Here is a 109921-nt window from a genome sequence, read left to right on the forward strand (position 1 = left end):
ATTTCCTTTCATTTTACAAAACCTGTTTCATCTCACCTGCTTAGGAATCATCTTGGCAACATGCCTACTTCTCTCCCTATCCTGGGCAACTTAATCGTTTCTTCTTCTGTATGTGTATTTTTCACAGATAACCTATTGGTACATATTTCAGTAACAGTCTGATTGCATTCAAATGTGTATCTCCTAAGAGCTAACCTGGTCCTTCATAATAAAGTTATGTCTTTCATGTATGTCTCAAACCTCAAATCAGGCTTGGAACCTGATAAGCAACTCAAGAATTATTCAGGTAGGGCACCAGTAGCTCATGCCTGTAATCCTATATACTCAGGAGGCTGAGATCTGAGGATCAGAGTTCAAAGCCAGTTGAAGCAGGAAAGTCTGTGTGGCTCTTATTTCCAGTTAACCACTGGAAAACCGAAAGTGGCACTGTGGCTCCAAGTGGTAGAATGCTAGAACTTGAGCGGAAAAACAAAAACAAAAAAACCCTTGACTGAGCACCCTGACCCAGAGTTCAAGCCCCATAACTGACAAAAAAAAAGGAAAGAGAGAAAGAAAGACAGAAAGAAAGAAAGAAAGAAACAACATAATTAACTGTTACAGTAAGATACAAAACCCATCGTTATTCATAAAACAGACAGATATCATTAAATATCATTGGAACTTATGTGTTGAATGATATTTTCAATATATCTGGATTATGCCATCTTAATTAGGAAATGTAATATATAATATTCTGATAATACTACAATACCTGAATAGTTTTGCATATACCTAGCAAATAAAGTATTTCTATCCAATTATGTGACTTCATTATAAACGATAAAATGCTTTACATACCTTTTCTAAATGTAACTATTACATTTACGGTTGAAATTTATCTTTAAATTAAAAGGTTGTACTCTAGTGTAATGCGACTCTTCAATCTTAAAGTATGTTGATTTCTTTGTAGAAGTGCACTGATTCAGATAAATACAAAAAGATCATTTAACCATTGTGTTAGAACTTTAAAAACTCATGTACTTTTATATCACTGTTTTAACTCTCTGGCAGTATTTTCTTGGTGAGCCAGTATGCCAAATTAAAGGCTGTACAGCCTGACAGAAGCTTAGGCACACTGTGGGCATTAATACATTTCTTTTTGTTATTGTTTTGTGGAATATGCCAATATAAGGCTATTAAAGTGTCAATATCCTAAAATCCAAAAAATAGAAAATGCCTGGCTAGCAAATAGTTTTGATATTCAAATACGTAAGTGTACTTAGTGACTCTTCTGTTAATAAACGAGGAAAATAAGATTAACCTTCATGCAATTTTAATGAATTATAAATGCCCTACAAAGCCACATTTGTATTGTATTTGTATTCTCTGTCGTATTATTAATACAACAGACTACCACACACACATACATATACACGCAGACATATAGGTGAACACCTCTATATTTCTTGTTGTGGATTGTAAGTGCAATTGTGAAAACAATACTGCAAATTGTCCATATATTCCTATGAGTACTTTCTTTTTTTTTCGGAGGGGGTGGTCCAGTCGTGGGGCTTGAACTCTGGGCCTGGGTACTGTCCCTCAGCTCTTCAGCTCAAAGCTAGCACTCTACAACTTGAGCCACAACACTACTTCCGGCTTTTTTTCTGCTTATGTGGTGCTGAGGAGTCAAACCCAGGGCCTCATGCATGCAAGGCAAGCGCTCTACCACTGAGCCACCTTCCCAGCCCCCTATGAATACTTTCTTTACTTACATGTACTTTCTAATTCTATAAGACTGTGGAACACAATCTTAAACTAAAAGTGTAATTACAAGGACTTTTGAACATCCTAAACTTTTTTTATTTTGACATGGGGCTTGATCTCAGGGCTTAGATACTGTCCCTAAGATTTTTTGCTCAAGGTTAGTGCTCTACCACTCTGAGCTACAGCACCACTTCAGTTTTCTGGTGGTTAATTGGGCTTTCTGATCTTGAAATTTTAGGGATTAAAATGTAAAACTACAAAACTTATTCATTGAAATTGAAAGTCACCTAGAAAAACAAGAAAACTATTATGGCATTGTGAATAAAAATTGTGTCACACATATATTGAATTTCCTTGTGAAGTAAAGTAAACCACTATGTTGATCAAAATAAAAGTTATTGCTTCTGATTACAGAAGAAAGAACTAGAGAACGATAGGATATTTCTACAAAAATCACTTACTCATTTCAATTTCCCCTGTTTTAAATAATACCAATACACAGGATAAATACATAAAATTGTTTTTATTTCACTAAAAAATTTGACCCAGTATTTTACAGTCTTTTTATACCAAAGATGTTATTAGAAATTTCAGTTGATTTATGCTTTTGGAAGAGGAAGCTTCAGGAAAGACATAAAACATAGTGAAAGTAATAACAAGGTTTATTGAAAAAAGTAAGGACACATTTTTGAGAGCTTTACTGAGATATAAGGGGAAATCTTTTGAGAAACTTTTATAAAACTATCAAGACAAAGCTGGGTTTCCTCATCACTTACATCTCAACACAAACTCTTTATTCTTGTGATGTGCTTTTACCCTCCTGATTTAGTCTATTCTATTTCCATTTGAAACAATTCTTGTTTTATACTAAGGAAAATGCATGCAAAAGGCAGCATCATCTCTGGCTAGTCCTACCACCATTATTCTGTGACAATGTCTACTTCACATTGAAGTTGGGGTTATATAATGGTGATGATAAAAGCATGGAGGTTAAACAATTGAGAATTTTTTATTTTGGGGAAGAGAAAACTAGAGGGATATAATCATAATCGAGTATATGCAGTTTATCACAAGAGAGGTATGCAATTGAGTTTATTTGTCTGGAGAAAGCTAAGGCTCCCATCACTTGAAGTGAGCATAAACTCAGAATGGCAGTGCTTTGTTGATATCTTGTTTACTTCCAAAAATGATCATTCTACAAATCAGTTTCCCTATCTTGACAAAGAGCTCTAATATCCTATTCACCTAACTGGTCTAAGTTTTTAAATTTAGAAGCCATTCTTTATAAAATCAAATGCAATATAATCACTAGAAAGTTAATTAAAGGACAGCATACCATAAATCTGATAGCTTCATGCCTCTGGAATGAAAGTATATATAGCCGTGGTTTAATAGTTTCTTTGGTGATTAGTAATTTGTTGGCTGGTGTTTAAAGACTTTTTTGTTATTCTTGTTGATAAGTTCCATTCCTCTAACTAGAGGGTAGAAATGAACTGTTTTTAGAAGGTGAAATTTCTAGCAATATTACAGCAGAATAGAATTTTCTGTTATTTTTACCATACCCAGTTTATTTTCTGCACTTGGGTCTACTTTCATACTTGAAAGTACTAGATATTTTTATACTAAGAAGTCCTTGAATTTCGAAGTGTAACATTCAAAATGTTTCTGCCAAAAGATTACATAATAATATCTAAAACTGTGACTTTCTGTGAAAAATAAATTTGATTCAATTTAAAATTCTGAGCACAACTTACTGTCAACTATGCAAAACCCTGTTTAACTAGACAGATGTTCTTTGGAAGCTAAAATTATTATTTAAAATAGCATTTCATGTACTCTCTTTAAGTAATTCCATTTTTTAGGTACACTATGCTGACATATATAATCACATCTATTCTCCTCAAAATCTGTCACTCTTCAAGAGTCATTTCACATTTTTAAAAGTCTAAGGTACTCATTGCCCTACTCATATAATTGTAACCCCTCTGCACAGCATCTTTACAATAAAATAAAATTTAAAAAATAAACCTACTGCTATTGTCAAAAAAGGATAATAATGACTTCTTTTTATTTGTGGTCATTTTAAATATCAGTTGTACTATCTTGATACTCTACTATTTCATGTACATACTGGTCCAACTGTTTAATTTTTTTTATTTTTACTTCTTGATACTTGTCCTTGGGCTTGAACTCAGGGCCTAGGCACTGTCCCTTAGCTTTTTGGCTCAAGGCTAGTGCTCTACCACTGAGTCACAATCTCACTTACACCTTTTTGGTGCAGATAAGAGTCACACAGATTTTCCTGCCCCCTCTGCTTTAGAACCCTGATCCTCAGATCTCAACCTCGTGAGTAGCTACAATTACATTATAGGTGTGAGCCACTGGCTCCTGGCTCAAGTGTTTAAATTTAAAAATCATTTTTAAAAAAGACAGTTTTGACCCATGCATTTTGAAACCATCCTTTATGAAAAAATGCCAAATGACAGAATTTTTCAATGATGTATGTCACAATCATAAATATTTCAACTGAAATGTTTGCCTCACTGAATTTCGAGATCTAGAATAAGAGTTGAACTATAAAACATTAGACCCACCGTCAAATCTTAAACGACTTCACTAGGACTAATCACCCTGTAATATTTAACACGGCTGAACTACAATTATATTCCTCATAATATAGGCAGCCAAAATAAAGTTTTAACAATCTCTTATGTACAAAATATATTTATATACAATGCCTGTCAAAGAACACTTGTTTTTAAGGAATAAAAGTACTTCAAACTATTATAAGTAAAATAGGTTATTAGTTGTAGCAGCGCAGTTGGAGAGCCCATTAGCCAAACCAGAGTTAAAGCATAAAGAGCTGAACTGGAACTGAGAAGTCAGCACCCAAATCAAAATAACCCACTCTTTTCAATGCAGTGTTTGCACGATTGCTCTTTATTTCAGTTTCCCCTCTTGCTGTTTTCCTGGTGTTCTCTGCTAGCTCACTGCCAAACTTGGCTTCCCCAGTCTCAACTCTAGATCACTCAGAATTCATGGGCCCACAATATTCTGACTCATCCACTCTTAATCCCATTTACAGAGTGTCCAGAGAGAATCCTTCTGTCTCATTTAAGTTTGTCAGTGATCAGTACTCAATCTACCAAGCCACAGCCAAGGGAAAGAGCTAGGAGAGTCAAATGGCATTAACTATGGCTGCTGTATTTATCTTTCTGCACCAGTTATCTGAAAGGATTGGCTAAGCAACTAAAGTGCATTAAGTTATGAGTAATGGAATTAGTCAAGAAGGTTAATCAAAGACCACAGCCATGTTTCTTTGGGCCTGGCTTACTTCATTTAATATAATTTTTCCAAGTCTTTCCATTTCCTAACAAATGGGGCAATGTCATTCTTTCTGATGGAGGCATAGAATTCCATTTTATATATATATATAAATATATATATAATTTTTTTGATCCACTAATTTACTGAGGGGCATCTGGGTTGTTTCCATATTTTAGCTATGGTTGTAATAAACATAATTGTGTTGGTAGCCTTGGTATAGCCTTGTTTCCCTTATTTGCAATAACTAGTACATGTGTAGGACAAGCAGAAAAGGTCAAAAGCTATGTACATATGACCATATAAGAAGATGTTAAGCGAAATGAACCCCAAGATAGGAACACAAATGTTATTTTTTTTTCTTTCTTGGTATTGTTTCTAATGTATCATTAGATACATTAGAAAAAAATCATGTGATTTTTTTTGTTTCTTTGTATGTTTCTCCCCTACAGTATAACGCCTATTTTCACTGAATTTGATGTGCCCTGCATCTTGTATATACACTTCTCTAATTTGGGGAGGGGAAGGGGAAAAGCAAAGTGTTTAAATAGGGATACAGGTTGACCCATTGTAACAATGAGATGTACAAGACACTACATTGAAAACGAACTTTACAACTTAGATGGGGAGAGAGGAGTAGTTGTAGACATGGGAGGGAAGGGATGGAAGGGGGAAAACAGAGGAGGAGGCAACAATGCTCTATAGGAAATGTACTCATTACCTTGCTCAGGTAACTGCAACCCTTCTGTACAGTATTTTCACAATAAAAAATGTACCAAAAAATAAAAGACCACAGCTAATTTTTTAATCTAGATACTCTAAATTCAGTTGTCTACCTATAAAACTTTCATGATTGAGAAAATGAATCTCCAAGTCAGAAATATTCCTAACTTTTAAATTAATTAAATCTTGACTACATCTCGGATCAGCAAACTAATACTTTTGTTTAAATTGATTCAGACCCCTTGCACCAAAACTTGCTCTTGATGTTTGTGAAGAATACTTTTTCTTGCATTTTATCCCACATAAAGTTGTAAAAACATAGCCATTATGAAGTAGAAATCTTCCAGCCTAATTGTAAAGATAAGTAGGTTAAGGATAGATTATGGGCCATATTCAGCTTTCCGGCTCACCAGCTGCAAGCTGGACCTTCAACTAATTGTTGTCACAAAGTACAGCTGATGGTGTTCATGAATACAGTGGTTTATATCCTCAAAGTTCAGTGTTAAATGAACAAGAAAACAACATGACATGTTTTTTACTTTCCACAAAAATATCTTCACTGGATGAAAATTTAATGTTACTTTTGCAGATTCCATGCAAAGGGGGAAATTGTTATCCAAATAAAACTACGAAATTTTATTGTCTTCCTCTGTGTTTGAGTTCCTTTGATTTAGCACTAGCATGCACATGAGAATAAGATAACTCAGAAGCATAATGCTGGGGTCCTTCTTGTTCTGTGCACTAAGCCGATACTAAGGGTTAAGTAATCGATTATGGACCATGAAGTTATTAATCCAAAACCCTTTACTGAGTAGGGACGGCAATGTTCACATGTCTCATGGAATGGTGTTGCTTGTAATTAATGACAGAAAGAGGTTTTGTTGATTGGCACTAATTGCTGTTTTTGTCAGTGCCAAGGTTAGCTTCTTTACCTTTGATTTTGGCAGAAAACAAAATAAAACAAAAACAAAAAACAAAAAAAACTAGGCAGCCCTTGAAAGGGTCTTGACTTGCCCTGCAGCTATCAAGATAGAGCAGATTGCAAAAGGAGCTGAGTAATGCCTGCAAAGTTAGGAGGCAGCCTTACAGCTGCAGCTACATAATCACTGAGCATGCTCGGTAGGTCGATGCCATGTCACCCTTAATGTGCCCACAGTCCTGAGTCTAAACTCAAAACCAACCTAAAAACAGAACAATGCAAACACCAACTATATCCAAAGTTTCTTTATTCAATTTAGTAGCATCCAAGTCCCTTCTGTAGGGACCCTTTGCTTTGCCTGGTAGAGAGATTAGAAATATATTTGAAATTCCTACACATATCTCTAATTTCCTTAAAAATTGCTAAATGCCTTTCCTTAGACCCAGTGCTTAACAGAATTAATGTCGGGAAAGCTATGTGAACTTTCAAAAAGGAAATCTTGTTTTTTATGTCAGCTGAAAGGACGAACGCTGCTCCTGAGAAAAATGAGTTTTATTTTCAGCCTCTCTGCATCTCCACATGGCATTTGTGCTACTGCACAACTGAGCTGCATAAGTAAGTGAGCTGTATAGCTCACTTATATTAGTAACTGCTTCATGAAGACTTGGCTAAATGACATGATAGGAACTGAAGTTGAAAGTCATTGTGATTTGAAATCTTGTAGTAAGTTGTGGGATTTTAAAAATATAAACTTTAGAAAAATGAAAAAAATAAGTGAGTGAGTCAGGCTCAAAGAGGCACAGAATGACTGTTTTCTCTCATATGTGGAAATTAGATTAAATTATAAATATATATGCAAACATATACAAAGTCATATATGTATATACACAGATGTATTAACAAAAGTATAGTATATGCAGGGGAGAATTCCAGTGGTATAACACCTCTAAACAATTAACAGCAGGAAAGTGGAACTTGTGCCGTTACCCAGGAGAGAGGCTATGTCAAGAAGGAGGGTGTAGACAAAGGGAGAAAGAAAAGGTGGACGAATGCAGTCATAATATCCAGTACAAATATGTGAAAAATGGAACTAGGAAAATTGAGGGAGTTGCGAGAGATGGAGGAGAATGATGGAAGGGATGCCGTTCAAGAATGAATGGAACTCGTAAACTGACATGTTAAAATGAAACCCCTTTGTACAACTACTTAAAGATAACAAAAAAGAAATTTTAACATTTGGATTAGTAATGTGAATACATTGATGGATAACATAAAATATTAGATTTGCAGATCTAGGTGATATTTCAGGGTTTTCTTTGAATAGATTTTAATGAACAATTATTCATCCACTAAATAGTTTTGGAGGAACAGAGGAAACTATTGATTACCTATCCTTCTTCTGGATGTTTTTCTTGGTTAGCTAAAAGGGAGTCTGAAAAGATGGGGAAATGTAACATGCTAGTTATATTTTATGGGGAAATAATTGAGCTGTGCCCAGTAACTGTGGGAGAAGAGAGGTGTATCTGTAGTGGATGAGGAAGTGTCTTATGTCCTGACTTCTGATGAGAAAGAGTTACATGTTTCCAAATTTCTGTTTATCCATTCTCCTTTTCTAGGAATATTTTGCATCATTTCTGAGATTAAAAGGGAAACTATAATTACTTTATTTCTTCAAACTTCGTAGGTTTTTGACTCACATCTACATATGTTAAAACATTTTCTTTGGACGTGCTGACAATCAGTGCAGCCTTGTAGCATTAGTGGTCTCAATGATCTTCCATACACATGGCACACAGAATCAATACGGAGTCATGAAATCAACAAAGGAGAAAAGCCACTGATGTGGAAAGATGCGCCAGCTAAATCTTTGTTTAGAATCACATTTCATTAACAACAACAACAACAAACCTGACTAGGGCAGAGGTAGATATTAATTGTGTCAAGAATTTGCTTTTCAGAACCACTTATTGGGCATTTCTGACAAAAATTAATATAAGCATTTATGTGTACATATTGAGACATTGTTTTATACACATTCTCCCTTCTTTCAAATAGACCCTGAAAATTTTAACAATGACTTTAATAACTTTAGCAAAATGTTTTAATGAGTCATTTGAGCTCCAGATTCAGGTAACTTCAACATATGTTCCTAAATCCATCCATCCATCAAACAGTCATTCATCCTTTCAATAAACAGTTGTTATGTCTGTTGAGCCAAGAAATTTGGTGATTGTTTCTAAATATAACCAGGAAATCTCACTTCCCAACTGATTTTCTGTGTGGATTGAATGGATTTTATCAGATTCAATCTTACCTCTGGGACGCTGGAAGATAAAATTTTAAATGTTTTATAAAACAAACACGGGGAAGGAAATTCCTCCATATTTTACCTAATAATGCTGCTATGAGGGACATAATTATCAGCCAGATTGTTGTAACTATATATAAATGTTTCAGGTCTATCATCCTAGTTCCTCCAGAGACTGAGAAATAGAGGACAGGTATTGGACACTAGCCTAAGCAGACACACTTCACTAGAATTCATCTCCAAATGTCAAAAGGCATGGTTGTTCAAGATATATTGTATACATAAATTGCTTTAAGTGGAAACTCCTTTGTACAACTTCTTAAAATGATAAAAAAAATAAAGAACAAAAATCTAAAAAAAAAATGAAATAACCAGTAAAAAACCAGATTGGAGGTGTGGCTCAAGTGGTGGAGCACCAACCTAGAGAGTTCAAGATCCTAAATTCACGTTCAAACATTAGTACTACCATTGCCAGAAAAAGAAGGAAGGAAGGAAGAAAGGAAGGAAGGAAGGAAGGAAGGAAGGAAGGAAGGAAGGAAGGAAGGAAGGAAAGTAGGAAGGAAGGAAGGAAGGAAGGAAAGTAGGAAGGAAGGAAGGAAGAAGGAAAGAAGGAAGGAAGAAAGAATTGTCATTATGACACATAGATGTTCTCTTCCTATATGTTTCCCTTACTCCATGAGACATGATATAGAGAAAATTAACTGTTGAAGTTTTGTTTGTCCCTCACCACATCATGGGCACTCCATACCATAATGCATAATCAGTAGAAATCTGTCTCTACCAGCTAGAAAGACAACTCAGACCTTTAGAGACAGCCATAATACACTCATGGGCACCCCAGCTCAACATACACATTTTACCACTTATAAATATCATTACTCTATCATAAGGGTAAAATAATTGTATTAATGCTTTGAACTCAATAACTACAACTACTCATTCTCTGGAGAAAAATTATCCCTTGTAAAATTAAACTATGAAATGAATTAGATTTTTTTATTAGTTTATTGAACTCTCTCCACCATTTGTGAAATTTTGATCGTCAATGATTCCAATATTGAGCATAAACTACACTTGAAAATAGAGCATACCAGTACTTCCCAAATGAGAGTTTTATTTTCAAGATAAATACTAGAATAAATACTGGCTAACTTGTAATGTCTTCCTGTTTGGGGAATTGAACTTGGGGTCTCATAGTGGGTAGGAAGGTGCCCTACACTTGGGTCAAGTCTCCAGCTACTTTTTGCCTTGGTTATTTTCCAGGTAGGAGCTCATATTGTGCCCAGGCCAACCTTGTCTTTGATCCTCCTACTGGTGCATTCCTGATTGCTGTATCACCCAGACCTTGTGCTTCCCACATTGCTGGAAAAACAGGTGTGTACTATTGTACTGAACCACTGATTGGGATGAAGTCTTATGAAGTTGGGTGTACATGCTGGCCTTCCATCTCCAGCTCTCAAGTAACTAGATTATAGGCTTAAGCCACCATGCCTGGCTCTCTTGTTCTTTTGTTTTTTAAATAACTTTTATTATGTACATTAAAGGTTTAAAATATGGTATTATGAGATAGTAACATGGTAACCACCGTGAAACAGATGAACACATCTGTTGAGCATTAAGCAGACAATCTCTTCAGATGTTTTACACTAATGTATGAACAGCTCGTATTTGTCTTTTTTTATTTTTGTGTAATCATACACCTGTAATATGAGAGTGTTTCATTAATATCTCCATACATATGCACAGTAAACCACCTTCATAAAAAGAATAAAAGCTAATTAACTGAATTAGAAGCAATTTGAAGAATTATTTAGAAGAGAAATTCTTTTTCAAGGCTGCCAGCTTTGGCATATAATAATTCAAGATGTGAAGCTAAATTTGTATTTCAAATAAAACAACGAATAATGTTTACTTAAATGTTCTCCAAACACCATGTTGGGTGTGATCATCATTTTTTAAAAAAATCTGTTGTTTATTTGAAGTTAAAATTTGGTTGAATTTTTTTTCTGGCAATCCTATTCATATTTCATAAGTCATCATAGTGATATTAGTAATGTACTCCATGGCATGTAGCTGGACTTGGTCTCTCTGACTCCAATCTACCAGCCTAGCCAGAGCTGAATCATTAGACACCATTAAGACTTTTTTGGAAATTATCAACTACCTAATACTACAAGAAAATTAAGCAATTTTCACAACCAATCAAGACCTCTTCTAATCTAACTTGGTAACACTTCAAATCCTAAAACAACAATGTTCTGCTGAGCTTAGTGTTTTGGGGAAGGTACTGGTGGGTTTGCTAGAGAAATATATTTGGAAATTTAAGCACAGGTAAAATAATTTAGCTGAAAGCTTTAATTGAACATGGTAATAGTATTTAAAATATTTGCCAGGTTTTAACAAAGCATACAGCTCCACAATTTCGGCTATAACTTGTTATGGAAAATTTTCTGAGCAATAAGGAAATGTTAGAAAACATAATGAGCGCCTCCTGGTGGCTCAAGCCTGTAATCCTAGCTACTCAGGAGGCTGATATCTGAGGATCAAGGTTCAAAGCCAACCCAGGCAGGAAAGTCTGTGAGACTTTTATCTCCAATAAACCACTAGAAAATTGGAAGTGGTGCTGTGGCTCAAGTGGCAGAGTGCTCGCCTTCAGCTGAAGAATGCAGGGACAGCGCCCAAGCCCAGAGTTCAAGCCCCAAGACTGACAAAAAAAATGAAAGAAAGAAAAGAAAAGAAAACATATTGAGCAGATGAATAAATCCAAAAAATATGTTCTTGAGAAATTTTTGTTATAACTAGATCTTTTCCAATTCTTAATCAAATACCCATTAAAAGAAAAGGTGTTGAGGGCTGGGAAGGTGTCTCAGTGGTAGAGTACTTGCCTTGGACGCATGAGGCCCTGGGTTCGATTCCTCAGCGCCACATAAGCAGAAAAAGCAGGAAGTGGTGTTGTGGCTCAAGTGGTAGAGCGCTAGCCTTGATCTGAAGAGCTGAGGGACAGCACCCAGGCCCAGAGTTCAAGTCCCACGACCAACAAAAAAAAAATAAAAAAGGTGTTGACCCCACAAGTGGTTCAGTCAAAAGAATGCATGACATGCATTGAACTTTATGTTCTGTTGCATGTTCATTGCTGTTCAATTTAATGTATCTGAAAGCATCTAATGAGATGAGCATCAAAATGTGCATCCAGTCTAGGAAAAATCATCTTACATGAAACTATGGATGCAAGTGATATGGTGGTTTTGATCTTATTTTTCAATAATTGCATACTAATAACTCCAGATAATAAATATTGCAATATATTGTCCATACACACATACACACACACACACACACACACACACACACACACACACAAGGATACACACACACACACTCACTTGTGGAATTAGAAGAATTTTCATTTTCCTTTATCCTGCTTGCAGTATTTAATCTCTTTTTCTCTACTTTGGGACTAAAAAAAAGTCCATGAAAATCAGATACTCCTAAACCACCAAGTCCAAGTCCCCTTAGACTACAACCTGATGTCTGTTTCAGTCTTGTTTCCAAAGAGGAATTCAAAGACTTTCCAGGACTCTTCAGAGTACTCTTTTACATTTACCAACTCCATGCCCCATATATGTGCATGTTCAACTCATACTTTCAGAATGGACAAAATCAGTTGCCTATGCCAGATGGTGCATATCCAGACAGAATGTGACCTGGCTCCATGTCACCTCTGCTCTGACAGACGAGCTGGTCACCAGGTGATGTCCACCTTATTAAAATCTGTGGCAGTCACGTGGTGGATACTCAAACATGTTAGAAATATAACCATCCCTGGAGAGTCTCTTTAACCCAGGGATACAGAATGACTGGCTGCAAAATTTATACTGAAGGATAATTTAAGTCAAATTTTATATAATAAATTGAGTGTAATTTTAAGTCATAAATGATAAATAGCATGTAGAGAAAATCAATACAGTGAATTTTTGATTGAGGAAATGTCCTCAGCCTTCATGACCTATTTTTTCCCAAGTTCTTTCAGATTCCCCCATACCAAAATGACTCTTCTTAGAACAAGTATCTATAGCAATAATTATATACAATTATTTCTTTGACTAAAATGGTTCAATAATCAGAATATATAGGGTCTTTATCTCTGTAGTTCTGACCCTGTCTCAAGTTCTCATAACTGAAAGAGTTTTCTTTTCTTTTTCTTTAAATCATTGTGATAAGTAAAGGGATCATAGCAGATATTTATTGCCCATAGCAGTAATCTGTGAGTCACCCTCTCTTTTCTCCCTTCTCTTAGGAGCCTCTCTTGTCCTTTTAGTTCTATTCTATTTCCCCTAGTTGGTTCTATGGTGATTCTTCAGACATCACCTATGCCTTTGGCAGTTTGTGATAACATGGTTTTCAAAAAATTTCTTAGAATAAGAAGTAATGTCAAACTAAGTTTATGCTAAAAATATATCCCTCTTCCCAGCAGAAATCTGTTACTCTGGGACATCTCACGTGTTATGCCATTTAAACATTCTTCTGGATGTAGCTGCTCCAGAGCATCGGTTGAACCATTTCACACTCTGGGCAATATTTGCAAGAGTGAAACATGAAGAAAAAACAAGAAAATTAAATAACTGATTGGTAAGCACACGGATACCCAGTCATCTGGGTATCCTCACATAAGGATATGTGAGGTGTAATCTTGCCATCAGCCTCCAAAGTTTCCATATTGATTAAAAATATTGCCTTCTTTAAGAGAAAGGGTTGCCAAGATAGTTATTTGCAAATAAGAGTAGATTTGTTTTTCTTCAGCATTTTGTGTTCATTGCTAATGCTGGCCTCCATTTCCTCCCAATGAGTTTAAACCAAATAAGTTTGTTTTGTTTTTTTTCTTTTGTTTGTTTCCTTTTTTGTCCTTTTCCCGCTTGCATTATTGTATCATAGCAATAAAAAGACAACTGCTGACTTCAGCAGAATTTTTTGCTGGCTGCTACTTAGAACTATACAATCCCTACCTCTGCCAGTACCATGGACAAAAATGACATGTATTGCCTCAGAGAAAAGCAAGAAAAATAGCATTCATTCAGCCTCTATCTTAATTGTTGGTTTTTTCATTAAGATACTTCTAGATACTGGTTTTCAAATAAAACTGACTGAACTCACTATCTTTTTTATAGTGAGAAGTAAGGGAAAGATGGGAAGAGGGGGCAAGTCTGTCTTTCTCTTTTCCAAGTACTTGTTTTGTTCAAAACTTAGCATATATGCAAATTGCATATGGTACGGAGAAGTCAGGAAGGCAAGGTCTTCCTTGTTTTCAGCTTAGCAGGCCTGGGAAGCTCATATGAGACTTCTATTGCTCACCATCCTATCTTAAACTCTGCAAGCACCAGTATAATCATGAAGTAAACACTTCTATTCTCCCAAATCCCTGTAAGCAGATTGTTTACCCAACAGAATAAAATGATGCATTCTTTAACATGGAAGACTTACTAAAAGAGCGTAGCAAATAATTTGTTTTTAATTGAGGGCATTGTCACAGACTTGATATAAACTAGTCACAACTGCTAAAGGAACTCCTTTGCATGTTTTGAGGTTTTTGTTTGTTAGTTGGATTGTTTGCTGTTTGTGTTTGCTTTTACTTTTGATAGATTTTTCAGTCTGTAGTGCTGGCTGGCTTTGGGTTTGTGATCCCCCTGCCTCTGCCTCCCTGTGACTGGGATTATAGACAGTGCATCACTACACTCGTCCTTACCCTTGATATTATCTCCATTATAATCATCTGAACTGATCCTTAATTTCACATTATGCAAAATCCTCGGTCCTAGTATGTGTGTGTGTGTGTGTGTATGTGTGTGTGTGTCCCATATGGGACTTCAACGCAGGAACTCAAGTAATCACTTGGCTTTTTCATGAGGGCTGGCGCTCTACCATTTGAACCACACTTCTATATCTAATTTTTTTCTAGGTTTTGGATATACAAATCTCATGAATTTGTTTGTCCAGTCTGGGTTTGAACCATGATTCTAGAGCTTGAGTGATTGGAACCTAGTCCTTGGTCATACATTTAATGGCTGCCTTCTCTGTAAGGAAACAAAAAAGGTAGCCTGATAATAATAATAATATTCTCCACAAAGAACTACAGGCAGAGCTTCTCAAACAACAGCATATCTGAATCGCAGTCAAAATTGATGTTTAATAGAGAAGAGATAAAAAATATTCTTTATTCAATCAGTTTGGCAGTCTGATCATCATGACCTGCAATTACAAATAAGTAAGACCATTGGGTCAAACTTCCCTACTACATCAATCATTTACATATTCATGAGCAGCTAGTTATTAGATGAGTCTACTGGCTTTTTGCAACAGTTATCTTATCCCAGGATCCAGGCTGAGGAAACAGCTCCTGTTTTACACATCCTCCCTTCCCCCATTCTCAGAACACAAACACAAGACAGGAGGCTATGTGGAGCCACAATGTTGCAGTGATTGCTTCTCTTTGATTCGGTACTATATGTTGCCTCACATTCCATTGGCCAAAGTAAGTCACTAGGTCAAAGTGACAGGGTTCAAAAAAGTCCTTTGTAGAAATCTGACCTTTTAAGAAGTCCTACATGGTCACATATACTTAGTTATGGTTGATGGCTAACTATTTGCTCTCCTTGTATGAAGCAAATGACTGGCCACATTGACAACTGAATACAAGTGAGTTGCCCATTTTGCCCCTTAAAATCCACAAGATCTATCACTTGTCTTCTTAGTATATTGGAGAGTTCTACAAGCCTGAGGCCTTCCCAGTTTAGGATCTAGCCTCACAACTATCCCCTTTGAAACCGTACCACCTGACTCAGACACTCCATTCTCTTTACCTAGAGATGCTCATTGCTTATGCAGGTAACTCTCTTCCCTACTCATGGACTTCTAACATCCAATCTGTGATGCATTAAGATTAAGAGAGAGAAGGTGTGGACTTTAAACAGTTTTGATTACTATTCTACTAAAATGTCTGAAGTAATAAAGACTTCATAATATGCGTGAAACCATAAAGAAATATATAGAGTGCATATAAATCTATATTGCTCTTTATCATACTATTACAGGATAATTTTTCTTTTTTATGTTCTCTTTTATTGTAAAAATAGTGTACAGAAGGGTTACAGTTACATGAGTAAGGCAATGAGTACATTTCCTATCCAGAATTGTTACCTCTTCCTTTGTTTTTTCCCCTACCATCGCTTCCCTCCCCACCCACTCAATTCCTCCCTCCCCGCCCCCACCAGGGAGTTCATTTTCAACATACTGTCTTGGACATCCAATTGTTACAATGGGTAAACCTGTGTCCTTAATTCAATATTTTGTTATTTCCCTTCCCCTCCCCAAATTAGAAAAATGTAAGTATAAGATGCAGGGCAATGACATCAAATACAGTGAAAACAGGGGTTACACCACAGAGAATGAACATACAAAAGAAACAAAAAAAATCACACAGTACATTTTAAATATATTAAAAACAGTAGCAAGAAAGAAAAAAACAAGTTGTGTCCCTATCTTGGGGTTCATTTCACTTAACAGAATCTTATTTGGTCATATGTACATAGCTTTTGACATTTTCTGCTTGTCCTAGACTTATACTAGTTATTGCAAATAGGTGAAAATCCTGGGACTTATGTTTCTTTGGGCCTGGCTTACTTCACTTAATATAATTTTTTTCCAAGTCTTTCCATTTCCTAACAAATGAGCAATGTCATTCTTTCTGATGGAGGCATAGAATTCATATATATATATATATATATATATATATATATATATATATATATCACATTTTCTTGATCCATTCATCTACTGATGGGACATCTGGGTTGGTTCCATATCTTAGCTATGGTAAATAATTCTGCAATAAACATAGTTGTGCTGGTAGCTTTAGTATAGCCTTGTTTGTGATTGTTTGGATAAATGCCCAAAAGTGGGATTACTGGGTCATAGGGGAGTTCTATGTGGAGTCTTTTGAGGAACCTCCATACTAGTTTCCAAAGTGGTTGAACAAGTTTACACTCCCAGCAACAATGCAGTAAGATTCCCTTTTGGCCACATCCCCTCCAGCATCTGTTGTTATTTCCAAATAGGGAAAGCTGAAGTAAAACTCTCCCTCTTTGCAGATGACATGATCTTGTATTTAAAGAATCCCATGGACTCCACTCCCAAATTACTCGAGCTGAATTTGAAACTTTGGCAAAGTAGCAAGGTATAAAATTAACCCTCAAAACCCAATGGCTTTTCTGTATACCAACAATGAGAAAAGTACAGCTGAAATCAAGAAAGCAACTCCATTCTTAATAGCCCCACAAAAAAAAAAAAAATACCTAGGAATTACCTTAACCAATAAGTGAAGGTCCTCTGTGAAGAAAACTTTACAAACTTGAAAAAGGACATCAGAGCAGAATTTAGGAACTAGAAAAACCTCCCATGTTCCTGGATTGGAAGTCTCAACATCATGAAAATGGCAATACTTCCCAAGGCTATCTACAAATTCAATGATATACCTATCAATATTCCAACCTCATTCTTCAAGGAAATAGAAGAGGCAATCCAAAAATTCATATGGAACAATAAAAGACAACGAATAGCAAAAACTATCTTTAACAGAAAGAACGGTGCTAGAGGGATATCAGTACCAAATTTCAAACTCTACTACAAAGCCATAGTAATCAAAACAGCTTGGTAATGGCACAAGAAGAGACCTCAGGACCAATTGAATAGAATTGAAAACCCAGAAATGAACCCACAGACCTATAGCCACCTAATCTTCCATAAGGGAGCTAAAAAAAATAGAATGAAAGAAAGACACCTTCTTTAGTAAATGGTGCTGGCAAAATTGGTTAATCACTTGTAGAAAACTAAAGCTAGATCCTTATATATCACCCTGTACCAGTATCAACTTCAAATGGATCAAAGACCTTGCAGTCAAAGTAGACACCCTGAAAACATTACAGGACAGAATAGGAGAAACCTTAGGTCTCCTTCGCACAGGCCAAAATTTTCTTAAGAGAGACCCAGAAGCACAACAAATCAAAGAAAGGTTGGACAAATGGGATTGCATGAAGTTGCAGAGCTTCTGCATGCCAAAGGACATAGCTAACAAGATCAATAGAAAGCCCAAGGTTTGGGAGAAGATTTTCACTAGTCATACAACGGACAAGGGTCTCATATCTAAAATACCTGGAACTCAAAAAATTAAATTCCCCAACAACAAATCTCAAAGAAATAACTGCCTAATAAATAAGTGGGCTAAAGACTTAAAGAGAAACTTCTCTGAAGAGGAAAGGAGGATGGCCAATAGACACATGAAGAAATGCTCAACCTCCCTAGACATAAAAGAAATGCAAATCAAAACAACATTGAGATATCACCTCACCCCAGTTAGAATGGCTAGAATCAAGAACTCTAATAAACAATAGATGCTGGAGGGGCTGTGGCCAGAAGGGAACCCTACTGCATTTTTGGTGGGAGTGTAAACTTGTTCAACCACTTTGGAAAGTAGTATGGAGGTTCCTTAGAAGACTCCACATAGAGCTCTCCTATGACCCATATTTGGGCATTTACCCGAATGATCACAAACAAGACCATACTAAGGCTACCAGCACAACTATATTTATTGCAACATTATTCACCATAGCTAAGATAGGGAACCATCCCAGATGCCCCTCAGTAGATGAATGGATCAAGAAAATGTGGTATATATACTCAATGGAATTCTATGCCTCCATAAGAATGGCATTGCCCCATTTGTTAGGAAATGGAAAGACTTGGAAAAATTATATTAAGTGAAGTAAGCCAGGCCCAAAGAAACATAGGTCCCATGGTTTTCCTTATTTGCAATAACTATTATATGTCTGAGACAAGCAGAAAAGGTCAGATAAGATGATGTTAAGCGAAACGAACAACAAGATAAGGACACAAGTGGTTTTTTTCTTTCTTACTATTGTTTCTAATGTATTTATAAGGTACCATGTGATTTTTTGTTGCTTTGTATGCCCCTCCCCCACGGTATAACCCCTGTTTTTACTGTATTTGATGTTGGTATAATTTGGGGAGGGGAAGGGAAAAAAATTGTTTAAATAGGGATACAGGTTGACCCATTGCAACAATGAGATGTACAAGATGCTATGATGAAAAACGAACTTTACAATTTAGGCTGGGGTGGTGGGGAGGGCGTAAATACATTCTTGGGTAATAAAAATAGTTTATATGCCAAGACAATGGTAAGAATAACTTTTACATTTTTTTGGCAGTAACAGCTTTCAATACAATGGGTGACAAAAACACTACAAAGTAGCTTCTCTGAATTCCCAAGACATATTTATGCTGGCTCAAATGTAAAGAAAAAGCCATAAGCTGAAAGAAAGGTTTTATGAGGTTGTTTTCACATCTCTAATTTCATAAAATACTGCTTCAAATTTTTATGTTAAAAAGCAGTTATGTTTCTAGTATAAATGACTATTTCAGTATGTTTTAGGGAAGTTGAAATTCCTGCTATAATTTAGAACTTTTATCACTACTTTGCTGGAAATATTAATACTTAATGATATTTAACAATTTGTAGTAAACGTCATTAGAGAATAGGTTATTAGTTTTTGTTTTGTTTTGTCGGTTGTTAGGCTTGACTCAAGTCCTGGACATCATCCCTAAGCTTTTTAGCTCAAGATTTGCACTCTACCACTTTGAGCCACAGCTCCACTTCTGACTTTTGAGTAGTTAGTTGGATATAAGAGTTCTATGGGGATTTTTCTGCCCAGGTTAGCTTTGAATTGGAATCCTCAGGTCTCAGCCTCCTGAGTAGCTAGGATTACAGGTGATAGTTTTTAAGTGAGCTGCTCCTTGTCATTGTTGTTATTCTTCCTCCCTCATCCCTTCTTCCCCTCGTCCACCTCCTCCTCCTTCTGTACTCATTGCCTTACTTACGTAACTAACTCCTCTGTACATCACAATAAATTTATTTACAATAAAATAAAATTAAAAATTATGTAGCAAGGACATTAATAGTCTGGAAAGAATGGAAGCTATAAAAATAAGCAGAAACCCATTAAAATAGACTCCAATGGTCATCTCTTCACTCATAAGAATCCAATACAACAAAAATATATAGAGAGAAATATAGTCCAAGATATAAGGTGAATTTCATGTGACATTCTAACCTCCACTGATTTTTTTAAACCAAAGATTAAGCTTCCTCCCAGTGTTTTTAGAAAGTCATTAAGAAAAATCTATATTAGAAGAAAAATGAAAACAAAATATACCAAGAAATAGATAGTACAAGCTACATTATCACCTTATAACAAATCTAACATACGTATAAGAATTTGTAAAAATTGAATATTTAAAATATATTCAATGAAAAACTCTTGCATTAGGAAAAAATTTGAATCAAAATGTAAGGATTTTTGTGATTTTATTTGAATATTCTTCAATACAAGTGTAAAATAAATCTATCTAATTCTAAAGGTTCATGACCATTTAGGAGACTACCTTTACTAATTTAAGGAAATCTGGTATATTTAAGCATTTGCAATCCTAATTAAGAATATACCTTTTCATTTACTTTTATTTACTTACTTTTGGTTTGTTTATTTGAAAAATTTTAACATTTACATTAAGAATGTTCTCCCATTGCATTTCCTCTTTTACATGGAGTTTATTTTTAGATACATAGCAAACTTGAGCCAAAGAGCACAGAGTTCCTATAATATAACCCACTGCCCCTACAAGTAAATAGACTCCTCTAACATCAACATCTGACACCAGAATGGTATGTTTATTTCAAGGATAAAATTACACAGCATAATGACCAAAAGTCTAGTTATGTTCAGATTCACTCTTAGAACAGTATATGCTGTGGGGTTGGATAGTTATATATGACGTGTGCCTTCCATTGTAGTATTCCACATAGTATTTTCATTGTCCTCAAAATCCCTATGCTTTGTCCATATAGCCCTCCAGTCTTGTAATTCCTCAAAACCAGCATCCTATCTATCTTCTATCTCTATCATTATCTTTTCCAAAATACCATAAGCTTGCAATTATACACTATGTCCTCTCCGGGTGGCTTTTTGCACTGAGTAATAGCCATTTAAAGCTTTTCTGTCTTTACATGGTTTTGTAACTTACATATAGTGCTAAAAAAAAATCTCATTGCCTGGATGTATCCCAGTTTATTTACCTTCAGGAAGGATGCCTTTGTGGTATCCAAGTTTTAGAAACTATGATGTAAACGTACACACATGTATAAGATTCTACACATCTTAATGTAGGATTTTTATGGACATACGTTTTTAACTTCTTTGGGTTAAATATAAAATTGTGTAACTGCTGGATCATATGCTAAGAATCTGTTTAGGTTTGTAAGAAATTGCCAAATTATCTTCCACTTCGCCAATAAGTAATGAATGAAAACTCCTGTTACTCTATATCCTTGCCAGCATTTAATGTTGTCAGTGTTGTGAACTTTGGTCATTCCTCTTTTTTTGTGCCAGTATGGGGCTGAAACTTTGGGTCTGGGTGCTTTTCCTGTGTTTTTGTTGTTTGTTTGCTCAAGGCTACTGCTCTTCTTGAGCAACAGCTCCATTTTCAGTTTTTTGTTTTTGTTTTTGTTTGGTAATTAAGTAGAAATAAGTCTCACAGACATTCCCTTTAGTCTGGTTTTGAAATCCAATCCTCAAATCTTGGTCTCAAGAGTAGGTAGGCTCACAGGTTGAGCTACCAGCACTGGGCACTGAACTTTGTTAATTCTACTAGGCATGCAGGACTCTCGTTTAATTTTTATTTCACTAGTAGAATCTAATGTAGGTAGTATTTACATATGTTTGCATGCATTTGGAGTATACTTGTTTTTAATATACATCTATCTTTGGTCACTTTTTATTCATTTACTTATTGTTGGCTTTAAAGAACATTCATTTGAAGAAGTCCTTTATTAAATCTATCTTTTGTAGAGATGCTGCCCAGTATATCTCCTCACCCCATCCTCTGGACATTGTCTTTAACAGAGAAGAAATTTAAAAGTCAGCTTATCAAGTCTCTTTTTATGGATCCAGTCTTTGATGCCACAAATAAAAAGTCCCAGAAATTCAAAAAGACAACTAGGGTTTTTCTTGTGCCCCCTTTTGGAAATTTTTATAGTTTTGCATTTTACATATAGATCTATGGTCCATTTTGAGTCCATTTTTGTGCATGGTATATCTGTGAATAAATTGGTGTTTACCTTTTGTATATGGATGTTGTACTGGCAATACTTATTGAAAAGTCTTCTCTTTTTTATTGTTCTGTACTGTGTCACTTCTTTGTAATAGATCAGTTGGGTATAGTTTTGTGGATCTGTTTTTAGACTCTCTTTTGTGTTCTGTTAATATGTGTCCATGTGCATATATGTGTGTTTTTCCTTATTTTCTACATTGAGATTGTATTTATTTGAGGTCATACATAAAATGAAAAATGAAAAACTATATAGTCCATAAAAACTGAAATGGAATAAATTCTCAAATATTTAAATGTCAAATACAGGATCTATAACAGTTTGTATGTATATGTTATTATTTGTATATGTGTTTAACATGGAATACATATGAAAATACATACTCTTGTGCTAGTATAGACGGGTTACCTAGCTAGCAAAATATCTAGGAAACAAAGAATTTTTTCTCTTAGAATAAATAATGAAGTGGGATAGAGGCTTAACATTATATTTTTGTTACTACATATGTGTGTCTACTTGTTAACTTTAACTTTTAGTAAATAAATGACAATCTTTTCTTGATGCCTAATTGGGAAACTTGAGATTTTATATAAAATATTTTTTTCTGTAGCTTTCCAGGCATCCTGTTCTTCCACTCATAAGCTAACAGAAGGAAGGTACAAATTTAGACTTAGATTCTCCCCCTTTTCCTGGTCATCTACTGAAAAATATAAGCATAAACCTCACTGCAATGGGAGCCTCCTTCAGTTAAATCTGAGGTCCCTGTAGGACACTTCACAAATAAGTATGTTTGCAATTTTATTGTAAGCCAAAGCTATGATAATCTTAATGAGTTAATGTGATATCCAAATAAAACTTGTGCTCAAGCAGAGCTCAGGCTCTGGAAAGTTTTGGCATAGGAATAGCTGTGAAATTTGAGCCCATATTAAATATACCTTAAAACGCTGTGTCTGGGATTAGCCTCTGGCAGCGAATCAGTTATGACTCTGCTATTTGGAGCTAAGAGTTTTGCCTCAGATCCTCTAATATGTGTAGCACTGTTAGTCTATAGAATCAGCAAGAACATCATTATTTCTTTAGTGAAGAAAACACATCAGTTCCTACTGAGTATGTGGCAGTATCTTCTTTTGAGTTATTTTTCCTTCGGAACCACAGAATCCTGCTCTCTCCTGAATCAACAACTATCTTCTGTTATTCCTTCCCCCATTTAGTAATTTACTTTTAGACAACTTTTATTTTCAGATTACTCTCATTCATAATTGCATAAATGTCATTTATCCAAACTTGGACTGTTACTTTCTCTATGTGTTATGATAGGCCAACCCCACCATGGATAATAAGGTAAACGTCATATAATTCTATTCATCTCAAATCATACACAGACCAGCTGAAGGTCCAATTAAGACAGGTGTGGCTTTTTGGTCCTTAAGGTTAGCTGCAGCAAACTCTTTTGACCAGTGCGGGCAGAACTCAATTGTGAGATTGTCAAGGTTGGATTTCATGTCCTCTCAGAGACATTCATTTCCATTCAATTCTTGTTGACTTAATTGAGCTATCCTGCATCTTAATGAGCACATGTCACATCATCTGAGTGGGTCTCAGAGAGAATAGCCCATAAGAGACTGGGTAGCAATTAGCCTAATGTACCTTGACTAGGTGCTTCTTAAACACATAGCACTGCTCCTCCATCAGTAAAGACCAAGAGTCAACACACACAGAAAGTCTAACAAAATTCAATGTAGAAAACACATTAGTCAGGAACGTGCATTTAGAATGTCCATTTCAATTGGAAAAGATAATAAAAAGTTAAATCCTCCAGTTCATTTTTGCTGACAAGTATTTATAGACCCTACCATCTCTTAATTTTCTCTTTCACACACGCATCTGTATTCTTTTTCAGGAACATCATATGAAGAGTAGACGGTAATTAAAATGTGCAGGATGACAAGATGGAGCAAACAGTGCTTGTACCACCAGGACCTGACAGCTTCAACTTCTTCACCAGAGAATCTCTTGCGGCTATTGAAAGACGCATTGCAGAAGAAAAGGCTAAGAATCCCAAACCAGATAAAAAAGATGATGACGAAAATGGCCCAAAGCCAAATAGTGACTTGGAAGCTGGAAAGAACCTTCCATTTATTTATGGCGACATTCCTCCAGAGATGGTGTCAGAGCCCCTGGAGGACCTGGACCCATTCTATATCAATAAGAAAGTGAGTGGTTGTTTTTTGTTTTGTTTTGTTTTGTTTTAATCAGGCTTATAGTGCTGCTACTTGCCGACTGCATACATTGAACTGTTAGAACCAAATCATGGGCTGAATTAGCACAAAGTCTTAAGTATCCTTCTGTTTAAGAAATGTGATACATTTGTGGGTGTTCTATGAATATACATGAGAAGTGAGTTGGTTTTATTATAACAGATGGAGCTGCCCCAAATGTATCATGATAGAGACCTAAAAATATATGCAAGTTGTAGGCAGCTAACTTAACAAATTAAAAGCTTGGCCCTACAGATTACATTTACTATGCAGTTTGATGTAAATGTTTGCACCTCGATGTTGTGAAGCGATCATGTATTATTCAGACTTGAACATTATTAGTACTAATTTTTATGGGACAAAACTTCGATACTATAACTTTCTAATTTCTTTATAGTGCTATAAATAATATATCATTTCACTTCCTGAAGAAACTTTTTTCCATATGAATCTAATGATATAAACTACCATCTGTAAATTATTCAAACCTCTGATAGAAATACATTGACACTGGTAGAATCAACAAAAAGTACTATTCTGCAAGACCTATAAATGATACTTGAATGCATGCATTTTCTGTGTCATGCTTAAGATGACTATTTCTTCTGTTAAGCACTTGAGCTTTTATTATCAATATAATTTCCAAAGTGGGAGCACGGAGAAATATAAAAATCAAACACTATTATTGCATCAATGTTGGTTTAAATGTATTACTTCAGTTAATTCACAATAACTTATTATCTTTCTCACCAGATCCAATAAAATGTGAGCTCTTGCTGGAATATTAGTAAACAAATGTTTTTAATAGACATGGCTCTTAACATTTCCCCTAAAATGTTAAGGATTCTTATTGCTAATCTAATGTATGTCCTTGCATTCATGCAGGGACTAAAAGTACAATCCTATCCTGCACAAACCTAGTTCATGCAAAATCCTAACAATTTTACTATGTGAAATTAAGTAAAAAAAAAATTTTGAATCACTTCACATTGATTTATATAATTTCAGATGTGAAAACCTCACACAGATCACTTCTTTGATTTTACTTTCCAAGATATATAGTTTAAGTGCAACACACTTTGCTTTTTAAAAAACTCATTTGGCCAATTCATAGTAGAGGAATAAAGAATCATTTCTATTCTCCTTATTTTTTTTAATTAAGTTTACTTTGATTTTTAATATTTCATTATCAGATCTTACTTGTTAAGAGATCATCTGTCACATAACTGTCATAAATTTCTCATATATTATGAAGAAAAAAATGCCCTTTATCATTGAATCAGTTCTCTGGACATTGCTTTAATATGATATCTGAAAAGTAAAAGCTCAAGCTAAGTAACCTATGTAGGTTTTGTTTTTATAAGGAATGTGAAAATGCTTATATATCAATTATTAAAAGATTTCAGTTCGCTTAAATTATTTTGTTATATAGGTATTATACATAAAAATGTATTCATACCAGAGACTATATTTACTTTATTTCTAGACATTTCCAGTGTATTCAGTGTCTGCTCTCCAGCAGGCCTTTCTCTGCCCTTAGCCCCTTTGCCTCCATTTGATGGAAAAATCACCTGCTAAAAATCATTGGAGTCATTAAGAGTCTAGCCCTCCAACAGATAGGGATAAAATCTAGCATCCAAGCTTCTGTGCTGAGTCCTTATTTATAAGACTATAAATAAACGTGTCAAGAGAGACCAAACTAATGCATGTCAAGGACAGTCATTCTTCTGAGGAACCAGACCATCCTATCCATCTTTTAATTTTAAATAGCTTTCAGGCTGACAAAAAGTATTCTCTTAAGAGGAAGTTCCTTCCTTATATAGTCCATGATTTGGATTATAATTCGTTGTATATAACAAATGACAGAAAGTCACATGGAAAACAAAATTTCCCCACTTTTTAAAAGTACTTGAAGTTCTTGAGTATTTTTTACAAGACCAACTCTGATGGAATCACTTGGCAGCCAGATGAACTTTGTTGGGCTCTCATCTAAACTTGCTTCTAATATCCTCCATCCTTATCTTCAAATGCACATTGTGTGAGGAAGGAAAACCATTCTGACATTTTGGGACAAAATACAATGTGCAAGTAGAGCATCCTGATAAGAGAAATACTGTTATCAGGAAGCTTTCCCCAAGGTAAGTCACATCCTTTGCTTTCACATTGAGCTGACAGCAAGCAAATCTGCACATGTGAAATCATTTAACAGCAGTGCAAATGAAACTTTCTATAGGACTAAAATTCTTAAAAACTATGAAGGCATGAAATAAGATTAGGCTAGATGTTTGGTATCTCCCTATTTAATAATTTTATGTCTTGAACGTATATATTAGTTGTTATATACTGTTCTTCTAATCTTAAATATTCTTTCATAATTAGATTGTTTCAGCATTGAAGAATTCATGAATTCCTAACAAATTTTCCCTGGATAAAGTTAAAGTAATAATATTTCTTTTGATATTTCTAGATACTTGAGTATCTGGTTTAAACAATGAAATGAACATCACAAACACACACACATACACACACACACACACACACACACACACACACTACCTACCCTTGCCGCAGTTATAGGGTCTATAAAATGCTTCTTGGGTTGTAATTTCTCATATGTAATATTAGCGGGTTTGTTTTTTAAATGAGTTGGACAGGAGGACATCATTTAGACAAATGACTTCCCAAAAGTTAAACTATAATGCCATAACTGATTTGTCATTTGTTTCTTTAAAAATATTTTTAGAATATGCATTTATTGTGTTTAAGTAGTTGTGCAAATGGATTTCAGTTTAACAAGTCAGTTTGTGAGAAATGTAATACACTTGGAACAATCTCACTGTGAAGTGTCATTCTTATCATTATTCAAGCATCTAATTTCTTAACTGTAGATAGATAAATAAAGCAAGCTGGCTGTGTTAGTTCCTTTGTGTGGTTCTAACAAAATATTTGAAACTGGGAAATTTATAATGAACAGAAATTCATTGGCCTGCAGTTCTAGAGGATGGAGAGTCCAAAAGGGAGGAGTTATATCCTAGACAAGACCCTCTTTTTGCATCATTGCAAAGCAGTAAGACAATAAGAAGCTGCTGGACTGGATTGTAATAATGGTTTGGGACCCACCAATGAAGGTAGAGCCTTGATAGGTTAATTACCACATGAAAATCTCACATCTGACTGTAATAATGGCAATTAAATTTCAGTATGAGTTTGGAAGAGAGATAATCATTCAACCAATAGGACTGAATGATGAAAAATGGCTGTAGAATATATTCTTCTCAGGACATTTTATGCTAAATTACAATTGTACACCTGCAAGGAAAAAATTTATTTGAATGCAAATGATACCATACAGTGAAAACCCATTTGATCTTTGATAATGTCAGTGAACTTACAGGAATGTCACTGATAATGGTTTATTTTCTAATGACAAATGTCTACATGTTTTTATCCTCTATCTGAGTTTCAGATGTGTAAATTATGTAATATTCAAATATTCTGCCAAACCTGTTAGCTTAAACCATCATCAGTAATATCAATGATTGTAAGAATCGTAGCAACCTTCTAGTGAATGTTTTTGGCACATGAAAGCTTTAGGGATTCCACACATGCTTTAGAGGTTCAGGAGTTCATGGTAAGAACTAATGGAAAAATAAAGGATCTATCAGGAACAGTCACAGGATGATCCATAACATCTTTATTCTGATAAGCTTGTAGTTCTTCAGAACATGATTCCAATTTGAATTTTCTTTTTCTTGTTATTTACTTCATCACTTTAACAAAAGACTCCTTTTTGTTAGTGAATACATCTTTCTCTTGTTTGGCTTTCTTCTTTTTTTTTCTTTTTTTCCCCACAGTTTCTTTTCATGTTATGTTATACCATTTGGCTATACATTCAAATTTTTCACCTACTCTTGTTACAGAAAATCTCTCCCTTTGCATGTTCTTAAAATTACAGATGACTCATTAGTACCATGGGAAGAAATGTCCTCTTGACAATGTGGCAGATTACTGGAAATAGAATGAGGTATTTTAAAGCTAGAATGAAAATAGATGTTTGTTAATTATGGAATATGGAAATGAATTCATTTAAAATTGTACTTTGCCCTGGGTTGTCTCTGTGACAATTTTTAAAAATTTATTCTATCAGTTGTCCTACAAAGATGTGCAATCCCTATTTTGGAGCTGCATAAAAAATCTTGTGTGAAGAGCTTCAAACCTGGTCTTCTATTGCTACAGGAATTTTTTTAGTTCTTAAATTTGGGTTTCTTTTTTTATTTTATTTTTATAATTGAGATGGAGGAGGTTCTCCTTATAAAATACATTTAATGGATAGTCTGAAAACAGATAATGCTTATGATTCTCTGAGTTGGCACAAAGACCTTCTCTGATTTAGAGTTCTTTGCATATCAGCACGCCTCTAGAAAACCAGTCACCAAGCTGCCACTTGCATCAAGGTTATTGAAAGTACCTTCCAAGACTTTTTCCTCCCCATTCATCATTTCTTCTTTACCCTACAGTCTCAACACATCTCAATCTCTGTCTCAGAAACACTGCCATGGGAATGTGTTGGGAGATGAAATGACAGCTTAGGTTTATGGATACCAATCAAGTCAATAAAAATCTCTTTAAATAAAAGTGATCAAAACAGAAACAATTTTGGGGGGAAAAGAAAAGGAAAACATTGCATGCACTTACTTTGGTGTTAATATTAAAAATTTCACTACTTAAAATGACATCGCCTGGACAGTCTTTTTCTAGTTTTGCCTTTGCCTTCACCTAGGCTGGATTCCTTTGTAGATTGGCTCACTCACAAAATGGCAGAAATAACCACCAGTAGCACGAAGCTAACCTCCTAAAGCCTAGTCACCCCAAGAAAAGAGCTCATATTTGTTTTTAATTCAAGCAAAAGACCTAGAATTGATCATCATTAGGTCTCTTCAGAATCAATGACTATGATTCAGGATATATATCTTTTAGTCCAGATCAAAATTATGAGCTGACCTATGCTAAAAAAAAAAAAAAAAAGAAAGAAAGAAAAGAAAAGAAAAAGAAAAAAGAAAAAAGTCACGTCCATCTAAAGCACATCAACAGAAAAGAGGGCAAAATTTTCTCTAAAATGAAGAGAATAGGGTCTGTTGGAGCAGAAAAGTTATGCTAGGCAGTCAAAAACAGTCACTGATTGCCCAATATACTATGTATCCAAATATTTTCATTTCTCATTTAATCCACATGTGTTTCCAAGATAGCTGTTAACTTTATTCAAGACAAGCTATTGCCTGCAATCCTGAAGCTATTTATAAGAGTCTGGGTTTAAAGGCAGATCTGTAAAGTTCCACAACCTATTGATGTGTTCCTTTCAGGTTGTAGTGTTAGATTGAGAGTTACTCAGTACAAGTCAATGATAGAATGAAACTAAACCGGAAGCTGCTCCTGTGCCTGTCTATTCCTACTACTTTGCAAGCCCAGATTCTTACCTCATGGGCTGGTAGTATCCTGGTCTGTCCACTTCACCAATCAAGCATTCCCTATCTTTGTAAAATTAACATCTGAGAGACTTGGTGGTTAGGATCAACTTCTAAAATAATTTAAATTTTTTCTTTCCCCATCAGAGACTGACAAGGCACTAAGCTACTTTTTCCCAAAGAGAATCAGCTCAGAAAATTTGAATGTTGTGCTCCAGTTATGAATTGACATTTAAATTTGTATATGAGGATTCAAAAGGGAGCAACAAAGAAATCTATTGGGAAAAGAAACACCATATAAGATGACATGTAAGTGGAGAGTAATGGATAGAGAACCTAATAATGATCAATTTTCAGATAGGAAAAAATAATAGTCATTTTTGAGATACAAAGTATGAGGAGAAGGTCTTGAACCTGCAAATTCCAAAGTGAAAACTCGCACTGCTTTGAGACACAGAAATGTTCTTCTCTATGTCTATCAAATATACAGAGCCACATTTTGAAGATTTTAAATCTTATATTCTTTTGATAGTTTAAAAATCACTCAGAATACAGACATATACTTTTTCATCTTATGTTTGAGACAATCTTAATGTTGGTATTCCAATAGCCCTCCCCACTGCAATGATGAAATTAATGGAGAATGTTTGTCCACAGTTCCTACACAGAACATATGTAATAAAATTTGAACTCCAGTTTGTCCTCTTGAGTCAAAGAAAAATTAACTAAGAATATAATAGTGCATCATATTTATGAAATGTACCTGTGGCACAGGGTTGAAAATATTTTAACTCTTAGTGTTATAACTTTGCTTGTGGATGCTGTTTCTGATTTGGTTGGGCTCAAGTTATCCAAATCCCTGGGTGATGAAAATCTAGAAAATTCCTTCCATGGGAAGTTCCTGCTCAGTTCCCTACTTATTCCACTTAGCTCAAGACAGAGATGGCAATTTTACAAATCCTGGAATCTATAAAACATGCGAAGAGTTAAGCCCAAACACTTGTTTGTCTAAAATAATACAATAGTCTTTAAATTTTGAATTTTTCACAATATTTATAAATAATTAGATAACACACACAGAAACGTACAATCATTCATATTTAGGGTTTTTCTTAGATTGTCAGGTCTTTTATCAGTGACTTGCACAGCAAAAGATGGGCAGGTATCTACTGTCCCTCCCATCAGTCTCTTTGCCCATTTTAATTTGTGGTTCATGGTTTAAAAACAATACTGTAAACTTCATGGAGGATGCATGTTGAAGTGTCATGGATCACAGAAAAGCAAGTCAGGTGAAATGTTCTCTGGACTTGCTATCTCTAGTCTAAATTGAAAAACTGAGTGAGACCGGAAGAGAACAGTGTTAAATATCACATGACCTCTTTAGAGTCAAGTAGAGAATCTGAATGAAAACTTTCCATTCTCTCTGTGAGTCAAAACAGGATGGAAAACCTTACCTAAAGATCCAGGATATAACAAATGAGCAAGAAAGTAAATGAGAAAAAAGAATTAGAATTAAATTCCCTACTATAGTCCAGAATATATCCAGTGGTATGCATTAATAGGCATCTTTTGACCTTCTCAGCTGTACTTCATACTGAAAACTCTGAAATGTCTCTTCTTGTGTGTGACTCTCTCCTCCCTGCTATGATCTTTCCCCAAATCAGTTGCTTAGACATGAGAAATCTAGAGGCTACCTCTAATGCAGAAACTAGAGCCAAATTTCTTCCCTTAACACCTGAAGTTGTACTAAGAGTGTGTGCTTAAACACTAACCTCATATAGAACTGATGCCATCTTAACAGTGGCAGTATCTTATGTATACTAATAAAGTTTTAAGTGTCATTAATTCAGAATTATACCTCATTAAACGTTACATAGTATTTAAGATGTAGCTCAGGAGCACAACACTTGCTTAGCATTTATAAAGCTTCAAGTTCAAGCCTTAATACTCAGGAATAACACAGATATTGGGATCTGTGGAAAATACATATTTACTTTCCCACCTTGTAGGAAAGTACATTTAAATTTCAAAGTGATTAACTTTCAAAGACTTTTTTTAAAAAAACAACTAATCCACTGGGTGAAATTATTATTTTAAGCTTTGAAGGACAAGAATAAACACAAACAATAGTAAACGTAATTTTTTTAATTCAACAGCATACCTCACTCTCCTAGGGTACTTCCTGTCTTTAAGATATAAACTTAGTTCTAGAACAGGTTTACAAAGTAAGTATGAAGTCATCTTCTGACAAAGCATAAAGTTAGAGCTTGTTTTTTCAGCTCTGTATCTTCAGTGACATGGGATCTAGATTAATAAATACTATATATAAACATATATGTATGTATGTGTGTATGAAAAATATAAGTTATTCGATGCTCATCCTTGATAATGCTTATAAACAAATCATATTTTTTCAATAAGCCCAGATAGGAAAAGATGGCTAGGTTGTCACATAATAATTTCTGCTAGAATGCTACAATCATTTTCTTATTTACTATGCAATTTGGTACAGAGAAAGAATTTCATTAATGTATACAATATAATCATTGATAATTTGGGAAATTATTCATAAGTTCTTTAGAAAAATGATTTCTACCTGACAAAAACAGACTCACAGTCCTGCTGTTATAGAATCATAAATTATTTTCATTTTCAACAGCACAAAATATAAGGTATCAAAATCTGACTCATTGAGTTAGAGTTACAACCTTTTTGTCAGCTAAGTCCATTTGTTCCCTTTCTCGAGCGAGGTAACTGAATCACATAATTGTAAAGTGCAAAGTCTCACTGGTCGCAGGCAATGCAGCCAGCTTTTGCTGATCATCTTATCTGAACAAGACATTCTATTCAAGATTCTGCTCTCTTAACACAAGATAAATCTACTTATCTTTTCCAAATGTTGGTTTTTAAATCATTAAACAATTAATTACCAAGGGTGCTTACTCTTGCCCTCCAATCTATAATGCAGGTATTCTGTAGAGGCTGCAATTCTTTCCTTATTATCTCTGTGCATCACTAGATCCACTTCAAAATTCGCTTACAATATTATTTGAAATGAAGAGAGTCTTAGTTGAAGAGTTTTCTTTCTGTATTCTAGTTTCGAATATTTTCATGTTTACCCACATGTATTATGGGGGCAATGAGATATAAGTAGTATAGGGTGGAAAAGTGGGCTATAATCAATTCTGAGTTAGCTCATTTTTTTGCTCTTTCTGCTTGAATTCCCTGCAGAAAAGGTATTTAAATTGCACAAATGAGTCTCTCCACTTTTTCTTATGGTCTCATGATGTCATTTAGGGACAGAGACACTAAATGAATCCGGAGGAAGGGGGCAAATGGCTACATCAATAGGCAGATGTGCCCCTTGTAAGCACAGGTGAATCTCTACCCCGCCACACACCCTGAAAACAAACTTTTGGCACATATTCACACTCAGAGATGATAAAAAGGCTCGGAGGTCAGAATGTGAGCAGTGCTTCTCTAACTGTTATAAAGGTATGTTTTTATAAAATACAGAGAAATCAATTCCCCAGATCTCTAGTGAAGCTGACACACAAAAACTAAAGAAAAAAACAAAAACAACACCTTATGTCTTTTTATTATTGTTAGATTCAACAGACAAACCATTTGTTGAATTGCATTACAAGTTTCCAAACAAAAACTGTCTCAATACTTTTATATATCTTGTGGCAGAAGTGGCTTATATACAGTACTGGTTAGAAGATTATATTTTCCCTACACACTTAGGGGTCATCTGTCTATACCTCTAACAGACTAGAAGGTTCCATTTTCAAGCTACTAGTCAGTAAATGTCTTGAGATTACTCTACTTAACAGTTTTGAAAGCAGATGGGAAAAATAAATGACAAATGTATTAACAACCTTAAGACAAAATGTAAGGAATAAATTGGCAAAGATGCTTAAAAGAAACTATTTATTAAATGTCAGACACGGTGGCAGAGCTATAATTCCAGACATTAGGGAAAGGTGGGAATGGATGACTGAGAGTTACATGCCTGCCATTCACCTAGCAGCCCTACCTCAAACACAAAACATGCACAAAGGTCTAAATAAAAATGGATAGCTTGCTAGTCATAATGAGCTCTATGCAGGTATATAACTTAAGGTTAAATCACATGGCTTTTGCAAAATGGATGAATTCATATTTTAAAAGCTGGACTGGGGATTATAGTTCCTAGTTGGGCATTTACATGAGGCCTGGATTTTAGATTCTCAGCCCCACCAAAAACAACAAGAAGGAGAAAACCTTAAACTTTACCTTACTATGTTTCACAGAGACAAAGGTTTTCTGGAACATCTGGTTATGAGTATGAGTAAATGTCCAAATCCTTGATGCAATATTATAGGATTTCTTAATTTTTTATCTGCCCATTGCTGATTGCTATCAACCAAGTGTGCTTTTGGAGTAGAATTCCATTCACATCCATGGATCCCTGAGCTTCTCCTCTATGTCAAGATAGTACATGAGTGAAGACTGCCATTTGGGATTAGAAGTCAATGTGTCAGCTAACTCAGAAATCCCATACAGAATTTAGCACTCCTGGTCAAAAGATACTCTCCAGGGAACTCAGCCTCCTCAATTATTGGATTATTTCCATCTAATGCAAGAGTGAGTTTGATGGTGATCGTTTTTTATTTTCTGTTATCAATAAAATGATAATGTTTATTTTATAAGCACAGATGGTAAAAGAATAATTTCACAAATAACCTCAGTGATGTTGAATGAGTTCATGATCTACAGGAATAACGTTCAAGTGATTCAACTTAGGAAAGATGAAATCATTATAAATGGAATGTAGTATCTTAAGATGTTTTTAAACAGAAATGAAATAGGCACTCATTTAAGATGCTCATTTCACTTGACATTTAAAATATTAAGAAAATTGACTGTCCTGGCTAACTGCCTAAAGTACAGTAAAATTGCAGGTAAGTATCAGCTAAGAAGAAAGTAGTGTCACTGGATTTTCCCCATGGTTTACCTGCCCTGGTTTCTTGTGTAACATCAGAATTATTCATTATAACACTAACAAAGTAAATAGTAGAGTTTAAATGCTTTATGCTTTTATGCTTCTGTGTTGTGTTCCTATCTTGCAGACTTTTATAGTATTGAATAAAGGGAAGGCCATCTTCCGCTTCAGTGCCACCTCTGCCCTGTACATTTTAACTCCCTTCAACCCTCTTAGGAAAATAGCTATTAAGATTTTGGTACATTCATATCCTTTTTAAGTGATTAGTATTAACTATATCCATATAATCGTATGTATTTGGTAGTTAAGTATCAACTGAGAAAAGTCTGTAGTTTTCATCACTCATTGCCCACCTTTTTGGTTATATACACCTTATTCTTAAAGTTGGTTGATCGCACAGATATCATTAAGACTTAAAAAAATCTGTATCATATATTATGTGTGTTTTTATACATGTATATATTTCTGAAAAAATGCTTGGGCTCTTACAAATTTATTACTATACTTACCCTTAGTATCTTTGTACAAAAATGTGTAGAATTTTCAGTGAATAATGATAAAATATCAAAGAGACACACTTTCAAAATCAAGATTAACCATAACTATGATGTAAAGCATTTTAATGTTATTTTAAAATAATCTTGGAAGCTTTTTTTTCCCCCTAGAAGAATGTTAGGAGACTTCAGCCAGCATTGAACTATTTTTTTTTAACTTTTCTGGTGATTTTTGTAGAATAAGTATGAGAATATTGGCTGAATTTAAAAGGTATGTCACTGAATTTTGACTTTACCATGCAAATGTGATTGCTTAGAAAAGACTCTGGAACTTAAAGAAATTGAAATTATATTTCCAAAGGGAATAAGGTAATCCAGAATGCAGTCCTGTTGTTTAAAAAGCCTGTCCAATTATACTCATAAATTCATGTTTTTCACTAGAACTGTGATTTATGGTTTGGCTAATAATAGCTATAGAAAAGTTATTACAAATTTTATAAACTCATACTACTTGTTTTTATATTCTAAAATGCAAAAACACTGAACTTGCTAAAAAAAAAAAAAAAAAAAAGCCCAATAGTAGAATACTTACCTAACAAGCATAGAGTCTAGAATTATATTTCTAGCACTAAATAAAAAGTAAGTAAATAAATGAACAAGAATAAAAGAAATTAAACATTAAAATGTAAAATGCTGGGTTAATATTCAATACAAAAAAAAATCCTAAAACCTATCCTAAGCCAATTACAAGAGTTCCCTTAGGCTGGGTATAGGTGGCTCATGCCTGTAATCCTAGCTACTCAGGAGGCTGAGATCTGAGGATCACGGTTTAAAGCCAGCCCAGGCAGAAAAGTCGGTGAGACTCTTATCTCCAATTAACCACCAGAAAACCGGAAGTGGTGCTGTGGCTCAAGCAGTAGAGCTCTTGTCTTGAGCTGAAGAGCTGAGGGATAGCGTCCAGGTCCAGAGATCAAGCCCCACGACCGATCCCCCTCCCCGAAAAAAAAAGAGTTCCCTTAGTTTTAGAGGTTTGTTTTGTTTTGCTTTGTTTTTTAATTAAAAGATTTGAAACATATAAATCATATGATCAGGATTTTTGCTTAAATTTTCCCAATCTTAGTTTGTATTTCTAGTGCCACCATGTGGTCATTTGGTAGAAAATTTATTTGTTCACTGAATGGAAAATTTTTGTTTGGGACATAAACTCTAGTAGAAGGAATATTACAAGACCTGCAGGCAGAAACTTGTTTTCCAGAAATCTGAGCCAAGTTGTCTTATTTACCAAGAGCTTACCTCTTATTTGTCCGATTTCTAAAATGTAATGGTCAGGCTAGTTAGTTTTTAAAAGTCACTTTCAGCAGTATGATTCTGTCTTCATTTCTTCAAGCTAACACATAGAAGTATATTTTCTCATAATCAAATCATTGTTCCAAATGATTTTATACTCACTTAATCTACACACCAACATGATGAAGTATATTTACTTGTTAGCTTCATTACAAATGTATGTGCAGACACAGAGAGATAAGAATGACAGAGAAGATAATGAGTTGAATTTTAATTATAGCCGCATCATGTTCAGTCTTGGCCTTCAAAATTATTCATAACGCTGCTGTGTTGTTTATATTCAGTTATATTGAGTTTATATTCAGTTATATTCAGTTATAACATTGAAACCTCATACAGCAGCCTGTTGTATGGGTCTATAAATTATTTTCATGAATTCAATTATATTAGATAATGTGTTAAAGATATTTCATTACTACAGATATATGCTCTTCCTCAACCACTTACTAGTCACCTGAATTTGTTCAAGCAAACACTTTTTGCTCAAAAACTTCATAGCTCCAGGTGACACACATATAGTCTTCCCGCCGTAGTTCTCTGGGAGGTAACTATATTGGTTTAGTAACAGTTGAAAAAGCAATACCTTGTATTGATACAATATCTTTGCATGTGCTATCTCATTTAATCAAAACAACCACTCTATGAAAGTGGCACTATTACTCAGAGTTTTTACAGATGAAATAAATGAAAACTAAAACAATTAGACTACTTTTCCTGGCTAAGCAGCTGTGCAGGTGTTTCCATGTGAGTTTTATATACCATCTTATTTGCATTTTCTTTTGTGTGTTCCTTAACTATACCCTACATTATTCAGCATGTTAATTATGTGCACTATTTTGACAAACTGTGTATTTATGACAATGAGTAACCCTCCAGATTGGACAAAGAATGTAGAGTAAGTACAATTTTGTATTTTAAACATTTAAGTATATATGGATGATATGATATGCACATATGCGTATTATTTTGAAACTGTGTCTTAATACATCATTAAAATAGCTTGAAGGATATGTTTCATAGAGTCATTTGGGATACAATAATGGAGCAACAAGACAATACTGGTCCTCGTGTTTCCTGGTATTAGCTCTAATATCACCTTTCAATTGTCCCTACTTGGGACAGAAATCCATCATTCCTGGTCATTCACCACTTTTCCTTTAGCATCTAAAGTGCCAAAGAAAATAAGATTTAAGCAGTGCAGATCAGAGCCAATATATAATGGAATTTGGTTCCAGTTACATTCCAGATTTCTTCAGTGAGTTAAGAATCAAAAAGAGCAAGTTATAAATGCTATGAAAAATCAAGGTGGCATCTCACAAGTTGTCATTCCTATCAGGTACTTACACTTTGTGTCAGGCTCATATCAGTTTCAAAAGTGATCATCCAAAAAGTTGGTTGAGCAAGGTACCAGGTAGCTCATAACTGTAATTCTATCTACTGGGAAGGTTGAGATCTGAGGAGCATGCTTCAAAGCAACCCAGGTAGAAAAGTTTGTGAGACGCTTCTCTCCAATTAACCACCAAAAAAAAGTGAGAAATGGTGTTATGGATCATGTGATTGAGCTCCAGCCTTGAGCAAAAATGTTAAAGGACAATGCCCAGGCCTTGAGTTAAAGCTCTAGTAGTCACACACACACACACACACACACACACACACACACACACACACATAGGCTACAAAAAATAATCACGTGCTGGGAAGGTGGCTCAGCGGTAGAGCGCTTGCCTTGCATGCATGAGGCCCTGAGTTCGATTCCTCAGCACCACATAAGCAGAAGAAAAAAAAAGCCAGAAGTGGCGCTGTGGCTCAAGTGGTGGAGTGCTAGCCTTAAGCTGAAGAGCTGAGGGACAGTGCCTAGGCCCAGAGTTCAGACCCCACGACCAGACCAAAAAAATAAATAAATAAATAAGTTTTTTTAATGATGGAAAGGGTGGAGTTTAGAGAGAATGATGAAAGGGATGATGTTGATCAAGATATATTGTATTCAAAAACTACTTTATTGAATAGCAACTCTTTGGTACAACTAAAGATAATAAGAATATATTTTAAAAGTCTGAAGGCTACATTAACTGAAAAGAAGAGTTGGATGGCATTTTCAGAAACTGAAAGTATTACTGATGATATTAATGGACTGTCTTAATAATTTTTATTGAGATTAAGTGATTACATAAATTTCACAAATTTCACAGTATTGTAGGATAGTGATATTTAGTTAGAGTCACAAACACATTTTAACCTTCACAAGGCAAATTGTCATTATCTTGGGCTAAAGTTTGACAAAACAATTATTTCTTCCCTGTTGGATGAGTTGTACATTTCTTTCCTTTTGAGAGAAGTTTTAGTACTGAGGTCAATTTGTGAGTATTTATCGTGGCCTTCGAGGTACCGGCTAAGGCACAATCCCAGTGATTTCATGGGTACTGTGCAGTGTTTCCAGAGGCCTCTACTCTGATGCATCCAAATTGGAGACAATAAAAAATGGATACACTCTGGAAATAATAAACATTAGACACAAAATGATTCTGAACATATTAAAATTAATATGTTAGATCCCACAGGTCTTCAAGTACTATAGATTTTGTGATTTTGTGCATCTTTCAAACTCTAATTTCAGAATAAGAAAGTCAGATTTTGGAAACATGCGAAGTTTCTGAATGTCCATACAATTTTATATAAATTAAAGCTCCATCTTTTACAGCTCTATGATTATGTACTTTGATTTTAATGAAGTACTTTTTCAATAACTTAGCTTATCTTAAAGAGAGGGAAAAACATAACACAGTGATTTATCAATGTCTCCTTATACTTAAAATACACTTAAAATGGAAAAACTTTTTGCCTCCTAAAGGAAAATCATAGAATGTTTATGTAAGATTACAGAATTGGTTGGCTAAATTTCTGTTCTTTCCAAGCCATTTCACACAGGAGTTATACTGAGTCTTGTGGGTTGCATGCTTCTCACACCACACAACATTGTAAAAAACAATTCTTCATGTATGAGAGAGCCAAATTTTAATTTTGAGCTGTTTTGTTTCTGTGAAAATAAAACTGTATCTGCTTAGCTTATTATATTTGCATATTCATCTAGTCACTGGTAGAGGGGATAAGAATTGATATACTCTGAAAGAAACCTGATTCTTTATCCATTCTTTTTGGGGGTACTTGTTTCTAGGTACACCTTCACGGGTATATATACTTTTGAATCCCTTATAAAAATTATTGCAAGGGGCTTCTGTTTAGAAGATTTTACTTTCCTTCGAGATCCCTGGAATTGGCTTGACTTCACTGTCATTACATTTGCGTAAGTGTCTTCTTTTTGAAATTTCAAAAGACAACATTCTTTGGTTTTCTATTATTGCCGATGTGTTTAAAGAATAGGCTTGCTTTAACATTACAATACATTGGTATGGTTTATAGATGTAAGCTCTAGATTTTAACTTACCACTGTTGGTGTCTCAGGGGCATTTCACTGAGGCAAGGCTTTTCAGGAGATGAGACTACAATTTTCACCTACAATACACATCTGTCAGCAAATTTCACATAGGTCATTCTTTCACCACATACACACATACCTGTGCACTCACTAATTTGAAAATATAATCATATTCACTATGTATCTGTGAAGAGTGACTTTAAAAATGGAAACCACAAAAATTCTCCCAGTTTGATGAATTTGCACAGACCTTACTAAATTGTGTAATCTCCAAAGTTCCATTAGTTTGGTTGAGTAATAGAAAATACATATCTACCAGCATGACAAAAACTTTCAAAATCAAGCTGTCAAGGAAAAAAGATGTTTAATACATTATGAATGTAATAAATTATTATTTCATCAGCAAACCAAACAGATATTCTCTGCTTCTATTTCCCCTCTGGTCCCTTTACTTTTTCTCTGCTCTTTTACTTCATTTTCTTCATCTCTTGCTTTATCCTCAACACAGACAAAATGGTCTTCTCCCTTCTCCATGCACACTCAGTAATGTGCAAATTGCTGCAATCCCATCCTTCTTTAGCCCACCCAAGCGCCTAGTGGTCAAATTCCGTAATAAGAGTCTGAACAATAATGGGAAGCCATTCAGGAATAGATAAAAAGCAGAATAGAAAGGCAGTGGTCCAGCACACTTGCCTCCATTCTTCCTTCCAGAGCATCCTTTGCTTCATGCAAGTGAGAGGTGGTGGGGAAGAGGAGAGGCAGCTCTTGCAGACATAGAGCTGCAAGAACTGTCAGTCTGGTCTAATTTGCATATTCTATTAGGAAAAGCCAATCCCTCACCATAATCTCTAGCCATCTCTCATTAAGGAGAGTGAGGGAAGGGGTGAGTGGAGGAGAGATGGGTGAGAATGTTGAAAAACATGACATTGATCAAGATATACTGTAGTCATAAACTGTCTTGTTAAATGGCAGCTACTTAAAGATAGACAGAGAGAGAGAGAGAGAGAGAGAGAGAGAGAGATTTTTTGTTGGTCATAAGGCTTGAAATCGAAGCCTGAGTGCTATCCCTGAGCTCAAAGCTACCACTCTACCACTTTAAGCCACAGGTCTACTTCCAGTTTTCTGGTGGTTAATTGGAGATAAGAGCCACACAGACTTTCCTACCCAGGATAGCTTTGAACTACAACCCTCAGATCTCAGCCTCCTGAGTAGCTAAGGCTATATTGAGATTTTTGTTTCTTGAGAATAAAGAACAATAATAATAGAAGTAGTATTGGGCCATATAAAATGTTGCTTTTAATTTGCTTCATTAAAAGGAAATTTTAACTCATATATAAGAGACATTAGGCAATATACCTTTCTGTGTCTAAATTTGTTGGGCAATTTCATCTGAAACCATCTCCAACTGAAACCAAAACCATAGACACAGTTAACTTTCTCTTCACTTGTTTCTAAATTACACATGATGCTGACTACATTGCCATCACAGATGGCAATAAAAATACACACTTTTAAATGTTTGCATTTAGTTAATGACATTAAACCATAACAATAAAGCCACAGTGGAGGTTCTAATTTCTAATTTGCCAATTACAATATGTATCATTTAAAGCTGCCAAGTAGATCTTTTGAAAAGAGCCAAAAATGTAATATGAATCCAGCTCACATCTGAAGAACTGAGATTTGCTTACAGACTATATAAGCACATGGCTAGGCATTTGATGCCTAGGCATCATTTTAACATGCAGTCTTGAGACTTTGAAAAGTACTTCTGTAACTGCAGGTAAGAAGTGAATTATGAAAGGCATAGGCTTCTTGTACCTACAACTGTTTCCTTGTATATTGTCATTGTGTTTGTGTGTGAATCCCCCATTGCAGATATGTGACAGAGTTTGTGGACCTGGGTAATGTCTCAGCATTGAGAACATTCAGAGTTCTTCGAGCACTGAAAACGATTTCAGTCATTCCAGGTGAGACCTTGGTTAAACGCAAGGCTGACCCATGATGCTTTTTGAGCCTCAATATTTTTGCTGAAAGTCACAAAATCAAAAGAATATAGAAAATCAGGAATTGTAGTGTTTTCAAAGAAAATGATTCTTGCTGTCTAAATACAAGTTTTGTCAGCTTTGGAGTTTAACAATTTCTTGCATGGGACACTGTCATATCCAGAGTTGTTACTTTTTTCATGTCAGTGTTGTGCTTCTTTTTTATTTGCTTTGTGTATATTCGGGAACTGAACTTGAACTCAGGGCCCCATGCTTTTCCCTGGCTTTCTTGCTGACACTTTACTACTTAAGCCATATTATCACCCTTCTCATGTCAGTTTTATTAAGGATCTACTTACTCCCTGTTGAATTGTATCAGTCTTTAAGTTTTTATTCTTTGCTCTCATGGATCCCTAATCATAAATATTATAAACCCTTGAGGTCTTTGGCTAATAGAAATCAAGGTATAACATAATAAACAATGTAAGTCTTCATGGTGGATTTGTTTCATAGTGAAATTATGCTTCAGGCCACCCTCCAGTTCTATAGCAAAAACTTTTTGATTATAAATATATCTCAAGCCATTTCAAAACATTTATTAAGGTAATAGATTACATGAAAAAAACTAGTGACTGACCCTAAGGAGAGTTTGAGAAAACTGTAAAAGCAGAAAGGAGAAATGCAAGTCCATGTAATCTTCATGAAGATCATGAGCCCCTCACCATAATCTCTCATGATAAAAGAATGTGCATTTCATCTACCTTGCCATGTCTGGAGTTCAGCCCCATAAGCAATTCAGCTTTCCAGAGAGTACTGCCTTCAACTGACTCTGCCAGCACTGTTCATACTCATGCACAAATGCCATGCTTTCCAGAGAACTATGTCAAGCTTTACTGTTCTGGATGTATACATCTTCATAGTCACAAGCTTCTTTCTTTCAGGCCTGAAGACCATTGTGGGGGCCCTCATCCAGTCGGTGAAGAAGCTCTCCGACGTCATGATCCTCACTGTGTTCTGTCTGAGCGTGTTTGCTCTCATTGGGCTGCAGCTCTTCATGGGCAACCTGAGAAATAAATGTGTACAATGGCCTCCCACCAATGCTTCTCTGGAGGAGCATAGTATAGAGAGGAATGTTACTGTCAATTACAATGGCACACTTATCAATGAAACTTACTTTGAGTTTGACTGGAAGTCATATATTCAAGATACAAGTGAGAATTTCTGTTATGTCTATTCTTTGCACTGCAGCATCTTTCCATAGCAATATTTCAAAAAGAGGGTATGCTAAAACATGACTCATTGGTAAAAGAAGTGTCCTTAAAGCAAACCATGTTAAATACATAAAACAGACTCTTGATGTTTGCATGTAGCTATATCATGACTATTCTAAAGTGATGAGTACTATTTTGGATAAAGTAAAAGAAAAGTCTTCAGTGTCAGGTTATGTGAAACAAACAAGTTGAGTGACAGAAAATTACCTATGATTTGATATTTCTTGAAGTACTGATAGCATATTTCTGGGGTTTGTTGTGGGGCTTGAACTCAGTGTCTGGGCACTTTCCCTGAGCCTCTTTGTGCTCAGGGCTAGTGCTCTACCACTTGAGCCACAGCGGCACTCTCGATTTTCTGGAAGTTAATTATAGATAAGTGTCTCTTGGACTTTCCTGCCCAGGCTGGTTTCAAACCACAATCCTCAGATCTCAGACTCGTGAGTAGCTATGATTAAAGGTGTGAGCCACTGATACCCAGTTGATAGAATAATTTTTAAAAGAACATCATCACTGTCTCATAATGGTAGATCTGAAAAGTATCTTAGTGTGATATAAAGTAATTCTTCCACGATATGTAATCATATGCTAGTAAATAATCTGGATTATTGTAAATCTCTAGATTAAAAAAAATGCCTTAAAAACCCTGAAAGAGCAATACACAAATGTGCATTAGCCACTTCATGCTATCAACTCTTGAAATTTACTTTTTACCAATATTTGTGTGATATCGGGTACTCTAAAAAATATAATTAAGGTTTATACTCCTTAGTAAAAATGTATTAGTCCCTGTTTTTCTCTCATACTCAAAGAAACCAAGAATATATGAGGTCATAGTCAACTTGAAAAAAAGCTATAATGTATTTTTAGCCAATCTCAGGATATCAAATCCATAATTGTAGCTTCTTAGGAGATGGAGATTAGGGATCATGATCTTAAGTAACCCTTGTGGAAAGGGGGATTTTTTTTTGTAAGTCCTGGGCCTGAACTCTGGGCCTGGGCCCTGTCCCTCAGCTCTTCAGCTCAAGGCTAGTGCTCTACCATTTGAGTCACAGTGCCACTTCCGGCTTTTTCTGCTTATGTGGTGCTGAGAAATCAAAGCTAGGGCCTCATGTATGCAAGGCAAGCACTCTACCACTAAGCCACCTTCCCAGCCCCGAAAAGGGGATATTTTTTAAGACTCCATCTTGACCAGTGGCTAGGCAAAGTGGTGCACACCTGTCATCGCAGGTATGGAAGCACCAGAGCTGGGTGCACACACCTGTCATCTCAGTGACACAAGGAAGATTTGAAGTTCACAATCCAGGCTGGCCCAGATAAAATGCAAGACTGTATCTCAAAAAATTATATATGTATATGTATATACATATATGTAGGTATATATGAATGTATATACATGTATATACAAAGATGTATACATATATGCATGCATTATAAAAAGGGCCAGCCTAGTAGATCAAGTGGTAGAGTGACTGCCTAGCAAGTATGAATCCTTCATTTCCAAACTTAGTACTGCCAATATATGCATTCTTGCCATTTGATTGTAACAATATTATACTTGTTTAAAAGGATTATTTCAGGTCAAATACAAATATAAACAAGATAGAAAATTAAAATAATAAAATTAAAGGTATTCATAAAAATTAAGATATGACTGAAAAGTTATATTTCTTTGGAGTTAAAAGTTTTAAATCAGCTTCAGTTTCAAAAGAAAATATCCTATTACTTTTTAACATTTTACTTAACAGTTAAATTCTGTGTCAAACAGGCACCAGTGACTCACATCTGTAATCCTAGCTACTCAGGAGGCTGAGTTCTGAGAATTGAGGAAGCCAGCAGGCAGGAAAGTCCATGACACCCTTATTACCAATAATACAAAAGCGAAAGCTGGAAGTGGGGCTATAGCTCAAGAGGTAGAATGCTAGCCTTGAGCAAAATAAAAGCACAGGGACAGCATCCAGGCCCTAAGTTCAAGCCCCAGGACCAGCAAAACAAACAAAATAAAACAACAAAAACCTTTCTGTGTCAATCATCCTACATTTATAAGAGGTCAGAATATTTAGAAATAAAAATGGTATTTCCCAGCCGGACTCTGGTGGCTCACGCCTGTAATCCTAACTACTCAGGTGGATGAGATCTGAGGATCACGGTTCAAAGGCAGCCCGGGCAGGAAAGTCCATGAGACTCTTATGTCCAATAAACCATTCACAAAACAAAGTGGTGGTGTGGCTCAAGTGGTAGAGCACTAGCCTTGAGCTGAAAAGCTGAGGGACAGCACCCAGGCCCAGAGTTCAAGCCCCATGACCACCAACAACAACAACAAAATAGTACTTCCCTTTATGTAGTTCTATATGTAACTTCTAGATAGTGTTTCTTCTTGCAAAATCAGTTACTAATTCCATGTGTTTCTTTTTCTGCCCTGTTTACTTATTCAATGCAATAAACTTTATTGAAAGACTATTAGTTTCCAAACAATAATAATATAGAAATAATTAGGATTATGACCTTTTTCTAAGAATAATAACACTTTTATAAATAAATGATAGGATTAAGACTATAATCCTGTATATATTTTATAAATATACATACAGGTAACATAGTGAGGAAGTTCTTAATTTGACCAATCTAATGCAAAGCAGGTAAAAGTTCAAGGAACATTTCACAGAACAGACACATCTGGATGTTAAAAGTGACAAGAAAATCACTAGAAACAGGAAACTTTGAGAGAACTAATGCTTACATATAATAATTATTTTCATATTTTAATTTTTAATTTATTTTAGTAGTTGATACAATTTATACATGTTATTACTGTACAATGCCTATGTTGTATCCTAGACATTGGTGAAATGAAAATCAGCTACAATTTACATTTTAATCTATTTTTTATTGTAAATTAAATTTATATTAAATTATAAAAATTCTTAGTAAGTTATGAATTAAATTATATAAAATATGAATATATTATTACATTACAAATTATTAAAAATCAATAAATGACATTAAAATATAAGAGAGAATGCAAGTGAAAATATGCTCCTTTAATTTTGAGATAGAGTCATTTTAAGAAAGAAAAAAATCATTCTACTTTCCCCAATAAAACTTTTGTTTTGTGAGACTATTTCTTCCTTTTGTTAGTAATTAAGAACCTCTCCATGATTCAGTGTACCTAATGCTCTTCATTCTCTAAAAAGATTTTAATTTTGAATTCTGCTCCATGCAAAAAATTCATTTTTATACTACAGTTACATTTAGCACAAACAGTAAAAATGTTAATGCTGAGGATTTCAGCAGTTCTCTACTAAGCTACTTAGAAAAATTACTTAAAAAGCATCAAGAAGTCACTTATTCACATAAGGTTAATGCTTAAAGGAAAACATACTTTACTAAAAACTTTAATAAGCATTTCAGCCATAATCTTTACTATACAATTAAGTGTTCAAAGATGCGATTCTACAGCAATTCAAATTTTCAGAGTAAACATTCAGACAAATATTTTGTTTACTTAGCTAGAACAAATCTCATTTTAAAAAAAACACAAATGATTGAATTTTAAAGTTTCAAAAAAAATCTCATGAAATGATGAATCCAAAGCTTAAGAATAATGTCCTTAATGTAATATCTAATATATGGAAAGAGAGCAGAAAAATGTTTTTGTCTCCAAATGACTTAATGTTCTGAGAATTTCTCAGTGAACTTAAAACTAGGACTTGTTCTTGCTTTCTCATTTTAGTGTGTTTTTTTTAACAATGCAAATGTTTGTTTTGTGACTTTCGTTTTTCACACAGGGTATCATTATTTCCTAGAGGGTTTTATAGATGCACTACTCTGTGGAAACAGTTCTGATGCAGGGTAAGCCAGCAATTGTTTGCGGGGGGGGGGGGGGGGGGGGGCAGCAGGGGGGGCGTGACTGACAAACATGTATGTATACATGCATTTCTCCTCCTCTCTTTCTGTAGAAACTAAATCTTAATAACCAACTAATTTTATTTGAACTAATTTCCCATAACTAAGTTTAGTGATAAAGAGTAAAATTGTTTATAGATTGGATGAGACATCTTCGCGAATGTAGCTTATGCTTGCAATGTTCAATCCTTTAGGTAAGTATAAAATCAAGCTAGTAGTCAACTATGGGTATTTCACAGGTAGGGAAAATGAACCTGAGATGCTAATTACCATGCTAATTACACCTAGTGGCTAGTGTATTTTATTAAGTCAAAAGCTGGAAAATGTATTCATTATCATGCTACTATCTTTTTAAATAGTAAATAATCCAGGCTAGAGCATAACCATAGGATCTGATCAGAATAAAAAGACAACAGGATATCTTGTCATACTTTCTTGTTCCCTGTTTCCAGCCAATGTCCAGAAGGATACATGTGTGTAAAAGCTGGTAGAAACCCTAATTATGGTTACACAAGCTTTGATACCTTCAGTTGGGCATTTTTATCCCTATTTCGACTGATGACTCAGGACTTCTGGGAAAATCTTTACCAACTGGTGAGAATCTGAAGAGATATATAACGCTTTTAAGTAAAAATATACAGGAACATGAAGTGAGTCATGAGATCCAACCCTAGCAAAATATAGGAGAGAGTGAAAACCTTGAAATAGAGATTTGAGTTCTGTCCTATTGATCATAGCATATTACTCTGCTTAGTAAAGCCAAGGAGCACATTTTCCCGTTTCTCTTTGATTCAAATCCTATTTCTTATGCTTTTAAGACACAACTTCTCCTAATCAGAAGGCAAGACCTCCCCTCAGCCTTATTTTCTCCCTCAAGTACTCTCTCTGAGGTAGGAGGTGATGTAAACCAACCAGATGTAGAATAAGTTAGATCTCTTCTTTAACTTCTCTCTTCTTTAACCTCTCTCTTCTTAGAGATCAGGGAAATGTCTAAGTCAAAGGAGAGGCAAGAGTTGGGTTTAAAGAAATCAGTGGTGAAAGAAGTAGGAAGGCTTCTGGGTAATGATCATTGTACAAGACACATAAGCAAGTTGAAAGATGGGGTGAAGCCATCCATTAAATAAATAATATTGACAAGATTCTGACCTTCTTCTTTTCAGACATTACGCGCTGCTGGGAAAACATACATGATATTTTTCGTGCTAGTCATTTTCTTGGGCTCATTCTACCTTATAAATTTGATTCTGGCTGTGGTAGCTATGGCCTATGAGGAGCAGAACCAAGCCACCTTGGAAGAGGCAGAACAAAAAGAGGCAGAATTTCAGCAGATGCTTGAACAGCTTAAAAAGCAGCAAGAAGCGGCACAGGTAAACAGTCAAAGCAGATATTATTTTATTCACAGCACTAACCTTTTGTTCTGTTTTTGTTTTTGGTAAATGTGTGCTTGTCCTAGGACTTGAACTCAGGGCCTAGGCACTGTCCTTGAGATATTTTTGCTTCAGGCTAGCACTTCACCGCTTGAGCCACAGCTCCCCTTCTGATTTTTCTGGTGATTCATTGGAGATAAAAGTCTCATGGACTTTCTTGTCTAGGCAGGCTCTGAACCACAGTCCTCAGATCTCAGCCTCATGAGTAGCTGGTATTACAGGTATGAGCTACCAGTGTCTGGCAGTTGTTTCAAATTAAAAAAAATATTAGAGAGACATGATTGATTAAAAATATATGTGAGGAAGTTTGAAGTAGGAAGGATGCAATAGGAATTTCTATATTTTGATCCTGTATTTAATTTCAGTTAGTTTAATTATGCCATTTAATTACTTGAAGACATTTTCAATATTAACCATAATACAACCTCCCCATCACCTTATTATTTTCAGAATGAAAGAGAAAGTGACTTTTGAGGTTTGCTGATTTAGAAAAGTTTACTGAATGAGTACATTGGCATAACAAGAAAACTGAAGAAAACAGTCTTTTATTAGAAAAAAATAGTTATTACATAAAAATCTGTTCATCTGTTTGTTGAAAGTCTTCTCTTTACTTTCACCAAAATATATTATCTTTGAATATACTTCCTTAATTGCCTTTATAAGAAAGTAATCAAGTAATATAATAGTCTATGAGTCAGAAGTATCCAATAGGCATATGAACATCATTAACCTTTTGTACATCAGGTAATACAACAGGAATTACTTGTCTTTATAGTGAATGTCAGTGCTCATACATAATTATAGTCTGTCTGACTTATCACTCTCATCTTTCCTCAGTCTTCTGTGTGACATACAAACTCACTGACTTTACTAATAAAGTATCTTCCAATATATGAATTTACATGCAAGAGTCTGGTTTGAAGGTACTGTGCAAACAATGGCATGTTATCATATGCCAAATTGCCAGGCACCAAGGGCTCACTCCAATAATCCTGTCTATTCAAGAGGCTGAGATCTGAGGAGCATAATTCAAAGCCAGCCAGAGCAAAAGTGTCCATGAAAATCTTATCTCCAATTATGCAGCTTAAAGCTAGGCAGTAGATAATGATTCAAGTAGTAGCACACTAGCCATGAACAAGTAAACCATGCAAGAGTATGAGACCCTGAATTCAAGCCCTGGTACCAACACACACACACACACACATACACACACACACACACACACACACACACACACACACACACCTGTGTTATCTTCGTACCAATAAAATAATATGTGATCAGCCAGCCACACGGCCAGCAAAAACCAGTGCTGCATTGAAAATGATGGGGGCGGTTTTTGGAGAAATGAGTATCTTGTCTTGTTTAGCAGAAATCTAATAACTTTAGCATTTCCTTTCGTATAGAGTATCATGGGACTGCGGGAAGAGATTGTTATAGGCATCCATAAAATTGGGTGATAATATTTGAAGGATAGTGAACAAACTAGTTGCAATAACTGAAAAAAAGGACTTCAATTCCTCCTCTTTTTCAATAGGACTTCAAATGACTCATAAGTTTTTTACTTATGCCCTAATTTATATTTCAAAGAAAGGAAAAAAATGATAATTAACTGCCAATTTTCAGAATAAGTCCTACAGAATAACATGACATATTCTTTTTATTGATATCCAGCGGCTCCTTCTAGATAGTTGGCCCATCAAGTATAACACAGATGTCATAGTTCCCAGGGAGAAATTGGATTGCTCTGAAAACCTTCATTAGTAAAAAGAAAAGGTTCCCATACATTTGCAGAGCATCTTCTATGTGAGATCAGTTTAAGTCAGTTAAAAATACATCTCGGAGGGGCTGGGAAGGTGGCTCAGTGGTAGAGCACTTGCCTTGCATGCCTGAGGCCCTGGGTTCGGTTCCTCAGCACCACATAAGCAAAAAGAAAAAAGCCAGAAGTGGCGCTGTGGCTCAAGTGGTAGAGCGCTAGCCTTGAGCTGAAGAGCTGAGGGACAGCACCCAGGCCCAGAGTTCAGACCCCACTACTGGACCCCCCAAAAAAATACATCTTGGAATTTCCATGAATATACTTGAACAAATTAAAGAAATATAACAACTTCTCTGTGCCATGCTAAAACTATTCTCCCCTCATGTAGCAGGCAGCAGCTGCAACTGCCTCCGAACATTCCAGAGAGCCCAGTGCAGCAGGAAGGCTCTCAGATAGCTCCTCAGAAGCCTCCAAGTTGAGTTCTAAGAGTGCTAAGGAAAGGAGAAATCGGAGGAAGAAAAGAAAACAGAAAGAGCAGTCTGGCGGGGAAGAGAAGGATGAGGATGAATTCCATAAATCGGAATCTGAGGACAGCATCAGGAGGAAAGGGTTTCGCTTCTCCATTGAAGGAAACCGACTGACGTATGAAAAGAGATACTCTTCCCCACACCAGGTAAGCATGGATGAGTCTGATAATGCATGGAAAAAATGAGAATACTAGACATGGGAAAAGTTAAAATGGACTTAGAGATATTCATCAATTGAATTGCTTGCTATTTTTTTTTTTTTTAATTTTATTTGAGAACATACTGTACAGAGGGGTTACAATTACATGGGCAGGATAATGCATACATTTCTTACCAAGCATTGCAGCCTCCTCCTTTGTTTACCCTTCACCTCCCTTCCCAGCCTCCCCCCTCCCTCCCACCCAATCATACCCCCCCACCCTCCCCCCACCGACATTGTAAAGCTGGTTTTGACATGACATTTTGTACTTCTCATTGTTGCAACAGGTCCACCTGAATCCTTAAACGACTTGTTTGTCCCCATCTCCTCCACATGTTATACTGACATCAAATATAGTGAAAGCGGGGGTTACACTGTGGAGGAGGGACATACAAAGCAACAAAGAGATAATCTTATAAATGCGTTAGAAACACTTGCATGAAAGAAACAAAAACATTAAAATACATATTTGAGGTTTCGTTTTCCTAACATCACATTATCTGACTTTTTCCGCTTGACTCATACCTATACTAGATATTGCAAATAAGGGAAACCATGGGACCTATGTTTCTTTGGGCCTGGCTTACTTCACTTAATATAATTTTTTCCAAGCCTTTCCATTTCCTAACAAATGGGGAAATGTCATTCTTTCTGATGGAGGCATAGAATTCCATTGTGTATATATACCACATCTTCTTGATCCATTCATCTACTGAGGGGCATCTGGGTTGGTTCCATGTCTTAGCTATGGTAAATAATGCTGCAATAAACATAGTTGTGCTGGTATTGCTTGCTATTTTTATGATAATCAAACCAGTAGGGTTGACTTCAAGCCTGTAGCAAAATGTGTAATAAAATATATAAAAACTTTTATTCCAAATATGTAAGTTTGCTACTTGATGAATCTAAATATCAATGAGTTAAAAGTCAGGAGACCTGAAATTGCATTCTGATACTGCTGTCTGGTCATTGTCTGTATCTAATGATTTATAACCTTTCTGATCCTCAGCTCTTTTAGCAAAAACAATTTAAAAATATAGACCTGGGACTAACTAATCAATAATGTCCTTTTGGTTAGCTGAATGTTATTTTCTCTAACTTTATAAAACAACATACATGCACACAAAAGTATTAGTCATGATGCATTTGGGGGGGGGGGCAGGGGTGCCAGTCATGGTGCCTGAACTCTGGGCTTGGGTGCTGTCCCTCAGCTCTTCAGCTCAAGGCTAGCGCTCTACCACTGAGCCACCTTCCCAACCCCAATCATGATGCATTTCATTAAATAGCATATCATTTTGCATTTCAGATATTTGAACTTCCAGTTTCGAAAGTACTAATGTGTGGGAGGTAGGAGGGGGAAGGGTTAGTGGGACAATAACAAGGAAGGGAAGGGTAGCAATGATCAAGAAAAAACACGTTGCCTCACTCATGTAACTGTAACCCTGTACAGCATCCTTACAATAAAAAATTTTAAAAACCTGAAAAAGTACTAATAATCTTTTTAAATAATTGCTTTTAAAAAGTGGATTAAAATTGCTGGTGAAAAGTGTTGGAATTCCATGACAAGAAAAAGTAATGAAAATAAATATGGATGTGTTGCCATAAAAGTTCACTGACCATTGACATGTCTGTAGCAAGATACGTAATAAGGATGTTTCTATTTCAATTTGATCCATGGCGGTTCAGATTTTTTTTTTAATATTTTAAGTTGCACTCTACCTCCCCATTCTTTAATACCAGAAGGTAGAAATCTCACTTTGCAAAATGAATGCTCCTAAGTTTAGAATACTAATCAAAAGAAATGTGTCATATTTTGCTAAAGAACGTTGAAATATCCTTGAACGTGTGAAATGCAGGCACATCTCCAAGGGTTATGTCAATCCAATTTAGTCTTTCGTTTATTTATTTCACACTTTCAGTCTCTGCTGAGTATCCGTGGCTCCCTATTTTCTCCAAGGCGAAACAGCAGGACGAGCCTTTTCAGCTTTAGAGGGAGAGCAAAGGACGTGGGATCTGAGAATGATTTTGCTGATGATGAGCACAGTACTTTTGAAGATAATGAGAGCCGGAGAGATTCCTTGTTTGTGCCCCGACGACACGGAGAGCGACGCAACAGTAACCTAAGTCAGACCAGCAGATCTTCCCGGATGCTGGCCGCGTTCCCTGCAAACGGGAAGATGCACAGCACGGTGGATTGCAATGGCGTGGTTTCCTTGGTTGGTGGACCTTCAGTTCCTACATCGCCTGTTGGACAGCTTCTGCCAGAGGTGATAATAGATAAGCCAGCTACTGATGACAATGTAAGGAAGTTTTCAATAGTTCAGGCATGGCTGGCCCATGATTGCTGCAACCAGCCAGTATTTCTACAGAATGGAGCTCTTGAGAATGATTTCTGGTTGGTCAGGCTGTGAATGCACCTGCATCTTGTGATACCCTTAAGAAACTAACAAACTAAATCGAAAAGCCTTCCGCACTCTCCTGCACAAACCTGAATGCACTTACTTCTTGAACATGCTAAGGATTAATTAGATCTGATGAATACTACCTCCAGCTGGAGGATTTGTTATATTACCCACACTGCATTTAGATATCAGGACACTTTCTAAGGGCCTGATGTGGAAGCAAAGAAGTGATCTTCCTTAAGTGTACAGGGTATATAATAAATCTCTCCATCAGATTCTCCAATACACCTGTGCTTCAGTTCAGATTTTTTTAAACACCGCATAAACAGATAGCTTTGTTATTACCTTACAACTTCTAGCACTCCTATTTGTCTTACTAAAAAATGCTGATATAGGTCTTTCCAAAACTAAAGAGACACAAAATAACAATATAAACAGATCAAATATTTGTCTATGTACAAAGGTGTGTCATGTGAAAATTCCCCCCCAGAGGGGGAATTTCTAAACAAATACTGCCTCTTCTACACTGATCACTCCCATGGAAATATATCAGCATCATGAGGCATGATGGAAGTCAGAATTAGATGACTTATTGCTTTGTTGCCCTGGATGAACCTGTGGTCCATGCAGCATGTGTGTGCTTCTTTAATATACAGTCTTACTTATCAATGACCATCCATGTCCTTCCTATATCCACAAAAGGAGATGACAGGTAAATGTGTTGTCATCATTGGTATTTCCTTAAAAATATGTTCACTGCTATAAAAAAATAATACCTTCACTACTTATATGGCCTTTTTAGCCTGTTGGATTTTACTCTTCACTAGAAATAAAGATAATTCAAAGAGCTAATGTCATAATTCTATCACATTTCATAATATTATGAAATCAGAAGTTTAAAATATGCCTTTTTGCTGTCTGACTGAATGGTTTCCTGTTTGGGCATTCCAGGTTAATGATACAATAAGTCAGCAACATCTGCCATCACCAATTAAATACAGAGGTGCACGATGCATGTGTTTCATGAAATTCATTAATTCAGTTGGCTGCTGAGCATATTAATCAAGTTCATCATTTACTGAGTTATTGTTTTCTGTACAGGGAACAACTACTGAAACTGAAATGAGAAAGCGAAGGTCAAGTTCTTTCCATGTGTCCATGGACTTTCTAGAAGATCCTTCCCAGAGGCAAAGAGCAATGAGTATAGCCAGCATCCTCACAAACACAGTCGAAGGTTTGTAACAAATCCCATTTCCATTCCAGTCATCTGGCGAAAGTTGAATTATCTTATTTGAAACTAATATTTCCATTTACTGTATTCTCAGTAAGAAAAATAACAAATTATATTATTATATGTGTTCATACATTCTAAAAGCTTTAAAAGTTTAAGCTTAATAATACTTAACTCTACAATTGCCTGAATTGTAGAGGGCAATCCTGAAAATGACGAATAAGGTATTCCTATTAGTTCAATTGAATTCTATCTCTTATCCTCATTCTAAATGCCCCCAAGAACTAAAACATTTTCAGGAAATTAAAAAAAATATTAAATGACTCTTGGATCTCATCGACTCCCATGAAAACTTTAAAGCCTGAAGTTGAAAGTGTAGCCTATCACTGAGGTATTATAACAGAGTGCCTAAAAACACATTCCTATGCAGACTTCATTTTAATGACTAGACGTTTACTCAGAGGCCAAGTGTTAAGTCACATGTCAACATATGAAAATAAAACAGTTTCTGTGCTATCTGTACTCTGTGGTTATCTGATAAAATATCTTCAGGAATCTAGAGTAAATTCTATATCTGTTTTGGATTTTTTTTTTTCTGGTCCTGGAGGTTGAACTCAGAGCCAGGTTGCTGCCCTTGAGATTCTTTTGTTCAAGGCTAGAACTCTGCCACTGAGCCACAGCCCCACTTCTGGCTTTTTTTGAGTATTTTGTTGGAGATAGGAGTCTCACAGACTTTCTTGCCAGGGATGGCTTTGAACTGCAATTCTTATATCTCAGCCTCTTGAGTAGCTAGGATTATAGGCTTCTTGTTTGTTTTATTGTTATTATCTTTGTAGTTGTACAAGTAGTTGTCATTTAACAATTTCTGAACACAATAAGTATTGATCAATGTCTCCTTTTTCAACATTCTCACCCATCCTTCCCCTACCCACCTCTTGCCTTCACTTTTCTTACTTATAGACTATGTATTCAATTCTTCACTGCATTCTCCTTTTCTTTTCTTCTTCAACTACCCCATATGAACAAGGTTGACTTTGTAGCAAACAGAAATGTGCCAACTACTGAAAATAATTGATCTAATGGGTCTGAAGCAAATATATGAGTATAAATTGATCTTTTAATACCAATTAAAATATTGTTCTACTTTTTCCAACTAGAACTTGAAGAATCTAGGCAGAAATGTCCACCCTGTTGGTATAAATTTTCCAATATATTCTTAATCTGGGACTGTTCTCCATATTGGTTAAAAGTGAAGCATATCGTCAACCTGGTTGTGATGGATCCATTTGTAGACCTGGCCATCACCATCTGCATTGTTTTAAATACACTCTTCATGGCCATGGAGCACTACCCAATGACGGAACATTTCAATAATGTGCTTGCAGTAGGAAACTTGGTAAGCATATTGGAAGGTAAATGTGTTAGTCTTCAAATTTTCTGCTTGAGAAACTGCTCAACAGTCTATAGTTCTTTTCAACCACCCTTCCTACCTCCTGATCCCCTCTGTCTATACTTTATGTTTAATCAAAATAGTGGCTGCTAATGCTCATTCAAAATCATAAAGAATATTGCAATAGCGAGCCAGTAGACAACGATGCTACTATTTAAAATGGACAGAAGTAAAATTTATAACTTTACCAAGAACCATATCTTAAGCCATATGTTTGTAAATAATAGTATCACAAAGTCCCCAGTCATAGAAAGCCAAAATAGAATTGTAATTCTTTTCATCTTTCTTAGTTAATGTCACTGCAAAAAATAATTCCTCCACTTAAAAATGTATTTGGCCTTTCACTTCCAGGACCTGTGCAATCTGCCCCTGTCTAAAACTCCATACTCTCTACCCCAAAACTGTATATTCTCTATCCGACTCATGAAATATTGGGGATTTGCAGTACATTTCATACATGAGTCTCAAGTTTATTTTTGATGAAGGCTACTTATTTTCTTTATGTGTTTCAAAACATAAATTATTGAAGTGTTTGAAAGTTAACTTAGAAGTATTAACTTTTATTTGCTGAGTTATATGGAGTATGGGATTCACTTTCTATAGTATTAGATTTAAGATACAACATTTTTGCTGATAAAAATTTAAATCATTCAATACATTATTTACAATTTCAAAATTCTGTTAGTAATACTATGAGAGTGGATACATTTTTCCATGTATATAACTAATAATGATAGTAATGCATATATAGTAACAGATAAGGATACATAACTGTTTATAGGTAATATTCTGTAAGAATGTTATATGAAAACTGGCAAGAAAGGCAATTTGATGCAATGAAAAGAGCACTATCAAATATAAAATATTTGCACTCAAATTCTGGTTTTGTCATTTCCTACTAGTTTGATATTGGGTGAACCGTTTCACTCATGACGTTGCCTTCCTCATCTGTAAAGAAAAATTGTAATATTTACAACCCTGAGTTAATAGGATTCTGTGCAGATAATGAATTGATGCAAATTAATATACAATATCAGCACATATAGCTCTGCAAATGTAAGTTAATAATAGCTATTATTGTAAAGACAACATAAGGATTTTAATATAAGAACACATTTTATATTATGTCCTTTGTCGTTATGTCCTTTGTCATCTGATGGAATGAGTCATCTTTTTGGGTCATAGGTCTTTACCGGGATCTTCACAGCAGAAATGTTCCTGAAAATTATTGCCATGGATCCTTACTATTATTTCCAAGAAGGCTGGAACATCTTTGATGGTTTCATTGTGACGCTTAGCCTGGTAGAACTTGGCCTTGCCAATGTGGAAGGATTATCAGTTCTCCGTTCTTTCCGATTGGTAAAAATGAAACAAAAAAACAACAGTTGAAAAAATTTCTAATGCAAAGAATTTTACCACATAAACTCTTAAATTTTTAAGTTTTTTGTAACTTTGCATTGTCAAAAGTGTTCCTGTGGAGTTAGGAGATACATTCCCACTTAGTGATTAAAACCTTTATTCCTAAGAGCATAATAACATAAACTGTCATATATACTCAATTACTATTTGACAACTGTTTTTTAAATATTATTTTAAAAATATCTTTTAATAGTTGTACAAAGGGGTTTCAATGCTACACATCTTGAAAAATTATTGTTTCTAGTGAATACTGCAGTTAATATTTCCAGATTTAAGAAATAAATGTGTGTATATAAAATCAGTATCAAGGCTTGTGTTTGTTCAGCAAGTTTACTTAGTTGGCTCACTACCACTTGAGCCATGCCACTAGCCTAGCTTTTCCCAGCTATTTTTGAGTTGAAGTCTTTCCTGGAGACTTTCTTGCTCAGGCTGGGTTGATGAAATGTTTTGAATGAAAATGCTCTACATTCAAATAACAATTAGAAATAAAATGGCCCTTTGTAATCATGGATAGTAATCATACAAGATATGTATTTAAAAACTCCCTAATTCCGCCTCTGGAAAACATGTATCTTTCAAAACATAAATAAAAAAACAGCAACAACAGAAAAGTTTGTAGGATTATTAAAATGCCTATTAATTCATATGTGTGCCCTTGCAAATCAAGAAAGAATTATGCAGTCAAGGAAAAAAGCAAGTTTCCAATACAGGTGTATCTAGCTGTATTAGTGCCCACATAGGAACATTAATGAATAAAACCTATTTTTCTCTATTTAATCAGGACCCACTGTGATGTTACTTTGCATGTTGTGGACAAGTTAATCTTTCAGGAGAGGGTATTTAGATTCAGATGTTAATATTATAGTGTCACAACTGGTAGATCTCAGAACCACTTTTATAAAACAAATTTTAAAAAGTCGTATTCCAAGTAATTAAAAAATTAATTTTCAGCTGGGTACTAGTGGCTCATGCCATTTTTTTGTAATCTTAGCTACTCAGGAAGATGAGATCTGAGGACCACCGTTTGAAGTCAGCCCAGGCAGGAAAGTCCATGAGACTCTAATCTCCAGTTAACCACCAAAAACCAGAAGTGAAGCTATGGCTCAAATTGGTAGAGTACTAACTTTGAGTGAAAGAAGCTCAGGGACAATGCCCAGGTCTTGAGTTCAAGCACCAGGATCAGCAAAATAAAATTAAAAAATAAAAATAAAGTCACTTTCAGAGCAAATTATTTAAAGGCCTAAAATATGGGAAAACTAGATTACTCCTACTGAGTCCAAATGTTTACCATGGTTCAGATAGGCCAGAATAGATGTCGTAAGTGATTTTCTTTGGGCAATGTGTGTGGAGTGGGTAGGAAGATGTCTGAGAATTGAACTGTGAACTCAGTGCTCCATAAAAGATTCAATTTTGTGTGGTGCTGTGGGAGTGGGGTGGGGAGAGCTCCTGGGGCTTGAACTCAGGGCCTAGGCACTGTTCCTGAATTTTTGTGTGCAAGGCTAGTATTCTATCACTTTGAACTTTGAGCCACAGGTCTATTTCTGCCTCCTTTTTTGTAGTTAATTGGAGTTAAGAGTCCTCAGGACTTTCCTGCCTGGGCTGACTTCAAACGGTGGTCCTCAGATCTCACCTTCCTGAGTAGCTAGCATTACAGGCATGAGCCATCAGCACGTAACAAAGATTCAGTTTTAATAATCATTTCTTGGTAACTCTCAATTATTTGGTGTTTGTAAAAATCCTAATCATGTACTCTTTTTCATTTTCTAGCTCCGAGTTTTCAAGTTGGCAAAATCTTGGCCAACATTAAACATGCTAATAAAGATCATCGGCAACTCCGTGGGGGCGCTGGGAAACCTCACCTTGGTGTTGGCCATCATCGTCTTCATCTTTGCTGTGGTCGGCATGCAGCTCTTTGGTAAGAGCTACAAAGATTGTGTCTGCAAGATTTCCAATGATTGTAAACTCCCTCGCTGGCACATGAACGACTTCTTCCACTCCTTCCTCATCGTGTTCCGCGTGCTGTGTGGAGAGTGGATAGAAACCATGTGGGACTGCATGGAGGTGGCTGGCCAAGCCATGTGCCTTACCGTCTTCATGATGGTCATGGTGATTGGAAACCTCGTGGTAGGTACCCACTTACGCACTCCAGAAATATATTGAACATAATAGAATGGTTACCTTTTTGCCCAAAGAACTTTCATGATTATTAATTTCTGTCTCTTACCTTAGTTATGTTTATATCATCACAAAGGCATATAGTATGGGATATCATAAAAACATTCCAAAAGATATAATGTATGTTATTATAGTTTACAATTTTATATTAAATTCCATTATGTCAGTCATTTCATTATATGTTTTGTGTGAATTGCAAGATGGTCTCATATTGGAAACAGACCTAAAAGAATGAGCTGGGAAGATTTTTACAGATTCAGAATTTTTACATATTTGGATCCAAGGAAGGAAGAAGTCTACTACATAACTACATCTAGTCTACATATATTATATACGCATATTACAAACTAATTATTATACATATATATACACCAGTAGATGGCAATAAGATGCAGAATACACTTGCAAAAACTTTCCCCAGGTCCTCCTGTGGAGAATATATACCTTACAAAAATCAAAAAAGAAATAGTTTGTAGGAAAAATAAACCCAGGATTCATATATATCCTCTTGAAAATCAAGAAAGAAACATTCATGGGAAATATGTTATTTCAGAAAGAAATGTATGCCCCTATATGTGCATATATACCTATGTGTGGAATGAGAAATTCTAATCATTTCCTGCCACACGCTTTCTGTGTCCTTTCTAGTTTTCCCAGTGATTCTACGATTTCTTTCCCATTCTTGGCATTATATAGCGTTCAATCACCCTCTGGCATATGACAGATAAATGAACCAACCTGAGTTGTCAATAGACTAGTTACTCTAAGTCAAATAGAGGATAGCTAATGACACCACCTTTTATTTTGATATTACCTAATTACGCCTCACATTAAGAATACTACAGTTTATAATTTGGAATATGTAAATACATGCCAAAAGATATATATGTTAGTATACCAGTCTTATTGGGAATTACTTCTGAGTAGTTCTAGTTAGTCAATAGTTGTATGGGAATTATGATAGGTTAAAGAAATGTGTCAATTTCAATCCCTTAAGTTCCTAATCAGTTTTGAGTCAAAATAAAGCCTTTCAACTAACATTCATATTAGTATCTGTTTATCAAAGAGAAACTAAAAATGTGTTTAAATGTATAATCTAGAATGATTGATGATTTTTGGCTTGGAATTTTATGCAGTATATGTGTTCATCTGTTTTACCTACATAGCTTTAATTTATCTTGGTTTAGCTCATTCAATTTCCCAACTTTTCACAAAAGCAATAGAAAGTATATCTTTGTCTAAGAAGTTGCAGTTTCATAGCTATTGGGCCAGATCATACTTCAGAAAAAACATTTTTCTTCCATGTTGGACGGTGAGCATGCCAGTTATTTGTGGGAAGTTTGTAGTCCACCACTGCACTATGCACCCAATTCCACCCTCAAATTCTAATCTATGAATTGATATTGTTTTCTGATCTAGATATTTCTTCCACACTTATAGGAATTAGTGATCATAGCAATGCTCTCCCTACAGAGGGGTGAAATTCTAACCATGTCTTTGTGATTTTCAAGGTTCTGAACCTGTTTCTGGCCTTGCTTTTGAGTTCATTTAGTGCAGACAACCTTGCAGCAACTGATGATGACAACGAGATGAATAATCTTCAAATTGCTGTGGACAGGATGCACAAGGGAATAGCTTATGTAAAAAGGAAAATATATGAGTTTATTCAACAGTCTTTTGTCAGGAAACAAAAAATTTTAGATGAAATTAAACCACTTGATGATCTAAACAACAAAAAAGACAATTGCATGTCCAATCATACAACAGAAATTGGAAAAGATCTTGACTACCTGAAGGATGTGAATGGAACCACAAGTGGCATAGGAACTGGCAGCAGTGTTGAAAAATACATTATTGATGAAAGTGATTACATGTCCTTCATAAATAATCCCAGCCTCACTGTGACCGTACCAATTGCTGTAGGAGAGTCCGATTTTGAAAATTTAAACACAGAAGACTTTAGTAGTGAATCAGATCTAGAAGAAAGCAAAGAGGTAAGACTATATATGTGAATAGGTATAAATTTATATGTGTGTGCTTATCCATAAACATTATATTGCTGGTATTTATGATGATATGTTTTTCCTCTAGAATATTTTTGCCAGCACTTAAAATTTTATTTCACTGAAGAATCCAAGATGTAAACCCAGGTAGATAAATTGATGAATAACATGTTAATGTATGTGTTTCTCAACTTTAATAAAGGATATCCAATAGTGAATGAATGGATGATATAATGAGTGGACTTGGAGCCTTTGTCTAGAACTTTCTATATCTTCCGTTGCATCACCTCAGCTCATATGGAAGGAAGATCCTTTTATAACATTGTTTTATGTATGTCTGTTCAGGCTAGCGTAATGCTGTGCCACAAACTCGATACTCTAAACAACTTAAATTTACTTCTCTCAAATGTTTGAAGAGTGAAATACATGTCAAGGCAGGGTCGGTTCCTGACAGCAGCTATATTCTTGGATTGCTGATGTCTGTCTGTTGTCTGTCTTTACAGCCCATCCTCAGTTCACTGGATCTTTATCACCCCTTCATGGGCTCTATCTTCTTGTCAGTCACATTGAGGGTTAGAGCTTCAGCATTTGAATTTGGAGCAGAGGGTAGAGGTGGAAGTATGTAATTCAGTCTGTAATGACCTACTTGAAAAGATTAAGCTAAAACATTAATGGATCTGTACTCTGCCCCTGATATACCATGGCTTGTCTTAAAGCTTTTTCAGTTCTGTATTTACTTGAAAGTGGTATGCATTCAGTAGAAATCATACTTGGAGTTTTGAACTTTGGTTATTTTTCTGAGCTAGTGTGCAATTTTCACTCTCTTATACTGGGTAGCCATGATGAGCCACTGCTTCCCATCAGTCATGCTATCATGAGAGTAAAAACTGATATTTCGTATCGTTCTATGTTGCCAGCTGTGATATTCAGTAGGTTAAGCATATTAAATGCATTTTTGTGTGGGTGCTGGTCCTGGGTGCTTGATCTCAGGGCCCATGGGCTATGTCTGTACTTTTGTGCTTAAGGCTAGCACTTTATGTACAACTTGATCCACAATCCACTCTGGCTTTGTGGGATTCTGGGTGTGGTTAATTGGAGATAAACTTCCTATCTAGGCTGGCTTTGAACCACTATCTTCAGATCTCTAACTGCTGAATAGCTAGGCATAAGCCATTGGCACCCAGCTTAAAAGCCTTATTGATGCATGATAATTTTCCATTTATGATGAGCTTATTGGGACTTAACTCTATTGTAAGTTGATAGGCATCAGTATAAGAAATTTCAAAAAGTGTCTGAAACCAAAGTATTTTCACTTTGTAGGTTTGGGGAGTTTTAAAAATAATAAAATACTAGCTTTTAGATTATAAAGCCTCAATATTTTAGAAGATCAGATACAACAATAACATTTTATTCTTAATAAAATTCTACTAGAATTTCACATTTCTCAAGGAAAACTAAAATCTAGAGAATTTTGATTGTTGGCTAAGGTAGATATGAAAGTGACATGACATTTTCAGTTATGTTTTATGTGTCTTTGAAGATTATTCAATTTTTTAATCAGTATTTAATCTGAAAAAATGAGGTTACTCTCCACTTTTAGGAGCAGGAGGTTGGTATTAGAAGCCATCCTAAGGGTTCTGAGGTAACCCTGTTTCATGTATGAAAGAATGTGGAAGGAGATAAGTCAACAAATCAATAATCAGGAAAACATAATTTTTAAACATGTTAAGCATCAGAGAAACGTAAATCAAAACCTCAAAGAAGCATCACCTTAGTGAGATTATATTCATTCTGCAAAATAGAAGAATTTTGAAGGATTCTTATCACACACTTGCTCTGATCAGAGCTTACCTGGCCTTGAGTTTTATTTCCCATGTTTCTAGATTTCATGTTTGTCTTGATTTTATATTATATTAAATTGGGTTTTGCTTTTACTTTCGCTGGGATACATTGTCAATTCATATTTGGTTTCTAAGGAACTATCGTTCTTCCTCAAGTCACATGAACTCCATTTGCAATGTGGTTTTACCGCATCTTGCTGAGAACTTTAGATTCAATGCTGAAGCAGCCTCCACTCCCAGTGCATGTCATCTGGCTTTCTACATATTATAGTTTGTACTACCAAACCGGTTCAAGTTTCCAAATGCTTGTTTCACCATTTCTTCCTTATTGCTCAGGAAAATACACAATAAATTTTTCTCGTTGATTCCTTAGTCTTACAAAGCATGACAAAACTTAGAAACTATTCTACTTTCAGAGGAATTTTACTGCTACCAGATGTTTTCCCAAAGTGAACTTATTTATTTCACATTAGGAGTTTAGCCTATAACTTATTAAGTTATTCTGAACATTTTTAGTTCTTCCCATTTAACTTTTATTTATTTAATGATTGATTTGCTTCTCTTCATTATTCAGCGCTACCATGTGCTGGTGAGTATACTCAATAATGTGGTGTACTTATAAGTCATAATTCTATTATGGATGTTTGTATTTTTATTCTCTGAAAACCTGATATAATGTTGAGAATGTAAATGTTATATATTCTTTTTATTTTAGTTAATTTACATGACATGAAATAAGTTAAACTTAATTTTACTTTTGAAAAAAAATCATTAATTCTGAATAACTCATTTTCCTATTTTATTATATGAGGACATCTTTTCTATGAGGCTTATGAAGAATATTTTGGAAGCTTAGGGTACTCAAAATGATAAGGTGATATCAACAAAATTATTACACACCTTTATTTATAAAAACTGAAAGAATTGGGGGAGGGGGGAGGCTGGGAAGGGAGGTGAAGGGTAAACAAAGGAGGAGGCTGCAATGCTTGGTAAGAAATGTATGCATTATCCTGCCCATGTAATTGTAACCCCTCTGTACAGTATGTTCTCAAATAAATTAAAATAAAATTAAAAAAAACTGAAAGAATTTATTACAATTACAGCTATTAGGAATAAAAATGAGACCGTGCTAAATTAAGTAAGTTATACTTATTTCCACAACGAGACAGTTCTAGAATCATAACCAAAATGTGCCTTTAATTTGGGCCTTGATACTAGTAAATATTATCTGTTGATTTGCTCTGAGTTTACCATATACAAAACATTGTATGGCGTTACATTAATGATATCTTTCAACTTTTGTACTATTGAATAAATATTATTATTCCTATTTTACAAATGAGGACATTTTAATAAATAAAAATTTGCTGAAGTCTCACAATAGTAAGTGGTTCATCGTGGACTAGAATCTAGGCAGTCTTTTACAGACTCTATACACTTAATTACACATAAAATTTTCTAAGAATATTTAAAATATACTTTCTCTAACATTTCACTGAAATGAAGAATATTATTTATTAAAGACAGGCACAGGCATCAACTGTAGAGCTGATGCTCCCTAGCAAATACTCCGCATTGGCTATGGGCATAGCTACCATGTCTCAGCGCTGTCAACCCACCCAAGGAGGGCTCTGGGAACTGCATGTACTTTAGGCTGATATGCTTCAACATCCCACATTGACTCATTGGCTTAATTCTAACTACAGAGCACATATTTTAATCTATTCCTGAAATATGTGTTTGAGGAGTCTAAGCTTAGTGCTGTTTGGAAGAGTCTAATAAATCATTAGAAAGTACTTCGATCATCACTTAATTAGTTTATGAGGCCTTTGAGAACAAAGAAAAAAGCTATCATAGCTTACTTTAGTGCACAGTACATATTAAATGGTGAAAGAATGAGAGTAACACTTTATATTCCAATTATGTAACCTGTATTAACAAAACTTTACCTTCTGCCTTGCTTATTTGCTTTTCTTTTCTTTTTTTAAGATAGTTTATTATATTTAAGTACTTGTACAAAGGGGTTGCCATTCAATAAAGCAGTTTGTGAGTACAATGCATCTTCATCAGTGTTTCAACATTCTTTGAACATTCTCGCCAATCCCTCTCACTACATCCTTTTCTCCACTTTTCTTAATTTTCTAGAATGTGCATTGAAGTTTTGACTGCCTTCTCCCCATTTCTCTTCAGTCATCTACCCCTTTCCCCACAAACTCACTTACCCCTTTCAAGTCTTGTTTCTTGGGGACTATGATTTTTTTGGAGTATGATTTATCCTTCCTAAGGAGTTACATTGTTTGCATTCTCCCCTGATTCTACCGTATTTCCAACACTTGTATACTTTCTGAAGTATTTATTTAGATATTTATAAACTAAGTCTACATTGAGAGAAATCATGCAACCTTTGCCTCTCTAAGCCTGACTCACTTCACTTACGATTTTTTCCGTCTTTTTTTTTTTTTTTCACAAACGACACAATATCAGTCTTTCTACTGGATGGGTAAAATTTTAGTGTGTATATATACATTTTCTTGATCCTTGATCCATTTGTCCATTTGTCCATCTGGGATCATTCCACAACGTGGATATGGTGCATAGTGCTGCAATGTACATGGTTGTACCGATGTCTTTACTAGATCCCGGTTTGGAATCTTTGGGATAAATACCCAGGAGTGGAATTGTTGGATCATAGAATAGTTCTATGCTTTGAGAAGGCTTAGAGCCTCCTTACTGTTTTCCAGGAGTTGAACAAGTTCATATTTCACCAACAATGTATTAGGGTTCCCTTTTGCCCACATTCACACACCAGCATCAATTATTATTTGTTTTCTTGATAATGGCCATTCTTACAGGGAATGTGGAATCTAAATGTTGTTTTAATCTGTATTTCCTTTATGACCAGAGCTATCAAGCATTTCTGCATGTTAGTGGCCATTTTTATTTCTTCTTTTTTATTTTATTTTATTGTAAAGGTGACGCGCAGATGGGTTACAGTTACATAAGTAAGGTTATGAGTGTATTTCTTGTCCAACAGTGTTATTCCCTCCCTCATTTTCTCCCACTTTCCTTCCCCACCCCAAACTTCTTATGAGAAGTCTCTATTTATCTCATTAGCCCATTTTTAAAAGGGTTTTAATTTAGTTTTTTAAAGCTTTCTGTTATTCTGGATTTAGGTCAGTTTTTGATGTACATCTGGCAAAACCTTCTCTTTTTCCACAGGTTGTCTTTTTAGCTTATTAACATGTCATTTTCCATGAAAAAAACTTCTTAGTTTGATGTAATCTTTAATATCATTGTCCTTCCTATGTATGAAATGAGGAATATAGGACAATTTTCAACTCAGGCTGATGGTAGCTATGGGATGGCCACTTTCCATAATGAATAGTATCATCAAGCCAGTGAAATACGAAGCTTTCTTTTCATTAGATCTATATCATTGCCAGCTACCTGTCCATGTCCACTTTTGTATATCCCCACTGTCTCCACCCAGTATCAAATCCCATCTTATAAGTTTTACTGCTACTTATTTCAAATGGGACGCCTGTTTTGAAGGCTTTCCCATTTATTAGGCCAGTCTCCACATATAGACATGGTCCCTCTAAAAGATGAATTTGATCATAGCTCTCTTCTCTCTAACCTTTCAGTTGTCCATTGCTTACAAGATGGTTGAAACACTTAAATTGGCCTGTAAGTCCCTCCCCAAGTCACCATCTCTCAGTTCTTCATGGTATAGTACTCTTCTTTTTCCCTGTCTAGATGTGCTGATCTTTAGTTTGAGCCTGCTTTGTCAGACTCTCACCATCATATATTACCCTCTTCTACCCTTCTCTTCATAGAGAAAGCTAGGCAATGCAGTCAAAATACTCTACATCCTGATCTGATGAAAACATAACTTTGGGCTGGGAGGGTGGCTCAGTGGTAGAGCACTTGCCTTGCATGCATGAGGCCCTGGGTTCAATTCCTCAGCACCATATAAACACAAAGAAAAAAGCTGGAAGTGGCACTGTGGCTCAAGTGGTAGAGCACTAGCCTTGAGCTGAAGAGCTGAGGGACAGTGCCCAGGCCCAAAGTTCAGACCCCACAACCAGAACCAAAAAAAAAGAAAAAAGAAAACATTCAACTTTGACATCTATTCAATAGAATTCATTGCATATTAAGCCTATGTTTCTCTATCTTCATCTCTATTTTTGGTATTTGAAAATTATAAAATTTTGCAATGAATAGGAAAAATTTTAATAGTTGGCAAATGCAAATAATTTACTGAAAATTTTTTCAATGTATAGTTTATGAAAATCAGATGATTTGTAAGAATAATGAGGTAAAATGAGTTAATATCTGGATTTTCTGGCTGTTGCATCTCAATACGGTGTTTCTTTAATATTATGTTGTGACTTTGTGTCAAATGTGTGTCATATGTGTGTATATATGTGTATATATACAAATGGCGTATGTGTGATTATGTGTATAGCTACATGCCAGTGAAATGGCCAGTTTGAAGCTAAATCATGGCATCAGCTTTAAAAGTTAATTGTACAGATTATAGTCTTGGTTGCATGTGTATATTTTTGCATATGTATCTTCTGTATCCTTGTAATCCCTAAATACCAGACTGATTAAATGATTGATTTTTTTGGATTATAAATCAAACCCTTACTAAGCTCTATAAATAAACTCCCTGTAACAAAACAAGTCTAAAAATAAAAGCACACTCATTATAAGATCAATCAGACAAGAACAAAGCATTTAACTTGTTACTCTAAAGAAATAATGTGGAGTATATCATTTACTTTGCTTTCTTTGGCTTTATCCTCTCAGTCAAAATGATTTTCTACACTAGAGAACACTGTTTTGAAACAAAGAATGTTGCACCAAACCACTGAGAAAGATAAAGGCTCTTGCCACTAGGATTGTCATTATTAAGTGGTTATTGAATGTCCCAATGGATAAAAGACTGTAGACAGTGCAGACACCATGTGATCTGTTTTATTCAGCTCACACATTAAGTAAACCTGTAAAAAATATATGTGTTATACAGATCAGTGAATAAGTGTTGGATTTAGATACTGAAGGTCTTGAATGGAAAATAAGGATCTTTTCAAATTACCTAGTTCATTTGGATATTAATACATTAAAAATTAATTAATGACCTATTGTGTTAAATGGATTTTTAAAAGACTATTACTCTCCAAAGCAGTGAGGACCAATGTTCTATCGTGCAAGGCAAGCGCTCTACCACTGAGCCACCTTCCCAGCTCCCAATGTTCTATCATGTAAACAGAGAATTTCAAAACAAATGTAAGTTTTAACATAAGAAATAAAAAGGAGAAAATAGTAAGCTTTATTGGTTTTTAAATCACTAAAAAGAAAAACTTGTTTCAGAGTGTTTCAGTTTTGTTGTTTCTTTAGCATTTTACCTGAAGGCATGTTTCATGTACAGATATGGAGATAGACTCTCTCCACATATCCAAAGAGCTTTCCTTCCATTTATAAAGAACATTATTATTATCAAAATCATTAAAAGTCACAGCAGATCTTTATTTTAATAATGAAAAAATAAAAAGATATTGGAAAAATATATTAACCATTAGGGTCTTTTATTCAATAGTTTGGTCCTGTAGTTAAAAAGAAAAAATATATATGTTATTTTGTATGTATTTATATACATAAACATGTAAGTTATATATACACATATATACAGACATTGAAAATTGGAAAAGTAATAAAAAGCATTAGGGCTAGTATATTACAATATAACATATTTACAAAATATTGCTAGTTCCAATTTTATTTTGTTATTTAACTTGTACTAAATTACATTAAATTTTACATTAAACAATTATATTTAGCCAAATCTAAGTAAATTCAAAAATTGCAGTTAAACATGCAGTTAATAATAAATTGTGTAACTTTTTCATTTTTAAAAATTGTAAATGTTTTCATTAAAACAACATCACTTTGGACTCTTTCTCTTAACATTTGGAGTTCATCTTTAGCCTGAATCACTTCTGTAACTGGTCTTCTGACATAACCCAAGGAGGAAAATCTCACACAACAACTGAATTAAACATGTTTATAGATATTTACATCCTTGTCCCTTTTTAAAGCAATTGCTCAACTGAGCATTGTGGCCTAATCCCAGCACTCAGGAGGCTGAAACACCAGGGCTGTGTGTTTGAGGCACCCCTAGGCTATATAGTAAGATTTTATCTCATTATATAAACAGCAGTATAATTATTTAAAATAACCTTTAAGACATTTTATGAGAAAGTATAATGGATTTGCTTTTGTTAATTTCATTAAATTGTTTTATGTATTTAAAACATTTCTTCTCCAACTCAGTTTTCAAACTATACAAGATTAAATGACATAAGTACTCTAAAATGTATTAAATTAGTTAGTAAACAACAGGTTCCTGATAAGCATAAGCTCACCTGGAGGGATCAGAAACACACAGATGTACTGAACAGGTAATCAATTTGACACATCAAGACCATTTATCATTGTGTTTATAGATAAAATGCAACCATCACTAATATGGCAAATCAATGAAAATGGAGTATGGTTATAATGAAAATATATCTGTGCCCAATATATGGTATAGGTATTGTGAAGTTCTGTTTAAATGAAAGGCAAGTATTATCCTTCTAGAGTGATTGGAAAAGTAGCTATAGTCAGAAAATAAAAAGAAATTTACTTTAAAGTACATTCTTTGAAAGATCAATGGGAGAGATTTGATTAGCTTGCTAAGGTGGAGTCAAAAATTGCATCTGAAACAAGCCAGGGACTGGACTAAGAAAAACTGGATGTGTCCAAATTTAAAAAAAAAAAAATGTAAGTCTTGCTGGGCACTGGTGGCTCACACTTGAAATCCTAGCTACTCAGGAGGCTGAGATCTGAGGATTGTGGTTCAAAGCTAGGCCAGGCAGGAAAGTCTGTGAGACTCGTATCTCCAATTAACCACCAGAAAACTGGAAGTGGTGCTGTGGCTTAAGTGGTAGAGCACTAGCCTTGAGCTGAAGAGCTCAGGGACAGCACTGAAGCTCAGAGTTCAAGCCCCACAACTGACCAAAAAAAAAAAAAAATGTAAGTATTTTTTTTTAGGGAAAATAGCTCTTTTTTTATTGCTGCTATAAAGGTGATACACAGAGGGGCTACAGTTACTTAAGTCAGGTAAATAGGACATTTCTTTTTAGGCAATGTCACCACTTCCCTCACTCTTTTCCAGTTTTTACCTCCTTTTCCTACCCACAAGTTGTATAGTTCATTTTCAGCATAGTATCTAGTGAGTACCACTGCTGTATTTGTTCACCCTTTGTCTCTCTCTTTCTGTACCCTTCTTTATCCTCTGCAAATAGTTCAAGTAACATCATACCAATGAGTCTTATTATTGCTTTCCCTAAGTTACTATTGCTTTATAACAAGTATGTAATTATGTGTACAGAATTACTATAAACACATACTAAATGTAACTCATGCTAATAGCTACTAAAAGTTACCCTGTTTCAGCTAATGAAATAATCTCCATGAGTATAATGAATATTTATATGACATAGTTTTATTATTAGCTTGTGCTGTGAATAGGGTTTTATGATTTTTTTTTTACCGCATGAAGATTTAATTAGAGATTCTCTTTGTTAGGCTTAATTTAGTATTTTTTTCTCTCTGATATTTTCACCTTTACTTGATGGAAGAATTGTAATTTTGTGACCCCACCCACAATTAGTTAGGCACGGGCCTAGCTTGCATGTACAATTGCTGTTGTTTCAGAAAGTAAATGTGATTACATGGAAAACATTAATAGGGCTGGGGGCTCAAAAATTGTTATCTTTAATCTTAACTTTCTCATTTATTATTTACATAACGTTAAACAAGTTATTTAACTGGTGGGAGTCTTAGTTTTATTAAGATGAGAACAAAAGTAAATATAATAATGTGTAATGTAACACCAAGCAAGACAGTAAGTGGTCAGACTCCACACTTATCACAAGTAGATTGAATCATCTTTTTGCAATTTTTACTCTCTTTGGTTTTGCCATTAATGTTTTCTATTTTGGAGAAGTAATGCTAACCCAAACTTCTCTTACCCATCTCTCCATTTACCTATAAAATACTCTTCAAGACACAGCAAAGCTATTCACCAATAGTGTAGTTTAAATATAAGCCAACAATATTCATAGAATCTTATTGGTGGTCACAGAATTCACCGTATTCTCAATTTCTGATATCCTGTAGAATGATACAAGTAAGTTTATTTCAGCCAAATTTACTAAATAGATTCCACATATGTTCAATTGCTTGCTAATATTCCATTTTTACTCCTATATTACATTAATGTTTCATTACATAGAATTGTTTCAATAGATCAAGGGAATGAAACAGGAGTAGAAATAATATATACTGTAAAATTTACATTATCTTTGAAGATTAAGACCCGAAAGTGTTAAATAAAGAAAAAAAACCTGAATCCACATGCATTGAAATAAATAAATTTAAGTGTGACAAATTTATATAAGTACCTTAAAATTAAATGTCAAAATAAGAAATGTGATGATCAAACACTGAAATGTGAATCTATTAAACTATTTGTTTATTTCTCAGAATGCTATCTTGAAAGTTTACCAGAAATTAGCAAGAAGGCTTTCAGTTTTTATTGTTATCAAATAATATGGACACTTTCATGTATCTTTTACTTAGAACAAATTTTAAAAGTTGTTCTGTGCTTCATCAAATGAATATTTTTTCACTTAAAGGTAGATATAAATAAATATTTCAATGGTATCATTAAAATCGTTGCTTCCCCTTAGTAAACAAATAATGACTGTGAAGAAAGCAAACTATTAATAATATTTTTATAAATATCATTATTATGGCAGGATATTACTGTCACAAATAAGGAAGAACAAGTTTTAAGTACATAGGCATGCAAAGCTAATTTACCTTAGAGTTTGATAAAACAGAGAATTCATTATGTATGCCACTTAAGAATAAATTGTGGGGTTGGGAAGGTAACTCAGTGGCAGAGTACTTACCTTGCATTCATGAAGCCTTGGGTTCGATTCCTCACCACATATGCCAAAAAAGCTGGAAGTGGCGCTGTGGCTCAAGTGGTAGAGTGCTAGCCTTGAGCTGAAGAGCTGAGGAACAGTGCCCAGGCCCAGAGTTCAGGCCCCACAACCGACAAAAGAAAAAAAAAGAATAAATTGTGTAGCTTATTATGTTCATTAATTACTGAAAACCCATTCAGTTGAAGAAGAAATTTTTATACTAATAAAGTTTGTTTTTGAGTCTTGGTATAGACTAGAAGGTCTATGCAGGCACCCAATGTAATATAGCTACATTGTGTATAGCAAATCAGATTAACCCGGTACCTAAATAACTTTCCACACATACATTTATTCCCAGGAAATTATATGCTTTCTAACCATTGAGTATTGATAAAAGTAATTTAACCTTTCATCTCCAACTTACTAACTATAACATGAAGAAATGAAATCTTGTACAAAGCTGCTCTTGATTTTCTCCTTACACTTAAGAGCAATAGGTGATGATGAAATGTTGCTCTCATGGATTTTTTATAAAATATGAAATTAATTTTAATGCAAAGAATGTCAATAAAATCTATCCTATGATAGCACTTTAAAGTAATAGTCGAGGCCTATCACTTTGGAGGCTAAATGTTGAGGAGAAGGATACCCCCCCTCCAAAGATCCGTATGAGACAAATGTTGTGACTGAAATTTTGATGCTGCAACATCACCTCTTGATGATTCTCCTCAATTGTTAAAGACACAAACCAATGGCTTATTTCTAGGTATAAATTTAATTTAGTACAAATGCAGAAGGCAAATGCCAGGATACTCAGAAGCAAATTAGCCAGGAAGTAGATTATTACTTTTTTGCTACTGTATCCTAAGTCATACAAAGTTTCAGGTTTTGTTTTTTTCAGACAAGGAATGACTACATAGTCCACACTTGCCTCAAATTCAGGATCTTCCTGCCTCAGCCTTTCAGGTGATAGGATTACAGGTGTATTCCACTATGGCTAGCTTGAGTTCCAGCCTTTTAGTCAGGCTAATTTCATATTTGTTGGCTTGTATTAATGCCTTCAGTGAAAAATCTTGTTATAAGTTTAGAGATCATCTTCAAACTGAATACTTAGAACGATGAGTGTCAAATTATTACAAAGCCTAATCACTTGTCACTAGGCTTGAATTTTGAATTTTCTCTTTTACAAGGAATTAAAAGGGAAGAAGAGCATTGAACTATCTTTCTTGGAGCAAATATGAATAGTTTGATGCAATTTTCTCCAAAATTTCTTTTTTTTTTTTTTTGTCAGTCATGGGACCTGAGCTCTGGGCCTGGGCGCTGTCCCTTAGTGCTTCAGCTCAAGGCTAGCGCTCTACCACTTGAGCCACCGCTCCACTTCTGGCTTTTTCTGCTTATGTGGTGCTGAGGAATGGAACCCAGGGCCTCATGCATGCAAGGCAAGCACTCTACCACTGAGCCACCTTCCAAGCCCTCTCCAAAATTTCTATGGATATGAAATTTTGAATTTTAATCTTTTGTTGTTGTTGTTTCTTAAAATAATGTGTTAAGGCCGGACACTGGGGGCTGAAGCCTGTAATCCTAGCTAGTAAGGAGGCTGAGATCTGAGGAACACAGTTCAAAGCCAGCCCAGACAGGAAAGTCCATGAGACTCTTATCACCAATAAAACGCCAGAAAACCGGAAGTGGCACTGTGGCTCACATGGTAGATTCCTTGAGCTGAAGAGCTAAGGGACAGTGCCTGGGCCCAGAGGTCAAGCCCCATGACCTACAATAATAATAATAACAATAATAATGTGATAGGTTGAGTGAATGATTGGTGCCTGTTTCTAAATGTCTATTGTATTATCTGCATGAATATGAAGTTTGGAAATCACTGTACTATTTTTTAGAGGCCAAAGAGAATATTTTAGTAAGCAGTGAACACTCAGCCTGGAGTACACTGTTGGTGTTCAGTAAGTCTTAGTTGAATAAACAATAGAATGAGTTCATTACTATTACAAAAAATTAAAGGCTGGTTTGACAGTCTTAACAGAGAAAATGAGGACTTGTTCTTTTGTGGATATTTTCTATTTGTGCTATCTTTTAGGAACTCTTAAGAGATATTTGTGTCTCATTACTATTGTCAAAATATAAGGATATTGTTGTATAATGGAATGCCTTCCTTTAACTTCTCATGATGTATTAACATATGCATCTTTGTTGAGGGAGAAAACTAGGTTTCCCATATACATATTGATTTCTTCTTACAACACTAAAATACTTTTCAAAAAATCCTGAAACTACTTAATATGTCCAGGATTATGTGATTACGGATAGATTTTAATCTCGTACAATTTCTGAGTTAAAGTAACAGGTAGGATTTGCCTAATAGTAAGACACTGTTAAAGCTACAAATGTAGTTAGGGTTAGGGATGTAGCTCATTAGTAGAGTGCCTGTCTAGCATGCAAACATATTTGTATATATATGCATATATGAGTATGTGCAACCAAACATTTAGAAGAACACCATTATTTCCTTCTAATGGAAGCATTCTCATCCTCTCTCATTTTTTCTCCTCCTCCTTCCCTCTTCTCCTCCCCCTCTCCTCTAGGATACAAAGGACAAATGAGTTTGTTAGTACATATTGCTGATGGCCATTTGTAACATAGCAACAGGGCTAGATGATTTATCCTTAAGAATTCTGATCCAGTTAACATGAATAATAATTTTCTCATTTCCTCTTATAACTAAATCTCTCCTTTGTGCTTCATTTACAAACTCTTCACATCAAGGCTAACATAAAAGATAAGTTCATAGCCATAATCCCCTCTGGAGAGATCACTCCTTGCAGCATTCCATTAAGGGGTTTTATGTTTTGGACCCATCTTGTGTACAGAAGCTGAATGAAAGCAGTAGTTCATCGGAAGGCAGCACTGTGGACATCGGGGCACCTGCAGAAGAGCAGCCTGTAGTGGAACCTGAAGAAACCCTGGAACCAGAAGCCTGTTTCACTGAAGGTAGAGTTACATTCTTATGTTAATCATTTTTTTAATATTTTGACTTTTAAACTGTTTGCCAGACAAAAGGGGTCATTTAGCTAGAATAAAATATGGTCGGGAAATCTATTTGGTGTATGTCTGTCTAGCAGGTTGACAGATAAAAAACATTTAAAACAGAAATGTGTGCTCAGTTATACCTCACCATCATAAGTGAACATGAGAAAGAAAAACATTTTAACTTAATCAATACTAGTGACTAATTTATAACTTTTAAAGGAAAATGGTGATTTGGCAGTAAGTTGACACCTTCAGCATTAGTCGGATTCTCATTTGCAGGACCTGCCTAATTAAAATTAAATAAATGAAAAGTTTTAATATGACTTTGAAATATTAAATTTATATTAAAATTAAATAAATTTAAATTTTTAAATATGATTTTGAAACACCATTTTACTGTCTTTGGAAGAAACAGGAAATATACCTACATAGCAATTAGTAGAGTTTGTTGTCATATGGACAAGAGGTCTAATACTTGTTTTCATCATAATTAGTATTTCCTATAGCTCCATATCCTTGGGAAATTAAGTTTGGGGAACTATTAATATCTTTACATATTTTTCTATTTTACACTCTTTTTTCATCCTTGCTTTCTTTTTTCTTTCTGTTCTTGAACTTGCAGATTCTAGGAAAGCACTCTACCACTTGAGCCATTTCCCAGTTCCTTTTGTTTTAGCTTACTTTTCAGATAGCCTCATGCTTTTGCTAAGTCAGCCTCAGATTATGATCTTTCTTCCTAGGCCTCCCATATAACTGGGATTTCAGGTGTGAGCCACCACACCCAGCCCTTGTATACTTTTTTAAATAGGCCAAAAGTATCCTCCTTCTTTATTTTTACCTTATATAAATTACACATATCATGTCAATCCTTCTCGAAACTACTTTCATCTGATCATAGTGGATGAATTTCTTATTTTCTTCTTTGGCTATAATAAATATAAAATGGATATAATGAAACTATTCATTTAATTCCTCTAATAACTAATAATGTATTGCCTTATGAAACTCATTCTCTATTACACTATTAGATGTCTCTTCCCTCCTTTTCCTCTATCCCTTCCTTTCATTCTCTTGTTCCTCAGCTCCCTCATTTTTGCTTCCTCCCTGCATTATTCCATTTCTTCCCCTTCCTACTATCTGTTCTTTTGCTTCCAACATAGTTCTCCAAATTGTTCCACATTGTCTTCCGTCTTGCTCCCCCACCACCTGCCCAGCCCCAGCCTTTTCTTTTCTATTTCTTTTTTTCTATTTCTTCTTTTTCTTCTGTTTTATTTAAAACTCATAATGTAAGTTTCTTAAAAACAAGTATACATCTGTTCTGGACCTTTTTGAGAGAGTTAGGTATATCTTCCATGGTGCTTATGTACACAGAGTTACCTATGGCTTTGATTCTGATGTTAGAGTAAATGAACACGTTGTGAGGTAAGCAGTGGCACAGAGATCTGAAAGTTTATTAAAGTGAATTACTTTACAAAATCATATAAGCACTGCTAGATACACCAAAGGATAACCTAGAGGAAAACACCCCTAGCATTTTGGGAAAACATCTATATTATTATTCTCTTACTCTTTTTATTGTAAAGGTGACATACAGAGGAATTACAATAACATAAGTAAGGAAATGAGTACATTTTTTGTCAAACAATGTTACCCCCTCCTTCATTTTCTCCTGCTTTTCCACCCCCCAAGTTGTAATGTTCATTTCCAACATAGTGTCTTGTGAGTATCACTGTTGCATTGGTTTGCACTTGTCCTTTGTCTCACCATTTCTGTGATTCCTCATATCAGATAAACAAATATACAAGACTAAGGGGACTGAAATACAAAACAGTGACAATGGGATAAACCATAGGAAAATGAAAGAAAAAAGAAATAGCTGCCAACAGTACACTAAAAAGAAACTTCGGGGGGAGGGGGGAGAGAGCGGGGTGGATTGGTTGGGGGGGCGAGGGGAGGCTGGGAAGGGATGGGATGGGAAGGGGAAATAAAGGAGGAGGCTACAATGCTGGATAAGAAATGTACTCATTGTCTTGCCCATGTAACCCCTCTGTACAGTATTTTCACAATAAAAAAAAGAAAAAAAAACTTTTTATTTCCATATCTTGGAGTTCATTTTGATTAACATCATTGTGTATGCTCATAAAATCTTCTATTTCCTACTATTAATTTCAGTTTTTAGTCTTTTTCTAGAGTTACTTCAAAAGTGCACAGCAAAAGAGTACAATATGATAATATATAGCACAAAACAAGCTCCTTAAATATTGTTCATAATGTACAAAAATTCTTGCAGTCACATTAGAAGCCAGAGAAAGCAGATACTCTCAGCCAGAGATCCTTTAAATAGCTAAATATCATAACTTCACAGAAGGTTTAGAGCTATCCCAGAAAATTTGAGATGGCAGTATTAATGAAAAGAGGGGATACGGCAAGGGATGTCATGGAGGCATTAGAGTTATTTTCTCTGTTCCTGTGTGAACATTACCCTTGCAGGTTGTGTCCGAAGATTCAAGTGTTGTCAAATCAGTGTGGAAGAAGGCAGAGGTAAACAGTGGTGGAACCTCCGAAGAACATGCTTCCGAATTGTGGAACATAACTGGTTTGAGACCTTCATTGTTTTCATGATTCTCCTCAGTAGTGGTGCACTGGTGAGTGGATATTGAGCAGAAGTGCTACAGTATTCACTTTTAGAATATTCTAATTCTGGGGGGCTCAGTGGTAGAGCGCTTGCCTTGCATGCATGAGGCCCTGGGTTTGATTCCCCAGCACCACATAAGCAGAAAAAGCTAGAAATGGTGCTGTGGCTCGAGTGGTAGAGGGCTAGCCTTGAGCTGAATAGCTGAGGGACAGCGCCCAGGCCCAGAGTTCAGGCCCCACAACCGACAGAAAAAAAAAAGAATATTCTAATTCTGATCACTTACTCGTGTTTTTTATTTCACTTTCCAAATAGATAGTGCATTTTAATGAACTCTCATCAATCTTCCAAATAATAGACCTAATTTATAGCTGTATGTTTCTGAATGTTACTGTTTGCTTTTACTACTTCTGATAATCTGTTTATATATTTTTTGCATATTGCTATAAGTAGCCCAGAAAATTTAGCCCTACAGATCACACATTTTAACCAACACATATGAATATTAAAGGACTCCATGCTTAATGAAAAGATAATAAGCATGGTAAACATAGTATAAATCATGGAGTCCTGTGATTGGGAATACATATCCTATGAGTTTTGCTGAATTTTATTTTTTAATGGTGTAATTACTATTTTTCTCTTTATGGACAGTCAATAAGTCCTTAGGGGCTATTTCTCTGTCCCTTCCAGTTGTTTTACTATGTACTGCTACTTAGGAAACAATGTTGCTAATAATAAATAATGGGCAGTATGCCTTAGTGATTCATTTAAAATTGATTTTGCTTTTAAAATATATTTTTACCAGATTCAATTTATGTTTCTAAAATCATTTACAAAAATATAGATGTGCAGAATCAATATCATTTTAGGAACACTGATATAAAGGTAATATTTAATTTTCTTTAACCCAAGTTTGTCATTACAACACAGAATTTCCTGCAGATAGTTTTCTCCACATACCGTTTTAGGAAAAAAATCATTCATAATGAAAGCAATGTTCACTTAGAAGTAAAATATCAAATATCATATTGCAAGAATGCATAATAGAATCTAAATGAGACACAATGTTATTTTCCATCATTGTCACAATGTATGTTTGCTAAAAACTAAAATGATAAGCAAAATGAAGAAATAAAAAGGAAGCATAAAACCTTAAGTAAAATTTGACACTGTCCTCATAAGTCACATTTGTCACTTAATGAGAACATAGTTTTTTTTATTTCTTCCATCTGTTTTCTATAGCAAAGCAAACTAAAAGAAAACAAAACAACCCTTAAAATGAACCTATGAAAAGAAGCCAAGGAAATAAGATGAATTATTATTTTTTTTTTTGGTGCTGGAGATCAATCAAACCCAGGGCCTCATGCTTGCTAGGCTAATAATCTCCTTTCCAGGAAACAAAAGCAATGGAATAGTTTATTGAGTCAAATTGAAATAGCCACATTAGAATAATGTCAATAGCTATTTTATGACTTGAAATTAAGTGATTATGAATTATAATTTTACTTTTTCTGGTTAAAATAGCAACAGAAATCATAATTTTATTATGAAAAGGCCTTGAAGAGTAATAAAGTATCAATAACTACGATTCCTCTGCTCTCTTATCCTAGTGAAATGTCATGTACACATGCGATTGACAACAGAACATATAACAGCATCTGAAAGTTAGTTATAACTTTTTCTTTGTAGGCATTTGAAGACATATACATAGACCAACGGAAGACAATTAAGACTATGTTGGAATATGCTGACAAGGTGTTCACTTACATCTTCATTCTGGAAATGCTTCTCAAATGGGTCGCGTATGGTTATCAAACATATTTCACCAATGCTTGGTGTTGGCTGGACTTCTTAATTGTTGATGTAAGTACCTTGCCTTATATTCAAGGTAATTTATCTTACTCATATTTTATTCCTAAAATAATGACTACCATGTTGTGATGACAAGATATGCTTTTTGAAAAATAAATCCACTCAACAAATGACAGTGTAGTGTTTTCTTGGTGCTGGTCCTGGGCTTAAACTCAAGCCAAGCCACTGTCCTCCAGCTTCTTTTGCTCAAGGTTAACACCCTACCACTTGAACCAAAGCCCTACTTCTGGGTTTTTGTTCATTTGTTTTGGTAGTTTAATGGAGAAAAGAGTCTCACAGACTTCCTACCTAGGCTCATTTCAAACCGGGCTCCTCAGATCTCAGCTTTTTTAGTAACTAGGATTGCAGGTGTGAGACACTGGTGCCCAAGAGTTATGATTTTGTTTTTCATGTTCTATTTTAATTATTTCATCATGATTATATAGCACTCTTGAAAAAGACTAATTAATAACTATAGTATTTCAAACAATGTTTAAAGTGTGTTAAATATAAGGACTTAATACACTAAAAATTGAACAACTTGAAAAATTAGTATCCAGTGTATGTTGACTATAGCAGCCATGTTGACACTAAAGAAATTGTAATCCTACATGAATGTGGAGTTTTGGTGATTTCTTTTTGTAAGAATTAGATACTACAACTGTAGTATGCATTAGTCTCACTATTTCTCACAAATGACCTACATCTATTGATATATTCAGAACTGACATTGAGAACATATTAATTACTAAGAATATTAGCTGTAATTAATTGTATATACCAACTTAGAGATATCTTGCTTTTCCCAGTATAACAACAATTTTTGTGTTTTCTAAATAGCCCCAAATTTAGTAGTAACAATAATAAAAGGATAATCAATGCCATTTTCTTCCACCTGGATTTCTTGGTGGAGGAGGAGGAAGAGGAGGAGGATGAGGAGGGGGAAGAAAAGGAGAAGGGGGAGGAGGAGCAGGACGAGGAGGAGGAGGAGGAGGAGGAAGAGGAGGAAGATGGTGATGGTTTGGTGGTGTTGGTAATCATATTGGTGTTAGGGACTGATCTGAAGTCTTCATATATTGCTAAGCACATGGTCTCCCCTGAGTTGCACCCCAGATCCTATTTTATTAATCATTTCATTGTTCTTCTGATTGTTTAACTCATCTAAATTTAATTGAACAGTTAATAAATTACATGATGTTTAAGGATTTTTGTTGAACTGGTTGTAATTCATGTCTTAAAAGTAACTTTCATTGGATCAACTTGAAAAATGTTTTCTTAAAATTTTAGGTTTACTGAAAATATCCAACCATCCATCTTCTGAACAATTATCAATAAAAAATTATATTTGTTGTATTACATGGTAACTGTAGATCGGGTGACAACCATTCTATTTATTTGGTATGATTTGTGTGTGCACAGGTTTCATTGGTCAGCTTAACTGCAAATGCATTGGGCTACTCAGAACTTGGTGCCATCAAATCGCTCAGGACACTAAGAGCTCTGAGACCACTGAGAGCCTTATCGCGGTTTGAAGGAATGAGGGTAAGAATAATGAATAACCTGATGTATTGTATGTAGCCAAAATTAAACTCAATTACATTTAGAAAAAGGGAAACACGTGCATGCAAAAGGAATGGCAAATTTTTGCAAAATTGCTACTTTACACTTTTATCTGTTGCATATTTACTTCCAGGTAATATGCAAGAGAACTTAGGCCTCTCTAAAAATGATATACTATCATTTATGTGCTGTGCTTATTAAGATGATTTCTTTATCTATCTTGGGAGTTTCCTTACAATCCTGCATACAAAATGCAGGTGCACTACTCAAATACTATGTGTAATGATATAATAATTATTGAAAGTGAATTTTGTGTCATGTACTTTCCCTTTGTAATGGCTCACCTGAGTTTTCTTGAGGATAATGTGAATTACAACTATGTAAGTGTAAAGGAAAAAATGCAATTGCCAAAAGTTTTGTCTTTATAATGCCAACATTTGCATTCTTTGAATGCTTTAAAGGGTAGATAGCAAATATGTACTGAATTTTAAAGAAGTTATGTTTGATATAGACTTAATTTACAACACTGCACTAATAATCTTCATACACATAGATGATTATAAATCAAGTATTACATAAAATCCGCATGTTTTATGCAATGAAGTCAAACATCATTCTGAAATAAACAGAATACATAATTTTTACTTATTATGATAGGTAATTAACAACTTAACTTAAATCTAGCCTATCAGAGTTACACAAATATGAATTTTTCCTTTTAAGTAACTATTAAACTATTCTTTATGATTATAACAGCTCAGAAATTTTTGCATTATGGAGATTTTTCATGAAACATTAATTAATTAATTAATGCTTTTTTGCCAGTCATGGGCCTGAACTCTGGGCCTCAGCGCTGTCCCTCAGCTCTTTAGCTCAAGGCTAGTGCTCTACCACTTGAGCCACGGTGCCACTTCCGGCTTTTTCTGCTTATGTGGTGCTGAGGAATCAAACCCAGGGCCTCTGGCATGCAAGGCAAACACTCTACCACTAGCCACCTTCCCAGCCCCAAACATTAATTAATGTAAGATGTATTATATAAAAGTCAATACTGTGTTTTTAATAGGCCACGATTTTCTTTATCTAAATAAATCAAGCAAGCATAAGCGATAAACTTTACTCTTCCACTACTGAAGTTTCAGTTATATTTATAGAAATTAAGCTATATTGTAGATGCCTATTTTCATTTCCTAGGTCAATTATGGCCTTATCCTCTCTTCTACTTAAGATTTATTATAAATATCACTCTTTTTCTTTGGTCTTTTTATGTACAGAGGGGTTACAGTTACATAAGTAAGGTAATGAGCACATTTCTTGTCAAACATTGTTACTCCTCCCTCATTTTCTCCCACTTTCTCTGTCCCCAACCCCCTTCCCTCCAACCCCAGGCAAATTGTAAAGTTCATTTCCAACATAGTGTCATAGATGGGTCTTCAATTTCTCCATGTGTCTGAAATCACATTTTTTCCTATCAGAAAATAATCAACAAAATATAAGACAAATAGTACTGTTTTACTTCTGGCAGAGATTTTTTTAGTAAAATGTTATCAGAAATTTGGAATATGTAAATAATTGTGTTTTCCAGTTAAGTAACACTTCCTTTGTTTCAGAGTAGTGGCTTCAATTCTTGAGAAAATTATCATTTTATACATTCCATGGGAAAATATATTCACTGAATTAAAACTTAGCATTTTAAAAGGCTCATGAAATATGAATAATGATAAACACTTGAAAGCATCAAAAATACTTCAAATTTTGATCTTTCAAAACTTTATTAAATCCACAAATTCATCATTTATTCACGAATGTAATGAATTTAGTCTTTGGATTAAATTTTATACTTTATAGAAATAAAGTTAGCTACAACTATTAATCAACAATGCTTTATGTTTTATAAAAAGAAGTTTTCTTGTGAAACTTTGAATATTAAAAACAAACTCCTTATAGATTCTGATAGTTGTTAAAACTAATCATTTAAACTTTCAGAGTATGAATGTACTGCTTTGCCTCCTTCTGATGTCTTACACTCAACACTAGGGGTGGCTGAGGTTTTCTGCATCTGTTTGGCATTGTAGAGTCAAAACGACCTTCTTATTCTATTTTTATATTTCTAGTATTTGTAAAAAATATAATCACAGATGATGAGGAGGTGAATGTAATGATAATGATTGTGCTTAAGAGGTGAGATTTGAATATATTCAGAAACTCTCATTTAGCTTTTCCCCAGCAGCATAAAATTGCAACAGCTGTGTCAAAATGTGTATCAGACACTTAACTGATTTTTGTTTTCCTGTCACTTTTTCAAAGCATGTGCTTTTATGTAACAGTACTGAATAAAGCATGTTGTGTAGTGCTTGATGAGAATTTAGAAAGTAATAAATAAGTTATCATCACGTTGCCCTTTGTGTTTTGCATGTTTTATGCACATTTCTGGCTGACAGCTTTTGAACATTTATTGTATTTCAAATTTCCAGTCCAAATTTTTCAACTTGTAAAACTGAAACTGAGTAAACTGATGTCATGAATACCTAGGGTAAAATAAAAATTTGTATTTAAATTTGTGTTTGTAATTTCCTAATCTTGGAAATTTAAATACCTTTTCAAAAAAAAAAAAGACCTCAAGTTTTAATTGATGAGGAGATAGACAGGGAGCATCATATTACAAAAATTAACACCAAATGTTCTGTCATATCAGATTTCTAACTAATAACAAACTATATATTTCTATTTTATATAGGATAATCTTGCTCCAACTTGGATGGGGTGGAGCGCTGGTTCCTCCCCTGAGCCCTTTATTATGGGTACTGTATTACCCCTTTTGCTACCTTTAATCCTTTCACTGTACCTTGTGTGTAGTGGGATGAGGGAGGGATTGGGGAGAGTATGATTTTTACCACAGTAAGGTCGATGCAGCATTTAATTCCAGAGCCACTATTTTCAATTGTCTTAAATTTCTTTTTGGAAATAAAAAGCATTGATGAGTTTAACTTCTGTGGGATTTTTAACCCCCAGGAGGTTGATAGCTTTATTAAATCTCACAGAATACGTTGCAGTTATGTATAAATTGTGTTATCCATTTATGGGGAGATTATTTGATTGATAAGGGTGGGGAACCCTGGTATAGGGTGATTGTGTAAAACCATTTTAACTTTCGGGATTTAAAAGATATTGATTTTATTTGAGGCATTCATTCCTTGCCAGTCCACTAGTCTGGGTCTTGAAAATGGCCAGCTGCATACCACCAGTCAGTTTTTCATATGGTTGAGCAGATGCTAAGGTATCAGATTCTAGGTTTCGTAAGACTGCTATTAATTGTGATCATTCCATTTCTATTTTACAAGTTCATAAAGGGTTATTGTCAAGATGAAACAAAAGAAAATATGTAATAAGAGTTGAACAAGAATACATGATTTGTGTTTAAAATGGAGAATTAAACCATTGGTTAGGGGAAAACCTACTTTTTTGAATAATGCAGATAGAATAGTGAATTTGAATTATACAGATAAAATAATAAAATCATGTCATGAGTATCAAGGCAATAAACTCAATGTTATAGTAAGTCACTCACAACTAACTTCTTAGAAATCTTACAAAACATTGCAGTAGAAACAAAAATAAAAAGAAATCTATATTTTCTTTACTCTTTAAATTTAAAAATATTGAGCAAGAGGGAAAGATTTTCTTTTGAGGGAGAAAAAAATTGAAAATTTTCTTCAGATAAATTGACATATCACTCAAAAATATGCACCTTGATTAATCCCTATAATACAAATTTAGTAGTTACATTTTTTAAAAATGACTACTGCTCTTCTCTATTCTCAAAAATATCTGATTTCTACTTTACCTACTTTTGATTTTTATTCACATAGCTCTCTTGTGTTATTATTACACACATTAGAAGACATGGTAATATAGATGTGATGGTTCATTCAGACAATATTTTTGAATATACTAACTAAACTTTAAAATATTAAGTTAAATGTTTGAATATCAACCTTTTATTTCATGTCAACTTAATTTTTTAAAAAATCAAAAAAGAGCCCTAGACAAAAACCATTTCCCTAAGAAGTGGTTTGCTCAAGTAGAGAAACTCAATTGGACAAGGTTTTGGAAAAGGTCTGTGTGAAGGAACAAGCTCTGGTGTTAATTCATTAAGACAGTTCCTTTCTTTGACATCTTCCTTTATGGGACCTGAAACCTCAATTTGTTCTTTCCAATTTATTCAGACCAACTCTGCCAAGTACATTTCCCACATGGGAACTAATTATTGTGGCTCCCCAGAGATGCAAAGAGTTAACTATCTCTCTCTGCTGAACTACCAGATGAGTTGAGGCTCTTGGGAAAAGACCATCCTTTCTATGATCTTTTGCCAAGTTTAATGACATCTTAGATATGAATAGACCTTTTGTGTAGTAAATTCTCCAGTATTTTGGCAACTTTTTTTTCAAAAATAAAGTTAGCTTAACAAAGTGAAATTTTGCACTCAGCCATCAACTTTGTAAGTTATATCCTGAATAATAAAGTTCTGTAGAGCACTTTATTATTAAGCCATAATTGAACTTAATTTTAACTAAGAACAACCCATTTCAAAGAAAATTTCTCATATATATTACTTTACTCAAACCTTTTACTTGTGCTCAGCTACTGAATTACTCCTATCCCATAATTAACAGTTGAAAATTATGCTTTGGCCAACAAATGTTAAGCTAAGTTTTACTTTATTTATGTGTTCGTTCAGTCAATCATTTTTCTACTCCTATTGTCAAAGCTCTCTGACACATTCCTATAATTAAAACACTCAAAGCCCATGAGTCACAAATATATTTTTGCATTTCACATTTTAACAAAAAGAACGTGATCTCTTTGGAACATAGGAATACAATGAACCCTAATACACAATGGTATGTTTACCTACTATGTGGGAGAGACCCTTAGGAGAAGGAATGAGGCAAATTGAAAAGAGAAGAGGTGCTACTTTTCTCTAGTCCACTTTCTAAGCTTAATTTTGATTTCAGATCCATCAAATACTAGAATTCTGACACTTCAAGTCAAAGGAAAAAGTTTTCACTTTTAGGAAGCTGAATTTGGAGGTGAAGAAAGAAAAAACTACATGAACTGCAGACTTTAGGAAAAGAGAGTATTGCAGAAAGGGAGTGAGTGACACTGGACAAGAGATTTCAAAGAAAGTAGCATGTCAATTCTCCAGCAATTATACTAGCCCATAGTAATTCTGTTAGCAAGAGTAACAGGAAGTGTGGGTAGCCAGGGAAATTCAATTTAGACATGTAGATTGTGATGTGAAAATCAAGGTGTGGAAAAGATTCTGTAACCACTTGGGACTTGTTAAATAAGTAAAATATGGGACTTGGAAAAGATTAATTCATCTCACACATCCATATGAAAGAAAGGGAGAGTTAGGACAGTTTGATAATAGTACAGTTATGAAGGAAGGAAGGTCAGAACTAAGAAGAGGACAAGGATAAGCTAGCATGGAATGCGACATATGTGAGAAAGATTTTTGAAGGAAGAAGTGTGAGACTCACAAATCAGCATGAAAAGAAATTCTAAATGAGGCGATAGAGGTGAATGTATACCCTTTAATATGTATTCTGCGCACACAGTACAAATAGCATTTTCATTTGGATGTTAGACAAAAACACTCAGCAAATGGAAATAAATAATAATTTGATGTCAGTTTTAAATTTTCATATCCAAGAAATCTGATTGTGTCCATACATTCAAGATATAGCAAGGGTTTAGAGAAATGGAGGAGAACAATGGAAGAGGTGATATTAAGATGCATTGTTCTCATTAATTGACATGTCGAATTTAAACCTCTGTAGAGCTTGCTAAAGACAATTTAACAAAATAAATGAAAGGTTTATTTAATGAGGTTTATGAATAGAGATGGTAAAATCAGAACAGAGAGGTATGTGACCTTGGTCACATTATAGGCCACATAGTCCCTACCATCTGGTTCTCTCTGGATGATTCAAGGTGAATACATATTTTCATCTTCATGCCCCCATCTTTATTATTACTGGTTTCATGCTTTCCTTTGGCCCACTAATCACACTGTCTTGTATGCTCTGAAAGCTGAAAGGTTTTTACAGACTTCAAACAGGGCTCCAAAGTATAAGGAATTAGCTCTCGTGTTTTTGTTTTTGCTTTTGCTTGTTTTTTTTTTTTTTGAAGCAAGAAATGAAAAACTTTCTTCTGAAAGTACACTGGCATCAACAGGCAAATAGAAGATATTTTGATGTCCCCTGTGGACTTTGAATCAGATTCTGGAGAATAATATAAACACACAGTTATTCTCAGCAATTAATATTCAAGGCGAGACCCCATATGCTACTTTTGAGCACGTTAGTGTCTTGATTTTCCCTCTTAAATTCTCATGAGCAGCTCCATTGAGACTGTAGAGGAGGAGGGAAGGAAGGCCTGTAGTGGTGTCAAATATGAAAATTCACATTTTTAATTTGTGAAGTTAAAAAAAACAATAGGGGGTTAAAACCCTTTCCATAGGAGAAAAAGTAGAAAGTAATCTATCACAGAACCTTACTTGCATAATTGCATCAGATGTGAAAATTAGGTAAGACATCCCTCTTTTATGTATTTTACCAGGAAACTGATCACTGTTATGTTTCATTTAAAATAAGTTTATCGGATTAAACTCAGTAAATGAAACAACTGAAATGACTGGAGCTTGAAATAAACGATGTGATGATCTACTGAAATACATAATGCTAAATTGTCTTGCTTCTTATGCAAAACTATTATTAGTCATAGCAATGCATGGATGACTAAGGCCAAACTATATTAGGTATCTTATAATCTCTTTCTATTTTTACATTTTAGTCATTAATTTTAAAGTTTATTGGTCAAATCAAATTGTGCCCAAATGTGTTCAGTTTGTTCTTTAAAATGAGTTCATCTGTCTAGGAGTTCCCACTTCTCTTTATTCTAATAATACATGTTCTTATTTCATCCGACAGAAATTTCCCCAAATTTTGCTTTTGTCCTTTATTCGTTTTCTCCCCTTTTATTTCCCATTTCTTTGTTATATTATTTGGCCTATATTTGTTTTTCTAAGTGAATTGCTTAAGAAAGAATGGATTTAATTTTTTACGATTCTTATTTTAATTTGCTTTAAGAATATCCTAGAATAAATAGTCTTAATGGAAAAATTTGAACTTAAGGCTTAATAAGGGAATGTCTCTTCTTTTTTAACCAATAAGAATTCTGACTTTTCTTTTCTTTCCATTTGTGTATTAGGTGGTTGTGAATGCCCTTTTAGGAGCAATTCCATCCATCATGAATGTGCTTCTGGTTTGTCTTATATTCTGGCTAATTTTCAGCATCATGGGCGTAAATTTGTTTGCTGGCAAATTCTACCACTGTATTAATACAACCACTGGTGACATGTTTGAAATCAGCGAAGTGAATAATCATTCTGATTGCCTAAAACTAATAGAAAGAAATGAAACTGCCCGGTGGAAAAATGTGAAAGTAAACTTTGATAATGTAGGATTTGGGTATCTCTCTTTGCTGCAAGTTGTAAGTGAACACTATTTTTTTCTGAATTTTTCTTATTGTTCAGAATAATAACAAAATAATGACTATATCTGTTATTTATTTGTTAAGAAGAAAGTATATTTTTTCTGGTTCTGACTCACTACAAGTTTCTGAACTCAAGTGGAGACTTTATTAACATGTACAGATAAAGCCAATAGTGGCTAGATATTTCAATTCTTTCCATAGGCCTTTTTCTCTTTTTTTTTTTACTCTTATTCTTTTTTTCCAGATTACTCTCACTTCCCATATGAATGAGTTGATTGATTGTTAAATCGTAACTATGCTATTTTTTCTATTGCAATGGATATATGGTAACTGATGTGGAGAAATTAGCCACTGCTTAGTTACATCCTTTTGGTGTAGAGGCTAAGTAACAGTATTTAGCTTTGACGGTTACTGCCATACTAAGATTTAAATGATGCCTGAGAATATCTGAACCCAGAAATGAAACACAAGCACAGTTGTCTCTGGTCAATAGCCTTGCAATGACATTATTGAACTTTTATCCCAACTATCATAGTAAGCCTCTAAGACTGATTCTTTGTAACTTGTGAAAGCACAAAGGATGTTATTCTTTTACATATTTTCATTTTATTCTATTTTCAGTTGAGGCTGCATCACGAGCAACCAAAAGATAAAACGAATCATAGTTAAAATGCTACACTCCCTTGTCTGCTGAAAATTCAGTTTTCAAAATAGAGCTGTATAAGCTGGTTGCTGGTGGCTCATGCCTGTAATCCTAGCTACTCAGGATGTTTAGCTCGGGAAGGTTGATGTTCCAGGGTCAATGGGGCACAAAATAGGGGACCCTGTTTCAGCAAAATGGTAGGCTGGAGGCACAGTTCAAGTGATAGAGTTCCAGATGAGAAGAATTTTATAATTCCTATTTTTGTGAGTGCTTCTACAGGGTGTTTTGAGACAGAAATCTATTTCTTATTCTTATTCTTTTTAATGGATCAACTAGAAGACTAAGCAAAAACATGCATACTTTTCAAAGCCCTCATATATTTCAGAGGTATCTTTACTATGGTTAACTTATAAACTTCTAACCTTTTGGTTAGAAGTTCTTATTTTTCTCCTGGACATTTCTAATCTGCTACTAATCATGTCATTAAAATAAAATCAAACAAGAATGATTTCTTTAAATATTATATTTCCTTTGACATTGATTCTAATATTTTACTAATAATTACACTTGCAAATGTCATCAAATCATATTTTTTTCTCTAGAACACTGAGGAAAGAACATTGAACTATTTTAAGCAATCCTTCAAAATGCTAAGTGACTCTTAAAAGTAGATTGTAAGTCCTGCACAAAGCTATTCAATAAATTCTGCTACTAAAAGAAAATAAAATATCATTATACTTCTGTGTAATCACCTTCCTGTTCATTAGTAATTCCATTGAAATGGTTCCTTTACCCACTGTTTTTCTGTCCCTTACCACATGTGTAATAGACTTATTCCATTTTGACCAGATACATTGACATGTCCAAAACCTCTCTCCATAATGCACAAAGTATTTCTATTTTCTATAGAAAAATCAGGAGTTTCTGTTCTCATTCACACTCAACAAATATTAGTATTTCAGGAACAAAGATACACTATGATGCAGATGCTAGAAGCTGTGTTAGGTTCCCTCACTGCCTACAAAATAAATTATGTCCACAGAGCCCAAAATTCATATCCTAACAGAATACTATAAGCTATTAGACTTGGAGTCATATGCAAAATGTTTTCTCTACTACTTTCCAGTTCTGATAGCTTATTCATACTCTTCAAGAATTATGATTTATGATTTTTGGCTGCTATAGATATCATCAGATATGTTTCAATTTATGTAGCTTTCCAAAAGTGCTCTACAGATTTTAATAGAAAGTCAAATGTCATGAATATCTTACTACCAAAGACCTGAAGTGTATGTGACTTGGAGAATCTATAAAATGGCCGTTTTGTTTATTTTATGTCTAGTCCACAATCCATGTATAACTTTTTTAAAATTACCTTTCAAAATGCTCATTTAAAATATGCCAATAAGAATACTTACCAAGCATAAGTTCTTAATATCTTCACTTCACAGTTAAACATGCATGTCCTTTTTAATAGGCCACATTTAAGGGATGGATGGATATAATGTATGCAGCAGTGGATTCCAGGAATGTAAGTATTCCTTATAACCCATGTTTTAAAATATTATTCTATAATCAGGTACTTGATTTAATCTCAAAATGTATAATAGACAAATGAAACCCTCAAGAAATAGCTAGGGGTACAAATATGACTCGTTAATATCTGAGTTATATAAATATTTACTGGACTTATTTCAAACAAAAGCATGAATTATTGTGAATGTCAAACAAAAGTAACAGAAATCCATATATTTAATAATTGTTTAAATACAATTTAAGATTGGAATATCAATTTAAGATTTATAAAATAGACTACTCAATCTTAAAAATCAAAATAAATGTTATAATAATAGAGGGGCAAACATCTATGTGAATAATTCAATTCTTTTTTTGTTAATTAATTCATTAAAACATAAACCATAATTTTACAATGTATTCTATATATAAATTTATATTACATTTGTAACTTTTTACTAATAATTTTTAAATTGCTGAGGTTTATTAACTGAAGCCAATCAAATTTAACACATCATTGTTGTGCAAATAGTATAACTTTGGGTAATATATTCTACTCTCATAGAAAAACACAAAAAGAAATTCTGCATTCAAATATATTGTAATATTTTACAAAAGATTCTCCTTTGATAGGTGGAACTCCAGCCTAAGTATGAGGAAAGTCTTTACATGTATCTTTACTTTGTTATTTTCATCATCTTTGGGTCTTTCTTCACCTTGAACCTGTTTATTGGGGTCATCATAGATAATTTCAACCAGCAAAAGAAGAAGATAAGTATCTCTAATATTTCATCTCTACTGAAATAAAAATATATATACCTGATATGTTTGTTTTTTTTCCCACCAAAAGAGTACCTGAGTTGAGAAATCAAATGGAGGTATTACAAAGTCTGTTTCCTCTTTTCTGGCATCTACTACGTATCTCTTTAAGGCAATAGAAAATTAGAAATAATTGCTCATAAAACTTCTCTCCTCCTTTTCCTTGGTCCATCTTTTGAAAGAGAATAATTAGAACTCATAAGAACAACAACAAAAAAGGCATGTGCCACTTTCTCATATGCTTTATCATTACAACTCTTCACTCTCTCACAAGATATTTTCAGAGAAAAGATTATTTACTAGAAGTCAGAAAGGTGGGTGAGAATGGAGAAATGGAGGAAGAGAGGATTTGATCAGAGAATATTGTAGGTATGTAGTAAAATTTAATACTGAAATGCACTAGTATGCCCAATTGATTTATGTTAATCAAAAGTATCTTCAGAATCATTTCATAAAATTAGACACCAAATCTAAGATTCTTCTAGTGTTTATTTTTCACACCTATATTGGTTCCTTTTATAATGTCCATCCCTTTAATTTGATTGTAATTATGTAAATTATAACTTAACTTCATTATAACTAACTGCATCCAGCTTTAACTGAAGCTCTTTTGTTCCATTTATTATTATCTTGAGTCTTCTTTTCTTGTTTCAATGATATCTGCACTTTATAGAAAGCATGGAAGGTAAATGATTGGTAGTAATGAATATTTATATGTTATAGTTTTATATTCAAATCATTTTGGCACATTCTTTCCCTTGACAGAAATGTTTTCTTATTCTGATAGGAGCATAAATTATCTTCACTTACCATACACATGCTATTATAAATTAACTATCTTTGAGTGGGCTTATAATTAAAATTACTTCTACTCTTTTTATGATTTAAATAATAACTTGCCAAAATGTGTCAAAAAATTAATCTTTAGCTATCCTCCGTTATAACTCCTCTAGTTTTCTTTCCATGCCTTTCTTTCAATCTTGAAAGAGTTAAAGAAACTTTATATGACTAACTCCAAATTGTCTTGGGATGTACTTCTATTTAATTCCTTGCTATGTTTGAAGAGAAAATCAAGCTTAACTCAAAAAGATAATGTAAATAGTGTATGGTTCTGACTATGTCTCTTTAAGCCAAATTTTATGACCCTTTGAATATTCTTAATTGAGCTCTTTATTTCTGGAAATTATTATCAATATAATCATCATCATCATCATCATGATTTTGAATAACTGTGAGTCCAATAAGAATACAAAAACTGCGGGGTGGGGGTGGTTCACGCTTAAAATCTCAGCTATTCAGGATGATGAGATCTGAAGACCATGGTTCAATGCCAGCTTGGACAGAAAAGACTGTGAGATTCTTTTTTCCAATTATCCACCAAAATCTGGAAGTGAAGTTATGCCTTAAATGGTAAGGTACTAGTCTTGAGTACAAAAGCTTGGGGATGGCTCCCAGGCCCTGAATTCAAGTCCAATGACCAGCACCAAAAAAAAATGTAGGGGGTAACTACAAAATACATTTTTAATTTAAATTGTATTGCAAAGGGGATAGACAGAGGGGTTACAAAGAACTTTTAATGTTGATGTTTCAGACTTTTGAAATTCCAGTAGTAATCATGCTAAGTGGCTAAAAATTGCATTTCCTTTTCACACTATTTCTTCTCTATTGTAACACTAAAAATATGGACAAATGAACACAGTTTTAATCAGTTTTGATTTTTCTTTTCTATACTTTGGAGGTCAAGATATCTTTATGACAGAAGAACAGAAGAAATATTATAATGCAATGAAAAAATTAGGATCGAAAAAGCCACAAAAGCCTATACCTCGACCAGGAGTAAGAAATATCAAATGATTTGGAAAAATATACTTAAAATATTGTATGTATTTTCTCCTAGAAGAGTAATCAGATATGATTTCCATCAGAAAATTTTATTCCACTTTTAGCCTATCATAATTCATGCTTCCATGATAATGATTGAAAACTTGAAACAAACACAATCACAGGGAAACACAAGGATAGACCTTTATCTACAAAAGCAAGATCTAGAACTACACAATCAAAATCCATACTATGTGGACAAAGGAAAACGGCAATATGACATACACAAGAAAGTTATCCACCTCCATAGTAATTATCTGTAATGACAGGGATATGGGTAAACCTTTAGTCGAAGCTTAAAAAAATGAAATTTTCTTCTAGAGTTGGAGATGCATGAACAATGATCAAGATGAATTGTACATACAAACTCATACACTGAATTGATACCCCTTTGTGCAACAATTTTAAAATAAGTAAAACTGTCTGCTTTTTAAATGTCCAAGTTCCCAGAATAAATAAGTAGTATTTGATCAACACACAAAAAAAGAAATGGATAAAAAAGGTCAAGTGAAATAATACCTTACTTCCAAGAATTGTTTCCATAAAAGTATGGAGTGTTTTTGAGGAAGAGAGATTTCCAGTATCTACTCCTCAAAAGTATAGCTATAACATAGAATTTACTATTGCTTGTAGAAGTTGGGGTCAATAATTATAATTTGTGACTATAAATAACAATAATCATATTTCCATGATAAGCTTAACAAACTGAACATGGAAGGAACTTAACATACTCTAATAATTTTATGAGCTTTAAACTATTCAGAGAACAGAGTACCATGAACAGAGTATTGTTTCATGTTAGTCAAATATTGCCTTCTTGAGAATAAAATGAAATATATGTATATATAAATGTAAATAGAAATTAGTCAATTCTATAAAGAAAAAACGTAAGAGGGTTAACATATTTGAATTCTTCAGGGCCTTGGAAATAAATAGATGATGGTCAAAAGTGTCTGGCAGTGACAGACTGAGCATCCAGTATTAGAGATACATGAAAAGCACAGAAGTTTTATTACATCGAACAAGAGATCTATCCCAGCCTGAAAATCCTTGTAGAAGTTCAGAACTTTGTGTCTGAAAATGTAGCATATGGTATTTAATGAGAGAATATAAAAATACAAGGTTTAATATGTCCTGAAAATTCCATGAATAGAATATCAATGGTAAATCAAAATATTAAAATAGCTTCATGGTCATGGGCTTCATGGGAAAAGTAAGCTCTCTTACCTTTTCAAAACTTTGATGTTAATGTGCATTGTGTACCTCCAGCAGAAGTAAGCAGAATGTAGCATTTCTCTCTCTGTTTAAAAATAGAGAGAGAGAGAGATGGCTGTTACAAGGAATACACATTAGTAAACTGCAATTTAGATAACAAAATTTTCAATATCATCATACTAGACTTGATCTCTTAGAAAAGTCAGGAACAATGGCGACTGTGCACAAGTCAATTGATGAAAAAAATACTTAGGTATACACTTCTATGTGAAATAAAACTTCTACATTGCTAAAAGCATTTCCATTTCTCTACAGAACAAATTTCAAGGAATGGTTTTTGACTTTGTAACCAGACAAGTGTTTGACATAAGCATCATGATCCTCATCTGTCTAAACATGGTCACAATGATGGTGGAGACAGATGACCAGAGTGAATATGTGACCAGCATTCTGTCACGCATCAATCTGGTGTTCATTGTGCTGTTCACTGGAGAGTGTGTGCTGAAGCTTATCTCCCTCCGGCATTATTATTTCACCATTGGGTGGAATATTTTTGATTTTGTGGTTGTCATTCTCTCCATTGTAGGTAAGAATATGTAAAATCTCTTAACCTCAGCTCAATAAAAATAAAGTTGAAACAATGACTTTTACAATGGAGGTTATCCCAGCATTCAGAAATAAGCACTGTGAATGTTTTGGTGCATTTCTTCCCAGTGTGTTTATTTGTCCTGTAAATTTAATTTCCAAAAATATATCATCATAATATCCTACTCTATACATTTTAGGTGCATACTATACTATTTTTCAGTATAGTAAAAACTCCTTTAATTAAACTAAATATGTGCTATTAACTAAAACATTTTCAGATTTTGAAATTGAAAACCTTACACAATATCAAGATTGTTCTGTTGAGAAGAGGACTAGAAATTTAGCTGGGTAATCAGAAAATAATACCATATTAGAGATGCAGCTAGGAAGTCAAGAGCATGTTGAGAGTGAGTGCTTGTTGCTAGTAACAGCCAGGGGGAGGGAGAGAGAGAGACAGATAGACAGAGAGACAGAGACAGAGACAGAGACAGAGAGACAGAGACAGAGAGATAGACAGAGAGATGCAGAGAGAGACAGAGAGAGAGAGAGAGAAAGAGAGAAAGAGAGAGGAAAAGATAGCAAGAACCAATGGTAAGGAATTTACCCTATAGAAATTTTTTTTTCATTTTATTTTTTTTTGTGAACATACTGTACAGAGGGGTTACAATTACATGGGCAGGATAATGCATACATTTCTTATCAAGCATTGAAGCCTCCTCCTTTGTTTACCCTTCACATCCCTTCCCAGCCTCCCCCTCCCACCCCTCCACTCAATCCTCCCCCCCCCCCCCACCAATGTTGTAAAGCTCGTTTTTGACATGACAACTTGTACTTCTCATTGTTGCAACAGGTCCACCTGTATCCTTAAACGATTTGTTTTTCCGTATCTCCTCCACAAGTTATACCGACATCAAATATAGTGAAAGCAGTACCCTATAGAAATTTTATAGATTACTTTCAAAATCAGTTTGTGCTAATCCTAGCGTGTGGTAGCATTTCTTTAGTCAGGTGTTGTAAAGACTAGAATATGTACTAGTCTTTGTGAGCAATAGCCCATTGCACTAAAGAAATGTATAACCCTCGTGAAGTGAAGACAGCTGGGCATGGAAAATATTCATTCCTTCTTATATAAGATAATTTAGTCAATATTGTACTATCCAGTATAGGGGAAGTCTTGTACAGATTTTCATGTCATTCTCCACTCTTAATAAACTAGATTTAAATCCAACTCATATGTTATATATAGTTCTTTTATTCCTTCACTTATCCATGGTTATAACCATGGTCAAAGTCTCCTCTTGCTCTCTCACTCCTAGATTGTATGTATGCTAAATAGTTTATCAACTATATCTGAAAGAGAAACCTATTCAGTTGAGATTCTTTATATTCGGGGCTGGAAAGGTGGCTCGGTGGTAGAACGCTTGCCTTGCATGCATGAGGCCCTGGGTTCGATTCCTCAGCACCACATAAGCAAAAAGAAAAAAGCCGGAAGTGGCGCTGTGGCTCAAGTGGTAGAGTGCTAGCCTTGAGATGAAGAGCTGAGGGACAGCGCCCAGGCCCAGAGTTCAGGCTCCACCACCAGACCCCCCCCCAAAAAAAAGATTCTTTATATTCTCAGTCATGGGGCTTGAACTCAGGGCCTGGACTCTCTCCCTGAGCTCTTCAGTTCAAGGCTAGCACTCTATCACTTTGAGCCACAGTGCTGGTGGTTAATTGGAGATTAGAATCTCATGAACTTTCCTGCCCAGGTTGGCTTTGAACCACAATCCTCAGATCTCAGCCTCCTGAGTAGCTAGGATTACAGGCATGAACCACCAGCACCCAGCTCAGTTATAATATTTTTATGTATTGCTGAATGTCAAAATTAAGATCTATTTTAATATATATTCTATACAATTCTACATGCATTCAGTCCTCTGTATCTGTGTTTTTCATCCATGTATTCTGCATGCATAAATTTAACTAATCACAGAATAATATTTGGAAAATATCTTGTATCTCTACTGAAGATTTACATTCTTTTTCTTGCCTTTATTACCTATACAGTAAGCATGTCACAACTATTCGCACAATTTGTACATTGATGTAATTGTAAGTAGCTTAGATATGATTCAAAGTACATATGAGAATGCAGGTTATATCTGAATACTATGCCAAATTATATAAGGAGCACAGCATCTGTAGATTTTCACATCGTAGTACCAGTATCTTGTAGATAGCGCGACATGATTGCATTATGTAAATGCCATATTTACAATTGAATCTAGGTACTCCGAATTTTGTATTAAAGAATTTTTGATGAATAACTGCTTCACTGGTTGGTATTCTCATTGTTTATCCATAGGTATGTTTCTAGCTGAGTTGATAGAAAAATACTTCGTGTCCCCCACCCTGTTCCGAGTGATCCGCCTTGCCCGGATTGGCCGAATCCTTCGTCTCATCAAAGGGGCCAAGGGGATCCGCACGCTGCTCTTCGCTCTGATGATGTCCCTTCCTGCCTTGTTCAACATCGGCCTCCTGCTCTTCCTTGTCATGTTCATCTACGCCATCTTCGGGATGTCCAACTTCGCCTACGTGAAAAGGGAAGTTGGAATCGATGACATGTTCAACTTTGAGACGTTTGGCAACAGCATGATTTGCCTGTTCCAAATTACCACGTCTGCGGGCTGGGATGGGTTGCTAGCCCCGATTCTTAACAGTGGACCCCCAGACTGTGACCCTGGTAAAATTAACCCAGGAAGCTCAGTGAAGGGAGACTGCGGGAACCCATCCGTTGGGATTTTCTTTTTTGTCAGCTACATCATCATCTCCTTCCTGGTGGTGGTGAACATGTACATCGCTGTCATCCTGGAGAACTTCAGCGTGGCCACAGAAGAAAGCGCAGAGCCCCTGAGCGAGGATGACTTTGAGATGTTCTATGAAGTTTGGGAGAAGTTTGATCCCGATGCAACTCAGTTCATGGAATTTGAAAAACTATCCCAGTTTGCAGCCGCTCTTGAACCACCTCTCAATCTGCCACAACCAAATAAACTCCAACTCATTGCTATGGATTTGCCCATGGTGAGTGGAGACCGGATCCACTGTCTGGATATCTTATTTGCATTTACAAAGCGCGTTCTGGGGGAGAGTGGAGAGATGGACGCCCTTCGAATACAGATGGAAGAGAGGTTCATGGCTTCCAATCCTTCCAAGGTCTCCTATCAGCCAATCACTACTACTTTAAAACGAAAACAAGAGGAAGTGTCTGCTGTCATTATTCAGCGCGCTTACAGGCGTCACCTCTTGAAACGAACTGTAAAACAAGCTTCCTTTACCTATAACAAGAACAAACTCAAAGGAGGAGCAAATCTTCTTGTTAAAGAAGACCTGATAATTGACAGAATAAATGAAAACTCTATGACAGAAAAAACTGATCTGACCATGTCCACTGCGGCCTGTCCACCCTCCTATGATCGGGTGACAAAGCCAATTGTAGAAAAACATGAGCAAGAAGGGAAAGATGAGAAAGCCAAAGGGAAATAAACAACACTAACTAGAAAAAAAAATTAGATGACAAATTGTTTACAGCCTGTGAAGGTGATGTATTTTTGTCAACAGGACTCCTCTTGGAGGTCAATGCCAAACTGACTGTTTTTACACAAATCTACTTTAAGGTCAGTGCCTACAATAAGACAGTGACTCCTTGTCGGCAAACTGTGTATGACTCTGTATAAAAGGGAGATGGCCTGGACAGGAGGTTACTGTTCACACTACCAGCTGATACTGCTGAAGACAAGAACCAACTGGCTACTCAGACTGTAGGAACCAGTTTAAAAGGAAGCAAACCTATCATCGAGGGTTGTTCAATATGAAACACTTTAGTGTCATAATTGTATCCACTGTTTGCATTTCAACTGCCACATTTGTCACATTTTTACAAACTCTGTTAGGGGATTCATCTTTTTTTTTAATCCATATGTTGTTTGTTACATGTAACTATTTTTGTAAACAGGGTTTCTGTTGGGAACTAGGGTAAAGGTCCCCCTTTACGAGTGTGAAACCTGGAGGTGAGGGAACTCACATGGCTCTCCCATCTACCCAAAGATGTGGTTTGCATGAAAGCATGCTACACTTGGAGAACATGCATGAACAAAAGTCCCAAGAAAGCGAGGACAGTCTTAAACAGTCTATGCTTCTGGGAGAGGGTCATGAGTGATGGTTGGAGGTGTTTCACTGGCCTTGTTATGTCAAATTAAACCCCTAGGCCAAGTAGATCGTTTTGGAGATGGCCATTGTCTTAGGTGCAAACTGCATTCAAATGTCTAGAGTCATAAATGTTATATTTCTGTTTATTGTCTGAAAAAAATATTTAAATAATGACTCTTACTCCCTCTGTCCCCTCCCCACCTCTAGAAGACAAAATTGACCAAAAGAACCCTTTATAAAAAAATTTCTGCTTAATCCTGCACTTTGTTTAGCCATCTTCAGCTCTCAGCAAGGTTGACACTGTATATGTTAATGAAATGCTATTTATGATGTAAATAGTCATTTTACCCTGTGGTGCATGTTTGAGCAAACAAATAATGACTTAAGCACAGTATTTATTGCATCAAATATGTACCACAAGAACTGTAGAGTGCAAGCTTTATACAGGTAATGTACTGTGTTATGTACCATTGTAGATAGTCTGGATGCTGTCAATGCATGTTGATACTACCCTGCTGCTATATCTGGTTTCTCCACTGCTCACAGTCTCACTCACAAGAAACCATATTTCAGTGGTAAAATCAAGGAAATTGTTCCACAGATCTCATTTCTTTGAAATCATCAAGCAATAGTTCATAGCACTTTAACAAATTTTTGGTTATTTTGAAATTTGAAGTGGATAGCATATGGTATATAGCCAGACTGTACAGACATGTTTAAAATAATACACACACACTCATGCACACTTGCACGCACACACATTGCTTATCATGTTTTAAAATGTGTTTAGAATTTTATAAGCAAATATAAATACTGTAAAAAGTCATTTTATTTTATTTTTCAGCATTATGTACATAGACATGAAGAGGAAATTATCTTCAGGTTGGATATCACAATCACTTTTCTTACTTTCTGTCCATAATACTTTTTTCATGGAAGATATTTGCTAAATAAGAAATGTAAAACAAGACTGGGTAGTTGTAGATTTCTGCTTTTGTATTATATTTGCTAATTTTAGATTGTTCTATTACTTTAAGGGGCAAAATAGGTTCATAACTCACATCCAAATTTATGCTTTGCAATTGGAAAAGGGTATAAAATTTTATTTGAATGCCTGTGCTAGCTTATGACAATAGGGCTTAATTTTCACTTTTGACTTTTTTCCCCCAACTTGTGCTTTTCTCATTTCTTTGGAGTTATGCTTCTCTAGATTGTTCTAAATATAAATGCAAGCTTCACATGTTTTTCCCCCCACAAAAATAGAGAATAGCAAACTTATATAGTAAATTATATCAGAATATTTTATGTTTCTTACAAAAGCAAGCCATAGGCTCCTCTTTTTCTTAAAATTATTGAAATAAATTGTATTCATGAACTGCATGCTGGAAAATGCTATTACCCTAAATAATGATAACCAACATTAAAAATGTGCAAAACTAATAAAGATTACATTTTTATTTTATTGTTTGCCCATTTACTTTTTGTGAGCAATATTTTATAACAAGATGAAGATATTTTCCTTTTATATATTGGGGAAGAAGGGGTCCAACACACACACACACACACACACACACACACACACATACACACACCTTATCTCTTTCATCTCTCTATGGAACTGACAAGAAACTTTGATGTAGAAATGCAACTGCTCCTCTTGGACTCTCAGAAACAAGCTATGGTTTCTAGAAGGCTAGAAACCATACAATAGGGACGGCCACTTGAGTTACAAAAAAAGGCTTTAAATCTTTATTTAAAAAATTCAGTTACTAAACATGATTGGACTACTTTGCTCCTCCAGAACTTTTCTCCATACTTCTGCAGCCTGCCATGTGTTGGAAGGGGATGATTTTATGCCTCACAGCAATGGTCTCCCCTACTTTTGACCTTCATATCTCACTTGGGCCAGTGGAAAGCCCCCAATGGATACCAGCTAGAGAACACAAAACAGTTCCTGTTTTGCTGGGTTGTGCTGGCAGACAGTGGCTGCTTTCTTCCTTTTGCTTCTATAAGCCTTTAACTGGCCTGGAAGTGATTCCGAACTCTTTATAGCTTTTCCACATCCTCACTAATCTCCTCTTGATGGGAATCTTCTTTATGCCTTACTTGAGTATACCACCAGCTCTCCCCCGCATAGCAGATACCAAATGACAAAATAGCACATGAAACACATTAAGAGGCAAAAATTGCCCGTGGGCCAACTAGTAATCTTAATCCAATTGTCTTTTGTAGATAAACAGTAGATTTGTAAACTCACAGAGCTATGGAAAGCTGACTAGAGTCCAGATGATGAAATTCATAACTGAAATAAAGTACATTTTGAAGGAACGAGAAACCTTCACTTCTTTTCAGCTTTCCTCAGTGAGGAAGCCAGAAGGGGAAACAGAGACTTAGCAAGAAAAAAAAAACCATCAAAATGTAAGCTTTTCCCATCTGCTTACAACTTACCTATGCGTTGGTGACCTCACCCTAAAACATGATGATTCCTTCTGAATTATTACTGGCTGAAAAATAAAGTTTTCATTTTAAACAACCACACTGGTACTTAACAGAGAACTTTTCTAATATAATCATACAAATACCCACATTTTTGCATGATTTTTTTCATATTCTTTACTACAACAAACAATGCTCAAATAATGATGAGGTAATGTCAACTGGATGCAGAAAAGTCAACTAGAAGAGGAATCCCAGCAACAATATCTGGAGCAATTTCAGCATCCAAATAAATAATGATAATAGTAGATTGCAATTAATTAAACAAAATAAAAATCTACAAGAATATGCATACACCTTTCATTAATAAATAGGAAAAAAACTTTCCTTACTGTAAATGTTAACAGACAAATGTAAAAGTAATAACAAAGTTAGAAAAATCACCATTTGGCAGCCATTATAATAAAATTGATTTTTTTCATGAATCATCAAAGCCTGCCAAAACTCTGGGGGATAAGCTAGAAGAGGAAAAGGAAACCTAACAGTGGCCTCAAAATATCAAAGTATCTCAACTTTTAATTTTAAAATTTGAGAAAAAAGTAAATTTACAGTGAAGAAACTTAGCTGGTATAAACTTGAACGATATTAGCTATGGGCCCAAATGTTGACTCTATGTGCCTCTGCTAAAATGTATTGCAAAGACCATATCACTTCTTATTATCCACTTAGAATGGCATAACCAGTACCACTGGTTAATACTACTGAAAATGAATGGTAGCCTATAAAGTAACTAGACTGAGCTCCTTAAAGGCCAGGGTTGTGGTAAACAAAGAAAGACCAATGTGAGCTATTTGAGTTTGAAGAGCTATGACCACTAAACACAATGTATGTATCTGGGTGGAACGCTAGACAAGGAAAGTAGTAGTAGGAAAGAATTTCACTGGAAAAGCTAACTCAATTTGAATATGGACAAGTGATTAGTCATTAGTATTTTAACAATGTGAATGTTGTTTTTAAAGGCTACTGTCCTTATTCTTGAGAAATTCATGCTCAAGTATTCAGAGGTCAAAGCAATAATGAACCAACAGGTTCAAAGCAAAATGCATTACAGAGCTCATGTATGAATATAAAGATATTTGTAGAAACAAAGACACATATAGAAATATAGATAACACTTATTTGAGGGAGGCGAGAATTATTTGTTGCCATTGTACTGTGGAAATACCTATATATGTGAGTTTATATTACCATCTCTTCTTATGTACTGGATTTCTACTTTCAAATTTAGATCTACTATCTCTAATTATTTCATCACATAGTAGATGCTAGCTATTCTAATATCCTGGAAGTCCTATTTATGGAGTCATGTGATTTATTATATTGATTTCACAATAATTCCTATCTGCTAAAATAAGGACATTTTAGGAGATATTTGTAAGATAATGTTTAAGGACACAGGATTTGAAGGTAAGTCGATGTAGCTTAGAAATCTGTATCTACATTCTGGTGACTCCAGATTATAATAGTAGATTGATTCTTGGCTGTCTAAGCAGAGATCCAGGCGTTATGGGTAAAAACTAATCATTTGAAACACAGATCACTAGGTATGACAATGTTTTCATATGCCTGCAAATCTTTTCATATGATTTTGAGAAAAAGTGGATTATTTATCTGAGAATATTATTGAGAACATTATTCAATTCAATGTATTGAATAATATATTAACATATGAGAATATTATTTGAGAATAAATGAGTTATTTATTCTTTTATTTGACCCAATGAAAAATTGTTGGTTCACATTTATATTTCATTGATGTATAAAATCTAAATGCCTGGGAAATGTTGGCTTTTACATACAAACAACTAAGTTTGTATGGTTGCATATATGTATGTATATATGTATATATGTAATAATATGTATATATATATATATATATACATATATGTATATATATATATATATTCCACAAGGCTCAGACATTAGAATTATATATACCTTGTCCTTAAAGACAGGAAGTGTGATCTGCAGTTGTACATTCTATCATGTGTCCACTGAAATCTTATGTTCTTATTTAGGTAAATAACTGTATTTCTGAACCACTGTGAATTTAGTAAAATGGTCATAATTTAAAAATTGCTTAAGTAAGACCAGCTGTTGGCCTATTCTTCCTGCTACATAGGAGTATTCTATTCATCTATTTTTCACTAATATTTTAATGGCTTTCAGTATGATATTTTTGCACATGAATGTATTTTGATCACATTTACCTCCACATTACCTTCTCCTATGTCCCTTTCTCTTCACAATTAATCTCTCTTCAACTTTAATGTCTTATTTAAAATCTAGACTTTGTATAAGAAAACATGATACTTGTTTCCTCCGCCTGGCTTATTTCACATAACCTGATGATCACCAACTCCATCCATTTTCTAACATATGACACATTTTCATTCTTCTTACTGGCTGAAGAACATGTTGTTGTATGTATATGGCAATTCTCTCATGCATTAATTGGTTATTGTGCACCTGGGTTGAGTTAATATCTTTTTAATTGTGAAGAGCACTGCAATAAACATGAGTGAACAAAAATTTCTTGTGTATATGAACTTAGATTTTTTTCATGTATATAACCAGGAGTAGTATAGGTAGATTAGGTAGCTCTATTTTTAGCTTCTATTTCCAGTTCACAATTTTGAAAATCCTGCATGATGATTGCTATAGTAGATGCACTAATTTACAATTCTATGAGCCATATAAGGGGCTCCTTTACTCCAAATATTCTCCAACATTTGTTGTTGCTTGCTTTTTGGATATTTTATTTTATTGTAAAGGTGATTTACAGAGGGGTTACAGTTACATAAGTAAGGTAATGAGTCTATTTCTTTTTGAATATTGTTATCCTGCCCCTCGTTTTCTCCCACTTCCCCTCCTAAGTTATAAAATTCATTTCCAAAATAGTGTCTATGAGTATCACTCTTGCATTGGTTCACCCTTTGTCTTTTGTTTCTCACCATTTTGTTTTTCCCCTTTCCTTCCCCAATTCAGATAAACATATATATATATAAGACACAGGGTACCAAAATCAAAAACAGTGACAGCAGGGGATAAACTAAAAGTTAAAAAATAAAAAAAGAAATAACTTCACACAGTACATTAAAAAAAAAAAAAGACCTCTTGCTTCCAAATCTTGGAGTTCATTTCAATTAGCATCATTTCATAGGTCACGTGTACGTGATTACCTATGGTGATCCTCTTGCTAGGACTGACCTAGACTTATACTAATTATTACAAATGAGGGAAACTGTGGAGTCTATGTTTCTTTAGATCTGGCTTCACTTCACTTAATATGACTTTTTCCAAGTCTTGATTTTTTTTTTTGGTTGATCTTGGGGCTTGATCTATACAAATCTATACACTTCATTGAAGTTTGACTCTATATTCTATGTGGAGCCATAAAATAACACATCTATTACTTAAGAAGAAAACTGACAGCAATGGAAAATACACATCTACTTTACACTGCTTTTCACTTAGAACACTTTATCAAGTAACTGTTAAGACGTTTTATGTGTGTGCTCTTTAGCTCAAGGCGAGGGCTCTACCACTTGAGCCACAGCGCCACTTCCAGTTTTCTAGTGGTTTATTGGAGATAAGAGTCTCACGGACTTTCCCCGGGCTGGCTTTGAACCGCGATCCTCAGATCTCAGCCTCCTGAGTAGCTAGGATTACAGGCGTGAGCCCCTGGCGCCTGGCAAGTCTTGCGTTCTTGATGATGGCTATTCTGACGAGGATGAGATGCAATTTCAGTGTCCTTTTGATTTGCATTTCTAGATGGCTAAAGATGTTTGACATTTTTCATATATTTATTGCATTCCTCTTTTGAGAGATGTCTGTTTATTTGCCCCTGTTTTCATTGGGTTATTTTGTTGTTTTGGCATTTAATTTTTGAGTTCTCTATATATTCTGGTTATTAATCACTTGTTGAATTAAAAGAATTGGCAGAGAATTTCTACCATTCTAAAGACTGCCTTAATTGTGGTAATTATTTCCTTTGCAAACTATTTTTTCATTTGGTGCAAACTTATTGGCTCATTTTTGCTTTTATTTTCTGAGTTACTGGAGTCTTCATTGAGAAAGTCATTGCCTATGCCTGCCCAGTGGAGTTTTCCTACATTTTTCTTTAGTATTTTCAAAGTTTCTTGTCGTACATTTAGTTATTCAACCCATTCTGAATTGACTTTTGTACAGGGTAAGAGACATTATCTACTTTCAGTCTTGTATGTGTGGACATCCATTTTCTCTTGCACCATTTGTTGAAGAGATTCCCTTTTTTCTACATGCTTTTGTCACCCTTGTTAGGAATCAGGAGACTGCAGCTATGTGGACTTCTTTCTAAGATCGCCAATCTATTCCATTGCCTAACTACATCTGTCTTTGGTTTTTTGTTTTGTTTTGTTGTTTGGGGGGGGGGGGAAGGTTGGGTTTTTTTTGTGATGGTTCTCTAAGTTTAATTTGAAAACAGAAAATTTTGTACTTTTAACATTTCTCTTTTTATTCACTATTGCTTTACCTGTTCAGTGTCTTAATGTTCCCATATCAATTTTAAACTTGTTATATTTCTGTGAAAAATGCTATTTGAATTTGGTGAGGATCGCATTGAATCTGCAGATTGCTTCCAATATGTTTACAATATTGATTCTACCAATCCACAACCACCGTGAGAAGTCTTTCCATTTTCTATTGTCTTCTTAAGGTTTTTCCCTTGGCATTTTGTAGTTTTTGTTGTAGTCTCTATGGTTAAATTTACTCCTAGTCTTTTTTTTAATTTTATTCTTCTTTTTGAGAAAATTTTGTAATTGTCTTTCTGATTTCTTTCATAGTACGTTAGATATTGGTACCTGGAAAAGCTTCTAGTGTTTTGTGTGATTTTGTATCCATATTTTCTGATACATTATTTTCCTTTTCTTGAATGTCTCCAACAAGACTGATCCTCTTTAATCTCTCTAATTTTTGTTGTCGTTGTTTTGTTGGTCATGGGGCTTGAACTCTGGGCCTGGGTGCTGTCCCTCAGCTCTTCAGCTCAAGGCTAGCACTCTACCACTTGAACCACAGTGCCACTTCTGGTTCTCTGGTGGTTAGTTGGAGATGAGTCTTATGGACTTTAATGCCTGGAATGGCTTTGAATCATGATCCTCAGATCTCAGCCTCCTGAGTAGCTAGGATTACAGGTGTGAACCACCGGTGCCTGGCTGTCTTTCTACTTTCAAAATGGGAAGGGGAAACAAAAAGGAGGCAACAATACTTGATAAGAAATGTACTCGTTATCTTGCCCATGTAATTGTAACTCCTCTGTATGGTATTCTCACAATAAAAAAAATATTTTTCTAATTTCAAAACATAAAGATACTCAACTTGGTGAATGTTTACCTATCTTTCTATTCTATATTATTTAAGATTACCTTGTATGTTTTATATATATACATATATATGTATAACATTTAAATGAGCAAATATTACATGCATAAGAGCATATATATTACTTATTATCTATAAAGAAGCAGACATACATGTTCATAGGTATAGTATGTATATCCACAAATATTTTCAAAATATGAGCCTATAAAATGAATTTTAACTCTGCACAACTTAAGAGTTATATAATACATTGCTCTTTGCTATGGTGGAACTATTGAACTTGCCATTTAAAATTTATTCTTCTAAAAGGAATTAGGGCTTCTAGATCTTGTTTTCTCATCAAGATTACTTGGCCTCATTCTTACCTGCATTATTAATGTTCATCTTTCATCAAGGATGGTGAAGGAATTTCTTGTTCAGCAATATTTCTTACAGTCTTGGAAAACAAAAAATTCTTAAAGCAAAAAATTCTGCATTTGATCAACCTCCATCATAAGTGATGATTTTCACCCTAGAGAGCACATCCATTAAGTTATTTGGTTGATTGCCCAAGTCATGTGAGATACTAGAGGAAATTTTAATAACTGTAACATCGTGGATGCGTAAGTATGTAAGGAAGTGGATAATGAGAATTATAAGGAGAATGATTAAAACACTTGACCATGTATCCCAAAGAAAAGAGAAGACTGAAGAGTGGTGTCATTCTCAAAGCAATATGCATGTATGGTTTGCTAAAATAAGTGCATTGAATATACACAATTTGGCATAAATACAGCCAGGTATATATTGCAACATGGTATCACTTCATTTCCTACATCAAAACTTAGATATTTACATGGCCTTCTCCTTGGACCAGAACTTAACTATTCAAAGCAATATCAGCATAATTCCAATATGGTGGGCTTTAAGTCTCTGGACCTTTCTCAACTTTATGCTAAAATATAGCTCTAATTCTTATTTGAGACAAAATTAGGGAATTGGACAACTAGTCTAATGAGTTTTGCTAACAGTAGTAAAGGAGAAATCTGCAGCCAGTTCTCTCTGGAGTTCTGGGATCAGGCAAGTCTGGGAACATTTATCTCCAGGTAGGGACCTTGATAAGTTTCAAGGATGTAAGAAACTCATCATCACTTGATTGTGGTACTTAATCAATGCAATACTTAAAAGCCAGGATGTGCTGAGTAGCACCTGTGAGTCCGAGTTTGATTCATTATAATATTGCTAAGTGCTCACAGACTTCTCAGCAATATGCTTGAGCAAATGTAACAAAATTGCTTATTCTTCAGCAGACACGATTTGAATTTACTGAAAGAAGTGTGTGCTAACACCAGGAGTATTATGAGCTTATATGCAGATCTATGCAAAATTCTTGCCCTATGAGAAATAACAAAACCTTAGGGTAGGGCTGGGAAGGTAGCTCAGCGGTAGAGTGCATGCCTTGCAAGCATGAGGCCCTGGGTTCGATTCCTCAGCACCACATAAACAGAAAAAGCCAGAAGTGGCGCTGTGGCTCCAGTGGTAGAGCGCTAGCCTTGAGCTGAAGTGCTGAGGGACAGCACCCAGACCCAGAGTTCAGGCCCCATGACCAGCAAAAAAAAAAAAAAACCTTAGGGTAGAGGGTTGGGTATTTTGGCACATCTACAGGACATCTGAGCTGGTCTGAGTGGTCATTTATGAGTTAACCACCAAACCAAAGAGATCACAGGAAAAATATCAA

General features: G+C 34.8%; 1 protein-coding gene across 7 annotated transcripts; it reads left to right on the forward strand.

Annotated features, from left to right (window-relative positions):
* Positions 1–24197: 24197 nt before the first annotated feature.
* LOC122120121 (sodium channel protein type 1 subunit alpha) lies at positions 24198–100204 on the forward strand. 7 transcript variants are annotated; one of them, XM_042694204.1, is made up of 27 exons: positions 24198–24461; positions 35083–35201; positions 37602–37691; positions 39969–40097; positions 42108–42199; positions 43156–43425; positions 47271–47334; positions 47841–47982; positions 48549–48755; positions 50963–51244; positions 53217–53412; positions 54548–54552; positions 54801–54933; positions 56088–56326; positions 57566–57739; positions 59567–59923; positions 61486–61968; positions 75742–75862; positions 78392–78546; positions 80226–80399; positions 81807–81929; positions 89220–89501; positions 91625–91678; positions 92296–92433; positions 94213–94317; positions 95893–96163; positions 98510–100204. In XM_042694204.1, exons 1-27 carry the CDS (start codon positions 24198–24200, stop codon positions 99685–99687), a joined length of 5847 nt encoding a protein of 1948 aa, XP_042550138.1. In that variant the 3' UTR covers positions 99688–100204. The 7 variants fall into 7 exon arrangements, with proteins under 7 accessions (XP_042550138.1, XP_042550132.1, XP_042550133.1 ...); XM_042694198.1 differs by lacking the exon at positions 54548–54552 and having other exon boundaries at positions 50960–51244; positions 53217–53597; XM_042694199.1 differs by lacking the exon at positions 54548–54552 and having other exon boundaries at positions 50960–51244; positions 53217–53564.
* The last annotated feature ends 9717 nt before the right edge of the window (positions 100205–109921 follow it).

The sequence above is a fragment of the Dipodomys spectabilis genome, unplaced genomic scaffold (assembly GCF_019054845.1).
Source record: "Dipodomys spectabilis isolate Male_0828 unplaced genomic scaffold, ASM1905484v1 ptg000174l, whole genome shotgun sequence".
NCBI lineage: Eukaryota > Metazoa > Chordata > Mammalia > Rodentia > Heteromyidae > Dipodomys > Dipodomys spectabilis.

Bases quoted from the DNA above. Each gene is read 5' to 3' on its own strand.
- LOC122120121 (XM_042694198.1), top strand. From the start codon at position 24,198: ATGGAGCAAACAGTGCTTGTACCACCAGGACCTGACAGCTTCAACTTC. The intron at 24,462-35,082 runs GTGAGTGGTTGT...CCTATCTTGCAG, and splicing joins CATTCTATATCAATAAGAAA to ACTTTTATAGTATTGAATAA. The intron at 53,598-54,800 runs GTAAGGAAGTTT...TTTTCTGTACAG, and splicing joins AGCCAGCTACTGATGACAAT to GGAACAACTACTGAAACTGA.